Below are 144,179 nucleotides of genomic sequence, written 5' to 3'. Positions count from 1 at the left end.
GGGGGGGGGGGCGACGGCACTTCCACATTTTTGTGGTAGAGATGAGGAGCTGAGAGACTGAGAAACCCATCCTTTTCATACGCTTTGAATAAAACAAATAAATACCCTATCATAAATTAGTGTAAACATATTTTATTAAAGAATTCATTATTTATAGCTATAAAAAAAAAACATTGATACGACATTCAATAATTTAGATTTGGAATCAAGAGCAGTGCTCTTATATACATCCGTCTTCCACTTTCTGCACTTTATACACTTGCGGATTGTAAGGATGAACAGAAGCTGTTAAATATATCTATTGGTGACTTCAAAGGCATAATATCACTGATTTTCTTACTTTATGTTGAGGATTTCAATGTGTTTTTCATGACATCAATGCATTCAAATGTGAAACATAACTTTAATCATTTGAGAAATTGAATTTTTATTAATTTAGTGTATACCATAAACCTCTTTTTTCATAACAGATCCTTTGCATTTATTTACTTAATGCGGCTAGCACATGCTTTAGTTATTGCCCGCTTTATTTTCCATCAAACATAAACAAATTCGACCAAGGCGTTTATATATTGAAGCTGTACATGATAAAAGAATAAAAATAAAATGAAAACATTAATTTAATAAAATATATAAAGAAATTAATCTAATGATAAATAATTCTGGTTACACATTTTTTTGTTTTTTGTTTTTGTTTTTTTTGTACACAAGCAGATTAGTTATTAAATACGCTATCCCCAAATTATTACGTTTTTTATACATCCCAAACCATGCAATATGTAAATGTTTGCCTTATAGAATGTTTACTCAATTCAAAAATGAAATTATGATATTCAATGCAAATATGGACGCGAACACATAAAACAAAACATGCTATGTAAATAGAAAAATAAAGTAAATTTACATAATTTTGAGAAATATTTAACTTATTTTCATACAAAGGCAAATACTATTTTTTCAATGGTCTTAATCATTTTTAGTAAACTGAAACTTTTGTTTTAGCCAAAGGTTCTTTTAAAAAATGAGCATTTTAGAACATCAAAATATACTATTTTTGAATAACCAAACGTATGACAACCTATATCTCTCTTTTTTTATTGAGACTTACATTTGTACTTGCAATTAGTTTATCAGCAAATAAAGATTGTTCCTACAGTTTGTGTTTAATTAAATTGTTAACCGAAAGCAAATGAGTTATTTATCCTGTATTGTATTTTATAATGGACGACAAAGATTCATTAATCAGTGTTATGATAATTACAGCTGCCTATTTAAGATATAGGAAAGGGAATTAAGGAAGTCATTCTAGTAGAGGGGTCTTATTTATTATATGATTTACGTAAACTGTTTTCATTTTATTATTCGGAATACTCCGAATTGTATTCAAATAAAGCATATATATGCATTTGTTATCTTTGACTGATTTCAGTTACGTGGATAAACTATGTTTAAACTATCTCTATATTATTTCATTAACAATCTAATGGGATCATGTTTTGAATACCATGCATTACACTTTTGATTTTGACAGCTGCCTAGCGACAAAAAGTTAACTGACAATGCACCATGACCTTCAGTTTGACAATAGTTTGACATCCTCTTAATGATATAAATAAAATATAAAATGTGAACAAATTCAATGATATAAACAATGATCTGCATTGAAAATGAATCAAGCATCAATCTTATATATATAAATTAACAAATACAACTGTACAGTAATGCTGCAAACTATCTTCTCTGCATTTGCAAAGTAATCTTAACGCAAGTTACAACCCGAATAAACATTTTAAGTTGTGCTAATAGAATTGGATTACATTATTAAATGTGAAGTTGGGTAGAAAAATCCGATCATCAATTGATCAATTTACTTTTTTTGTTCACAAGTAGGCAGATCGCTCATATTATGACTTTATTTACAAAACCTTTTACGTTTGAGGTAAATATGAATGATAAAAGCATAAGAAATCTGAAAAAAGTACAATTTTTGTATAGACATACGATTTTTTTTAACCTTGCGTAGATGTGTGTAAAATATATTTCAATATTTCTTATCAAAATGATAACTTTTTAAAAGGATGAAAACACACGATCTGTAAAGTTTCTCAAATTTTTGAATAATGCAATATCTTAATGTAGTAAATAGTCAGCGTAATGAAAACAGTAAGAACTGGCAAATCAAAAATATCATACATTTTGTTTAATTGATACAAATAACCTCAACTCTTCAAGTATCAGATAATTGTTAGTGAAAATCCCTTTTATACGTTCTGACTCTGTTTAACAGGAACAAAACGGTGATGAAAAAATATTTTGTATAGATGAAAACATTTAATATATTTCCTGAGTTCGATTCAGGATCTAGAATATCACTGTATGTTTTCAAAAATTGTATGAAGTATATAACGTACATGCAAAATCTTCAATTTCTATTTATTCATTTATTTGAAATGAAAAGCATAAGAATGTAGTAACGGTAAATGAAAAAATTGGAATACACTATTTAAATAAAAGAAGTTAGTGCAATTCAAATGAATACATTTTTTCAATATTTTTTTGGGGTTTTTTTTTTTTTTTTTTTTTTTTTTGTGAAAAAGTTTTTATCGTCAAATTTAAAATGTTCCATACTGGTATCTTCTATATACATGCAATATTATGGTGAGTTTTTTTTCTTTAAAAATAACTTAATTGAAATAACAAATTCCTTATATCAAGGAAATATGTAGTCGTTAAACTTCATGTAATTTTCATGGATGTTTTTGAAAGTGTTTTTACATTTATAGCTATAGTATATAAAAAAAACTGACTAAATCTTAAGTCATAATAAACCATGTAGTACAACCAGTCACGCATCCACTTATATCACATCCTGGACGTTAAGAAACGATGCCTTTGATGCATTGATGCAAAGTGTTGCATCAAGTCATTCAACTTTAACCTTTAGTACTTTCGTCGTATACTGAGATTTTGTTATCTAGAACTTAATATAAAGCGATATCGCATGTTATTCGGCGTTTATAATTGAAAGTGTTCTCATTGTGTGTTATTTACGTTTTTTGATTGAGTTAAGCCTTCCAATTGATATTTTATAGTGTGTTTTTCTATGTTGTGATGTTATACTATTGTTTCAGAAAAGGGAGTACCATTAAAACGTTTAATCCCGCTGCAAATGGTTGCACCTGTCCTAAGTCAGTAATCTGATTACAGTAGTTGTCGTCTGTTTATGTAGTTCATACGTGTTTCTCGTTTCTCGTTTTTATATAGATTAGACCGTTGGTTTTTCCGTTTGAATGGTTTTACACTAGTAATTTTTGGGGCCCTTTATAGCTTGCTGTTCGGTGTGAGCCAATGCTCCGTGTTGAAGGCCGTACCTTGACCTATAATGGTTAACTTTTAAAAATCGTAACTTGGATGGAGAGTTGTCTCATTGGCACTCATACCACGTCTTCCTATATCTATCAGCTAAATGCATCATAATGAAACGTCTTGGGATCTCCATATAACCTCAAACATATATATTTGACAATACCATTCCCTAAGCTGTAAATCATCTGCTGTAAATCGTCTTTCAGCAAACTATAGAAAAAGTAAATGTTTCTCCATATTGCCAGTAAAATGTAAAAAATGTAATTTCAAAAATACCAAACTCCATGGTAAATTTTAAAAGGGGCAGTCCATAAAAACTGGCAAAATCAAAACGATCAATTATATCAAACAATGGTACGACTGAAATACAAACGTCATATTCCTGACTAACCGTATGACCCTGTATTACGTCAGGAGACTAAATCAGTGGTTTTCGTCCGTTGCTGTATATCATGTTTGTATTTCGTTCATTGTTTTCATTAGTTTTCTCGTTTAAATTGTTTTACATTTGTCATTTCAGGGCCTTTTGAAGCTGACTATGCTATATGGCTTTCGATCATTTTTGAAAGCCTTAAGGTCACCTATAGATGTTAACTTCTATGTCATTTGGTCTCTGGTAGATAGTTGTATCATTGGCAATTATACCACGTCTTCTTATTTTGATATTTGGTACAGACACTGTCCGAGTAAAATTGTGGGTAAAACCTGTTTCACGTCAAGCAAGCCATATCTTGCAGTTGTATGACAAGTTGTATATATAAAAATAAAAAGATGTGGTATGATTGCCAATGAGATAACTCTCCACAAGAGACCAAATGACATAGAAATTAACAACTATAGGCTCCTGATCTGGGACAGGCACATACAGAACGTGGCGGGGTTAAACAAATTTGAAAACATCAACCCTCCCACTAACCTGTTACAGAGGTGTAACAGCACACTCTTCAGATAGATAATAGCATAAATACTCTAACAAAAACACAGAGTGGACGTGGCAGGGTACTTGTACATCTCCACTACAAAAAGGCACTAAGTACAGATCTGAGAGTACTCACAGTTACTTACAGCGAGTTCAAAGCCAATAACAACTAATAAAAAATAATGCATCTTCAGTTCTATTATATTGATAGCAAAACAGACATAATTGGTTAAAGTGACAATAATTGGGATCCAACAGCAAAATTTGTGCAATCAGACATCATAACTATCAAACAGAACTAAATTAAATAATCCAGACAAAAATACAATTAAATCAAATAAAAACTTTTTGATAATTGATAGTAAATATAATCTTTCACAATAAAGTAAACATAGGGACATAAACAAACTCTCTCGATAAAGTACGAACTTCGTAAAATATAAACACCAAAGGAAAACAACAATATGAAAATTTCATGCATCCAAAGCGGCCCTCTTGACCTTCCTAATCAAACGTCCAAAGACAAAAATTTAGAAAGCCGGATGTTTATACATCAAGCTAGGTCAAGATTCAGACAAACAAACAGACAGCACAGTACCGCGATAAATAATGGTAAAACTGCAAAAGTAAATATAAATGATACACACCGTTAGTACATGTAATCTTTCCACCAAGACCAACCTGTATTAGTTGCAAATATGACACTGAATAATTATCTTTTAGGTCTTGGTTTAGTCAAGATAATTTTTTTAAAAGGACGATACTTTCTTTTACAAAGATTGACTCTTTATTTTTTTGTTCAGACTCCTTGGACGTTTTACAACGTCTGATTAGCAGCTGCCGGCATTTTGATATCGTATGATTTGCAAAATATAGTTGAAGTTGATATATTATTGCTAAGGTGAGGAAAAATGTTTATTTTAAAATTCAAATGGTCTCGTTTGTCAAAATTTATTTACTTCAACATTTGTATTTGATTTAGGATATTCAAATATTTTGGCCTTGAGCATCACAGTTTTTGGTGGGGTTCGTGTTGCTTAGTCTTTGGTTTTCTATGTTGTGTCATCTGTACTATTATTTGTCTGTTTGTCTTTTTGGCCATGGCGTTGTCAGTTTGTTTTCGATCTATGAGTTTGACTGTCCCTCTGGTATCTTTCGTCCCTTCACTAAAGAGACACTAATTGTCGAACTGTGCATCTGGTTCATTAACATCGGTTTTACAAATGAGGCGGCGGAAGATAAATTTGTGGTTTCTTTAATCACTAGTGTAAGAGTGTTAGTTAGTTTAGACACAGACACGTCGTATAGATCAACCAATTCGTGATGGTGTCCATAAAATTTACGGAGTGTCATTTTTAATCTTTCCTCCTCGTAACCCTGTTGGAGCAGTTTCTGCGTAAGGACCAAACTCATATATATGAAGTCCGTATAGTGTGACCATGCACGAGCATAACAAATCATTTGAGATATGTCAACACCATACGACGGGGCAGAAGGTATGTTTCTGCTGAGAAATGGGAAACTGATAATTGGGAAGTTGAAATCAGCCCGTTTGTCATAGATTTTAGTCTGAAGTCGTCCATCTGTGTTAATATTGAGGAAAAGATCAAGGTATGAAGCAGTCCTTCTAGTATCAATAGTATCCTTAGTTTCAAGTCACTGGGATATACTTACTGATTATAATATTATTATTCAGTGATAGGACATCACAAATATATCTGAAAGTAAAATTAAAGAATTTCGCAAGGTGCTTTTTCTTTTTGTCTTTTAGAAGGTTCTGAATGAATTCTGCTTCATACGAGTATAAAAACAAATAGACCAGTAGGGGTCCACAATTAGTACTCCTTGGAATACCGAATGTCTGTTGAAATGTCAATCATCCAAACTCAACAAATATATTTTCGATCAAAAAGTCCAGCATCTTGATAATATCATCTTCAGTGTATTTTCTGATCGTATCAGTGTGGTTTTTTACAAAATAAGAATTATTATAACCCAAAACAAGATATCTACGATTCATATTTTAATAGAAAAAGCTCTGTTTAATGAGATGGTGAAGATCTTTCAATTGAGCATGGGGAATAGTAGTGTTAAGCGTAGAAAAATCAAAGGTCTTAATGTTGCTGCAAAATTGCAGAAATTGTGATCTAAGATTTAGCAGTAGATCTTTAGAATTTTCAAGAATCCACATCTGATTATTGAATGGTGCTGTAACCTAAAACGAGATTTTAAAAAGTGTAAAAAAACTTAAAAAATGATACTGAAGCTGATGGCTGTGACAAAATAATTAATGAATATATAAAATGTACTGTATATGATCTTATGCCAATGTATGCTAAAATTTTTAATTTAGTATTAGATACGGGTATAGTTCCAGAGTTATTGTCTCTTGATATAATGATTCCTATTTTTAATAATAAAGGTTCCAAAGCAGACCCTGCAAATTAAAGAGGTGTAACATTAAACTCATGTTTAGGAAAGACTTTTTCGTCAATAATAAATGAGAGATTAAATAGTTTCTCGGATGAAGTTGAACTTATATCAGAATCTCAGGCTGGATTTAGAAAAGGATGATATTATATTTTTGTGCTGCATTCAATTTTATCTATATTTTTTTCGATAGGCAAAAACGCATTTTGCACTTTTGTGGATTTCAAGAGAGCATTTGACACTGTTTGGAAAACAGGGTTATGGAAAAAGTTACAAAAATCGCACATTACTGGGAAATTTTTTTCAAGCTTTCTACAATATGTATCAAAACATAAAGACATGTATTCGATATGGTAACCAAAGTTCAACTTTCTTAAATTGTGGAGTTGGTTTTAGGCAGGGTGAAAATTTATCACCGTTTTTGTTTTCTGTGTTTTTAAATGATTAAGAAAGCTTTATTGAGGAAAATGATTTAAAAGATTTAGAATATATGTATAAAAAAAACTGTGAAGAATTGTTACAAGTATTAGTTAGAATCTTTGTCATTTTGTACACAGATGACACGGTTATTATGTCTGATAGTAAAGATGAACTACAACATGCACTTGATGTTTTTGAACAATATTGTAACAGACCACAAGCTAATATAGATAAAACAAAAATTGTTGTGTTTAGCAAAAGAAAGGTACGACAAAAAATTAGATTTTCATGTGTACGGTAATGCTATAGAAGTTGTAGATTCTTACAATTATTTAGGAATAACTTTTAATTACAACGGTAATTTTTGTACTGCTAGAAAAAGGATTTTTGATCAAGCACAAAAAGCAATGTTTGCTCTCTACAGGAAGATAAAACATATATCATTTTTTATCCAACGCAATCATAGGTTTGAACGTTGTTTTCAATTTAGACTTGTTTTTTTTTTTTTTTTTTTTTTGTTTGGGCTTGTATTATATTTGCCTTCGGGTTTATATGATCCGTTCATCCTATTTTGACTCCTCAAAATTCAAGAGTCTATCCTAAATTGAAGTAAATTGTATGGCCTTCCAAATACCGTTTCGATTCCTAACATAACTGAAGAGACATTAATTGTCGAAATCCGGATATGGTGTACAACAACCTTTGCAACTTTTGTTTGCGGTATACCATCTTTTCCGCAAGTTTATTGTTTTCTGTTTAGTATTAAATTTATAGTGAAGATCCATTTATTAACTCGGTGATCAGTTTATTTGGCAATCGCCAATGGCAGTCAGCAGGGTTTAAGAACATTTGTTGTTCAACCTGCTAGTCAAATGCGTTTTGTTAAAATATACTTTTTCACTTTTTTGGTCTTTCAGAAAATGTTGTTTGTGCTGTATTTAGACCCCTCTAACAAGAAATTTGTTTTGCATGCACACGTATAAAAATTGCGGTTTTTATCCAACGCAATCATAGGTTTGAACGTTGTTTTCAATTTAGACTTGTTTATCATTACCTATTGATATTCAGTTACAACTTTTCGATGCTGTAATCGCAACTATTTTCTTATATTCATCAGAGGTTTGGGGGTTTGAAAATAAACAGAATATTGAAGAATGCATCTGCAGTTCTGTAAAAATATTCTCGGTGTTCGGAATAGTACACCAAATTTTATGGTTTACGGGGAATTAGGTCGGGTTCCTTTGGATATCTCTATAAAACTTAGGATGGCATCATTCTGGTGCAGAACTATTCAAGCAGAGAGCAAACTGTCAAATATTGGAATCAATATGTAAAATCTATTTTTGATGATACAGGTCTTAGTTTATATGGAACGATCAGTTAGTTGTAAATAATGATTGGTTAAAGAGTATGGTTAAACAGTGATTAACAGATCAGTACTATCAGCATTGATTCTCACAGATACATAATGAATCCAGGGGGGGATACTTTTCTTTATTTATACTTGAGTTTTGTTTTGAACCATATTTATTACGATTATTACCTAGGGACAGATATTATATTTCTAAATTTCAATGTTCGAACTTGAAGTTACCTATTGAGACGGGGAGGTGGGCAGGGATTCCGCGAGAAAATAGCCCGAATATGTACTCATTTACTTGTGTATAATATGACGCAGGTTTCTTCAAAAGTGGTGATTTTTTCTAAAAATTGTTTGACATTTCACAGTGATATCATAATTTAACTTTGTTTAAACCTGTTTATTTACTTTTGACTTTAATGATTTATCCCTTGTATTTTTTATTAACTGTGTATTTGCATTGAGGTGTCACAGGTCAAATTTATTCGTGTTCATTGTGTGTTAATTTACGTTTTTTAATTGAGTTAAGCCTTCCAATTGATATTTTATAGTGTGTTTTTCTATGTTGTGATGTTATACTATTGTTTCAGAAAAGGGAGAAGGTTTGGTACCATTAAAACGTTTAATCCCGTTGCAAATGTTTGCACCTGTCCTAAGTCAGGAATCTGATTACAGTAGTTGTCGTCTGTTTATGTAGTTCATACGTGTTTCCCGTTCCTCGTTTTTATATAGTTTAGACCGTTGGTTTTTCCGTTTGAATGGTTTTACACTAGTAATTTTTTGGGGCCCTTTATAGCTTGCTGTTCGGTGTGAGCCAATGCTCCGTGTTGAAGGCCGTACCTTGACCTATAATGGTTTACTTTTATAAATTGTAACTTGGATGGAGAGTTGTCTCCTTTGCACTCATACCACATCTTCCTATATCTATTTATGTAATGAGGGAATAGGTGATGAGTTTCATATTGTTTACTTGTAAAAATGGTGATATTTCTGCTCTTAGATCAAAGTTTATACCCTATTACTATGTAATGAATCCAAGCACGAACAAGTTTACTGGTCTGGTGTCTATTTGTAACGTGTAAGTACAAAAGAAATTATCAATTTTCGTAAAGCAAATTATGAAATACTTTAACTAATTATATCAAATGTCTTTTATAACATAGTATGTATTATCTTATGTTTGTAATTATATTGTCCTCTTGTACACCTTTATGTGTCTGAGGTTATGAATAAAATCTTGAATCTTGATTGACACCACTGGTTGAATATATCTCATCACAATATTTCTGAAGGCCATCTTTTACTGTAGAAAGAATAGTAGTAAGCACTTTAGAAATGTGTTTAGTCGAACATCTTGATGATCCAGCTATGTATCGTTCTTTATAAGGAGTTTTGTGAAATTTTTGTATCCAGTATAATGACGGTAGATGTTCTTCGTCTCCTTTGATGTTAATACCAAAAGAAAGAAGGACAGATTTGTGATTTTCTAAAATTTCATCCTTTGTAAATGAAGTTAAAGAATATGTAAGATTACCAGTTTTGCTGTTTATTCCAAGCTCTTTTGTGAGACATTCCAAATAATGGTTTTAACATAACTATTCCCAGGTTTATTGTCACAATGCACAACAGCACACTGTATTAAATACTACACACACAACGCGTTCAGAGACCGTCTCAAAGTAAGATTTATAAATAATAATAATAAATACTTTATTTAAAGAGAGTAAAATCAGTTAGTACAATACTAATCTCCCCTGATGCCCTCTGAATAACTCAAAATATTATAATATAATATATACATATATTGCTTGCTGTTCGGTGTGAGCCAAGGCTCCGTGTTGAAGACCGTACTTTGACCTATAATGGTTTACCTTTATAAATTTTGACTTGGACGGAGAGTTGTCTTATTGGCACTCATACCACATCTTCTTATATCTATATACACACATACAGCTTTTTATGCAAAACAAATGGCGAAAAACATACAGACTCGTTTCATGAACACATTTTCTTATTGATGTACAAGATAAATATATGGATTTTCAGAATATAGATAAATTTCTGTGATAATCATTATTTGGTTGGTTTTACATGTTGTATTTGAATCTGATAATTAGCTAGCTTTTTTGTTCTAGAAACAAGAAATTATGATACCTTTGTTTGATCTGTTCTATCTTTTCTATCTTTTTTATTTCTACAGGAATACTGTTCCAAAACAGTACCGGAATATTGAAATGTCTTTTTCATAAAATTTGTTCTTGGACGTGGTATGAAAAGACAGTTATTGTCCGATGAACGCAAAGAATATCCTGCATTGACATTTTAGTTATTGTTAAATAATTGACACAGATATTCAGGTGCAATACTATTTACACACTTATACATTAATACTCCTTTGTGATATATGATTCTTTTTTGAAAATTTAACCATCCTAATTGTTTGAATAAAGTTTTTAACGGTGTATCATATGCTTTGTTAAGAATGATTCTGGCTGCCCTTTTTGTAATTTCAACATTTTTTTCATATTTGAAATACTTGTTTCTGTCCATATTGTACAGCAATAATCAAAGAGAGGAAGTACATATCCATTATAAAATAAACATAAACCTTTTTGTGGAATATAAAGCTTCAAATCGATTTAGTAAACCTAGTCTAGTTGAAATAACAGTACATACTTCGTTTATTTGTTGATTCCATGAAAGACAATCTTCGATTAAAATGCCAAGTAATTTTTCACTGTTTACATTTTGTAAAAGAATTCCACTGAATTCTATCTTCAATTTTTCTTGTATGCTTTGAAGCTTCCTATGTGATCCAACCAACATAGATTTGGATTTTTTATTTTCACACCATATTTTAAAAGTTGCTATTTCGTCATTAAGTTTATCACATATATCATCAACGGAATTTGAAGCGTATTTAAGTGTTGTGTCATCCGCATACAAATCAGGCTTTGTATGATTTAGTTGAAGTGAAAGATCAATTTAATATATTAAAGAAATAATAAAGGGCCTAGAATACTGACTGCCCTGCGGTACACCAAATGTTCCTTTTTTACCTGTTGGTATTTATTTTTACTTTTTGAGACCTGTTTGATAAATATGATTTGACCCATTTAAAAGTAAGAGAATAAAACTTATACATTTCTAATTTTGATAATAAAATTAAGTGATTTACATTATCAAAAGCTTTTTTAAAATCTAAGAATACAATATCCGTGTAGTTTCCTTGATCCATGTTAATTAACAATTCTTCAACAATTTTCGTTAGAGCTGAGTGACAGGAATGGCCGTGTGTAAACCCAGACTTGTACTTATAAATTAAATCAAGTTCTACCAAATATTTGTAAATTTCGGGATACCTAATCATTTCAAAAATCTTTGATAAAATTGGAAGTACAGATATTGGTCTATAGTTGTTCATATCTTTTACGTCGCCACTTTTATGGATAGGTGATACTCTTGCACGCTTAAAGATCGATGGAAATATACCTGTACAAAGGCTTAAATTAAAAATACGCGCAACAGATTCAAAAATTATTGGAGCACTTATTTTTAGAATTTTAGGACCAACATCATCCAAACCCGTAGATTTATCAATTTTAACTTTTAATAGTTCATTAAAGACTTCTATTGGAGATAAACAATAAAATTTAAAATAGTTGTCACCAACTTTTTCTTCAATAAACTCTTTTAACTTTGGGGATTCGAAATTTGATTTGGGTCTAGGAATAATTGATTCAGCTACAGTACCAAAATGCTCATTGAAGTGTTCACAAACTTTTCCTGGTTCATTGACCTCAGATCCTCGAAAAGTAACACTTGTTATTGGGCATTTTGACTCTGCATTTAAATGTTTGAGATGTTTCCAGATTTCACTAGTTTTTGAATTAGACCGTACAGCCTTGGAGAAATAGTCAGTTTTACATTTGTTTATATGGGCGGATAGCTTGTTTCTAAACAACTTGTAGTTTTTAAAATCTTTCTACGACAATGGATTAGACCCCCGTACATCTGTAACACAGGTTCTCCATATAAAACTGTGCCATAAGCTCCCACAATCCCGTAAATAAATGTGAAAAATTCAAAGGAAACAACTGAATTAACAATATACAAAATAAGATACTTGTTCATTTGAAATATTTTCTAGATTATTATTTCGTTTGAAATAGTTTCCAGATTATTCTTTCATTTGAAATAGTTTCCAGGTTATTCTTACATTTTAAATACTCATGCATGTTATGAATTTATGTCAGACGTAATGAGTTATATTGCAATTACATTTTCAGAGACAATATTTCCAAAACGACGGTAAATGTGGGACATGTGGCGATGCATATGACGGAGAGCGTAAAAATGAGGCCGGTGGAATATATGCTACAGGTTTCATTGCCAGAAGACACCAGAAAGGTCAAGACATCTTGGATCCTTCGAGTTTAAAATTTGTCCCAATAAAGATATAACCACTCAAGTGCCACAGGAATGTTTAGACCAAAACGTCTTAGAGCTAGCAGGACAACCTGGTGAAACTCTGTACAAACCTGGCAGTGTATAGTATCACAGTATGTCAAACTGGCTCTACCGGCGAATATGACATGTGAACAGTGCGTACTGCAATGGCATCATACATAAGTATCAATTATAATTCCCAAGACTCAATTATGATTTAAAAGGAAAACACCCTTTTTATTTTTGTAAATGTCCTCTCTATGTGTTTTCAAGAGCATATATCCTTTTTATGTGTTTTCAAGAGCATATATCCTTTTTATGTGTTTCAAGAGCATGTATGTCCTTATAATGTGTTATAAAGAGCATATGCCCTTTTCGTGCGTTTTCAAGAGCATACACGCATGCCCTTTTTATGGGTTTTCAAGAGCATGATCCTGATTTCTTAATTTACCTGTTCATAGTAGTCCACGATGAACGATAACAAAGGAAGTGCAAACAATCCTTTATTCTGTTACATCTGAGGTCAAAAGATAAAATAAATCCGTCCTTATATTTTAAGTATTTTATCTTGTGTGCATGTTATCAAAAGTTCATTTATAAATTTCCAAGCTATGTCAATAATGCTTTAGGTTGTGGAGATCACACTTATATATTTTTACTTAAATTGGACAGTAGCTTTTTTATTATCCGCGGAACGCTTTACGGTATACTCTACCCTGATTGCAATTAAAACTTTATTATTGTCTTACTTATCATTGTATCCTCTTTCTCAAAAAAAAATCTTAAGTAATGTTTTCTTTCAGTTGCATCAAAATGGAGAGAACAATATTGTATTTGAAGATTTGCATGCTTCAATTTTGTTTTGATGTTCGTATGTCTTCAATTTCCTTTAAAGCAAAGTTCTAAATCTAATAATATACCTGCAATTACGCGAACGGTTTCTTGATTGATTTTTAGGATTTTACATGTGATATATTTCAGATGACTTTTTGCATTTTATCAAGGAAATATTGTCCATAAAGTCATAATTCCAACCAGGGGGATAACATTTGATTATGAGTATTAAATTACCCTCTCTAAAATAGAACATTACATACCGACAAACCAAAATACAAAAATGCAGTCGTTAACATTTTAATAGGTTCGGCCTGTGGTTAACGTTTTTTTTTATACATCAATAACTTTGATAAACCTTCATGAATTTAATAAAAATTGGACAGAACATTCAATATCATCAGAGACATAATATATCTCTGGTTGCATGTATAGACAATTTTATTGTCTCGCTTGCAACCAAACTAGCAGAAGTTTGCTCTTAGGGTTCTTCTAACCTTGATTTCATTTTCATGGTACATGTTAAGTTTAGTTTTGGGGTTTGTATATAAAAATAAGGAGATGTGGTATGATAGCCAATGAGATGACTATCAACCAACGTTCAAATGAAACCATACATCCTTCAACAATGAGAAAAACCCATACCATATAGTCGGCTATAATAGGCCCTGACATGAAGAATGCTATATAGGCAGTAGTTCAACTTTATTTGGTGTAAAAATTGTTTGTAAAAGAGCGAAATAAGATACCAAAGGGACATTCAAACTCATAAGTCGAAAATAAACTGACAACGCCATTGCTAAAAAAGAAAAAGACCAACAGACAAACATTATACACAAAACACAACATAGAAAACTAAAGGCTGAGCAACACGAACCCCAACAAAAAATGGGGGTGATCTCTGGTGCTCCGGAAGGGTAAGCATATCCTGCTTCACATGTGGCACCCGTCGTGTTGCTCATGATGTTAGTACAAACCCGGTTATAAGTCTAATTCGGTAGGTCACATTATGTGCATGTCCGTCAGTTAAAGGTTTACTGACCATGACCTCATTTCCATGGTTCATTGGTCAGGTGTTCTTGAGTGGGTCTGCTTCTCAGATTATATTAGCAGTATATATTTGGTGTATAATTACATTACATAGAAGTTTCATACGATTCCGAGGTATCCCAATAGTTATATATTCTATTTCCGCATGAAATGCAACATCAATGACTGCATGTGCTTTTCTTGAAAACATTAAAGCAATGCATAGAAAAACAAACGAAAGGGTTCATTTAACTCGTAACCTAAGAATATTATTATAAGAGTTGGATGGGTTTTTTTTGGTAAATTTACAGAGTTTAAAAGAGTTGAATATGTGTATATTTTATGGGATTTGTAAGGTCACTGGTGTATACGTTCATCTGGCTGATTTCATTTGACCTTGACCTCCTTTTCATGGTTAAATGGCAAACGTAATGTTTTCGTGATTGGGTTGGTTTCTAATGATACTATTGACGTTGTTAAAATTTGATTTTTGTTTTGATTGTGTGTTACATTTTTGGTAACTCTATTCCACCATAAAAAAATAGTAGTGTTGTAGATTCCAACCGGACCTTTTCTAATTGCAGATGTCAAAGGTTCCATACCGGGATTTGTCATATATCAATACAGGAGACTGCATTCATGAACGTTCACATATTTTATTTTCCATCAAACATATTTACGGGCATGTCACCGTACCCAAAAACAATACTTATACTTTGAGGCAACCAGGAGAGGTAGAATGCTTAATAATTGCCAATAAGGTTACTATTCCCCAGAGTTCAAATGACGTGGGTATAAGCAATTATATGCCGCTGTGGCGTATACGACCTTCAAAAATGAGAAAACCCCACATCATATAGTCGGCTATAAAAGGCATCAAAATGAAAAATATGAAACAATTCAAACGAGAAAACTAACGGCCTAATTTATAACACATAATTTACAGAAAACAAATATGACAGACATGAATCAACGACAACCCCTAAATTACAAGTTCCTAACTTGGTACAGTCACATAAAGAAGTGGCGAAGTTTAACATGTTTGTGAGCACTCAACCCTCCTCTAACCTGGGACAGAGATGCAACAATACAACTTAAAAACAAACTGTCAAAAAAAGTTGCAAATGGACTCCACAGATTGGTATGAAGCGCATGCAAAAAAACAACTACCATAAAAACAATAGACACAATTCAAATATATATGGCTATTTACCTACAGAATTTTCCGCCATGATTTCAAGTCAGAAAGGAAATGACTCGTAATAGTTACCAGAAATGTCAAAACAGCAGTTTATGTGTTTAATTTCATGAAATGTGTTAAAGCCAACAGTAAAATGTCTATTAGTGTCCAATATTCTCTTTTATTGCATATACATTTATACTGATTGATTGATTGATTGTTTGTTGCTTAATGTCCAATGTCAAATATTTCATGCATTTTCAAGTCGATATAAATTAAGGCAACATCTATTTATTTCTCAGCAGTAATCTTGAAATTTATACAGTTTTATAATTACCGAAATTCAAAATTTCTAAAGTTCCTACAAAGTAAATACTTCATCCATAAATAATGGAGATCTACGTGGTGAATTGTATTGAACAAATCGTCAAATAATTCGGTTTGATTGATAAATTTTCGGGATTTTTGTACGGGAAAATAGAGACTTTCGATAAGTCCTCGAGTTCAGCCATCCCTATAATAAGCAAAAATCTGAATAAAATGTTTCATAGAAAAAATGAACCCGATGTCTTATGGATAACAGGCACGGATCCAGCCATTTTTGAAAAGGGGGAGTTCCAACCCCCGGAACACCATGAAACGTTCATATACTAGTAATAATAAAAAATCGAAAAAAAGAAGGGTTTCGACCCCCGGAACAGCCCCTGGATCCGCCAATCGATAGGGCTAGTCGACTTGGAGTTAAAAACAAATGTTCATATACTAGTAGAATGACATGTCGTCACAAGGACTGTAACTAGTGAACTTTAGTGAACTATAACTAGCCTACAGCACATTCAAATTTCAATTCAGCGTTTGGTGCATATCAGGGTTAGTTTTATAACATTTAACATATGTGCTCCACCTAGCTGATATGCATTGATGGATGCCACTGGACTTAAAGCACCATCACAATTCACAAACAGAGGCTCGGTTCCATGGTTTGAGCATGGACAAATAACTAAAATACAGATACAAAATGTACATTGGAAACAGCTCGCCTAAACGAGTGCAGCAAAGTCTTAACTTAATCTAACAAAACAACTCTCCTCAAAACATATCTACAAAGAAAAAATAGAACTCGTTCAAAATGCATGTTTATATAAACAAAGTATTTAATAACGTGTTTTTATATCTGCATAAAAATGTAATGTTTTACAATTAATAAAAATTAATACAAAATATTTCACATGGGTGGGTGCGTGGGGAATTCGTGACTTAACTGCACTAAGACTGACCTTCGAATGGTCAAAATAAAGAAAATAAATTTGAAAGTATATTTTCAATGTATTTTTTACAGCGACGAAAAGCAATACATGAACCCGAGACCGCTGACTGGTCACCAAAAAAATGTTGCTGAATTTTTTTTTTTGCTTTTTATTGGAAATAATTTACTGTGAATAGAAAAAGGTATCGTAATGATGGTGTTGAAACACCTAAATTGAAAACATGTAATTGTGTGTAGATTATTGCACAAGTAGGTTGAAAGCAATGTTGGGTTTTAGTTGTGAATAGAAAAGTTTATATATACAGCTACTATTTGAATTTACCTTTTACGGCTTGATTATTACTTGGGAGTGTACATCATGTTTTTCTTAATCTTACTGCAAATCCCAGTTTCTTCAAAACGGATGTCTAATGCAAATTGCACAAACCAATCGCAATATAAATTTAAGCAATCAGTTTGCTTTAAAATCTGGATGCATTTATTTCATTTTTCATATCTTCATATTTAGTTTCCTTGATGCCTTCAATTATTCTTATACTCGTTATTGAAGCTGTCTGTACTCATGGTAGATGTTGTATAGATAAATTTTAAAGTCCAATTGTCATGTGAAGTGAAAACCTGTGGCATGCAACTTATAAGGTATGTGTATATTTTTCTTGAGAGTAACACATCTTACACCTTTTATGTACTGACAATTATTCTGGGCTCATAAAACATCTCAAATTTTAAGGATTTCCTGGAGTTACTTTTATCAATCCAAATATTCTACAGGAAAACATGGTTTTGAAGAATATCTTATTTTCAATGAGAAGTTTTATGAATAGTTGAACATACTCTCAAAAGAATCAATTTATAATACTATATCAAAATGTTGTACGCCAGACGCGAGTTTAGTCTACAAAAGACTTATCAGTGTCACTGTGACGATCGAATAAAAAAGTTAAAAGGCCAAATAAAGTACGAATTTGAATAAAAATTTTGCCGAATACATCTTAAGTAATCTATCTATGGGGTAGAAAATCCTTAGTATTTCGAAAATTTCAAAGTTTATAATGGAACAGTCACTCCAAAAAAAGAGTAAACAGCTAGAGATCATAATTCCTTGTGTAATGATGACCATGCTTTAAAGTCACACATCAAGCTCTTACTGTCGTGTCCTGAATTTGGAAAAGAAATGCGAAAATTCACATTTACGAATGAAATTAATATATATGCATGCACGTGTTTTTCTTGCACAAGAAATAGTAAATGGAAAGCATTCGCCAGTGGCGTAGCTATGCCATTTTTAAGTGTACGCCCGAACCCCGAGTGGTTTGGGGTCCACTAAGCTGATCTAGGGCAGAAGACCTCCTGATAGGGGGCAACCCCCCCCCCCCCCCCCCCCCCGGAAGTTAACGCGTTTTTGAAAGATCCCAATATCTGTCATTAAAAACTCATCAATTAAGAACAAAACTTTACGACAATTTAAGAGATGATTTCGGCTTCCAATTGTGAACTTTTTTTATGTAGCAACAGTCCATCAGCACCTGCATATGGAGTATATACCTCCCAGTTGATAAGATATTCCAGAGCTTGCATTTCCTATCATCATTTCCTTGATAAATGGTTGTTGCTTACAAAGAAGCTACTGAACCAAGAGTTCTAAGTTTTTCCAAGTTGAAATCGTCCCTTCGAAAATTTTACGGTCGACATCACGAGTAGGTTGAACGTTATGGAATATCTGTTTCACAGAATCTTAATGACGACGGATATGTTCCAACTGTTGATATTACCACAATCCCGTCCTCTTTTCCTCGAATGAGACCTACCGAATTAGACTTATCACTGGGTTTGTACTTTCATCAGCAACACGATGGGTGCCACAAGTGGAGCATCATTTGCTTACTCTTCCGAAGCACCTGAGATCACCCCCAGTTTTGGTGGGGTTCGTGTTGCTTAGTCTTTTGTTTCTATGTTATGTTTTGTATATACTGTTGTTTGCCTTTTCGTAGTTTTTCGTTTTCTGCCATGGTATTGTTTGTTTTCAACCGATGAGTTTGGATATCCCTTTGGTATAATGTATCTTTCTCCTCTCTTTTATAGTCTATTTTCTTTTATGTTAAATTTATACATTCATGTGTCATTGTGTCGATTTGGAATCTAATGTTCATTAAAATTTTCAATGTTGTCGTTCTATTCATTTATTTTTACCTTGTCTTATTTACTCACATTTTTACACTCAAATTTCGTTAATGGACACATGTCCTAATTAATTTTCATAGATGGTCAGGTGTAACGTAAAAATAAATATTGAACTGTAACATAAAAAAATGCAAGCCACGTGGTATCTGAGCAGATAATAAAAGGGTGCCCAGTCAACAAATTTGATCGATTTGGGTTAACGGAATATCACACGGCTATATTTTATATCATTGCAAAGAGGAGAACAAGCCTCGTCGAAATATTGATGTCGTCGTTGTATCTTAAATTTGGGTCAAAGGTCAAATCTAAAATTTCAAGGAAAACGTAGAGTCACGTTTAGACAGCTGGCCACCCCTACATATTTGCGTTAATAGCAAAATAAATTCGAACAATTCAAAGGATTATAAGTAAAGTTTCTATATTTAGGACTAATTTGATAATTTTATTGCCAAATATGGTTCGAGATTGACATTTGTACTTATATTATGAAAATAATGGTATTAATTATTTTTGGAGTGTTAAAAATTCTTTAGAGGTTTTAGATAAAATACATGCTTTTGATGGTCGTTTTAATTCTGTTGACAGCTATGATTTTTCTACTCTCTATACTACACTTCCACACATTCTTATCAAGAAAAAGTTTTCATATTTAATTAAATGGTCCTTTGAAAAATCTCATCACAAATCTATTGTCTGTAACTCGTTTAAAGCCTTTTTCTGTAACGAAAAAGGAAAGTATGCTAGGTACACTTACTGGAAATGTGAAGATATGATTGAAGCTTTAAATTTTCTCCTGGACAACATATATGTACGTTTCGGCGATAAAGTGTATCGACAAGTAGTAGGTATTCCTATAGGCACTAACTGTGCCCCTTTAATAGCAGATTTATTCCTGTATTGCTATGAATCTCAGTTTATGACCAAACTCAGTAAAGACACGTCATTGTTACATTTGGTTGATACATTCAACAATACTTTCCGTTATCTAGATGATCTTTTTTCGTTAAATAATCCAGATAAATCCAAATATAGATTTATTTCGTCTTCAAGTCATTGTTCCACTACTAAATTGTCTATTCTACTTACTAGTTCATTTGGTACAATCAAAAACCTGATAATAAATTGTTCAAATAAGGCCTTTGAAAATAGTGGAATTAATTACTTTTGGAGTGTCAAAAACTCGTTGGAAGTACTTGATAAATTGCATGCATATATTGGTGATTTTGAATCGGTTCAAAGTTTTGATTTTTCTACCCTATATACCACTTTGCCTCATATTCTTATTAAGAAAAAATTCATACACCTAATAAAATGGGCATTTAAAAAGTCGGAATGCGAATACATCTGTTCAAACTCTTTTAGGTCATTTTTTTTTAGTAGCAACAAACAAAAGAACTATGTCAATTGGACATGCTTTGATACTATATCTGCCCTTGAATTTTTACTTGATCCGAATTAAGAAACTAAATGGGTCTATCAATACCCACGCTACGTCAATTTTGAAAGACCCAAATGTTGCAAAACATTTGTCCTACCTCCATGACAAATATGTTGTTGTCCCCGCAGATAAAGCCCCAAACAACATCGTTTTTGTGTGTTAATATCGTTACATAAACTGCTTGATAAATGAATTAGGTATTGACAATTTATTTGGAAACTCAACATATACCCTGACGACACTTACCAAAGAGGAAATCCTGGATAATCATAGGTCTGTTCTATGTTCCTTTGGACTTTCAACCAAGGATGAAGAACTGGATCTTCCATCACTGTATTGGATACCTAAACTACATAAGTGTCCTTACAAACAACGGTATATTGCTGGGTCTTCCAAGTGCTCCACGAAACCTCTTTCTAAATTATTAACATCTATTTTATCAGCAATCAAAGCCGGGCTCCAAAGTTATTGTGAAACTGCCTATTCTAGAGGTGGCGTGAATCAGATGTGGATACTAAAAAATTCCAAAGATCTTTTAGAGTACATACAATCTAAGACTCTCTCATCTTGCAATAGTATTAAAACATATGACTTTTCTGCACTTTACACAAGTATTCCCCATTCCAAACTAAAAGACAAATTGAAAGAGTTGGTATTACTTTGTTTCATTAAAAAGAATGGCGAACGTAAATACAAGTATCTTGTCTTGGGGAGGGATAAATCCTACTTTGTAAAGAATCACTCTGATTCACACAAAAAATTCTCTGAAACTGACATTATCAAGATGCTTGATTTCTTTATTGACAACATATTTGTTACGTTTGGAGGACGTGTTTTTCAACAGACTGTCGGAATTCCAATGGGAACCGATTGTGCCCCTCTTCTTTCCGACTTGTTTCTTTATTATTATGAGGCTGACTTCATACAGGAACTTCTTAGGTAGAAAAATAAGAAGTTAGCAATATCCTTTAACTTTACGTTCCGCTATATAGATGATGTTCTCTCACTAAATAATACAAAATTTGGTGACTATGTTGAACGAACAAGAGATAAAGGATACTACAGATACAGTTAAGTCTGCCTCATATCTTGACTAACATCTAGAAATTGACAATGAGGGTCGGTTGAAAAAAAAACTTTACGACAAAAGAGATGATTTCAGCTTCACAATTGTGAACTTTCCATTTCTACGTAGCAACATTCCAGCAGCGCCTGCATATGGAGTATATATCTCCAAATTGATACGATATTCCCGGGCTTGTATTTCCTATCATGATTTCCTTGATAGAGGATTGCTGCTCACAAGGAAGCTATTAAACCAAGAGTTCCAAATGGTGAAGTTGAAATCATCCCTTCGTGAATTTTACGGACACCATCACGAGTTGGTTGACCGTTATGGAATAACCGTTTCACAGATGATAGCGGATATGTTCCTTATGTCGTAACTACAATACCCTTCCCTTTTCACGAATGTGACCTACCGAATTAGACTATTTACCGGATCTGTAATAACATAAGCAACACGACGGGTTCCACATGTGGAGCAGGATCTGCTTACCCTTCCGGAGCACCTGAGATCACCCCCAGGTTTTGGTGGGGTTCGTGTTGCTTAGTCTTTAGTTTTCGATGTTGTGTCATATGTACTATTATTTGTCTGTTTGTCTTTTTATTTTTGGCCATGGCATTGTCAGTTTGTTTTCGATCTATGAGTTTGACTGTCCCTCTGGTATCTCTCGTCCTTCTTTTAAATGTCCGTCTGATGATATTGAAGCCGGGTTCTGTGAAAGTTTTATTAAATTCAAGAAGGTTTAACAACGCTATTGATGTATAAAAAAACTTTAACCACAGGCCGAACCTATTAAAATGTTAACGACGCCAACGACAGAATGTATGATTGATCATGATTGTTATGTCTCGCTTTTGTGACTCGACAAAACCGGAAAATCAGGTGATCCAGTTTATTTTAAATTTATATTGTTTAGACTACTTCCTGTTTGAAAAACTTGCATTCCAAGTGAGAAGGTGACTCACGATTCTATTTCACAACAGACAGGAAAACTGTTATACCTAAGTAATTGAAATCATGGCAGATCCTAGAATCAGACAAATAAAGATAAAAACAGGTGTTGTCAAAAGGTAAAACATAATAAAAGGTCAACACATTGACGATACTCGATAGCGCGCGTAGCAACCGAAATCGGGTTTATTAAAGGTTCATCTTGCAGTGTTTTATATTTATAAGCATGCGTCACCTTCATGTTTTTGTCATATTTTGTAAAATCGTGATTAAGGTTGGTGTGGAACTTTTGGCTAGAATGACTTAAAATGTATTCTTAAGTACAGACAACGTGTGCATTTGGAATAGTTTAAGGCCTATACTATAGCATCATAGCATGACTGCGATAAATAAATTTCAAATGCATTATATTAAAAACTTAACTGGATTTTGCTGTGCTCTTTTTTCGTTTCTTAAGAAGGTGCCAAAACTAAAAGTCCATGGGAAAGAGGTTTGAGAACTTCCCAATACTGGCAATAGGTACGATAATTATTGAAGTGAACTGTATTAATTGACATGGACAATAGAGGAAAAAGAGATATTAAAGTAAAAATTGCATTCTTTTTATATGACCGCAAAAAAAAAAAATTTTTGCTGTCGTATATTGGTATGACGCTGGTGTCGTCGTCCGAAGACATATTGGTTTTCGCACAATAACTTTAGTTTAAGTGAATGGATCTCTATCAAATTTTACCATAAGGTTCAATACCACAAAAGGAAGGTTGGGATTGATTTTGGGGGTTATGGTACCAACAGTTAAGGAATTAGGGGCCAAAAATAAGCATTTTTCTAGTTTCCAGACAATAACTTGTGGAACGGTGTATGGATCTCTCTGAAATTATACAAGTTTCCATACCACAAAGGGATGGTTGGGATTTGCTTTGGGGGGTTATGGCTCAACCGTTTAGGAATTAGGGGCAAAAAAGGGGGAAAAACAAGGGTGTCCTGGTTAATGGACAAATACTTTAGTACAAAACATAATTTAAAGCAGTGTAAGGGAGGTAATTCAAATACATCATTTGAATTACCTCCCTTACACTGCTTTTAAATTATGTATAAAGTAATGGTTAATGAACAATTAAGGTAGATGGGGTGTCTAAATTATAATCCATAGAATCTTTTAATAATTTGCCAAAATGTAGTTTATATCATGCTTTTTTGAAAAAATAATAAAAAGAATGGGTCACTGGGCTTATTTTCACGCTACAGGTTGTGCAAAATTGACAGATTTTGTATAGATTATGCATGGAAAACGCAATTTTCTGCCATAAAACGAAAACTACACCATACATATTTGAGATAAAATATGAGAAGATAGCTCTAATATTATACTTTCAGATAAGAGAAAGAAAAAATGGGGTCACCGGGTCCGTTTTCTTGCTACATAATAAAATAGATAAATTCCTAACACATTCTATTGTAAAAGTAACTTTATCTGAATTATCTGCCCTTACATTTGAGTTGCCTCCCCTTATGTGGCAAAGTTGGAAAAAATTGAATCAAACAAAAGTATTCTGTTTTTTGTAAAATACAACCATAAATATAATAAAACATGTCATTTTCTATATTAGAATGAAAATTCTTACACATGAATTACCTACTTCTCTCAAAATTTGCACATTTTATTAAAGGTCTAGACCGATTATTTTCTGGTATTTCAAAATCCAAGATGGAGGAAGACACCCTATCTACCTTAAGACAATTTAAAAGCAGTGTAAGGGAGGTAATCCAAATACAACGTTTTGATTACCTCCCTTACACTGCTTTTAAATGATGTTTAAAGAAATGCATATTTATTAAGGAAGACCAGTAAAAATATCTGCAAATGTTGCATCTTTTACAAAATTAAAAAATCCATATGAAAGATTTGACACCATATTTTAAATTCTATTATAAAATAGATTAAGTTAGCACTATGGTAAATTTAAATGGGTAATTATGGTTGCAAACTCCATTGGAAATTTGAATTGAGATTAGGACCATATCTTGAGGGAAAAAAAAATTTTTTGGGAAAAAGGGGGGGGGGGGGGGGTAAAAAGAAATTGTGGGGGGTCAAATTTTTCTCATTTCAGATTTCAGAAAGTAAAAAGAAAAATTCTTCAAATATTATTTTTTTTGCGAATAAAAAGTGTGTGTGTTGGGAGGGGGGGGGGGGGGTCAATACGCAACAGCATAGTGTATTGCACAAAAGCAAAAAATTGAATATAAATTCAAATCATATACCCAATTCTAAGTTTTTTGACTACAGTTATTCTGTGTCAGAAATCATTTATGTGTCAAATATTTAATTACAATCCAAATTCAGACCTGTATCAAGGGCGAATATTGTGTCCATTTTTGCCCCAACTGTTCAGGGTTGGACCTCTGCTCTTTGAAGCAATTTATTCATTCTGATTTCATAAACACCATAATGATTCCGATGTGAAAATTGTATTTTGTATACCGGTATCTCTATCCAAAATTTAAATGAAATTTAACAACCTTCACCAGACAGTCAGGGGTTCTACTTGTACAAGTAGTTTTTATTTACTTGAAGAAGTAATATTAATATACTTATATAAGTAAATTTGTAGGATACTTCTACAAGTGTATTTTATTTACTTGTATTGGCTTAGTTATTTCCCTTAGACATTCAGATTTTTTTACTAATATAAGTGAAAAAGTCATCCTATCTTCTTTTCTTGAATTCTTAGGACTTCTTTGCTCTAATAGAATTTTAAATTGTCTGTCCTTTGCAGATGTCATAACTAATCATTTAAGTGTAATTTCATGGACAATGAAAATCTCATTTGTCTGTTATCTTCAGAACACTGCTTATTTACAAGCCTCCAAGGAGCAATTTTTGATGGCCTTGCGCAAATATTTAGGATCTTTGTGCAATCAGTTTTTTTTTTGAATTAATGAGATGAAACATTGAACTCTAATAAAAAATTATGAGCTTACCTGGGAAAAATCATTAAAGGCATGTTTTTACATCTCAAAACCTTTATGGGATTGTAAAAAAAATTTACTTTTACAATTGAATTTTTGAGAAAATTAAGGGGAGATTATTTAAACATTATAATTAACTCATGTAAGTATATTTTTTTTACTTCTTCAAGTAAATAAAGATTACTTGTACAAGTAGTACCCCTGATTGTCAGATGTTTCTTTCAAAATCATTTGATAACCAGTGTTGTTTGGTGTAATCAGTACATGTATTTTTCATAATTTCTGTATTGAGACACGCATGTGTCCAAAACATTCTTTACTTGTAGATTATACATTGAGAAGACTGAAAAAAATATAATAGACCAGAGTGTTGCATTTTTTAACATGATTAATGCTCATTTTGGAATAAGATTTATTAACAAAAATTAAAAGTCTGAAGAAGTTTTACCGTAATATTAATGTGTTATATGCAGTAAATTATGTCTTGTTAATAGTGTAAAGCTAAATGATTAAAAACGTATTTTCAGACTGACAAAAGAGAAACTTTCCTATGAAAAAGAGTCAGAGCAGCAGGAAGCAAAAATAGAGAAAATGAAGACAGAAGGAAAGGATGAATATGATATAAAGAAACAGGTACTCACATTATCAGTTTATTCAGAGTACGGATATTGTGTTATTAAAATTTACTGGTTATAAGTTTTGGAAATTATTTTAGATTAAAAAATATATCTCCCTTATGCAAACCCCTGATTTCTTGCCCAGCTTTATCTATACTTTTTGTCCCTTTTGGTTGTTAAGCTCTTCATCTTTTTAATAAGTTTTGGACTTTCACATGTATTTTGGCTTAGAGCATCACTGAAGAGACATTTATTGTTGAAATGGGCATCTGTTGCAGAAAAATTGGTACTGTTGATGTTAAAAATATTATTATGACTCAAAACATTTGAGTAATTTTACAGGTCATGTATGATTTGATGTTGTATTTGACCCAACAACAGCCACCCCAGAAAAAAACAAGCTTTTTCATAGTTTATTTTACAAAATACTTTATGAAGTGTTTTTCTGCATTATGAAATTTCATTCTATTCCAGTTAGTTGTCTAATTATATTATGTAAATTTTTGTATCGACAACTTTTTATTTAGCCATTGCAGGTAGCCATACATATGTCATATGATAAGTTATAACATAACTGATAAAAATGTAATCATAGATTACATATATATAACAAATAATCTCAATTCATGAAATAGTTATTGGTAAATAAATAAACATATCGAATGAAAGTCAAAATACTATCAATCAATGAGTTACAAAGGCAATAAGGATTTGCTTCTAGGGGTCATGTACGGCCCCTATTAAATAACATGTCAGAAAAATCACAGCAGAAGTACTTGTCAGAAACCAATTATAGTATAGAATTCCCATTTTTATGTTGGTAAAGTTTTTGTTGTAATTTTTGACAAACAAACCGTGTTAAAAAACAGAGAATATAACACTCAGATATTATTGTAGGTAGAAGTCCTAGGAGAGTGTAAACAAATGATTCCAGACTCCTTGAAAAGACTGAAAGTAGCCCATGAAGAATTAACTAAATTATTGGTAAGTATGCTGTGAATTGGGAAAAACTGATCTGGTTTCGGCAACTTTCTTGTGGTGTATTTATTTTACTTTTAGTTGATCTTAAATATGTTTTGCATTCATTTAAATTATTCGTTTTTATTTAATTTTTAACAAATTAAAGTAGCTATTTAATTGTGATAAATAATTTAAAGCTAAACATCATGATTGGTTTAGAAAAATAGGATTTCCTGAGATCCTGGTTAACTACTGACATACAGCAGAGATTTGGCCAGGAACCCAGGCTACTGCAAGAATATATAAATATGCTCAAACAGCTTTTAGGTGGTACTGTAAAGGTAGAAACTGCCTTCAAACTTACACAAAAACAAGATTGAGAACCACTTACCCCACTAAACACCTGAGTGGTGAACTTAGGTGTTCCAGAAGGGAAAGCTGTTCCTGCGGCACTTGTTGCATCTATTTTATTACTGATAATTGCCATAAGAGACAGGATTTGGGCTAGAAGTAGAACATATCCATGGTTGTTTATGTCAGATGCAAATATTTAATAAAACTGTCAACAAAATCGTGATTGCCTTCATAAAACTTTGGTATGGATTTAAATTTTGCCATTAGGAACCAAAACCTTTGGCTCAATGCCTCTCTTGTAATAAGCAAACCCTCATTAAAGGAAATCCTGATAGGAAATAAAATTTGTGGAATATAGTATCAACTATGAGATATACATTCCATATGCAGGCACTGCTTGTATGTTACCATACAGAAATGGAAAGTTCACAATAGGAAAATTGAAGTGAACTCTTATGTCATAAAGTTAAGTTCTCAACTAACCCTAATTGTCTATTTCTAGATGTAAGTCAGAATATTGTATCCTTAATTTGAAGTTCATTAGAAAAGAGTCTATCAAAATATTCACCAAATTTTAATTATTCAGTGAAAGGACTTTTCTTTATATATTTTCTTTAACTTTAAAACTTATAAAGGTTATACATGTATTGTGGCATAAACTTTTTCCTCAGATTTCATATTCATAATCCTTTATTCTGTATTGCAGGAAAAAGAAGAAGATTTAAAGGAAGCTGAGGAATACAAAGCTGCTGAGACAAGTTTGAAAGAAGCTAATGCTGTAATGGGATAGATGTTATTTATAATTTGTAGTTATGGTACACAATGCATATTTTTGTTATCACAGGATCTGATCCTAAGGTTATATTCCTTGCACCTTTCATCCATTAGTAAGAAGTAGAATTCATAAGTCACTAGAATCCATATTCATTTCTTCTTAGTGACTACTGCAATATAAACGACAATGGTTCTGCATTAATTTTTGAATAATGCCGAATTTTTTCTTGAATCGTTAATGAATCATAACAAGAATGTGACTTTGGATTTAATGTTATCCCATCATCATTTTTTTTTTAATTTTATTTGATATATTACATTTCAATTTGAATTATTTATTGATTTTATGTTTGTGTCTTATGGTATTTGGACCCCAGGTTAACTTTTCAGGGGGTTTAAAATAGCACATGACATCGGAAATTGTTTCTTTTTTCTTCTTTTTTTTTAGATAAATGTTATTCAATTCATCTTTATTTTTTCAGAAATTCTTTCCTAAATTTTGCTTTACTTCCTACAATAGCACTTATTGAGAAACACAAAATCCTACATTTAAAAAAGCTCTGAATTCCATATCAAAATATACATGCGAGCATGTTTGTATAGATTTTTTGAAAATTAGAAAGCTTGAATGAAAATGGTATGAGGGATGTTTATGTATGTTTGATACAGAATTGTGATCTATTATGGGTTTGGAACAAAAGAGATGTTGTGCTATTGATTTAAATGGTTGATAGAACTGTGCTTTTTTATATATATATTTCATGCAGTTGTATTGTGAACTTAGAAATAAAATAAATTTCCATTATGACTTGACTGTTTGAATCAGTTCAAAATATCATGATAGGTTATAAGCTTTAAATAATTGTGAGGGTAATAAATGAGTTTTCCAAGTATTGATGAGACTGTATTGGAATATTCCTCAAGGTGTTCCCCTCTGGGGGTACGGTACATCCACAAAATAAAGAAGTATGCCTTTCAGTCATATTGTTATACTGCAATGCTTTTACTATTTTATACGACACTCAGTTACTGTTATACATCACCATTCCTGAATCTCTAAGTTTGCCAGATAACTGATTGATTGATTGTTGGTTGCTTAACATTCAGTGGCAAATATTTCATGCATGTTCAGGATGAACCAGATAACATATTATATCAATTGAATACTTAAGTACTGTTTCAATTCTTTAATGGAGTTTGATTTAGATTGGAATTTTCTATGGTGAAGAAAAGTTCTGGTGATTGCATTAAAATTTATCTTTAACTCTGGTTAAAATAGACATAGACAGCTACATTCCTTAAATGGAGGCTCCAAGGAGCATGAATTGCTCATCTTCAATTTTGCATAAATTTGATACAATGCAATGAGACTATTTCAAATAGTTTCCAGCATTAAAAAGAATAAGGAGTTGACTGATGATTTCAGTCAGGTTGACTGATTTGTGAATCTGGTCTTGCTCATAATTATCATACCCCCGCTTTAAAAAAGTGGGGGTATACTATTTTACCTCTATCTGTCAGTCCATCCGTCAGTCCATCCGTCTGTCCGTCCCATGACTATTTTCGTCGCATCTTTCTCAGGAACTACATTTAATACAAAGATTTCTGAAATTTGGTTTCAGGGTTTATATAAGTCAGCTATACTGTGTGATGCTTTTTCAGATTCATCACTCAACAACTTCCTGTTTACCGAACACTTGTATCATTTTACACATGATAGTCAAGTTGAAAATTTTCGTCACATTTTTCTCAGGAACTACAATACAAGGATTTCTTAAATTTGGTTTCAGGATTTATATAAGTCAGCTCAATTGTGTGATGCTTTTTCAGATTCATCACTCAACAACTCCCTGTTAACCGAACACTTGTATCATTTTACACATGATAGTCAAGTTGAAAATTTTCGTCACATTTTTCTCAGGAACTACAATACAAAGATTTCTGAAATTTGATTTCAGGGTTTATATAAGTCAGCTATACTGTGTGATGTGTTTTCAGATTCATCACTCAACAACTTCCTGTTTACCGAACACTTGTTATCATTTTACACATGATAGCCAAGTTAAAATTTTTCGTCACATTTTTCTTAGGATCTACAATACAAGGATTTCTGAAATTTGGTTTCAGGGTTTATATAAGTCAGCTATACAATGTGATGCGTTTTCAATTTCATCACTCAACAACTTCCTGTTTACTGAACACTTCTATCATTTTACACATGATAGCCAAGTTGAAAATTTTCGTCACATTTTTCTCAGGAACTACAATACAAGGATTTCTGAAATTTGGCTTCAGGGTTTATATAAGTCATCTATACCGTGTGATGCGTGTTCAGATTCATCACTCAACAACTTCCTGTTTACCGAAATATTTGGGCGGCAGTATCATCAGTGAGCAGTAGCTCGCAGTTTCACTTGTTTTTGCTGTTTTAGTTTCTCACCATCTACTTTAGTTTTCACAATAAACACAAAGTTGTTAAAAATCATTATTCAAGTAAACTGACAATTTCTGACATGCTTGGTCTTATAGTTGAGATAGTCCTGCTGGTCATTTGTGCCTTATACAGTTTTTTATCTAAACACAAAAAAGGTAAAAGGGGTCTTCTAAGGGCGATAACTCCTATAAAGGGTTGAATTGGATTCAGCCATGTTGACTAAGTACCAGTAGGTCTTTTCCTGCTGATAATTTTTGCTGTTTACAGTTTATATTATCTACTTTAGTTTCTGAAAAAAACACAAACAATAGAAAACAATAGTCGTTCAAGGGCAAATACTCCTACATGACAATTTCAGTCATGTTGACACATAGCAGATCTTGAATTGCTAATCATTTTTGCTATTTACGTTTTTATATCCATCGGCCATAATTTCCCCCAAAAAAACACAAAAATAGGTAAAGTTTCTTTCAAGGGCAATAACTCCTATCTGTGGTAGACTCTGGATTTTGGACATGTTGACTAATTTGTAGATCTTGTCCTGCTGATCTTTTTTTGCGGTTTACAATTTGTATCTATCTATTAATGTATGTGCAAAAACACACAAAAAATGGGTAAAAATAAACTGTTGACAGAGATATGTCTTACCTCTTTGTAATTTTGAAAGTAAAATGCCAATGTTGAAATTAAAATAGCAATACTTTAACATGTAAAATATTCAGTCAATGAACCATGACTGAAGGTACAGGGCCAAATAATTTCCCTTTAAATAAGATATGACAATGCTAATTCAACTACCTACCAAATATCATTGATTTATTAAAGTGCTTCCCCTTAAAAATAACCTAATCACAAACTCTGACATGTTAACTATGCAAAAGTTTCAAGGTCAATAACTGAAGGGACAGGAACAAATAATCTCCATGGAAATGAGATGTTCCGATGCTAATACAACTATGTACCAAATATCATTGACTTACCATAAGTGGTTTCCCTTAAACTGACCTTATCACAAACTTTGACATGTTAACCATGCAAAGGTTGCAAGGTCAATAGATCATGACTGAGAGGAAGGGACCAAATAATCGCCATGGAGATGAGATGTGCCAATGCTTATATAACTGTATACCAAATATCAGACTTCATAAGTGGTTCCCTTAAATTCACCTAATCACAAACTTTTACACGAAAACTATGCAAAAGTTTCAATGACTGTGGGTGTGTGGCCAAATAATCTCCATGGAAATGAGATGTGCCAATGCTTATACAACTGCATACCAAGTATCACTGATTTACCTCTAGTGGTTCCCATAAACTGACCTAATCACAAACTTTAACAAATTAATGACAATGCCCCATTGTAAACAGTATACCTAAGCTTTCCGACTCCATCAAGGCAACAAAAATTGTATTTCAAGAGCAATAAATGCTGTAAGGTGTCAACTAACAATTTCAGTCAATTTGACTTCTTTGTAGATCCAGTCCTCCTGACCATTTTTGCAACTTACAATATTCCTCTACTTACAGTTTAAAAGATATAAGCAAACAAGAATGTGTCCATAGTACATGAATGCCCCACTCACACTATCATTTTCTATGATCAGTGGACCGTGAAATTGGGGACAAAACTCTAATTTGGCATTAAAATTAAAAAGATCATATCATAAGGAACATCTGTACTAAGTTTCAAGTTGATTGGACTTCAACTTCAGCAATAAAATGCTCCGCTGGGCGCAGCTTGATACGATCGCAGAGGTCGAACCCTGGACAGTTGGGGCAAGTATGGACACAACATTCAAGCTTAATACAGCACTGCATTTGGATTGTGATTAAATATTTGACACAGCATAGTTTTTTGACACAGAATGAATGTGGTCTAAGAACTTAAAATTTTTTAATTTACCTATTCAAACCATATCATTATTATTTGCTTTTATATACAAATCAGAAATAACCAATTTATAATGGAAAATTTTGAAGGAAAAAAAATCCCTCCCCCAAATTTTTGGAACCCCCTTATGATTCATCACCACCCACCCCCCCCCCCCCCCCCCCCCCCCCACCCCCAACTAAATCCCAGCCTTCCCTTCGTGGTATGGTACCTTGCAGTACAATTTCAGAGAGATCCATACACTTATAATGGAAAATTTTGAAGGAAAAAAAATCCCTCCCCCAAATTTTTGGAACCCCCTTATGATTCAATTTTTTTGCGGTCATATAAAAACTACCTTGACCAAAAACTTTAACCTGCCCACTCCACTATCATTTTCTATGTTTAGTGGACCGTGAAATTGGGCTAAAAAAACTAATTTGGCATTAAAATTAGAAAGATCATATCATAGGGAACATGTGCATGTGTACTAAGTTTCAAGTTGATTGGACTTCAACTTCATCAAAAACTTACTTGACCAAAAACTTTAACCTGAAGCGGGACAGATGAATGGACAAACGAACAGACGCATAGACTGAAAAACATAATGCCCATAGGTGGGGCATAAAAAAGGGATAAAAAATATCATAGGCAGCAACTATAAAATATCTACAATTTAAAATATTTTGATCAAATTTATTGTGTCAAGGATATATATATATATATGATCACATAATTTACAAAATCAACAAAATTTTCATAGTGTAAAAATACCTATCTCAAATATAGGCAATCATATTACCCTGCTCATCGTATCAAATGAACAATGTTTCAACACTTGAACAACATTTAAAACTCTGCCACATTTATCACATACATGCAAATTACACCAACAAAGCCTTTTATAAATTGAGTAACATTTAACATTCTCACAAAATATGAATTATGATCAATAACATTCCATAATTATGTCTATATATGCAATTTCTTTCCAAACTTGCACAAATAGTATGAAAACCGTTTACTGTATAAGCCTATAAAATGAATAATTGCTATGTAGTTAACTGTATAAACCTTTTAAATAATAAATGGAGAATGTGTCCCCATGGACACAGATGATGCCCCCGCTTGCATACAACATTATAAAGGGACATAACTCATGAACGATAAAAGTGATGCTACCCAAGTTTGTACTTGATCTAAGTTTTGTGGTAATGAGTATTGTGTATAAGTTTCATAACACTTGGTTGAGGCAAACTTGAAGTTAGAAAATGGAAACCAAAAATTCAGCAATTTTTTCGATTTAGAAAGGGGCATAACTTGATAATGGTTAAGGTTACAATACACCATTAGATTTTATGGGCGCAGCCATTTTATGAGCATAACATGGTATTCAGAATTAAGAGTATAGCTAATCCTGATTGGTTGATATGTGCGCCCGTTATTTTTTGTTATTAGAGACTTCGTGCATTCTGCATTATACCAAAGGCCAAATAAATTATTTTCCTTAGCCCTAACGGAACTGAGATATCTTGTAAACGCTAGGATGAGACACGTATTTTTAAGTGCAAAATTGATAGGCATGGGAGATAAGTACAAATTACGCTAAGAAAAGCAACATGAACCTATATTTTTTGGACCAAAAAATACTGTCCTAATAACTTTTCTTTAATTCTAGCAAGGTTTTGTTAAAAAAATCAACTTTCTGAAGTCTGTATCTCGAAAAAGGCTATCATTGTCGCCTATGGGGAAATTAATTGTTTATTTCAATCGTAAAGTGACGCCACCAAAATTCAACATGATCTGTGTTTTGTTGTAATAAGCATTGTGTATAAGTTTCATAACATTTGGTTGAAGCAACTTAAGTTAGAGAAAGGAAACTAAAAATTTTGCATTTTTTTCCATTTATAAAGGGGCATAACTCGAGAACGTTTAAAGTGACCCCACCAAAATTCAAATTTAATCTGTGTTTTGTGGTAATAAGCATTATGTATAAGTTTCATATCATTTGGTTGAGGCAAACTTAAGTTAGAGAACGGAAACTAAAAATTTTGTAATTTTTCCATTTATAAAGGGGCATAACTCTAGAATGGTTAGAGTGACGCTACCAAAATTCAAACTTGATCTGTATTTTGTGGTAATAAGCATTGTGTATAAGTAAAAGTTTTGAGACATACGGACAGACATACGTACATACGTACAGACTGACAAGGGTAAATCTTAAAAATAAATGCATGTTCATTGTATTATTGCACATATACAACTAACATGCACAGAAATTTACAGCAATATCTTTAAACTAAATTTAAATGACAGAGCTTTGCAAATATTTTCAACAAACAAAATCAATGTTCTATAAATGCTGGATTTACATGATTTCAAACAAATACTGACAGTTTCACAACAATAGACTGAACAGTCACAAAAATAAATCTTTGATCAATACTTCATGCTGATTTCTTTTTTCTTCCAACACCTATTACTTTTTTCCTCTGACTATACATGTAATTCAACAACTGGTAGCCTCCTGAAATTAAATTTAAATATATATAGAAAGATGTCTGTGTAATAGTTAACTCACAGGTATTCTATCCATGTTAATCATATTGAACCAAAGAACCCCCTGCTTTAAGTATTCCATAAACAAAATTTTGATAAGCAATGGATGTGAAAATACATCACAAGGTATAGCATGCTCATGTGAAACTTGATTCAAAATTTTAGAAAGCTCTGATTTGTAGTTTCTGAGAAAAATTTCATACATTGCCATTATGTGTAAGAAAACATAGGTACTGTATATTCAGAAATTATTGTGTGCATTTATTATTGCAATTTTTTACGAAAGGACAGAAATGCGAGATTAATTATTGTGATTTCAGGAAAATCTTCATACAGATATATGTATCATATATCAGAATGTGAGTTCTTATTATTGAATTACTCATCCATTCACATTATTCGCATTAATAAAAACCTTGCAATAATTTCTGAATTTACAGTAACAGAAAGTTGATAAGTGCTGAATGTAAAAAAGTCATTCCCAATTTCCATTATCAATTCTATCACACAGTATAGGATGCTCACATGAAGCTTACTACCAAATTGATATGCAGTTTCTGAGAAAAATAATAATTTCATGGGACTGAAAGACGGAAATAAACCAGTATATCCTTTTACAGCAGGTGTATAAAAAAAGAACTTTCTTTTTTGTCCCCTGCTCAATGTATTGTGGGTGACATAGAAATACTGAGCGTATTGTCCATCTTTGTCCCCCATAGGTCAACTATATTTGGTAAAATTGAGAATGGAAATTGGTGTATGGAATGATTGAAAGGTGTACATGTCCCTCTAGCAGGTATCATCTGACCTTGACCTAACTTTCATTGTTCATTGGTCAATGTTAAGTTTTCCTTGTTTTGTCTGTTTCTCAGATACTAGAAGCAACAGGTCAACTATATTTAGTGTATAGAATGATTTTAAGGTGAACATATCTGTCTGACATGGTTCATCAGACATTTACCTCATTTTGATGGTTTGTTAATCAACGCTAAGTTTTGGTGGATCAGCCTATTTCTAGGATACTATAAGCAGTAGGTCAACCACATATAATGTATGGAATGATTGTAAGGTAAACATGACTGTCTGGCAGGATTCATCTGACCTTGATCCCACTCATCTGGATTATTGATAATGTTTATGTGAATTCAAAAATTATTTCAATTTTTATGTTATTGCGAAAAATTCGACAGGGTTATAATCGCAATAATTTAAACTCGCATTTTGAAACTTTTTATATGGATTAAACTGGATTTTTCTCAATATTGCAAAAATTAAAATCGCATTTTAGTCTAAAATGACAAAATCGCAATAATAAATGCACGCAATAATTTCTGAATTTACAGTACTTGCAGTAAAACCTTTATCTTGAAGACTTTCAACATAAAATCAGTTGTGATCAGTAAAGCAGGTGACACATTTTAATGTGTGCACTCAGTGTTCATACATTACCCCAAAATGTTGTTTACGCTATTATTCATTGAAATATTAATAACTGTTTAATGTTATATGACCAATTGAAAAACTGATATCTTTTAAATAATGTACTTACCAAATAAAAGAAGGAAGAGGTATGCATGTAGTAAATATGGGAAATAGAATGCCATGTTAGCAGAGTTAGGCAATTGTAATGTAAACATCTCTGTATCTTCATATAAAGGTATCGCCATTATACCAACTGTACCTGTAAACAAAAACAAATAGCATGATATACAAGAATACTAAACTTGATACAATGTCTCCTGCGATTCATTACTGTCTTCAGTCTATTCTTCTATAAAGATTATTGCCATTATGCTAAAGGCCATATGGTGACCTATTGATAACTTTTACGTCATTTGGTCTATGGTGGTCAGTTGTCTCATTGGCAATCATACCACATCTTCTTATTTTTATATTAACCCCACTACATTCTTAACATGCCTGTCCCAAGCTTGTAAGTCAATTGTCTATCGCAACTATATTTCCTTTAGTGTTTATCAAGCTGGATTTTTTTTTAATTGTTTACATTTTGTTATCCCAGGGCCTTTTATAGATTACTATATATAGTATGATTCTGTAGTTTTTTAAATCTTCAAACTTTTGTCATTGGTAGCCATGCCACATCTTCTTATCTTTATACTTTCTGTTTTATGGAAGAAAAAAAAATTCTGTCAGTGTAAAAATGTATAAAAAGTAGAATATATAGTTTCTATAAAGCTGCTATACCAACTGTATATTTGAGTATTTGAGCCTGGAAAAATATAAAACTTAAAATGTAAATTTCAGAAATGTTTGCATGCTTTGATTATTGCATTGTTGAACAATTGACAAAAATGCTAGATTAATTATTGCAATTTTAAGGGAGCAACCATTTAACTTCAAGGGTGGGGTTATGGTTTTTTGTCTGAGTCAGAATTTTTTTTTTTTTAGTTTTTCGACGCTATCAATCAAATTATTTTTTTCAAAATTTAACACTAAAAGGTATGGTGAAAATCTGGATTCAGAATAATTTTTTTTTGTCATCTGCTTGACCACAATATTTTTTTTCATCAAATTGGGGATCAGAATATTTTTTCAGGAAAAAACCATAACCCTTCCCTTGAAGTTAAATGGTCGTTCCCTAATTATTGCAATTTCTGGAAATGCTGCATACAAATAAAGCTACCAAAATAAGAAAATGCAATAATAAAATCATCATAAAAATTTCTGAATTAACATATAAAAAATACCTTCCAGTAATATTCCTAAAGGGTAGAGAGGAATCCATGCTGTGTATCTCAGCCATGTTATAAAACCAATCTTTTTACCTAATGTTGACAACATATAAAATGGATATCTGAAAAATAACAAAATAAAGTCAATAATTTGCCAGTCTTCCAAGGAAGAGTCGTGTCACCTGCCATTTCAAAATGATATAAGAAGAGATGGTGAGGACCATGTTTTGGTTTGGGAAACCAAAAGGATCACTCAAGACTAAAACTTTGAATAGCAGGTGCACAACTTTGTGTCCTGTAAAAGAATCTATACTTATCTAGTAGAATTCTGTAAAGCTTTTATCGGAGTTGCAGATTAATGCAAAGTGTGACACATACTACAACGCTACCGGTATACAATAAACTTGTCTGCTGCATGTCTCTGCAGATTCACTGTCAGGCCTATACAAAAATTTCAGCCATATTGCTCAACCTATAATAATAATTTGAAGAGCTGTTTATAATAATAACTTTATCTAATTTACAACTTGTATTTGGAAACCGGTTACAATAATCACAACTGTTCTGGGTATAAATCGGTAATTCTGACAATAAAGCTATGGTTTATCATCAGACCTTGCGATAATAAAAGTTTCGAGCATGATTATTGTACTCAGACTCAGAAATCAACCAGTCAAAATACTGGATTTGGTGTTTCGAGCACAAATTTTGTACTTTGAGTTCGAGTTATGTTTTATGATCGAAAGGCCTGGCCTTGAGGTAATAAAAGTTTTCAGCATGATTATTGTATTCAGACTCAGAAATCAACCAGTCAAAATACTGGATTTGGTGTTTCGAGCACAAATTTTGTACTCCGAGTACTGAGTAAAATTTTATGACCGAGGGCCCTTAACCAATGCTTGCATGATGACACACTACTTTTCAGTAATTCTTAAATCAATATAAATACATTATTTCTGGAGTTTCATTAAATCCTGACCTTCTGACTCTGATAATTTTCAGGAAGGAAACCATGAGCAGACATTTTTGTTTTGCCTAAGTCCATCAAAATAGCACTATTTCTGTTTCATATCTTTAAAATTTGAAATAGTTTGGTTTGACAACAATTTCATATGAGATAAATTCTGACTAAATATTTGCTTTCTGACAGAAACACTTTTTTATTTGCTTCAATGTATTAGGTTATTTTTTTTTCCATTTCATCCTTACCTGAAACATTCAATGGCACTCCAGACAAAAAATAGACAGAACACAGCTGGTGCTGTATGTAACCTTGGCTCGTGATAAAGTATTACAAATAAACTAAAATTTCTCCCCAACACCTAAAAATATAAAGTATATATTTAACACATGCAATATTTGGAACAGTTATTGTATATTCTAGATCATTTGAATTAATGGTCCATTGAGTGGCCTATTGTGCCTAAAAATCGAGTTAGTACAAAATCATTTAATTTTTGTGTCAGAATAATTGAAGGTCTGTGCAAAGTTAAACAAAAAAATTTTCAAATATTTACAAAGATTTTAAGGCTGAAAAATGCTTCATTTAATTTTCCTTCATCATAAAATGACAACAAATGTATAAACACTAGTAGGAAAAATCAAGAAGTCAATACAGTATTTATAAGAGAAGTGGTCTTCATATAGACAAAGACATTCATAAACCATATATACCAGTACATATACATGTTTTTTTGTTTGGAAGATATACTTTTTCTTCTCATTCTCATTTTGATGAAGAACTACTTTTACGGTTCCCAGGAAAAGATCTTCTTTCTCAGTAAACCCCCAAAGGTATTTCAACAGACATGTTGCACTAGTTTTAACAATGCCCAGCAGAGGATGATCATACCTGTAAAAAGGGAGCTATAGCACTGGTTTTGACAATACCCAGCAGAGGATGAACAATTTCCATGACAGCTACAGCTTGTACTACCATTAACTGTGTTCCCACTGTCTCAAATCCAGTCTTCAGTGCAGCTATATATATATAACCATTTCATTTAGGAACATGTTTTGATAATAATGTTTCAGACTATCATATAATATATATCAACTTGAACCTAAAACTCAACCAAGGTCAATGAAACGTGAATGTATGTCACAGTTAACTCCTTCTGAATGCTGACTACTCTCCAAAATGCTTATCTACATCACTTTAGGTTCTTTAAGTTTAGATGTTGCTTAATATACTAATTAATTAGTCAATGGTGTATGAAATGTAGGTCTAAGTGACTTACTCTTGCTAGATGCTGACCCACTTCTCAAAATGCATACTTTATAAGTTTGGATCAACCTTTTATTTTAGCTACAGAGATATGAACTAAACCATCATCAACCTGGATGCAAACCTTCACAAAATCAATGAACCTTAAAATATTGGTCACATGCCCTTCTTCTTGCAATACAAAGTTGAACATCTCATATGTACCCACATACAAAAATACAAGATTTTTGGTTATTTGTTACTGAAATGTGGGTGTGCACACAATCATGGAAGCAGAAGGAACTCTTAAAGTTTTTCATAAACTTTATTGAAACAAACTAATTATTGATAGTGAATATTCCAACTCTGTCTTTTCAGCTACCAGCTTCAATACTAAATAAACAACTTTTCTGGATTTTCAGGAAAATGTGAGGCTCATACTAAATAATATATTGTCTTGATCGTGCAGGTTTTTATTACATTAGCATATAAGCTCTTACAAGCAAAACTGTTTCTGCATTTTACAAATGCATTTTGTATGCAAATTTGAAAATTCAATTCTCCAAACCTCAGAAAATTCTAGAATTTTGATGTCCCTTTATACAGTCAAATTTAAACTGGCAGAAAGAGAATAGTACATGGATTTGTAAAATAATAAATTCCTCTTTATGTAAAACACAGGACTTACTCCCTTTCAATTAAATGTCTTAAATAAGTAAAATAAAAAATGATAACTTAAACATTGATTTCAATTTTACAAAATAAAGAAACTGTTCTGTGCCAAAAATAATATAAGTTGAAATTGTCAGATTGTTCATATTGATTTTATGTTTGGTTAAACAGCTTTTGAAAAGGGGGCTGCACATCAACAATTTCGCATTTTCTACATCCTTGGCTTTGAGCATTCCTGATGAAGGTAAATCCAGAAAAGCGCTTCGGACGAATGAAATTTATAACGTGCTGTTTTCATTTCTACCAATCTATCTATTATTATATAAAAGCCCACACAATAGAAAAAGTATTTTTCTGAAAATTAATAAAAATACATGATGTAAAGTTGGCTATCGTATTTTCTTTTCTTTTCTTTAAATAATTGATTAATGTTTTAATAACAACCACATGGTCTACACAGTATTTTAATATAAGTTACTTACCCTCACCAAGCCTTGTGTACTTGATTATCAAGGCAACAGTTATATATGTGAACCCAACGAACTGGAACAAATTATACAAGAAAAGGTAGCCTATTTTAAAATCTGGAACATCTAAAAATTATAAATAAAACATATTAATTTGACTATTTCAAAATAATGAAAAAAATATTTGCATACAAATTATCATAAAAAATCTATATAAAGTCTAGAAAAGACTTAATAAAAACTTACCACACATTATTTTTTTTTCAATATGGTTTTATATGAAATGTACAGTAAAAACTACTTATGACAAGACTGCATGTAGAATTATAAGTTACCTGATTCTATTGACTTCAATTCCTTTTCTAACTGTTTCATCATTTCCTCTTCATTGCTTATCTGAAAGAAATATTAAAATAATACAGATATTGGATATTATTAAAAAGAGATGTGTTATATACATATATGAGGAAATAACCACATGACACAAAAATTTTTAAAAAAGACACTTGGAGAATTTATTCAGATATGGTTGAACTTTCAAAAGATTTATCATCCATATAAGCACACTACAAAATGAAAGGTTCAAAATCAGATTTTGACCTTTTAAAGTAAACTATTAACCTTCCTGAAAAGGGTTCCATTTTGTTTAAAATTTTCTGTTGTAGAAAGATATAATGTAATGAGGGGCTGAATTTCATCATTCTAAAATTGGCACTTTATTGTAATATGCTCAACAAATTGAAATAATTCAATGACATGGTGTATAAAGTAGTTAACTGAAATTGTTTTTAAAATTAAACAATAATTTATTAATGATTTCAAAGACATTTATTTTTTCAATGTTCAATTTAGCTGACTACCCCTTATGAAAATCTTTGTTCCTGGCACTTTTAAAGAAGGAATTCATTAACTGAAATTAAACCGTTTTTCAAGATAAATACCTTGAATCTACACTATTTCTGAAAGAATGAACTGAAAAATTATTTAGGTTCAAATACCCCTCCCCATCACCCACACAAATGGGATAAGCTTATAGTGGTCAGCTGGCATGACCTTTTACAAGCCCACTCCCCCCAAAAAAATGGTCCTCAGTTTCATATTTTTGTATAAGAACCTTATCAGAATTTGTGTTTCATACCGTTATGTTTTTGTTATTTGGAAAAATGGCAGATCTTTGATTGTTTCTTTTAAATTTATTCACAACTTTCATAGACTTGGTTACTTTTGTAGTTGGGTTTCTGTCTCAATAATGTTTACCCAACATCTCATGTTATTCATATATACCATATCATTTTGTTCCTCTTCTGATTCTTCATAATACACCTTATCAAAGTCAATCTTTAACCAGGCATATTTGACTTTATCTTCTGTCAACCTAGGCCATACTTCAGCTCCTTTCTTAGCTATGTGAAACTCAATTCCTCTTTCTGTTATCCTATATTTACTTTTCTGAAACATACCAGAAATTTACTACATGAATTTAAGGAATGACTGTAATATTTTTTCTGCCTATGAAGAAATAACATCAATATTACAGTCATTTCTTATAATTTAATTCTAAATTCCATTTTAAACCGGAGTAAACCATGAAAAAACGTTGATGACGTCACAGTCACATGACAAAATTATGTCTATGAGCTGATAAACAAAACAACGTCAGCCAATCAGAAGACGCTTTACATCCAAAATTAAATTATACAACAATATATGTTATATTTGTTCATAATCAATTTCTCAAAACAAATTTTCCAACATATTTGTATTTCATATAAAAATCCCTTGTTTTGTCATGATTAATATTGAACCATTAACGTAGTTTTTTCTACAATTCAGAGAAATGGTTTCCTATAAATGTCTGCAGATACAGTATCAAAATATTTGTATGACTTAGCTATAAATTGAAAATATCTATTAAAAACATTATTTTAATTTTTGGTTCTATTCATATAGAAAAGTACTGAAAATTCTTGAAACTGCTAGACCTATAACCTTTTTTTCAAGGATTTTTTTCTGAAATACAAACAAATCTGAAATTGTTGAATTTTTGTTTGTTTGTTTTTCTGTCAGTTGTGAGGAAAAATGTATTGATCGGCTTTCTGTATGTTTGGCAATTAGCTGTTTCAGAAACTAAAGCATTTTGGGTAATTTCATTGTTCGTACCCCAAAATGAAAATAACATCACGTCACAGGTTGAATTCCCATTGTTTAGGCCGTTGTAAGGCAATCACAACGTTTTGTTGTACACTTTTGAAAATATTACCATGGATACAATAGATTCTGAAACGGCAACTTAAGATATTCATCACTGTTTTTATCACAGCAATCTTAATGTTTTTAGTGTCTTTTAATTATAAATTCAATATTTCTAGGACAAATACAAATTAACAATACCTCTGGATCTATTGGAAGATAAAAGTTTAAATGGAACTGGTATCTATTTTGACCTTGAACTCCATGTCCTTCACTGCAAAAGGTCAAAGCGTCCTCTGTTATATCTACCTTTGGATCCTAAAATATGTAAACTATATTGCAAAAAAGTCAACAGTATAAAGTAGCAGAGCTAGGTTTTGCATGCAGTGCACACAGAATTGGTCAGCATGGGGCCTTTGGGGCTGCTACAAATCTGAGGAATTAGTGATTAAAAGAACAATTTTGATGTTAGAAATTTAAGTTTCTCAACAGTTCCTCTGTTCTCACATACCAGTGTTCGTCTTCAGTTTGACTGCATGAGATCAAAGCAAAGATTTGTTTTCATGCTAAATTTGAGTCAGTTACAAGACCACAGATGTTAAAGAGGAATTGTGGATAAGGTATGCAAGACGACTATGCAAGACAACAAAAACAGATACATTTATAAATATAATAATAAATATCTTTACATGAAATGAAAATATATAAAAGTGGTCTGAGTAGTCTTTCAAACTTGTCTGTGTTGCCTTCATAAGCGAGTTAATAAATTTTCTTTCCTAACTGATGTAAATTGATGGACCCAAATTTACAGAATATTCAATTTATATTATCTGGAAATTCAGGTCTTTCAAATTTCACGGAGTTTAGTTTTAAAAATTATTTTATAATCTCCCAAAGTGAAGGATCTTGGGAAATCTGAGCACCATTTAAAAAAGAAGTAGGTCAACGACATCTGGGATGAAATAGACAACTTTCATATTTATGCACTTTCCTGTAAATTTCCAATGTCACAATGCTTATTACGTCCCCGTAAAATCCGATTGTTTGATGGTGTCGTTTACAGCGATTGACCCCAGGTCAACAGGTTTATCCCATTTGAAAAAAATTTCTAGCTGTCATTTGGGTCCAGTTGAGAGCAATATTCTTTCTCAAAGTCCAGCTGAAAAAATGACTTTAACGTTATGACGTGGTAAGAAGGCATCACAGGAAAACGCTAAAGCCTTTCAAGACGTCATAATTATTTGGACTAATATCATAGCTGTCAACTGACCAGTATTCTGCGGGTTACACCCGAGAATTTCCCCCTTCACACAGGATTTCAGAAAATGACCAGTATTGTCCTGATTAAAAGATTTGCCGTTTGTAAGTCTTGTATGTTTTTTAATTTTAGTTCATTTATGTTTTGGAGTTTAGTATGATGTTTATTTTCACTGAACTAGTACACATTTTTGTTTAGGGGCCAGCTGAAGCCTGCCTCCGGTTGCAGTATTTTCTCGCTGTGTTGAAGACCCATTGGTGCCCTTCGGCTGTTTTTTGCTCTTCGGTTGGGTTTTTGTCTCTTTGACACATTCCCCATTTCCATTCTCAATTTTATCAAATATCCTGTAAAAATCATTTTAAAACAATTTGAACCTTTTAATACATTTCTGTTGGAGAGAATAATTTTGTTATCACTTAAAACAAGGAATTATTTGAATCTGGAATAATTTTGAATTCTGGAAAATTGATGAGAAATATATGATGAAAACTAACCCAACTAAATAGGGTTAGCCATGCACGCATGGCTAAGGTGGGTTAGTTAGTTCATACTGAAATGATAGTGAAAGTAAAATTAACCTTAGCCATGCACGCATGGCTAACCCTATTTAGTTGGGTTAGTTTTCATCATACATTTCTAATCAATTTTCCAGAATTCAAAATTATTCCAGATTCAAATAATTCCTTGTTTTAAATGTAAAAGCTTTAAATCAAATCCATATGCTCTAGATTTAACACTGAAAGGAAACACACTAACTTCTTTCTATTTATCTTCCTCCTCTGTATAGGAGCACATTAGCTATAATTGATTAGCTGGGGTTTATGACATTCATTAATAAAAAGAAGTAAACTAGTGTGAATAAAACAATAAAAGGGCATTGCTTTAGGAAGGTATTTAATTAATGATAAATATTTATATACAAAAGTGATTATTTTTAAGAAACTCAGTGGTACATGTATATGTTATAGTATATAAAGAAAACTTTCAATACTAAAATTGGACCAACAAAGTTCGTACACGTTATGACCTGCATTTTCAGTTTCAGAGGTTGACAGGTACATGTACAATGTATGCTAATATTGTGATTTTATATATTTTATTTGTTTGTCAAACAAATCAACTTTAATAGTTATGTTATTCAACTTGGTTGTACAGCTAATTATTGGTTGTTATGATTGAGAGCAAAAACTGTTTTCAGTGTATTTGAAATGTTGCAAAAGGTCCAAAGAGTTACTTCCCTTCTTGTTATAGTTTTAAGGTCTACAGCAGATGGAGGACATTATTCTATGTTTTCTTTCAATACAATATTGCAAGATTGAAAATAATGTCAAACATAAAAACAGGATATATTCTCATACATTAAGATAATCTCTATGGCTGTGTTTTGCACATAATACATGTGCCTTTGGAAGCATGCGATAAGCACTCTTTCCTAATGCAGTAATGGTACTGTGGGGAATTTATATTATATACCTATATATGCAATACCAGATTAGTTATATGGAGTGAAATTTAAATACTACATACAATGACTTCCCTCAAGTCCACTTTTAGTGAGACTATATCCGATTTTTGTCCCCAATAAACAAATGGGCTGAGCTTTTCACCCATTTTGGGTTTGATCTAATAACCCAAAAGTCTTTATGTAACGTAGGACAATAACTTTCTATCTAGTAAATGATTAAACATTTTTCATTTCTACCTGAGGCTATTACACAAAATATAAGTCCTAGTCTCTACATATAATTGTTCTAGTCTTAGAGTTTCAGTAATAAGTGTTACAATGGTTTTTTTTTTTACAGTATTCTATAAAACGTTTGTAATGACAACATTTAATCAGGGAAAGAAATGGAAATTTGAAATTTGTTGTATGTCAAAAAAGGCTGATAGACATATATACATTTTAGTATAAATAATATGTTTCTGGCCACAAGGTGTGGATTTTTCTGTTGAAACAGTGCTTCGATGTAATAATAATTTTCTACTGACTTATTTTTTTTCCCTTTTCAAAAAATGTTATTTAACATGTCAGAGTCAAACAATATAGAATAAGTCATTTGACTAAGTTAAGTTAACAAACCTACTGAACTTCAAGGTGTATTCTATTACATTCAACGTATATCATTTTAACTTCTATGATTAATCTATTAACTTCAAGTTACATTCTATTAAAACTAAACAAATTAACTATTTTTCACATCGTTATACTGTATATCCGGCAACAATCATGGCACGGTCATTTCGTGATAGTTGTTTACCATTCTAATATATCAATTTTACAAACACTTTGAGTGCACAACTCTGGTAAACTACGAATATATTGTATGTCAGCTGATCTACAACGTCATGATTTATTTAGGCAATTCCAATCATACTCTCACGGATTATGCTTTTTATGAGGGTAGGAATTCCCTTTACCGTCAGACGTCAAACAGTCATTTTCGGCTACCTTTAGCGTCAAATTGGTTCAAATTTTACTGTGATTCTTCAAAATGTCCTTATCGTGATTCGTCAGAGGGCTCAAATAATTATCGTTACCGTTATTTTTGGAAAAAAAATAACGTGATTCGTCAAAATCAGTCGATTTTTTTATCGTCTAAAAGAAAGTGTACATTTTAACGTCATGCACCAAAAATTACCGTTAACGTCATTTGGCAAGATTTTTTACCGTTATTCGTCATGAAGGTACCCCCATTACGACCCTGTTGTATGTTCTTTTGCATTTCAACAGGTAACCCGAATAATTCAGTCCCACCCCGTGATCGACTCTCCCACTCGTTAATGTAGCCATCGTAGAGCAGTGGAATATAACGACTGAATTATTCGGGTTATTCAACAGGAAGTAGTTTCAACCTGCAAAATTGTATCATATGGAGCGCATTAGTATTACTAATAAACCAGATGGGGGAAAAAAAGTAAAGAGAAAATCCGGGATTTTTTACTTATCTAAATATGTTCGTCATAACATAAAAAAACACATTTTCAAAGTTTTAAATTTATATTCCTTCTAATAACGGAGAAAATCAAGTATTTGTAACTTTTTTTGGTTGACATACGTCATCGGGTTTTGACGTTTTAACCCGATTTAGTGAATGCTGGGAAAAAATAATCGCTTGTCGAATTTTAGCCTGGGATCCTGTCGACGAAGTATTAGATTGGGTCGGGATGCCAGGCTAGTCGAATTTTTCCTAACCCGAATTATTCAGTCGTTATATTCCGCTGATCTACGATTACTCCATTAACACCTGAATGCATTGTAAGGAATTCCTCGCAAGTAGGGGAGAGATCGATTACGGGGAGGGACTGAATTAATCGGGTTAAATTTTCCATATCAATTTTTCCGTAATTAAAAACGCGCAGATGACCGTTTCTCGTTATAACCACAAAAGAAGAATGAAAGAAAATGAACACACGTGTAACGTTTTGCATTGATTAAATAAAACAATCTTATAGTATATATTTTCGATTTAATCTTATTTATTAATAGTTGCGATTTTTTCCGGAAATATTTATTGAATACAAACTATTTACTGTTATTGAACTGAAAATATTTTTCGTTTTTATTTACCTTCATCAGAGACATATATACACATGGTGTATGTGTATACTATATATGTCTCTGCCTTCATAATTTCATTCTGAGACTACTATAACAGTGTTATATATATATAGTAGTCTCAGTTTCATTTCAATGCAAAGTCTGTGCGAATAGAATATGTCTGTTATTTCGGAAAGGCATTGTTTATTTCTCGAATAGATGAGCATTTTGTAAAGCAATTCGTTTATTTAACATGAAGGCAATTAAGCCTCAAACGTACGCTTTTACAGGTGTGAATATGTTGTCATTTTGAATGGATTAACAGAAAGAGCCGTAATGGCGAGTTTAATACACCGAGACTAGTTGAATATCCGATGACAATGAGAAAAAAATAATAGTATGAATTCGTTGAAAATAAAATTCAAATGTTTAATTCGAGCAGTCAATAAAACTAAAAAAGGAAAAAAAATCGTTTACGTTCTCTGCAATAAACATAAAAAATTATTTACTAGATCAGGGACATATGTATGTGTATATATGACTGACTAGATATATATCTTAATTTCTGATATATTAAGCCGGTTTGTGTCAACAGTTCATTAGCACTAAACAGATGCTAAATGATTTTTTGATGAAGGTAGTTTATGGTGAAGTTTTAGTCGCATCAACTTGAAACTTAATGCATGTAGCTACAATTTATAATCAGTCCGTTCGTTTGTCCATCCCTTCGTCCGTTGGTCAGTACTTCCGTGCGTCCGTCCAGAATAAAGGTTTGATGAAGGAAGTTCAGGGTAAAGTTTAAGTCACATCAAATTGAAATTTAATAGAAAATGAAAAGATATGGAGTAAATGTACATGGGACAAAATCGCACACAATACATAGAAAACATAGAAAATTATTAATGAACAGGGCTTTTATTCCTGTTCTACATCTTGACAGTTGATGTAGGGTCTTCAACAATGAACGAATCATTTATACCCTACAACAAGGTCAAGACGGCCCCCTAGCGTCGACTTAACGGTACTATTGATAAAAGTAAACCACAGTTCACCTTCTTGCTCCCCACCCGCCTCGGAGTGCCAACTTGTGCGATGCTTGTGTACGACGGTTCTCCAGTCGAAAGCACCAGGGATGCAAGAAAAGTTCAGAAATTTTGAAAGACATCGATCGCCGCTAAAATATTAATACTTGGACATGTAGCTTATAATGTGGTCTTTTTAATGTGCATGCCAAATCAAGGTTTGATCCAGTCTTCATGGTACATTAAAAATAGAAAAAAAAGGATAGTATGAAAACAGTCCATTACAGGGTTAAAGCTTTTGGTGTAGTTTTAGGTGTGAAGTTGTATTCATATCAACTTGAAACTTAGTACACATGCCTGTTTTCTTATGGTTTCATACATGTATGTATACGGTAGATTAAAGTTTTGGTCCCATTTTTGTCGAGACTTCGACTTCTGTCGCAGAAAGCTCGACATAGTGATAGTGATCCGGCGTCGGCGGTGGCGTTAACTAACTACTTAAAAGCTTCATATTTTATAAGGTGGAAGACCTGGATGCTTCATACATTGTATATAGATGCCTTATGTTATGAAGTTTCCGTCTGTCATAATTATGTCCATTGTCCTTGACCTCATTTTCATGGTTCAGCGACTTCTTGAAAAAAAAAGAAGATTTTTTGTATAATGTTAATTTCTCTCTTAATATGAGTAAAAAGATAACTATATTTAGGATGTGCGTACCTTGCAAGGTCCTCGTGCCGGCCAGACAGTTTTCATCCGACCTCGACCTCATTTCATGGATCATGGAACAAGGTTAAGTTTTCGTGGTCAAGTGCATATCACAGATACTATACACAATGGGTCTTCTATATTTGGTGTATGGAATGATTGTTAGGTGTACATGTCCAACTGTCAGATTTCATCTGACCTTGACCTCATTTTAATGGTTCAGTGGTTAAAGTTAAGTTTTTGTGTTTTGGTCTTTTTTTTTCTAAAACTATGCAATAGGTCAACTATATTTGGTGTATGGAAATATTTTACGATGTACATGTCAGTCTGGTAGGTTTTATTTGACCTTGACCTCATTTTCATGGTTCATTGCTCAGTGTTAAGTTTTTATGTTTTGGTCTGTTTTTCTTAAACTATAAGCAATAGGTCAACTATATTTGATGTATGGAATGATTGTAAGGTGTATATGTCTGTCTGGCAGGTATCATCTGACCTTGACCTCATTTTCATGGTTCATTGTTAAGTTTTCATGGTTTAGTTTGTTTCTTAGATATTATCAGCAATATGTCAACTACATTTGATGCGTAGATTGATTGTAAGATGTACACGTCTGTCTGGCTTGGTTCATCTGACCGTGCATTTTCATGGTTGATTGGTCAATGTTACGTTTTCCTGGTTAAGTTTGTTTTTAACTATAAGCAATAGATCAACTATGTTTGGTGTATGGATTGATTGTAAGGTGTATTTCCGGTTTGGTTTATCTGACCTTGACCTCATTTTCTTGAATCATGTTACGTTTATATGATACTTGTAGTAAAGCATTTTATTTAGGACTATCAGCATAAAATCATTGGTCAGTAAACACCGTGTAGAACGCCACATGCGGGGTGTCGGCTATGTTTGACATGGGGTGGCAATTTCGAAGCGAAGAAAAACTAACAAGGTTAGTTCAAGTATCAAAATTTCTTTTTTTTTTGAAGTCTTAGTACCATATAATGTATTGCACGGAAGGAACCGAAACATAATCTATTTCCTGCAAGCATAAGCAGTCGTTTTCAGTGCTCTGTTTTCTCAAACACCTCTCCCTAGTTTTCCGTGTTGCAGATTTTGAGGCTTCATATGCAAATTTTCGGATAAAAAACTACTTTTGACAACTACCCTCCGTATCATTTATATAGAATTGAATTCCTCTCATGGAATTTTACCAAATACCAGCTTCTGAGTTAAAATTAATTGGTTTCAAAACTAATTTTTCATCAAAATATAAAGTGTCGCTCGGGGTGTCAGATTTTGCGTCTCAAGGGGAAGAGGCTTGTAATAAAAAAAGAATACATTTGCACCCAACATCACAGGTTTCGATCAAAGCACGAGATGTACCTGAACTTATTTCTAGTATGGTGGAAGTAATGACATGCAAAAGTAATCCGGACAGGTATAACTATGCATAAATAATTCATGTTTGGAGCTTACCAAACATCCGATCATAACACTTTTATTTTTTAATTGATTTTAAATTTGTTTTATATTGCAAAACAAAGTTTTATTGCATAAAGAAAAGGAAGTAAAAAACTGTATTTCTTCATCAATTAGGTTTGATACTTTAAATGTTTTGATCATATTAAATAACATCAGAGCTTCTGCATTCGCACAGCAAATTATTGCCCGGAAAGCGTGATAAATAAAAATTGAATAAGCAAAAACCCAACTTATGTTTATAAAAAAAAAGAAGATGTAATATGACCTTCAATAAGACAATTCTTCACAAGATACCAAAATGGCACATAATTAACAACTATAGATCGCCGTATGGCCTCAACAATGAGCAAAGACCATATTGCATAGACAGCTAGGAAAGACCCGAAAGGACAAGTGTAAAATAATTCAAATGAGAAAACTAACTTATGTTTATTTATATATTCATTGTAAAGATAACATTTACGTGGTACCATTTTATTCGTGTAATGATTCATGTATTTATGTTTGCAGAGGCTTTTGGATGAAAACGTCACGGTCAAGTGGCATATATCCCGACCATGAGGCGGACATGACGACACGAAAACTTTCTGACAAACAACAGACAACAACAAATGGCATTATAATTCCAAGGTAACGATTTAATTCAAGATTTTATATTTGCATAAATAATCTTTTTGAAAAAAGCGTGTTAATTTGTTGAGAAAATTGTCAATGAGAAAACGACGACTTGTACACAAATATACAATGGAACAGGTTTACAAGAAATTGTGATTCAAGACAGTTATTTCTTTCGTCTTCCGCCCAGCTAGAACTAAACGTTATCTGTTACACATTTCTCATATCATATCTACTTTGAAGGTCTACTCTGACTATCTCTAAACAAACCGGAATTGAGTCTCGGAATTGAGTACACTTTGAAGAATTTGGTGTAATCGGTGTTATTCTCGGTTGAATTTCTGTTGTTACATTTAAGTTCATATTTGTTTTCAGAGCCTTTTTGATGAAACCTTCGCAATCTAGTGGCATATATCCCGATCATGAAATAGATTAGACAGCACAGACAATTTCAGACATGCAGACAACATCAAACCAATGCATCATAACTCCGAGATAATAGATATAGTAACATCACTTAAATACTCAAATATTACATATAAAGTATATATCCATAAATTAAAACAAATATGGAATTCATCTGAATTAAGAACGTTTCTAGTAACATCAAGACTTCGTCTTTCATTTCTTTTTTAGCAATTACAAATACAATTATGCACTTGGTATGTACACCTTTTTCTGTTTCTTGTTTGGATAGTGTTCAAATATTCGGGTTGTTTTGTTTGAATTGTTTGTTTTTTTATGTTTTTATAGTTTTGTTTGAATTGTTTTTTTAGGTGGGGGGGGGGGGGGGGGGGGGGGGTGGGGGGGTCGTTTCTATTAGTTTCATTTATTTCTTATGCAATGCAGTGTTATTATTCATTTCATTACAGGGATCATGAATTTGACCTTCTAGCCAGAGGAACAAGAAAACGAAGGATTAAAATTGGAGAAATATCAGGTCCAATGGCTCCAGCTCGAGGTGCACTATCGGTTCCTCAGTACCACCGAAAGGACGAATCAAAAATTCTGCCAACAAAACGTTTGGGAATAGATCTCAAAGACATATAAGACACATACTTTGATTGAAATCATATATTTTTATTTGTAACAACTCATTCTGAGCATTATTTATAGTAACAAATAACAAAAAATATAACAAAAATGTGTTGTTTTCATTGAAAACTGATTAAGAAAAGTAAAATAATATGAATGAAATCAAAATAAAAAACATAGTTCACATCTGAATGCTACCTGCATACAGTATAATATAAATATCAATATAAATTATATTAGCAAGGGGTTATATTAGCAAGGGACAATACTCTTATTAAAGTGATTGATAGAATTGATTTTATAACTCATGAATGACATAAGGTGCTGCACAACATCCCTGGAAGATTGTTTGCAATTAGGACATTCTTTCTTTGTTTTGGTGTGTGAATCCTGGTGGCGTTTTAAAGCATAGTTGTCTTTAAAAGTCTTTTCACATATTGAACACACCAATGTATTTTGTCTATGCTTAAACCTCACATGGTTATTCAATGCCATTTTTGAATTAAAGCAAGCACCACACTCAGCACACAGGTGGGTAGTTTTTTCTGTGTGTGTCCTTCTTTTATGTTGTTTTAATAGGTCCATGGTACGGAATGTTTTTTTCACATTGCCTACAAGGATGCTCCTCTCCGTTATGTATCTTTAGGAGCTTATACGAAGGGACGACTCGTGCTTATATCTTTTTGTACACACATGACATACAAACTGTTCGCCAACCTCTTCCTCGTGGTCTATTTCAAATCCTTCTCTTTCCATTCCTTTAAAAAAAAAAGTATACGTTTAGGCATTTATGTTAAGTTTGTAATTTGTCATCATAACAGTGTAGGTGTGTTTGATTTAAAAAGTATCAGATAGAGACTGATTTATAAGCAAATGTACTCTTTTTTTATTACAAGCCTCTACTCCTTGAGACGCAAAATCTGACACCCCGAGCGACACTTTATATTTTGATGAAAAATTAGTTTTGAAACCAATTAATTTTAACTCAGAAGCTGGTATTTGGTAAAATTCCATGAGAGGAATTCAATTCTATATAAATGATACGGAGGGTAGTTGTCAAAAGTAGTTTTTTATCCGGAAATTTGCATATGAAGCCTCAAAATCTGCAACACGGAAAACTAGGGAGAGGTGTTTGAGAAAACAGAGCACTGAAAACGACTGCTTATGCTTGCAGGAAATAGATTATGTTTCGGTTCCTTCCGTGCAATACATTATATGGTACCAAGACTTCTAAAAAAAGAAATTTTGATACTTGAGCTTACTTTGTTAGTTTTTCTTCGCTTCGAAATTGCCACCCCATGTCAAACATATCCGACACCCCGCATGTGGCGTTCTACACGGTGGTAAAGCAGGCGAGACATTTCAGTGTGTGCAATCTTTTTAAATAAAGCTGGTGCTCAAGCCACGGATCTAGTAAGCTAGTATGAAATCTTAATTTTATTATGCCCGATCTGATAGTAGATGGGCATTATGTATTTCAGTTTCGGTCGATCCGTCTGTCGTGAATGGTCAAATTATAGACAATTCAATTTAAGACTTAGAACACATATTCCTTTTAATGTGGTCTTTCTAATTGGTCTTACCAAATTATACTGTTGACCCCATTTCATGGTTCACTGATAATGATGATTCTAGCAAGACATCAGTGTAATGTAGACATATTTTCTTGTTTGTTTTTTTGTGGTATTATGTATTCGATATATATGAATTGTGTCTGAGAAGCTAGCTTTATATGTTTTGGAGTGTGACGTCCATTTTCACTAAACCTGTACACAATTTTATTTAGGGTCCAGCTGAGGACCACCTCCGGGTGCGAGATTTTCTCGCTGCGTTGAAGACCCATTGGTGGCCTTCGGCTGTTATCTGCTCTTTGGTCGGGTTGTTGTCTCTTTGACATATTCCCCATTTCCATTCTCAATTTTATTCCTTTGTTTTTATTGAAAAAAAAAACGTCTTAAAAACGCATATGCTGGCTAAAATGAAATATATTTTCAAATGATATTGAAAAAACTGTGTTGCCTTTTAAATAATATGTATCTGAAACACTTATACAGTTTCTACAATAAACAAAGTACATGTCTATGGTCCAAATTGGTATCACAATTACTGTTGAATACATGTGTTGCCACGGACAGCTAATTTTGTCATTTTAATCCTAATAATATCAACATATGTTCAAAAATCACCAGCACCCTAGCAGGACCCACCAACACATTGACAGAACGCACCAGCATAGTGTCAGGGCGTGAAAAAAATGTAAAACGTGCAAATTCAAAAGATTGACACAGATTTTCACAAAACTGTTATGGCGAGTAAATTCCGATGTATAACAAACGGACTTTTAGACAATTTACTTTAATTTTCTCTGGGCCATATGATCCGATAATGAGCATTTTTGTGTTTAGTATACCTGCGCAGTTTAGACGACTTATGTTTTGGCTTGTTTTTAAACAAATAAGAGAACAAATCAAAAACATTCTACCAGTTCAATTCCATCTATACATGTACAGTAATTCAATAAAAAGTGAAAAACCATTACTTAGGCATAAATCGATTTAAGGCTTGCCATAATTAGATATAAGAAAATGTGGTATGAGTGCCAATGAGACAACTCTCCATCCAAGTCAAAATTTATAAAAATAAACCATTATAGGTCAAAGTACGGTCTTCAACACGGAGCCTTGGCTCACACCGAACAGCAAGCTATAAAGGGCCCCAAAAATTACTAATGTAAAACCATTCAAACGGGAAAACCAACGGTCTAATCTTTATAAAAAACGAGAAACAAACGTATTTATGAGGGTAGGAATGCCATTTACCGTCAGGCGTCAAACGGTCATTTTCGTCTACCGTTAGCGTCAAATTGGTTAAAATTTTACCTTGATTCGTCAAAATATCGTTATCGAGATTCGTCAGAGGTCTCAAATAATTATCGTACAACTATCGTTATTTTTGAAAAAAAAAATAACGTGATTCGTCAAAATCAGTAGAAATTACACTTAATTGCATTCACGATTCGATACCAGATCTTTCACGATCCAATCGTAATGCTTGACCACCGTTAGTTATTCTTTCACGATCATTTTTCTTGATATAACGAATGACACCCGTGATAATGTCGCGGGTTATTTGTGTACATGAATGGCATTATTGAAGTCATTTTGACATCATTACATGAGGGTAGGAATGGGGTACCCAACATGACGAATTTCGGTGAAATACCGGTATTTGTTAAGATAACGTTAACGATAAACATTTTACTCCATTTGACGGAAACGGTAGCTACAAAATAAGATTTGACTAATGACGAAAAAAATTAAAGCTCATTTGACACTAACGGTAGCGAAAAACGGGCGTCTGAAGCTTGACGATAAAGGGCATTCATACCCTCTTATACATCTCTTACAAACAACTATCCACCAAAGTTCAAATGAAGTGGATGTAAGCAATTATAGGCAACCGTACGGCCCAAACTCCCCGGCAGTTCCAGCTCCGATCCGCATACTACTCTACACTAAATTGATGGAGTAAAGGAAAATAGTTCCGGAACGGAAATAATCTCTGTACGGAGTTTGCATACGGCCTTCAACAATGAGAAAACCCATACTGTATAGTCGGCTATAAAAGGCCCCGACATGAAACTATGAAATAATTTAACTGAGAAAACAGCCATACTCATAAACAAAACAATTTACGAAAAAGAAATGTGACAGACATGAACAACAACCACTGAACTACAGGCTCCTGACCTGGGACACAAAGAATAGGGCGCGGTTAAACATGTATGTGAGCGCTCAACCCTCCTTTAATCTGAGACAGTCAGTGGTGTTACAGCATAACATAAGAAAAAAATTCGTAAGGGTTCCGCGGAACCCAGTGTGTCGCCTACTTTTGCTGTTAATCGCAGGCTCAACAAAAATGAGATGGAAAAAAAATTTAATAAAAATATTCCTCTCGATACAATTTTTTTATTGTAAGAAGCTTCTGTCCAAGTTTGGTAAAAATCCAGGATAGTTTATGAATCTAATAAATGTTTTAAAAAATTTAACTGCAGACTGTATCTAATGTTAACTGGAAGAAAAACTAAGTCCATTTATAAGTAAAATATGGATAAACAAGTACAAAATTTTAATAAAAATTTCCTTCTAGGTACTAGCTTTTGATCATAAACAAACTTCTGTCCATGTTTGGTACAAATCCTGGATAGTTTAAGAAAGTTATTAAAATTTTAAAAACTTTATCCACAGAGTGGATGTAATGTTTCCTGGCAGAAAAACTAAGTCCATTTATAAGTAAAATACGGAAAAACAGGAAATATTTTTTACAAAATTTACTTCTGGATACTATCTTATGATCATTAACAAGCTTCTGTCCAAGTTTGGTAGAAATCCAGGATAGTTTAAGAAAGTTATTAAAATTTCAAAAACTTTAACCACAGAGTGAATATTTGTGGACGCCGCCGCCGACGGAATGTAGGATCGCTATGTCTCACTTTTTTGACAAAAGTCGAAGGCTCGACAAAAACTATAAAAATCAGTTGAAAAGGGCTTCTAAACTCATCAAATCGATACAAAGCAGAAAAACATCTAACAAAACAGACCGGACGTGGAAGGGTATTTACACATCAGCCTAATGTCACCGCATAAAATATTTCTTTGTTTATTAGCGGTTCTAATATTTTAGTTTATACTGTGTTATTTCTTTGACTATATGCTATTGTTCCATGGCATATTTATACTATTTGTAACTTTCATTGTATATATGTATATATATATATATAAGTGCCTAAGAATGTAACTTTAACACACTAATGAGTGTTATAAAATTAGTTGTTATATTTTATATTATTCATGCAATATTTCGCTAAACAAATTAGCTTCATCAGGCGTGTGCATCTCTCAAGGTGAAATCGGATACATGACAAAAAAATATTTTTGTAGCTTGAACTACACAAAATTTGAGTAAAAGTTTAACAAAATTTATTGATGTTCTATAAAAAATATATGTTTGTAAATTGTCTAGAAAAATACTTTTTTTTATAGAACATCAATAAATTTTGTTAAACTTTTACTCAAATTGTGTGTAGTTCAAGCTACAAAATTATTTTTATGTCATGCATCCGATTTCACCTTGAGAGATGCACACGCCTGATGAACCTAATTTGTTTAGCGAAATATTGCGTGAATAATATAAAATATAACAACTAATTTTATAACACTCATTAGTGTGTTAAAGTTACATTCTTAGGCACTTATATAATTTAATGTAGTAACTGCATCAGTTTATTTACAAACTGATCCACGCCTAGATAGATTGAATGTTGATTGTTGCTATTTTTAGACATATATATACACACTGTGTATCATGAGGGGACTGATGGGTTATTTTCGTTCTTCGTGATCGGCGCATTTTCGCTATCGTGATCCGTTTTTCTACAGATTTATTACTCTTTTTATGTTTTCGTGATCCGTGATCATGGAAATTTATTTTCTGTGAATCGTGATTGACAAAAAAATCAACTCGTGAATCGTGATGAGACCCCCCCCCCCCCCCCATCAGGCCCCTCTATCATCACCACCGGAAATTGGGACTAACGAAGCGGAGAGAAAGGAAAAAATAAATAAACAAGTCTAGAATTTCTTTAGTTTATACCATTTCTAGCGGTTTGATGAGGGAACCGCTTCTGAAACGATTTACTGATATATAAAGTTTTAATTCTTTATACCAACAAGTAGCCAACAAATACAAGATTTTGTGTTATACTCCAAAACGGTGCACTTAATTTAGTACCAGAAAATTTCGAGGCCAATTGCCTTCCGTCCCACCGTTGGCAAAATACTCAACTGATTTTCATTATTTTTCCTGACAAATCTTTTGATTATGATTGTATGACTTCATATTTTCTGAAATTCGCTCTCAAAAAGACGTTTTCTTAAGAATATCAGTAATAATGAATCCAGCCTAGGGTACGGCAACTTGCTACTGTTTACATATTTGCAGTACGGCAACTTGTTTTCCAACTGTATGGCAACTTGCTAGTTATATTATATGTTTATGCCGTCCTTTTCAGGACTTATAACATTATTTCCTGAAAAATACGGCATTTGCATATAATAAAACTAGCAAGTTTCAATAATTTAATTATAAATCAAATATAAATATAATTCGCCTAACGGCATTGTTGATCATGGTACATGTATCATACACAATATTTTGCAACGCAGTCCTATTAAACCATTAGCATCATGAAAAATACATATTTTTCTAGATGTATACAAGTGTGGACACAGATCAGCGTGGATAGTATGATTAGATGTTTGACAGTGTTTTATATGACAAAAGGAGTTCTATGTTTTATGTTTTCTATGTATTAACTGTGATGCACAATGACAACCACCATGAGCATTTGGGGTGTTGTTTATGTAATATTTAGTTTTTTATGTTCAACACGGGCATGGAAGAGATACTAATTGCATTAATTACCAAATGATTATGATAGAATATATATGTTCCACATCTTTGATTTTGGATACATTTTGTAGCTAGGAGAGGAACACATAATAGGTTCTTTTTTTTCTTAATGTGATTTTTTTATATAGGAGATGGTATCTGAGAACATGTATTTGCTTACTATTTGTATGGTTCTTTTTATATTACTTTGTGGGGGATTGTCAGTATCATAAGTAAAAGATTTCGTTTAAATGTGGAAATTGTTTCTCAGTTTAGAAGACATTTAATGTTTTTTAGTAATGACAATGCCTGACATGATGATTGGGGCTAGATGAGCCAGAAAGTGAATTTCTGTGTTATTTTTTATTAATTCTTTGAAAATATCTCCTCCAAAGCTGGTCAAAGCAAAAAAAAGTTTTGACCAGTATGAAAATGATATCAACAAAAGAACCTTTGTGAGCATGCTTCAAAGACTCATAACTAACTACAGAAGTCATATGATAAAATGTCAAGTGGATATTATGAACATCTACTTAATATGTCTAAATATCTAAAAAGTTTTAGTATTCAATATGAAAAAGCTATTGCAAAAGTATTCTCTTTTCAGTTTTTTTTGTTATATGGATACAAATATAAGTGATACCAATTTTATACAGTAAGGCAGTTTTGTTATGGTATGAAAGTGTAGTAATTAACATTTACTGTTAATTCACACAAATTAAGAAATAAACAAATGAATGATAAATGTTGAATGAAATATATTTTAGAAATCAATTAGGCCAGATAGGCCTTATAAATTTTGGTCTTTTTCTTAACATACTGAATGACCATTTACACTCAGGACTGAGTCACCAGTAGGCAGTACAGATGTAAAAAAATAAAGTGTAACAAAAGAACCTAGCATCATATTGCTAGTAGCGCCAGTAGCATTGTTTGGTGAATTTGTGCTTCTTTTTTTTTAGTTTGGTTAATGGACAAAAAATGTTTGGTTCAAATCTAAATAAAATGCTTTTATCTCCCTATTACTTACATTGTTCATAGTATGGATACTACTTTGACAATTCCTTGTACATGAGAGTTGTCTGTCAAATCTTTATTTCACAAAGAATGAATTGCATAACAATGAACTGAGCTCAAAGCAAAGCACTTTACTAATACACTTAGACAATGAGCTCAATCCAGTGATATACTTTGTAATACAGGTCCTTCATGAACATCCTACTGGCCAAAACCATATCTCACAAACATGCCATACTACATGGTTGGACCAGAAGTCCTGAAAAAGACATGAACTTTATTAACATATTTTAAGTATATACACCGGTTAAAACTTTCACAAATTTGTGGTAAAATTATTCAGTATCTAGCAACTATCAATCGCTTCATGCACAAATTGATATAGGTTGAGTACCCCTCTGTCAGAAATAAGAACATACTTCCACCTAATTTTAGTTAACTGATGAAGAAACATTCAAAACTATAAAATGTTATCTAATAGACTAGCTGCAATGAAATCCCAGTTTTCTAAAATGGTAGGTGGAACCTAAAACTCAAAAGATTTTAAATATTGCAAATATACATGCAATAATAATTCTTAATTCTTCTAAAAAATTTGCTATATTTTTCCTTATTTTGTCTTTTGTTCGAGACTGTATATTGACCTCTAGATGTCTTTCAATTACATCCAGTTTGGGGTGGGTTGATGTTTGATTGTTGTACATGTTATATATCGACGTGGGATTTGTTTATATAAATTAGGCGTGAAATAATTTTGGTTAACTGAAATCCTTTAACTTACTTCCAAATTAATGTCAATACTGAGGGAAAAAATTACATTGCTAAATAACCACTTTAAAACACATGCAAACTTTTTGAGAGGAAGGCATAATGCATGTAACATCTATTAGATCTTTTTTTAAACCATTCTAAACTACTGATAAGTGATAAAGTTTGTTAACTGTTACATACCTTCAAAAAGGGGGTTGCATTCACTTTACTACATATACATATAAATATAATCAACAATACTGAGTGCAACACCTAGGATAAATAGAGGATTGTTTTGTAAGAATAGTTGCTGAAATAAGCAGGCAATATTCAAAGTAGAATAAAAAATATTACAGGACTGTGTTTTAAAGTAATAAGCATTGTGCAGGGCTCACGTTACCATGCTACTGGGGCGACAAAGTCGCTTTCCCCGGTCGCCACTTCGCTTTGACCGACCTTCAAAAGCGAAATCTAGTCGCCCTGTTGTTAACGATACTCGCATTCAGTCGCTTTCGTCATCGGCAATATTCAACATTTACCAAGTCGATGAAACAGCAATTTTTCTTTTGAAAGTAAAGAAATTCAAAGACGTAAACGATTTATTTTCTTTAGGAGGTTAAAGCATTGATTTTAAAGTTGGTTGCATGTTATTTTCATAAAGACAATTTTTTTATCACTTCTGGTACTTGTTACTCAATCGTAGATCAAATCATTCTAACTTTCGGCAAAATAAGCTTGTTACTTCATTAGAACGTGATGAAATTAAAGATTTCTTGCTGTTGTGCAATACACTGTGCTGTTGCGCAAAACTAAGTAAATCTGTCGTCAGACTATAAACAAACAAAGTTCAATTAATTCCCAGTCATATTAGAAATTTATGAAAATGTAAAGGGAGCTTGCATCAATAGATATAAACAATTCACTTAAGTTTCATGAGAATTGCTGACAGCATTTTTGAGCTATTGTCCGAACCTGGAAAATCACCCCTTTTTTAATGAATAAAACCCCATAACTCAGAAATGTAAAATTTATAAAATTCTAAACGGAGCTTACATCAATATAGATATAAACAATTCACCAAAGTTTCATATGAACTGCTGAAAGCATTTTTGATTTTTGTCCGAAACTGGAAAATCCGCCTTTTTTTCATGAATAAAACCCTGTAACTCAGAAATGTAAAATCTAAAATATATAAATATCGAAAGGGAACTCATGTCAATAGATATAAACAATTCACCACAATTTCTTGCAAGTTGGTGAAAGCTTTTATTGTCCGAAAACTGGAAAATCCCCCTTTTTTTAATGAATAAAACCCCATAACTCAGAAACGTAAAATCTAAAATTTATAAAAAAGGAAAGGGAGCTCATGTCAATAGATATAAACAATTCACCAAAGTTTTATGCAAATTTGTTAAAGCGGTTTTGAGTAAATCGACATGTTGACGACGGACAGACAGACGGACAACGGTATACCATAGTACGTCCCGTAAACGGGCGTATAAAAATGACAGGGTGTCATACCACACCAAAACCTTCTGAAGGAAACACTAAGTTGACAAACAAATTTTATTTTTTTCCATTGACAACCCTTGTATAACCTTGCAGCAGTATCGAGTCTACATGCATTACCTTGTATATTTCATGTACATTGAACTTAAAAATATGTGGTCATTGTCAAAGTTAGTTATGTCAGTTATAATTTACACATTTACTGAAACATGCCAGAGGAGTGCATGTACAAACTTTTGAATTTAATCTGCAAACTGGGAAAGCCATCCTTTTTTACGAATAAAATCCCACAATTTATTAAATTGAAAGGGAGCTTGCATCAATAGATATATATAAACAATTAACCAAAGTTTCATGACAAATAACAACTGCTTAAAGCATTTTCGAGTTAATGTCCGAAAACATGGAAATCCCCCTTTTTGAATGAATAAAACCCCTTACATTGTAATTGGATAATGTAAATTCTAAAATTCCAAAACAATCTAAAGGGAGCTCACATCAATACATAAATACAATCCCATATAACTCTGAAACGGGAAACCTAAAATTTATAATATAATCAATTCACAACAGTTTCATGCAAATTGGTGAAAGCGTTGAAGAGTTGGTGAACAAAGCATTTTTAGAGTTAATGGGCGTTAACATGAAAATCCCCCTTTTTTAATAAATAAAACCTCACATTTTGAAAATGTATATTATAAAATTCCTAAAAATCTAAAAGGGAGCTCACGTCAGTAGATATAATCAATTCACCAGAGTTTCATGCAAATTGGTGAAAATATTACCGAGTTAGTGAACAACATGCTAGAAACAGACAGATCAGGGCAGACAGACGGACAAAGGCATACCATAATATTTCTCATGAACAGGCTTATGAAAACTGCAGGGTACCATTCCAGGCCAACACCCTCTGAAGGAAACACTATAAGGGAGATTCCTTTCCATTTATATGGGGGAAAAAGGGGGGGGGGCTAGAATGAAAAATTTTGTCCTGCATTTTTTTTTTAGTTCGAGATGTAATCTGTCCTGCCTTTTTATTTTTCACTCTTTTTTGTCCTGCCTTTTTTTCTATTAGTTTATCCCGACTTGTGTTTTTACATAAATTGTCATCCTGCCTTTTTTTTCAAATTTCATCCTAGACCCCCCCCTAAAAATCAAATGGTAGCTCCCTAAGTTAGCAAACAAATTATTTTATTTTTACATTGACAAACCTGTATAACCTTGAAGCAGTATTAAGTTCATGTATTATTCCGCATATTATTACATGTACATTGAACTAAAACAAATTGTGGTCATTGTCAAAATTATAGTTTACAGTTTACTTTTCCAATGCTTTCAATTTAAGATTATAAAATTAGGGCATTTTTGTCATTGGAATTGAGTTTTGTAGTTGGAGATTACTCTAACCTCCAACGACTGTTTTGTGACACCAGCTAGGGCAGTGGGACTTCAGCTGGTCCCATATCAGATAGATGATATTTGCCCGTCCAAAGTGGAGGCGACTGGATTCATATAAATCAAGCCTCAATTTATTCATTTTTCTCTTCATTTAAGTAAGTTTGATCAACCTGCCACCCATTATCTTCTCATATTTGGACAGTTTTCACATTGACCCATCAATACTGACATTTTAGAGGGTATGAATGCCCTTTACCGTCGGGCGTCAAAAGGTCATTTTCGGCTACCATTAGCATCAAATTGGTTAACATTTTACCGTGATTCGTCAACATATCCTTATCGTGATTCGTCAGAGGTCTGAAATAATTATCGTTACCGCTATTTTTGGGAAAAAATTAACGTGATTCGTCAAAATCTGTCAATTTTTTTATCGTCTTGAAAAAAGTCTTCATTTTATCGTCATGCACCAAAAATTACCATTAATGTCATTTGGCAAGATTTTTTACCGTTATTCGTCATGAAGGTACCCCTATTACCACCCTCATTTTAACTTTCACTTTATAAGAATGTCACATGACCAACATTATGGGAACTGATTTATGCAAATGACCCATATTCCATAGGAAAACATAATCTATATAAATCGAGCCTCAATTAGTTCATTTTTCTCTTCATTTAAGTAAGTTTAATCGACCTGCCACCCGCTATTTTTCTCATATTTGGACAGTTTTCACATTGACACATCAATACTGGCATTTTTACTTTAACTTTAAAAGATTGTGACATGACCAACAGAAAAAGTAATTTACAATGCATTACATGTATGAGAGCTGATTTATGAAAATGACCCTTATTCAATAGGAAAACATAATCTAACACCTCGTTCATTTATGATGCAAATAAGCTGAATGGCGGAGTGTGTTCAGTTTGAAAATAGAGTTAAAATGCCGGAATCGCAAAAACAGATGTTGGACATCAGAGTAATCTCGGACTATGAGTATGAGTTTTGGGCAATTTGTAAGGGGGAGGGTTCAAGGGAAGCAAATGATCTTTAAATTATGCATGTTTCAAAAATTGGGGAAAAATTACAGAGAGAGTTGAGTCATTTTTTTCAGACTTAATTTAAATAATGACTAATGTAGACTTACCTTCTAATTCTATAAAAAAAATTCACATCTACTGAACAGGAACAATCATGGTACTTTTTTGTCTATGAAACTACACTATGACATCTGATCTGCAAAACCTACAAACAGACACAGAAATATCATCAAATAGTGAAATATAAGATTGATTGCACCTTGTATGGATAGTTCCGACACGTGTTACATGGGGAGCCCGTTTGTTTACAAATAATAATGTCACGTGATCACGCACTGACCGTCACAAATTTTTATCCTATGCCATTATTCTTATTACACAATATTACTGTACTTGCATGCACAAATGCATAACCCATTTATCTTGCGGACATGCAATGGGAATGTGCACGGTTATCAAAAACTACAAAACATTGCATGTACAGTTAATGAAGAAGTTATTTCATCAAATAGATAAGATTTTCACTCATGACACAAATCGACTGGGTGTCATCGCCCTCGGGGATAATTGATAAATGGGATTAAATTGACCGCCAAGAAGGTGTAGAGAACCACCTCTGGAGAACCTTAACATTAATTAGTAATACTCACCAAAATTTCTCTATAATTAACACTATTTTCTGTTGGAAAATTTCAGAAAGATGCTGATAAACTTATTTGGTGACACAGATTATTTTCTTGTGAAATATATTCTTACTCTTAATACTTGACGTAACAAAATTTGTATAGAATTATTTATTTAACTAAAGCTCAGCGTAAATATGCAGAAGCATGACAATACATTAATGAATAAATGTGTAAATATTTCTGTAAAAGAATATAATTTTACTTTACCAGTATACCTCTCTTAGAATTACATTTGAGCGCAAGAAAATCTCTATGTGAATCGGCTGAATCCCAGTGTCGAAGTTCAACATATCAACGGAAATTTTTGCATGTGCTTGCGTTGCTTTAGATAAATATTCCGTATCAACTTCACAAATAATACATGATGGTCTTGAAGTATAGATTCTGCATACTGACGTTGTTTATCATCTTAACAACATGTAATATTGTTCTTTCATTTGTCTTTGTTCTATTATTAATATTACTTTTACTGTTTGGTTTGTTTTCTGTGATATCCATTTGACGTGGCTGGGTACTTATACATCCTGTCAATGTGTTTGTATTATCTTTCATTTTTACTGGTGTGTTTTGTATATGCGACTTTTTGTATTTCTGTGGTTCTTATAACGTGACTCTGTACTTTAAAAGATCCCGTCATTATGTTATTGTTCTGTTATATGTCATTATGTTATTGTTCTATTATAAATTTGAAAATACTTTGAACGACAAATTTATTTTACTCGCGTAGTGGTATTAACCATATGTGGATTCTTAAAAATTCTTAAGAACTTCTGGACAATTTTAAATCTCGGTCTATTTCTGAAATTAATTTTAACATAACTTTTGATTTTTTAACCCTGTATACCAACATTCCCCATGTGAAATTATAAAATTGTTTTGAATAAACATTGAATGACAAACTTTTTTCTTATGTGACGTTTACATTTTCTGACGACAGACACGCGAAGCAATGAATGTGGTTTTTAATTTGGTAGATGCTTTTGTGCTTTTTTGTAAATAATTGTTTGTTTTGAAATTGTAACACAGTGATGACTGCTGTACCCATATTTTGACTATTTTATTTATGTCTGTTTTGTTCACGCATCGTTGTAAATATAACGGAATTTGATAAGACTGTCGTACAAGTGAGAGGTTTAGCGCTATAAAACCAGGTTCAATCCACCATTTTCTACATTTGAAAATGCCTGTACCACAGGAATATGACAGTTGTTGTCCATTCGTTTGATGTGTTTTGTCATTTGATTTTGCCATGTGATTAGGGACTTTCCGATTGAATTTTCCTCGGAGTTCAGTATTTTTGTGATTTTACTTTTTAGATCGAGGCAACAGCTTTTCAACCAATCGGGGAATGTTTACTTGGGGCATACATCTATTTTTACTGCAGGTTCCGACATGTTTAAATAGGGATTATAGAAAAATGGAATGTTGTTGGTAGATACAAAACAGAAAATGATGAACACTTTTAGCAAAAGATAAATTGGATCGGGGGTCTGTGAATTCACATTATTTGTACAACTCTCCTTACTCTTGGGAAGCGTGTGCTTTACATCGATGCCATAGTAGTTCAACCAATCGGGGAATGTTTATTTGGGGCAAACTTCTATTTTTACTGCAGGTTTTGGCATATTTTAATCGAAATTAGAGAAAAATGGAATGATGTTAGGAGATATAAAACAGAGAGAAAATGATAAATATTTTTAGCAAAAGATGAATTGGATCGGGGTTCTGTGTATTCACATTATTTGTACAACTCTCCTTACTGATGACAATAAATGGAATTTCCGTGACCTAAATGGTTCGCGAAAATTAATATTTTTATATATACATAATAACAAGTGTGGACACACATCAGTGTGGATAGTATGTGTAGATGTTTGACAGTGTTTTCTGACAAAAAGAGTTCTTTGTTTTTCCCCTTGGGTTCTATATTAAACTGTGTTGCACAATGACAGCCAACCTGAACCAAACACTAAACATTAGCAGTGTTGTTTATTGAATATTTAGTTTTACTGTTTAAGACTGTCATGGAGTACAGATGTTTAAAAAAAAGTGTAACAAAACCACCTAGCATCATATTGCTAGTAGGATGGGTAGCATTGTCTGGTAAATTTGTGCGTTTTTTTTTATTTGGCTTCTGAACAAAAAATGTTTGGTTCAAATGTAAATAAAATCCTTTTATCTCCTCATTACTACTTACATAGAATGGATACTACTTCAACAATTCATTGTGCAGATGTGAGTTGTCTGTCAAATCTTTATTTCTCAAAGAATGAATTGCATAACAATGAACTGAGCTCAAAGCAAAGCATTTTAATAATACACTTAGACAAAGAGCTCAATCCAGTGATATACTTTGTACTACAGGCCCTTCATGAACATCCATTCTCCATAAACACATCTCACAAACATGCCATACTACATGGATCAGAAGTCCTGAAAAAGACATGATTTCCTTTTATATTATGAGTATATACATCGGTTTAAAACTTTTAAAAAGTTGTTTAATATAAAAATGTGTACTGTGTACTTATCATGCTTTGGTTTATTACATAAACTAATACGATTGTAGAAATTGTTAGTCTAGTGGCAAATTATTCATGCCTGAGAATACTATAGAAGTTTCAGTTTATACATGCATGTCAGTTATGGACGACCGTGCTAAAACTGAATATGAACTAATATGCTTATGCATGTCTAAAATATCTAACTTTTTCATATCTGTTAAAGCTCTGAATCTAAAAGTTATTCCTCTTCCGCACATACAACTGCATGGCTCTCACTTCCTCCTATTGGTTGTGTATTTGATAAAGTATACCAGGCCCAAGTCAATATTCAAAATATGCCGTTAAATTCAGCATACATGTACCATTGAACCCCAAGAATTTTTGTTGAATTTTAGACTCTAAAATTGAAACCCAAAATTAAATATATGGACCAATGGATTAAACATATCAAAGAACTTTAATAAATCAATTTATATGTGATCTAACACTGTTTAATTTTATACACTTTACACCTAAATCACATTTAAAGCACTTTAATAATAAACTTAGACAATGAGCTCAATCCAGTGATATACTTTGTACTACAGGTCCTTCATGAATATCCACTTCTCACAAAAATGCCATACTACATGTACATGGATGGATCTGAAGTCCTGAACGATCCTAGGGCGTACAGACTATAAGGGCGAACAAACCTAAGGCGACCATGTAATCAGGGCGAACGGACCTAGGGCGAGCATGTTGTTTGTTAAGCATGTCACTAGCAGATGATGTGTTATGATATCTGTTAGTGACATATCTGGCTGCTCTCCTCTATACCATTTCCAGTCGGTTTTTGTTGTTTTGTTGACAAGGTTCCCATACTGTACATGCATACCCGACCCCCCCCCCCCCCTTCTGTACATCTTCTTCAGTAACCTTACCCAGGATAAAGGGTCAGTTCCAACTAAATATCCCCCATTTAAATGCATTGATCGTCACATGTCAATAAAAAAGGGGGGTTTCAACCTCCGGAATCCCCTGTCCCCTGGATCTGCCACTGACTAGAGTCTTAATGTGTACAAACCTGATGTCAAATTATGTACTATAGAAGAAACAAATAATATCACATTACATCCAAAAATCAATTGCTGTTACTTCACATTACATTAATCCCCAAATTCAATTGTATTACGATGTCAATGGATGAAGTTCCCGCGAAAATGTCATGTGTAACGGGATACACAAAAAAAGAATTTTAGGTGTATGTTAGCATTCGCATTCCGATCAATTTACACAGTTCAATAAAATATATATATTAACTTTATTTATTTTGGATTTGAATTTAGATACTTTATCAGAGAAATGATTTGTTTCTCGCAGACAACGCTAAATAATATACATTAACTCGACATTGAATCTGAACACCCCTAAAACAAAATGGTACATGCAATCGACCAAACAGATTTTCCTAATATTGATAAAGGTGAAATACGTAGAAAAGAATTGTGCACACTGAAATAAGATCAGAGATAAAGCCCTATGTAAAGTGAAAATCAAATAAAAAACATATATAAAATCATTGTTTATTAAATTTTCTGGCATAATAACCTTGAAGTTGAAACTAAAAACTGTTACGTGTCATGATCCTGTCAATCCCTGAAAAAAATAATACTGTCTCCTTGACTACTTCCGCGCGCCACGGACTGGTAAAATGATATATTGTGATACTGTATGTTAATTAATAATATGTTAATTAATAATAACTTCCAATCAACAAATTAAGAAAATATGGTTTTAATAAAATATGTTAAAAGTGATACAACGCTATTTAAGATTTCATTATTTTCATATATTTGAAGTTTAAATGTTTATTTTTAACAGAGACATATATACACATATATGTCTCTGTTTTTAAGGTAGTTCTATAAAACCAAATCTATAGGTATTACAAGTATTGAATTGTATCATGTCATTTGACACAATATAAAAGTTAAATTTAGAAATACATGTATTCAACATTTTATTCGTGAAAAGTACTACAAAAAGAGAACTCGGGCGAAATCAATGATCCCCCCACACTACTTCTCCATCAACTCATTTTAATTCAAGCCAAACAGCATTAACGACGATCTTTTATTTTTCTACCAATTTGAAAAAAAATCTGTAATAGAATAGAAAGTAATTGGGGTTTCCACCAATAACACAAAATCAGTACAAAATGTATACACACAGCAAAACACACAAAAAGCAATGGAAATGTGCTTTCATTGCTCATGTTGCTGTACTTCATCTCAAAGCCACAGCGAAACCTTCAACACGGAAAAATAATTCTCACCTAACAGCAATTTTAAGACGGCCCTTAGCAACTGCAAATTGACGATCACGACACAACTGTGAATTGTAGAACAAAGCCATGGTCTTATATCAAGAAAAGAAATCTTTAAAAGAAATCAAACATTTACTGTCATGATTTACCCAAACAATCACACTAAACAATACAAACATCAAGACCACCACGGGGCACATCGAGATATATGTTAGACAACTTGGGAGGAAATAATGTACGTGTATGGCAAATGATTCGTAAAGACTTTATAAGATGTAACACCAACTCGAACCTGGTCAAAAATATTTAAAATAAAATTTTTCCTACCGAAAATATAAAATTTCATTTCAAACTATGTAGAATATAAAGCTGCATTCGCACCAGCCGTGAAGTGGAACGGGATTAATGTAAGTTGTAATAACTTGTTTCCCAATCCACTATAAATAAATATGTTTAAACTAATATATATATTGGTAATTTGAAGTAGCAATTGAAAGGCGAAGTACGTACTGTCGATCCTTGTAGAACACCTTTTGACTGATAATTTAAACAAAAATTATGAATGAAATCAAAAAAGGAGGAGATTTGTTGCGTATTGCCTGTTTCTCAAGGAAGAAGTGAATATATTATAGCACAAATACGATAAGTTATCTCAAGAATAAATACTACATAACTTAAAAAAAAAACTTAAAAGCATACACCTCAAGCACCCAAGCTGTGATTATTTGTCTTTAGATACCATACATTTAGTCTGCCTTAATATAGTTATTTGGATGTTAAACGTCCTACAAAAGACCGTACCTTGACCTATAATGGTTTACTTTTATAAATTGTGACTTGGATGGAGAGTTGTCTCATTGGCACTCATACCACATCTTTCCTATATCTTATTAATCCTCTTAGTCAGTTCCTTTGCGGATTTATTTTCAGGAATATATTTTAGGCACCAACTGTTTTGAAGGGGCATGCTTTTTCTTTAATGAGAAACTTTTTCGTCGTAGGGAGCTACCATTTGATTTTGAAGGGGGGGGGGGGGGGGGGGGGGGGGGGGCGCTAGGATGAAATTTGAAAAAAAGCAGGACAGGAGGTTTTAGTAAAAATTAAAGACAGGATGAGACAAAAAACAAAAGACAGGATGACAATTTCGGGTAAATAAAAAAATCAAGATAAACTAATAAAAAATAGGCAGGGCCGAGTAGAGTGAAAAATAAATAAAATGCTCCGCAGGGCGCAGCTTGATACGACCGCAGAGGTCGAACCCTGAACAGTTGGGGCAAGTATGGACACAACATTAAAGCTTGATACAGCTCTGAATTTGGATTGTGATTAAATATTTGACACAGCATAGGTTTCTGACACAGAATGAATGTGGTCTAAGAACTTAAAAATTTTAAATTGGACATTCACCTATTATGGTCCAATATCCAAAATCTAAATACATGGTTAGATTCAGCATATCAAAGAACCCCAAGAATTCAATTTTTGATGAAATCAAACAAAGTTTAATTTTGGACCCTTTTGACCTCAATGTGGACAAAGTTGATAACGGGGCCCAAAAATCAAAAATCTAAATACATGGTTAGATTCAGCATATCAAAGAACCCCATATATTCAATTTTTGTTGAAATCAAACAAAGTTTAATTTTGGACCCCGATTTGGACCAACTTGAAAACTGGGCCCATAATCAAAAATCTAAATACATGGTTAGATTCAGCATATCAAAGAACCCCATATATTCAATTTTTGTTGAAATCAAACAAAGTTTAATTTTGGACCCCGATTTTGACCAACTTGAAAACTGGGCCCATAATCAAAAATCTAAATACATGTTCAGATTCAGCATATCAAAGAACCCTAAAAATTCAATTTTTGTTAAAATCAAACTAAGTTTAATTTTGGACCCTTTGGACGTTAATGTAGACCAATTTGAAAACGGAACCAAAAATTAAGAATCTAAATACACGGTTAGATTCGGCATATCAAAGAACCCCAATAATTCAATTTTTGATGAAATCAAACAAAGTTAAATTTTGGACCCTTTGGACCTCAATGTGGACCAATTTAAAAACTGGGCCCAAAATCCAAAAACTTAATACACGGTTAGATTCAGCATATTAAAGAACCCCAAGAATTCAAAAATAAAACCCCATTGAAATTGATCAAGAAATAAGCAATTTATACGAAGTATCTTCTTTTGCACAATACTGTGCAATTGAATATTTCTTGCTATTGCACAATACTGTACAATTGACAATTTCTTGCTATTGCGCAATATTGTGCTATTGGATATTTCTTGCTATTGCGCAATACTGTGCAATTGAAGATTTCTTGCTATTGCGCAATACTGTGCAATTGAAGATTTCTTGCTATTGTGCAATACTGTGCAATTGAAAATTTCTTGCTATTGCACAATACTTATTATATAATAATTTACAAATCCTGTTTGGTGTGTATCTCCTACCATATCATTATTATTTGCTTTTAAATATAAATCAGAAATAACCAACTTAAAATGGAAAATTAAAAAAAAAAAAAAAAATCCCCCCCCCAAATTTTTTGAACCCCCTTATGATTCATCACCCCCAAACTCAATCCCAGCCTTCCCTTTGTGGTATGGTACCTTGCAGTACAATTTCAGAGAGATCCATACACTTGAACACAAGTTATTGTCTGGAAACTAGAAAAAATGCTTATTTTTGGCCCCTTTTTGGCCCCCAATTCCTAAACGTTTCGGGCAATTACCCCCAAACTCAATTCCAGCTTTCCCTTTGTGATATGGAACCTTGTAGTACAATTTCAGAAATATCCAAACACTTACACACAAGTTATTGTCATGAAACTAGAAAAATGCTTGTTTTTTGCCCCTTTTTTGGCCCCTAATTCCTAAAATTTTGAGGCAATTACCCCCAAAATCAATTACAGCCTTCCCTTTGTGATATGGAACCTTGTGGTACAATTTCAGAGAGATCCATACACTTACACACAAGTTATTGTCTGGAAGTTACAAAAATGCTCATTTTTGGCCCCTTTTTGGCCCCTAATTCCTTAACTGTTGGTACCATAACCCCCAAAATCAATCCTAACCTTCCTTTCGTGGTATTGAACCTTATGGTAAAATTTCATTGAGATCCATTCACTTAAACTAAAGTTAGAGTGCGAAAACCAATGTGTCTTCGGACGACGCCGGACGACGACGACGCCGACGACGACGACGACGCCGACGACGACGACGACGACAACGACGACGACGCCAACGTCATACCAATATACGACCAAAATTTTTTTAATTTTTGCGGTCGTATAAAAAGCAGGACAGAGATAACAACTTTTAAATGCAGGACAAATTTTTTCATCCTATCCCCCATATAAATCAAATGGTAGCTCCCTTAAAAAAAAGGTTATTTTTCGATAACTTATAGAAACTAGAAAATTAGTTCGAAACGCAATGTATTAATTATTTCCCCCTAAAACGCAATGGAAACACAGTATTTTGTTCACTTTCCTTCTAAACAATGAATTGTTTATATTTTATCTATTCAATAAATTTTACAATCAAAATAATAAAATTGAGAATGGAAATGGGGAATATGTCAAAGAGACAACAACCCGACCAAAGAGCAGACAACAGCCGAAGGCCACCAATGGGTCTTCAATGCAGCTAGAAAATCCCGCACCCGGAGGTGGTCCTCAGCTGGCCCCTAAATAAAATTGTGTGCTAGTTCAGTGAAAATGGACGTTACACTAAACTCCAAAACATATAAATGAACTAAAATTAAAAAAAACATACTAGACTAACAAAGGCCAGAGGCTCCTAACTTGGGACAGGCGCAAAAATGCGGCGGGGTTAAACATGTTTTGTGAGATCTCAACCCTCCCCCTATACCTCTAGTCAATGTAAAATAAAGAAACACATAGCAATACGCACAGTAAAACTCAGTTTAAAAGAAGTCCGAGTCCGATGTCAGAATAGGTAACAAAAGAAACTAAGCAAAATGACAATGATACATAAATGAACAAAGGACTACTAGCAGTTACTGACATGCCAGCTCCAGACCTCAATTAAACTCCAATTTAATATCGATCGCTGTCATCAGTATTTTGATTGAACCAGGTTTCGGTAAATAACAAAATACCTCTGTCGCTAAACTCAGCTTGAATTATGTCTCGTTTCGCTAGGAAACTATGTGTATTTAAACATGTAAAGGTTAGAAACTGACTACCAGTGAGCAAGGAGTCGGTATGTGTTGAACAGCTACTACAACTACTTGTAGAATTTACAGTTGGACCGGGATTTTTTTCTATATCACCAGCTCTATATATAAGATTAAATAACCATAAGCACGTGGCAATAATTATTGCCTTTATGATGGTCAATAAAATCACCATCAACGACAATACGCTCAAATTCATGTTCTGAAAATCATCAAGCTTATGTTCTTCTTTTGAGTAATAGTTCAATCTTACATTCAGTAAAGCATAAAATAACTTTGTAATTTCAGTATTGCATATTATTCGACATAAGACATATAAATGTACACCAAGAGATTCGTAGTTTGTTATAATCAGTATTACTTCAAGTTGATCCAGAGTTAGGCGTAGATGCTTAGGCAATCGAGTAGACCGCGAGTAATTTGACCCAACGCGTGCCCTTTATGTATTTAGGTCAACGTTTGACATAACGGTATTATTAAAGTAGCTACTTTGTGTAATATAGGACACGTTTGGGAACTAAGAGGGCTCATAATATAATAATGGCTATAAACTGATTTTCGTGTGTGGGAGGCAACAGTGACTGTCAACAACTGATAAAAATAGTAGGATGTGGATGACTGAGAAAACAAAGTAAGTAGAATAAAGTAGTATATATACAAAATGAAAAGGGGATGGAACACGTAATAAGAAATACAGGATTTTACCACAACAGTGCCAAAGATGGTTGTACTGTTAAAAGAAAATAAATAGTATTAACTCTGTTTGAACATCAAGAGGCTTTTCGTATATCAAGTAAATATAATAATTTAAATTTTCTTGTTTGTTTTTTGCTTGAATTGACTGCGAAGTAGCTAGGAACAAAATAGGGACTGGCTTTCTCTTAAGCTTTTTAAAAGAGATCATACTTTCCATTTGATCTTTTTAACTAATTTAACATTGCTTGGAGGTGAATATGTATGCATCACCCTTATTTACTAATAATAGTTGACGTAGTGTTAATAATTTCCAATCATTTATATTAGTTAAACACTAAGTCTTTCGTCTTTGTTTTTTTTTTTTTATATAACATATAAAATGGTGAGTTTTCCTATCATCGTGACTAATATTTCATCAAAAAATAGTATTGTAGGAATTCAAGTATGTTTAGTATAGGATGAAAAAATGCGAAAACAAGGGGGAAAAACAAACCAACAAAAAAAAAAAACAAAAAACAAAAAAACAACCAGAAAAACCCAAAACAAAATAAACCCACTAAAAAAAAAACAAAACTCAAAGGGAAACGGGAATGACTTATTTCAACCTTAGAGGTAAAATACAATGACAATTTGAGTTGCATGTAGTAGTAACATAATTATTTTTGGCAAATTTTACATGTATCAAAATCACAATATGTTTGAATGTTCATAAGTACTGGTATGTCAAATGAGTACATGCGTACGCTTGATTAAATTAAAATTTTCGCCGAAGAACATTATAAATGTGTTTTATGTACATCGATATTCATTGGTTGATCGTTTGTAAGTAACAAGAGCACTGGTATAAAGTTAAACAGGAATATGACTAGCTGGTTGTTCACCGACTCTGTCATGACCATTTGACGCGTACTGCATTTCTGATTCTTGGTTATCTTCAAGCTCATTTATTTCAGTGAAGTTATCGGATTGGAAAACGTGGTCATTCAGATCATACATACTTGTAACGGCGTGTTTATTGTTGTCCTTCCCGATAATCATGATTTTTCAGGTTGCCTTGAGTCTGTGGTTGCGCACATACGCTCTAGCTTGGAATGCTATTTCGTCTCGCGTCTTCGTTAGGTCCTGGTTGATACATATATTTTGAAGTCCTGGTATTTCTCTAAGTTTCTTGGCCGATTTTAGAATATCGACTTTTAAATCGTGCTTTGGGAACCTCGCAATGATTTGGCGCGGTTTATCTTCTTTGTATTTTCCTGTGCGATGGCTTACGCTAATGTCATCAACTTTTATGTTCACTCCTATTTTTTTTACTATGTCTACCACTTTTTCTTTAGTATTTTCTCCTCTAGAGAAAGGTATACCACTAAAGCGGAGAAGACTTTTCGACTATGCTGTTCGAGATCGTCAACTTTTTGTTGTAGTTTAGTGTTTTTTACATGCAGCTCGTTTAGTTGGTTTGTTTTTATTGTAAGGGTTGATTCCAGACTACATTGTTTATCTTCTATGTCGTTTATCCTGTCTATTAAGTGTTTTTGTTTTTCATTTACAACCCTCTCGACTGTCTTCTCAATATCGTCTTTCAGTAGCTGCTTAACAGTTTCAGCTATCCTAACTATATCCCCATCAGTAAGGGATACTTTAGGTAGCAAGTCTGATGGCTTACTCATTTCGTCTTTTTCTCTAGAGTTGTAATCTGATTGTTCTGACTCGCTGTCTGTGTCCGACTCGGAACTTTTTTCACTGTTTGTACGTTGTCGCTTGTCCTCAACTTGCGACGACGGTGATGGCCTTGAAGATTTTCGACGTCGACGTTTTTTTATGTTTAATGGGGTTGTTGAGTAAGTTTCATCGGAGTCACCTTCCTTCATCTACTCAGTTATGAAACAATCACTATATATATATATATATAAATGTACAATATTAATATTTTGGTTTTCAGTTTGTAGTCGGTAAGTTAGAAACCAGCTGTGTGATATATATGCATCACCAAAGTCTTCAAAGTCAAATTCAAAAATATTAGATTAAATATTCATCCACGTATTAATGGCTGTCGTTGTTTTTGTGTGGCCTCGTAGAAAATTTATCCATAGGTTTGTTCATTTATACACAAAATGCATGGTTCGTGCACTTTCTATGTGTTTTCTAGAGTTAAAAATATACATTGCTGTGGTAAAAGGTGTTTGGAGTTGTGTTATTTACATTTTATCGGGATTTTTTACCAAGAGTCATTTACCATATCTGTTGGCACTAGGGTGCACTCGAGCTATTTTCACCGTTTTGGAGTATTACCCAAAATCTTGTATTTTTTTGCTACTTGTTGGTATAAAAAATTAAAACTTTATATATCAGTAAATCGTTTCAGAAGCAATACCCTCATCAAACTGCTAGAAATGGTCTAAATTAAAGGAATTCTAGACTTGTTTATTTATTTTTGCCTTCCTCTCCGCTTCGTTAGTACCCAATTTCCGGTGGCGATGATACACAGTGATATTATATATATATATATATACACAAGTCTAAATTGAAAACAACGTTCAAACCTATGATTGCGTTGGATAAAAACCGCAATTTTCATACGTGTGCATGCAAAACAAATTTCTTTGTAGAGGGGTCTAAATACAGCACAAACAACATTTTCAAAAAGACCAAAAAAGTGAAATAGTATATTTTAACAAAACGCATTTGACTAGCAGGTCGAACAACGGATGTTCTTTAACCCTGCTGACTGCCATGGCGATTGCCAAATAAACGGATCACAGATGTAACACAATGGATCTTAATTATATTAATTTAATACCAAACAGATAACAATAAACTTGCGGAAAAGATGGTTTACCGCAAACATGAGGTGCAAAAATTTGTACACCATATCCGGATTTCGACAATTAATGTCTCTTCAGTGATGTTAGGAATCGAAACGGTATTTGGAAGGCCATATAATTTACCTCAATTTGGGATTGACTCTTTAATTTTGAAGAGTCGAAATAGGATGAACGGATCATATAAACCCGAAGGCAAATATAATACAAGCCCAAACGAAAAAATATAAACAAGTCTAAATTGAAAACAACGTTCAAACCTATGATTGCGTTGGATAAAAACCGCAATTTTTATACGTGTGCATGCAAAACAAATTTCTTTGTAGAGGGGTCTAAATACAGCACAAACAACATTTTCAAAAAGACCAAAAAAGTGAAATAGTATATTTTAACAAAACGCATTTGACTAGCAGGTCGAACAACGGATGTTCTTTAACCCTGCTGACTGCCATGGCGATTGCCAAATAAACGGATCACAGATGTAACACAATGGATCTTAATTATATTAATTTAATACCAAACAGATAACAATAAACTTGCGGAAAAGATGGTTTACCGCAAACATGAGGTGCAAAAATTTGTACACCATATCCGGATTTCGACAATTAATGTCTCTTCAGTGATGTTAGGAATCGAAACGGTATTTGGAAGGCCATATAATTTACCTCAATTTGGGATTGACTCTTGAATTTTGAAGAGTCGAAATAGGATGAACGGATCATATAAACCCGAAGGCAAATATAATACAAGCCCAAACGAAAAAATATAAACAAGTCTAAATTGAAAACAACGTTCAAACCTATGATTGCGTTGGATAAAAACCGCAATTTTTATACGTGTGCATGCAAAACAAATTTCTTTGTAGAGGGGTCTAAATACAGAACAAACAACATTTTCAAAAAGACCAAAAAAGTGAAATAGTATATTTTAACAAAACGCATTTGACTAGCAGGTATATATGTATATATATATATATATATATCTTAATATATATATATATATCCATATATATATATATATATATATATATAAGAAAATTAATATAAGATAATGACGGTTTCAAATCATCACTTTTACTAGCGCTTTCACTGCTTTCACAGATCTTCGGGTAATGTGACTTGTATACATAAATGTGAAAGCGCTAGTAAAAGTGATGAATTGAAACCGTCATTATCTTATATTAATTTTCTTATATGTTACCAGCATACGGATTCTATTTGACTTTTTTCTATATATATATATATATATATATATATATATATATATATATATATATATATATATTATATGTATATATATATATATATATAAAGTCTCTGAATGGTTGTATAATAAAAACTATAACACAAATTCCCATATATATATACAAGTCTAAATTGAAAACAACGTTCAAACCTATAATGATTGCGTTGGATAAAACCCGCAATTTTTATATACGTCTGCATGCAAAACAAATTTCTTGTTGATTTTCCTATATTTATTTTTTTTTTCATTACTGCAGAAGGTGCCAAACACTGGTGCCAAAATAAACTAAGTTGGGAACGAGGTTTGAGAAGCCTCCCCCCCCTCATATTTAAATGTTGTGAGTTGTATTGATTTAAATGGACAATCGATGGGCAATAAACATGTACAAACAATAGGTTATTCAAACTGTGTAACTGAGTTTACCGTATCAAATGAAACTCATTTGTTTGTTTATTTTGCTATCTTCTGCAGACTGGAAAAAAAAACGCACATCAAAATCTAGGTAAGTTTTTAATATTCTGGAACATATACTACATATCTATAATATATCTAGGTCTAGCCATGACTTAAAACTTTCCTTGGTGCATCGGTTTGTCTGTACTCGGAGAAGATTTTGTCCCAAAGTGGTGTAAACCGTGACGGCCTTATTTTTAAATTCCGTTTGATGAACCATAAGCCATGTTAACTTTAACAATTGTTTGGTCAACTCAGCTATACATTATATATTAAGTGAATACATGTACTGCACATGCAGTTCAACAAACAATTGCAAAACTCTGCATTACGTTAATATTAAGGCAGTGGCTATTTTGCCGGCACCGGCAAAATAGTGAATGTGTTGCAGGCGTTGGAAAAATAAAAAATATGCCATTTTGCCGGCTCTAGGTATAAGCGAAAGCCAGGTTAAAACTATTTCGTTTACATATATGCAATTCAAAGAACTGGCTATATTATTTCAAAAGCAAATTTAATTTAACATTTTTGATTTTTGAATCTATCTGATTGATTTTCTTATGTTGTATAATGTTTTATCAAATTTATGATGTAAGGAGATTATTAACTTTTATTTTTCAGTTAAAACATACAGTTATAAAAAATCTGAGATTTTTTTATTATGCATACATGTAGCAATAGACTGTGACCGATTCCAGAAATAATTTCAACTACACGATTTGATATGATTTCATTGCAACAAATGGATGCTCAATATTTTAATTTTTATTTCTTGTTATAAATTCTTATTTTCACGTTGACTGATAATTAAATGATTTTAAACGATTATTTGTATCTCAAATATTCAACGGTTATCTGTTTTCTTATTTAATTACCGGTATATAAACTTTTTTATGTTCTAGACAGTGCACATGCTCGTAATTTTCAGAAGTAAATATTAAATTTCACTATTCACTATATTGTCGGTGCCGGTAAAATAGCCACTGCCAAATATTAAAGCATGCAGAGTTTCACAATTGTTTGGCGAAACATGGCCATAACTAGGCCTCGGAAACAGACGAGGCAGGGGGTTGTTGGCCGCCCATTGAGGCTCCCAGGTAATGGAGGGACCAGGGGGTAAAGCCCCAGGCCGAAAATTGTAATATAAGTGTTCGAAATATATCTTGTTACATCCGTTTTTGTATCATATTTACCTGTTTTTTATATTTACCGTATGAAGAACTGCATTAGGCTATCAGAGCCGACTGATAGATACTTGCCTCGAATTTTGTACCATCAAACATGTATCAATTTACAGTAGGGTACATGTTTGATAGTAGAATAAAATGCTTCGCTGGGCGCAGCTTGATACGACCGCAGAGGTCGAACCCTGAACAGTTGGGGCAAGTATGGACACAACATTCAAGCTTGATACAGTTCTGAATTTGGATTATGATTAAATATTTGACACAGCATAGGTTTCTGACACAGAAAGAATGTGGTCTAAGAACTTGAATTTTTTTAATTTACCTATTATGGTCCAATGTCCAAAATCAAAATACATGTTTAGATTCAGCATATCAAAGAACCCCAAGAATTCAATTTTTGTTAAAATCAAACTAAGTTTCATTTTGGACCCTTTGGACCTTAATGTAGACCAATTTAAAAAACGGGACCCAAAATTAAAAATCTAAATACACGGTTAGATTTGGAATATCAAAGAACCCCAATAATTCAATTTTTGATGAAATCAAACAAAGTTTAATTTTTGACCCTCTTGACCTCAATATGAACCAATTTGATAGCGGGGCCCACAAATAAAAAATCTAAATACATGGTTAGATTCAGCATATGAAAGAACCCTGTATATTCAATTTTTGTTGAAATCAAACAAAGTTTAATTTTGGACCCCAATTTGGACCAACTTGAAAACTGGGCCAAAAATCTAAAATCTAAATACATGTTTAGATTCAGCATATTAAAGAACCCCAAGAATTCAATTTTTGTTAAAATCAAACTAAGTTTAATTTTGGACCCTTTGGACCTTAATGTAGACCAATTTAAAAAACGGGACCCAAAATTAAAAATCTAAATACACGGTTAGATTTGAAATATCAAAGAACCCCAATAATTCAATTTTTGATGAAATCAAACAAAGTTTAATTTTGGACCCTTTTGACCTCAATATGAACCAATTTGATAGGGGGGCATCAAATAAAAAATCTAAATACATGGTTAGATTCAGCATATCAAAGAACCCCATATATTCAATTTTTGTTGAAATCAAACAAAGTTTAATTTGGACCCCAATTTGGACCAACTTGAAAACTGGGCCAAAAATCTAAAATCTAAATACATGTTTAGATTCAGCATATCAAAGAACCCCAAGAATTCAATTTTTGTTAAAATCAAACTAAGTTTAATTTTGGACCCTTTGGACCTTAATGTAGACCAATTTAAAAAACAGGACCCAAAATTAAAAATCTTAATACACGGTTAGATTTGGAATATCAAAGAACCCCAATAATTCAATTTTTGATGAAATCAAACGAAGTTTAATTTTGGACCCTTTTGACCTCAATATGAACCAATTTGATAGCGGGGTCCACAAATAAAAAATCTAAATACATGGTTAGATTCAGCATACCAAAAAAAACCCATATATTCAATTTTTGTGGAAATCAAACAAAGTTTAATTTTGGACCCCAATTTGGACCAACTTGAAAACTGGGCCAAAAATCAAAAATCTAAATACATGTTTAGATTCAGCATATCAAAGAACCCCATATATTCAATTTTTGTTAAAATCAAACTAAGATTAATTTTGGACCCTTTGGACCTTAATGTAGACCAATTTGAAAACTGGACCCAAAATCAAAAATCTAAATACACGGTTAGATTCGGCATAACAAATAAATAAATGTGGTCAAAGATTTTACAAATCTTATGCGCCATACTGTGCAATTAACGATTACTTCTTGAAATTTTTCAATATATATTTGAAATTTGAAAAAAAAATAATATTTGAAGAATAATTCTTTTTAATTTCTGAAATCTGAAATGAGAAAAAATTGACCCCCACTATTTCTTTTTACCCCCCCCCCCCCCCCTTTTTTCCCCCAAAAAAATTCTTTCCCTCAAGATATGGTCATAATCTCAATTCAAATTTCCAATGGAGTTTGCAACCATAATTACCCATTTAAATTTACCATAGTGCTAACTTAATCTATTTTATAATAGAATTTAAAATATAGTGTCAAATCTTTCATATGGATTTTTTTGGAAAAAAAACAATGCAACATTTGCAAATATTTTTACTGGTCTTCCTTTATAAATATGCATTTCTTTAAACATAATTTAAAAGCAGTGTAAGGGAAGTAACCAAAACGTTGTATTTGGATTACCTCCCTTACACTGTTTTAAATTTTCTTAATTGTTCATTAACCATTACTTTATACATAATTTAAAAGCAGTGTAAGGGAGATAATTTCAATGATGTATTTGATTTATCTCCCTTACACTGCTTTAAATTATGTTTTGTACTAAAGTTTTTGTCCATTAACCAGGACAACCTTGTTTTTCCCCCTTTTTTGCCCCTAATTCCTAAACGGTTTGAGCCATAACCCCCCAAAGCAAATCCTAACCATCCCTTTGTGGTATGTAAACTTGTAGTATAATTTCAGAGAGATCCATACACGGTTCCACAGTTATTGTCTGGAAACTAGAAAATGCTTATTTTTGGCCCCTTTTTGGCCCCTAATTCCTTAACTGTTGGTACCATAACCCCCAAAAAATCCCCACCTTCCTTTTGTGGTATTGAACCTTATGGTAAAATTTCAAAGAGATCCATTCACTTAAACTAAAGTTAGAGTGCGAAAACCAATGTGTCTTCGGACGACGACGCCGACGACGACGACGCCGACGACGACGACGCCAACGTCATACTAATATACGACCGCAAAAATTTTTTGCGGTCGTATAAAAAGCGGGCAAGTGTATGTGGTCTAAGCTTCATTAAGATTACAAAATAACACACATTTTCAATATCACTTCAATAAAGCCCAAAGAGTAGAACCTAGTCACTATCTGTGAATGCTAGTTCGACCATTCTTGTGCCACTTAGATCCCATGGTTTGACTACTTTCTTGAAATTGAATAATTATCTTATTTTGCTAATTTTATAAATGCATAACACCCGAATCAATAACGATACAAATTTAATATTCTCGAGCCACCTTTGCTATGTTTGATTGTGCGGCCGTCTTTTTTTTCGCAAGCCAGGAGTACTCCCACAATACCCCATGAAAATTCATAGTATCAAGGAATCAAATTGTCAGTCTTCAAGTGTCCTGTCCATTTAGCATTCGAATGAAATGATCACATAACCTGCTCTCCATTACATAGCTGAAATAAAGCCCACTTCGCGTTAAACCAAACAAATCCTGAATCCATCTGAAATACATTTTTGTTTTCGAACAGCAGCCAAGTTTGTAGCAAAACATTTGAAAATACCTCAAATCTTCATTTTATTGTAAGAGAAATGCACACAAATTGTGGGTGTTTAGATACTCCTGCGTGAGCTGTGAATGCTTCTTTGATAATATTGACCTGGCAAGTTGAAGAAATGAATTCAAATTATTTAAATTTTGATTTACTTTGATAATGTGGAAAATCAAAGTGATCTAAAATCACTAATGGAAAGATTGGAAGAATTGTGTGTATAATTTCAATCATATTTTATAATTCCATAGCAGTAAAGGTGGACAACAAAAACTTGCTATGATTTTATTAAAGAAATCCCTATTTAGTATTTGTTAGTTTCAATTAAACATACTGTTAATGTATCAATACACTTAAGTAAAAAGACAAAACTAAGCCAGTAATTAAAAGTAATGACTATTGTTTTTGATTGATTGATTGATTGATTGTTGGTTGCTTAACGTCCAGTGGCAAATATTTCATGCATATTCAGGACGAGAACAAATTAACAATAAATACAATAGGTAGGTTCTGTAATAGACGCGTCCGGGATTAAGGTCTAAATTTCTTTCCAGTTCACTTGTGCTAATGTACACAGACATGAACACAATTGAGAACTATATGTCAGAGTGTATAGATTTAGTAGTTAATCTGTCCACTTTCTGTTTGGAGGCCGGTGCCTGAAGAAAAATCCATTACCATTTTCGCGGGAAATAAATAATTGCAGAACCAAATGTCGGTTTACTGGCGATGTTAATTACATGCAGACAGAGAGTTCAATACCTAACATAGTTGAAATAAAAGTACAGAAGCTACACAACAACATTAATTACTATTCGAAGTCTGCATTACTTAATTCTTGATATGAAAATGCAAGGATGTGTTCTACCCCTGCATGCCTAGCTTTCTCCATTTTCTTTTCTTTTCGTCTTCTTCTTGTTTGTTTTTTTGCCATAATCTGCCTCGTCAGTAGGTACGGCCCTGCGAATTCGGCAGCATTTAATATTTTGCGACAAACAAATGGAAGTTTTTAACGACCTTGACTGGCTATACAGCTGGCGACAAAACACCTCTGATCATAGATTTAACGGTTCATCGGTTCATTAGACCCCACTGCCATTACAATCTCTGTTTTAATTGGTTACTATGTTTTGGCGGTTTTTTCTATTGTTCTAATTTTTCAACTCATACCATGATGGAATTCATTTGGAAGGTCAGTTTTATTCTTTCTTTATTAATAAAATGGTCTAGTAATAATTCATAAGTGTTACTTATACACAGAATCAACGTTTATTTTAGCAGAGACATGTAGACATATATATATATGTCTCATATTTTAGTAACTATCGAAAAGGAGAGTTAATCCATTATAAAATGACAATCAGAAGAAAAGAAGATTTTACGGTTATATTTCATAACTCAGTAATCTTATTTAGATTTGTTATACTATGATATTTAGTCTGGTTTATATATGACTTGTGTTTACCAATTGATTGACTAAACGTTTCGGATCGAGTAGACCGATTAGACCTATAACATGAGACTTCGTAGGTTCTAACTTCATATCGTTTGCATTCAGCGTTTTTTTTATCGGTTATTTTTGTTTACTATCAATGTTCGTGGTTCAGCATGGATAGTAAAAAAAATATCCGATAAAAAACGTTGAATGCGAACGATATGAACCTACGAAGTCTTATATTATAATATAGGACTAGTAGACCGGTATGAATGCTATTTTGTGTAAATCGATTGGAAATAACACGGCATAGAAATAAATAGAAATAAGAATAGTTCTATAAATGATCAAATGGGTTAAATTTGAATTTTTATCATAAACAGATATTTTTTTTTGTAAACTGATGAATTGAGCCCTTTTCAACTGATCTTTATAGCTTGTTCCTATGTTGTACTGTACAACACTATCCCAGGTTAGAGGGAGGGTTGGCACCTTCAAACTAGCTTAACCCTGCCATATTCTGTTTGTGTCTGTCCTACGTCAGGAGCCTATAATTCAGTAGCAGTTGGTTTTTGCTGTATATCATTTTGTTTTTTCTTTCATGGTTTTGTACTTAAAATCGGGCTGTTTTCTCATTTGAATTGGTTTTGCATTGCATTTGTCATTTTGGGGCCTTTCATATCTGACTATCTGGGAACAAACCCTCTATATGGTGTTTATACCTGTACAGAGGAATAACCCTTCTAAAGAAGGATAATTATCCCTCTATAGAGGAATATAATTGTTTGTATAAAAAAGAAGATGTGGTATGATTGCCAATGAGACAACTCGCCACAAGAGTCCAAATGACACAGAAATTAACAACTATAGGTCACTGTTAGGCCTTCAACAATGAGCATAGCCCATACTGCATAGTCAGCTATAAAAGGCCCCGAAATTCACAAATGTAAAACAATTCAAACAAGAAACTAATGACCTTATTTATATATACAAAATAATGAACGAAAAAAACAAATATGTAACACAGCAACAAACGATAACCACTGAATTACAGGCTCCAGTCTTGAGACAGGCACATACAGAATGTGGCGGGGGTAAACTAGTTTGAAGGAGCCAACCCTCTCCTAACCTGGGACAGTGGTGTAACAGTACAACATAAGAACAAACAATAAAAATCAGTTGAAAAAGGCTCAACTCATCAGATGGATACAAATGGAAAAACATCTAACAAAAACACAGAGTTGACGTGGACGGGTACTTATACATCCCAACAACAAAAAGACATTAAGTACAGATCTGAGAGTACTTGCAGTTACTGACAGCTAGTTCAAAGCCAATAACAACTAATAAAAAAAACAATGCATCTAAGACTAAATTATCAATCAGTTCACATCCAACATCTAATGGATTTAGTGTAAAGACGCCATAAACAGTCAGAGGAAAACATGACCTTGTGCAATGCCAAGATACAGGATTATTATTATTATTATTAGATGGATTAAAAGCAAAACATGGCAAATGTGCATTTTCTACTAATTGTGGCAGTAACCTGCAACATTTGATGATCAGGTCAATTCCACTCAGTTATGCCTCAATGAACAGATTTTTACATATATGTAAGAGAATGATAATCCCTTTCTTCATGATTAAGTACAAGTGTTATTGAGTACTTATCATGAAGTAAGGGATAATCATTCTCTTGTCAGTGTAAATTAAATGTTTATAATTGATGCATAACTTCATTTTCAGCATTTCATTTATGGGTTAGTTTTAGTGATGTAAGGACTGTCTTATAATTTGGGAGATATTTTTAAAATGCATTATAGACATTAGGTGACACAACAGTAAAAAGAAAAGGTATGAATTGTATATGTTTCGAATGTAAATCATGAAATATTTTAGTGAGGAATTATCCTTTTTTTATTTACAGTTTAAATCAATAAATACATTTGAGTTACAACTAATTTTATTTCACAGCCAATATTTTGGTCCAGCTTTATAAATCAAAAAACTATTTCATTATGTCAGGGAAATGATCTAATAAAATGCATTTAAAAGTTTAAATATATTCAAAACCTAAATCAATTTCCTGGTTTTTTTTATTTCTTTTATCAGAATATTGGAAATAACTATTCTTCCCAACCTCCGGTTCAGAAAGATAAAAATTTAGGTTATTTTTTATTTTAAAACGTTTTTCTTCTTTTTTTTGCATTGCTTTGATATTGTTTTTAGTAATTTGAAGTTTATTAATATTTTCATAATGACATTAAACATACAAATTTTACAAGATGATGATGTAGGTATTTTTTCGTTACAATTGTACTTAAACTGTTAATAGTTGTAAGGTAATAAAATCAGTTTTCCCTGGAGAAACAGCTTGAAAATTTATTACAAATTAGTCCAAAATTTCTTTTCAAATTTAGACTCTAATGAAAAAAGTATACTTGTACTCCAATTTAGGATTTGAATTAAAACATGCATCACATTAATTTCTGAATTAATTAAAACAGCAAATAGTCTCTTCACATTGACAATTTGGAAACCCTTTCTCTAATAGTCTCACCTGTACGAAAGTAAAGTTTCCGATTGTCAATTTGGATATCTACATATTTAGTCGATTTTTTTTTAAGTAATTTGGAAAATATGACTTCATTTAGAGTGTTTGAAATTCAGTTGAATTTTAATCATTTCTGTTCAAAATGTATACATTAGATTGTTTTGGTTAGCCACCAACTTCTGATAATTTGACACGCACATTAATTTCGGAAATAATGATTATATCATTAAACCGTCTTCATTACTGATTGAAATATAGATTTAAAATGAAAATAAGTTAATGATATACAGTCAAAAAGAGCAATTGACCAATGATGATGGCTGCCATTAATGCCAATTTTTCTTTATAGATATTTTGAAAGAAAAACAAATTAAAGTAGCAAATTTTTTAAGTTTTATATTTGGTTCAATATTTTTGAACTTATTTTGTTTTTGTTTCAGATACCAGCCCCAGGATATTTACATCAGGACAGGTAACATATGCATCGGAAAGTAAGTATATTTTTTTTTATTTATTAATAGTTGTCTAATAGATATTAAAATAATTTGAATATGTATTACAGATAGACGGGAGCCAACAGAGAAGAAGAAGACAGTACAGTCCTAGACATGGAGATGATTAAATTGTAGATGCCAAGATGATGATGTAGGTATTTTGTTGTTACAATTGTACTTAAACTGTTAATAGTTGTAAGGTAATAAAATCAGTTTTCCCTGGAGAAACAGCTTGAAAATTTATTACAAATTAGTCCAAAATTTCTTTTCAAATTTATACTCTAATGAAAAAAGTATACTTGTACTCCAATTTAGGATTTGAATTAAAACATGCATCACATTAATTTCTGAATTAATTATAACAGCAAATAGTCTCTTAACATTGACAATTTGGAAACCCTTTCTCTAATAGTCTCACCTGTACGAAAGTAAAGTTTCCGATTGTCAATTTGGATATCTACATATTGAGTCGATTTTTTTTTTAAAGTAATTAGGAAAATATGACTTGATTTAGATTGTTTGAAATTCAGTTGAATTTTAATCATTTCTGTTCAAAATGTATACATCAGATTGTTTTGGTTAGCCACCAACTTCTGATAATTTGACACACACATTAATTTCGGAAATAATGATTATATCATTAAACCGTCTTCATTACTGATTGAAATATAGATTTAAAATGAAAATAAGTTAATGATATACAGTCAAAAAGAGCAATTGACCAATGATGATGGCTGCCATTAATGCCAGTTTTTCTTTATAGATATTTTGAAAGAAAAACAAATTAAAGTAGCAAATTTTTTAAGTTTTATATTTGGTTCAATATTTTTGAACTTATTTTGCTTTTGTTTCAGATACCAGCCCCAGGATATTTACGTCAGGACAGGTAACATATGCATCGGAAAGTAAGTATATTTTTTTTTATTTATTAATAGTTGTCTAATAGATATTAAAATAATTTGAATATGTATTACAGATAGACGGGAGCCAACAGAGAAGAAGAAGACAGTACAGTCCTAGACATGGAGATGATTAAATTGTAGATGCCAAGATGATGATGTAGGTATTTTGTTGTTACAATTGCACTTAAACTGTTAATAGTTGTAAGGTAATAAAATCAGTTTTCCCTGGAGAAACAGCTTGAAAATTTATTACAAATTAGTCCAAAATTTCTTTTCAAATTTATACTCTAATGAAAAAAGTATACTTGTACTCCAATTTAGGATTTGAATTAAAACATGCATCACATTAATATCTGAATTAATTATAACAGCAAATAGTCTCTTAACATTGACAATTTGGAAACCCTTTCTCTAATAGTCTCACCTGTACGAAAGTAAAGTTTCCGATTGTCAATTTGGATATCTACATATTTAGTCGATTTTTTTTTAAAGTAATTTGGAAAATATGACTTGATTTAGATTGTTTGAAATTCAGTTGAATTTTAATCATTTCTGTTCAAAATGTATACATCAGATTGTTTTGGTTAGCCACCAACTTCTGATAATTTGACACGCACATTAATTTCGGAAATAATGATTATATCATTAAACCGTCTTCATTACTGATTGAAATATAGATTTAAAATGAAAATAAGTTAATGATATACAGTCAAAAAGAGCAATTGACCAATGATGATGGCTGCCATTAATGCCAGTTTTTCTTTATAGATATTTTGAAAGAAAAACAAATTAAAGTAGCAAATTTTTAAAGTTTTATATTTGGTTCAATATTTTTGAACTTATTTTGTTTTTGTTTCAGATACCAGCCCCAGGATATTTACGTCAGGACAGGTAACATATGCATCGGAAAGTAAGTATATTTTTTTTTATTTATTAATAGTTGTCTAATAGATATTAAAATAATTTGAATATGTATTACAGATAGACGGGAGCCAACAGAGAAGAAGAAGACAGTACAGTCCTAGACATGGAGATGATTAAATTGTAGATGCCAAGATGATGATGTAGGTATTTTGTTGTTACAATTGTACTTAAACTGTTAATAGTTGTAAGGTAATAAAATCAGTTTTCCCTGGAGAAACAGCTTGAAAATTTATTACAAATTAGTCCAAAATTTCTTTTCAAATTTATACTCTAATGAAAAAAGTATACTTGTACTCCAATTTAGGATTTGAATTAAAACATGCATCACATTAATATCTGAATTAATTATAACAGCAAATAGTCTCTTAACATTGACAATTTGGAAACCCTTTCTCTAATAGTCTCACCTGTACGAAAGTAAAGTTTCCGATTGTCAATTTGGATATCTACATATTTAGTCCATTTTTTTTTAAAGTAATTTGGAAAATATGACTTGATTTAGATTGTTTGAAATTCAGTTGAATTTTAATCATTTCTGTTCAAAATGTATACATCAGATTGTTTTGGTTAGCCACCAACTTCTGATAATTTGACACGCACATTAATTTCGGAAATAATGATTATATCATTAAACTGTCTTCATTACTGATTGAAATATAGATTTAAAATGAAAATAAGTTAATGATATACAGTCAAAAAGAGCAATTGACCAATGATGATGGCTGCCATTAATGCCAGTTTTTCTTTATAGATATTTTGAAAGAAAAACAAATTAAAGTAGCAAATTTTTTAAGTTTTATATTTGGTTCAATATTTTTGAACTTATTTTGTTTTTGTTTCAGATACCAGCCCCAGGATATTTACGTCAGGACAGGTAACATATGCATCGGAAAGTAAGTATATTTTTTTTTATTTATTAATAGTTGTCTAATAGATATTAAAATAATTTGAATATGTATTACAGATAGACGGGAGCCAACAGAGAAGAAGAAGACAGTACAGTCCTAGACATGGAGATGATTAAATTGTAGATGCCAAGATGATGATGTAGGTATTTTGTTGTTACAATTGTACTTAAACTGTTAATAGTTGTAAGGTAATAAAATCAGTTTTCCCTGGAGAAACAGCTTGAAAATTTATTACAAATTAGTCCAAAATTTCTTTTCAAATTTATACTCTAATGAAAAAAGTATACTTGTACTCCAATTTAGGATTTGAATTAAAACATGCATCACATTAATTTCTGAATTAATTATAACAGCAAATAGTCTCTTAACATTGACAATTTGGAAACCCTTTCTCTAATAGTCTCACCTGTACGAAAGTAAAGTTTCCGATTGTCAATTTGGATATCTACATATTTAGTCGATTTTTTTTTAAAGTAATTAGGAAAATATGACTTGATTTAGATTGTTTGAAATTCAGTTGAATTTTAATCATTTCTGTTCAAAATGTATACATCAGATTGTTTTGGTTAGCCACCAACTTCTGATAATTTGACACGCACATTAATTTCGGAAATAATGATTATATCATTAAACCGTCTTCATTACTGATTGAAATATAGATTTAAAATGAAAATAAGTTAATTATATACAGTCAAAAAGAGCAATTGACCAATGATGATGGCTGCCATTAATGCCAGTTTTTCTTTATAGATATTTTGAAAGAAAAACAAATTAAAGTAGCAAATTTTTTAAGTTTTATATTTGGTTCAATATTTTTGAACTTATTTTGTTTTTGTTTCAGATACCAGCCCTAGGATATTTACGTCAGGACAGGTAACATATGCATCGGAAAGTAAGTATATTTTTTTTTATTTATTAATAGTTGTCTAATAGATATTAAAATAATTTGAATATGTATTACAGATAGACGGGAGCCAACAGAGAAGAAGAAGACAGTACAGTCCTAGACATGGAGATGATTAAATTGTAGATGCCAAGATGATGATGTAGGTATTTTGTTGTTACAATTGTACTTAAACTGTTAATAGTTGTAAGGTAATAAAATCAGTTTTCCCTGGAGAAACAGCTTGAAAATTTATTACAAATTAGTCCAAAATTTCTTTTCAAATTTATACTCTAATGAAAAAAGTATACTTGTACTCCAATTTAGGATTTGAATTAAAACATGCATCACATTAATTTCTGAATTAATTATAACAGCAAATAGTCTCTTAACATTGACAATTTGGAAACCCTTTCTCTAATAGTCTCACCTGTACGAAAGTAAAGTTTCCGATTGTCAATTTGGATATCTACATATTTAGTCGATTTTTTTTTAAAGTAATTAGGAAAATATGACTTGATTTAGATTGTTTGAAATTCAGTTGAATTTTAATCATTTCTGTTCAAAATGTATACATCAGATTGTTTTGGTTAGCCACCAACTTCTGATAATTTGACACGCACATTAATTTCGGAAATAATGATTATATCATTAAACCGTCTTCATTACTGATTGAAATATAGATTTAAAATGAAAATAAGTTAATGATATACAGTCAAAAAGAGCAATTGACCAATGATGATGGCTGCCATTAATGCCAGTTTTTCTTTATAGATATTTTGAAAGAAAAACAAATTAAAGTAGCAAATTTTTTAAGTTTTATATTTGGTTCAATATTTTTGAACTTATTTTGTTTTTGTTTCAGATACCAGCCCCAGGATATTTACGTCAGGACAGGTAACATATGCATCGGAAAGTAAGTATATTTTTTTTTATTTATTAATAGTTGTCTAATAGATATTAAAATAATTTGAATATGTATTACAGATAGACGGGAGCCAACAGAGAAGAAGAAGACAGTACAGTCCTAGACATGGAGATGATTAAATTGTAGATGCCAAGATGATGATGTAGGTATTTTGTTGTTACAATTGTACTTAAACTGTTAATAGTTGTAAGGTAATAAAATCAGTTTTCCCTGGAGAAACAGCTTGAAAATTTATTACAAATTAGTCCAAAATTTCTTTTCAAATTTATACTCTAATGAAAAAAGTATACTTGTACTCCAATTTAGGATTTGAATTAAAACATGCATCACATTAATTTCTGAATTAATTATAACAGCAAATAGTCTCTTAACATTGACAATTTGGAAACCCTTTCTCTAATAGTCTCACCTGTACGAAAGTAAAGTTTCCGATTGTCAATTTGGATATCTACATATTTAGTCCATTTTTTTTTTAAAGTAATTTGGAAAATATGACTTGATTTAGATTGTTTGAAATTCAGTTGAATTTTAATCATTTCTGTTCAAAATGTATACATCAGATTGTTTTGGTTAGCCACCAACTTCTGATAATTTGACACGCACATTAATTTCGGAAATAATGATTATATCATTAAACCGTCTTCATTACTGATTGAAATATAGATTTAAAATGAAAATAAGTTAATTATATACAGTCAAAAAGAGCAATTGACCAATGATGATGGCTGCCATTAATGCCAGTTTTTCTTTATAGATATTTTGAAAGAAAAACAAATTAAAGTAGCAAATTTTTTAAGTTTTATATTTGGTTCAATATTTTTGAACTTATTTTGTTTTTGTTTCAGATACCAGCCCCAGGATATTTACGTCAGGACAGGTAACATATGCATCGGAAAGTAAGTATATTTTTTTTTATTTATTAATAGTTGTCTAATAGATATTAAAATAATTTGAATATGTATTACAGATAGACGGGAGCCAACAGAGAAGAAGAAGACAGTACAGTCCTAGACATGGAGATGATTAAATTGTAGATGCCAAGATGATGATGTAGGTATTTTGTTGTTACAATTGTACTTAAACTGTTAATAGTTGTAAGGTAATAAAATCAGTTTTCCCTGGAGAAACAGCTTGAAAATTTATTACAAATTAGTCCAAAATTTCTTTTCAAATTTATACTCTAATGAAAAAAGTATACTTGTACTCAAATTTAGGATTTGAATTAAAACATGCATCACATTAATTTCTGAATTAATTATAACAGCAAATAGTCTCTTAACATTGACAATTTGGAAACCCTTTCTCTAATAGTCTCACCTGTACGAAAGTAAAGTTTCCGATTGTCAATTTGGATATCTACATATTTAGTCCATTTTTTTTTAAAGTAATTTGGAAAATATGACTTGATTTAGATTGTTTGAAATTCAGTTGAATTTTAATCATTTCTGTTCAAAATGTTTACATCAGATTGTTTTGGTTAGCCACCAACTTCTGATAATTTGACACGCACATTAATTTCGGAAATAATGATTATATCATTAAACCGTCTTCATTACTGATTGAAATATAGATTTAAAATGAAAATAAGTTAATGATATACAGTCAAAAAGAGCAATTGACCAATGATGATGGCTGCCATTAATGCCAGTTTTTCTTTATAGATATTTTGAAAGAAAAACAAATTAAAGTAGCAAATTTTTAAAGTTTTATATTTGGTTCAATATTTTTGAACTTATTTTGTTTTTGTTTCAGATACCAGCCCCAGGATATTTACGTCAGGACAGGTAACATATGCATCGGAAAGTAAGTATATTTTTTTTTATTTATTAATAGTTGTCTAATAGATATTAAAATAATTTGAATATGTATTACAGATAGACGGGAGCCAACAGAGAAGAAGAAGACAGTACAGTCCTAGACATGGAGATGATTAAATTGTAGATGCCAAGATGATGATGTAGGTATTTTGTTGTTACAATTGTACTTAAACTGTTAATAGTTGTAAGGTAATAAAATCAGTTTTCCCTGGAGAAACAGCTTGAAAATTTATTACAAATTAGTCCAAAATTTCTTTTCAAATTTATACTCTAATGAAAAAAGTATACTTGTACTCAAATTTAGGATTTGAATTAAAACATGCATCACATTAATTTCTGAATTAATTATAACAGCAAATAGTCTCTTAACATTGACAATTTGGAAACCCTTTCTCTAATAGTCTCACCTGTACGAAAGTAAAGTTTCCGATTGTCCATTTGGATATCTACACATTTAGTCGATTTTTTTTTAAAGTAATTTGGAAAATATGACTTGATTTAGATTGTTTGAAATTCAGTTGAATTTTAATCATTTCTGTTCAAAATGTATACATCAGATTGTTTTGGTTAGCCACCAACTTCTGATAATTTGACACGCACATTAATTTCGGAAATAATGATTATATCATTAAACCGTCTTCATTACTGATTGAAATATAGATTTAAAATGAAAATAAGTTAATGATATACAGTCAAAAAGAGCAATTGACCAATGATGATGGCTGCCATTAATGCCAGTTTTTCTTTATAGATATTTTGAAAGAAAAACAAATTAAAGTAGCAAATTTTTAAAGTTTTATATTTGGTTCAATATTTTTGAACTTATTTTGTTTTTGTTTCAGATACCAGCCCCAGGATATTTACGTCAGGACAGGTAACATATGCATCGGAAAGTAAGTATATTTTTTTTTATTTATTAATAGTTGTCTAATAGATATTAAAATAATTTGAATATGTATTACAGATAGACGGGAGCCAACAGAGAAGAAGAAGACAGTACAGTCCTAGACATGGAGATGATTAAATTGTAGATGCCAAGATGATGATGTAGGTATTTTGTTGTTACAATTGTACTTAAACTGTTAATAGTTGTAAGGTAATAAAATCAGTTTTCCCTGGAGAAACAGCTTGAAAATTTATTACAAATTAGTCCAAAATTTCTTTTCAAATTTATACTCTAATGAAAAAAGTATACTTGTACTCCAATTTAGGATTTGAATTAAAACATGCATCACATTAATTTCTGAATTAATTATAACAGCAAATAGTCTCTTAACATTGACAATTTGGAAACCCTTTCTCTAATAGTCTCACCTGTATGAAAGTAAAGTTTCCGATTGTCAATTTGGATATCTACATATTGAGTCGATTTTTTTTTTAAAGTAATTAGGAAAATATGACTTGATTTAGATTGTTTGAAATTCAGTTGAATTTTAATCATTTCTGTTCAAAATGTATACATCAAATTGTTTTGGTTAGCCACCAACTTCTGATAATTTGACACACACATTAATTTCGGAAATAATGATTATATCATTAAACCGTCTTCATTACTGATAGAAATATAGATTTAAAATGAAAATAAGTTAATTATATACAGTCAAAAAGAGCAATTGACCAATGATGATGGCTGCCATTAATGCCAGTTTTTCTTTATAGATATTTTGAAAGAAAAACAAATTAAAGTAGCAAATTTTTTAAGTTTTATATTTGGTTCAATATTTTTGAACTTATTTTGCTTTTGTTTCAGATACCAGCCCCAGGATATTTACGTCAGGACAGGTAACATATGCATCGGAAAGTAAGTATATTTTTTTTTATTTATTAATAGTTGTCTAATAGATATTAAAATAATTTGAATATGTATTACAGATAGACGGGAGCCAACAGAGAAGAAGAAGACAGTACAGTCCTAGACATGGAGATGATTAAATTGTAGATGCCAAGATGATGATGTAGGTATTTTGTTGTTACAATTGCACTTAAACTGTTAATAGTTGTAAGGTAATAAAATCAGTTTTCCCTGGAGAAACAGCTTGAAAATTTATTACAAATTAGTCCAAAATTTCTTTTCAAATTTATACTCTAATGAAAAAAGTATACTTGTACTCCAATTTAGGATTTGAATTAAAACATGCATCACATTAATTTCTGAATTAATTATAACAGCAAATAGTCTCTTAACATTGACAATTTGGAAACCCTTTCTCTAATAGTCTCACCTGTATGAAAGTAAAGTTTCCGATTGTCAATTTGGATATATACATATTGAGTCGATTTTTTTTTTAAAGTAATTAGGAAAATATGACTTGATTTAGATTGTTTGAAATTCAGTTGAATTTTAATCATTTCTGTTCAAAATGTATACATCAAATTGTTTTGGTTAGCCACCAACTTCTGATAATTTGACACACACATTAATTTCGGAAATAATGATTATATCATTAAACCGTCTTCATTACTGATAGAAATATAGATTTAAAATGAAAATAAGTTAATTATATACAGTCAAAAAGAGCAATTGACCAATGATGATGGCTGCCATTAATGCCAGTTTTTCTTTATAGATATTTTGAAAGAAAAACAAATTAAAGTAGCAAATTTTTTAAGTTTTATATTTGGTTCAATATTTTTGAACTTATTTTGCTTTTGTTTCAGATACCAGCCCCAGGATATTTACGTCAGGACAGGTAACATATGCATCGGAAAGTAAGTATATTTTTTTTTATTTATTAATAGTTGTCTAATAGATATTAAAATAATTTGAATATGTATTACAGATAGACGGGAGCCAACAGAGAAGAAGAAGACAGTACAGTCCTAGACATGGAGATGATTAAATTGTAGATGCCAAGATGATGATGTAGGTATTTTGTTGTTACAATTGCACTTAAACTGTTAATAGTTGTAAGGTAATAAAATCAGTTTTCCCTGGAGAAACAGCTTGAAAATTTATTACAAATTAGTCCAAAATTTCTTTTCAAATTTATACTCTAATGAAAAAAGTATACTTGTACTCCAATTTAGGATTTGAATTAAAACATGCATCACATTAATTTCTGAATTAATTATAACAGCAAATAGTCTCTTAACATTGACAATTTGGAAACCCTTTCTCTAATAGTCTCACCTGTACGAAAGTAAAGTTTCCGATTGTCAATTTGGATATCTACATATTGAGTCGATTTTTTTTTTAAAGTAATTAGGAAAATATGACTTGATTTAGATTGTTTGAAATTCAGTTGAATTTTAATCATTTCTGTTCAAAATGTATACATCAGATTGTTTTGGTTAGCCACCAACTTCTGATAATTTGACACGCACATTAATTTCGGAAATAATGATTATATCATTAAACCGTCTTCATTACTGATTGAAATATAGATTTAAAATGAAAATAAGTTAATGATATACAGTCAAAAAGAGCAATTGACCAATGATGATGGCTGCCATTAATGCCAATTTTTCTTTATAGATATTTTGAAAGAAAAACAAATTAAAGTAGCAAATTTTTTAAGTTTTATATTTGGTTCAATATTTTTGAACTTATTTTGTTTTTGTTTCAGATACCAGCCCCAGGATATTTACATCAGGACAGGTAACATATGCATCGGAAAGTAAGTATATTTTTTTTTATTTATTAATAGTTGTCTAATAGATATTAAAATAATTTGAATATGTATTACAGATAGACGGGAGCCAACAGAGAAGAAGAAGACAGTACAGTCCTAGACATGGAGATGATTAAATTGTAGATGCCAAGATGATGATGTAGGTATTTTGTTGTTACAATTGTACTTAAACTGTTAATAGTTGTAAGGTAATAAAATCAGTTTTCCCTGGAGAAACAGCTTGAAAATTTATTACAAATTAGTCCAAAATTTCTTTTCAAATTTATACTCTAATGAAAAAAGTATACTTGTACTCCAATTTAGGATTTGAATTAAAACATGCATCACATTAATATCTGAATTAATTATAACAGCAAATAGTCTCTTAACATTGACAATTTGGAAACCCTTTCTCTAATAGTCTCACCTGTACGAAAGTAAAGTTTCCGATTGTCAATTTGGATATCTACATATTTAGTCCATTTTTTTTTAAAGTAATTTGGAAAATATGACTTGATTTAGATTGTTTGAAATTCAGTTGAATTTTAATCATTTCTGTTCAAAATGTATACATCAGATTGTTTTGGTTAGCCACCAACTTCTGATAATTTGACACGCACATTAATTTCGGAAATAATGATTATATCATTAAACCGTCTTCATTACTGATTGAAATATAGATTTAAAATGAAAATAAGTTAATGATATACAGTCAAAAAGAGCAATTGACCAATGATGATGGCTGCCATTAATGCCAGTTTTTCTTTATAGATATTTTGAAAGAAAAACAAATTAAAGTAGCAAATTTTTTAAGTTTTATATTTGGTTCAATATTTTTGAACTTATTTTGTTTTTGTTTCAGATACCAGCCCCAGGATATTTACGTCAGGACAGGTAACATATGCATCGGAAAGTAAGTATATTTTTTTTATTTATTAATAGTTGTCTAATAGATATTAAAATAATTTGAATATGTATTACAGATAGACGGGAGCCAACAGAGAAGAAGAAGACAGTACAGTCCTAGACATAGAGATGATTAAATTGTAGATGCCAAGATGATGATGTAGGTATTTTGTTGTTACAATTGTACTTAAACTGTTAATAGTTGTAAGGTAATAAAATCAGTTTTCCCTGGAGAAACAGCTTGAAAATTTATTACAAATTAGTCCAAAATTTCTTTTCAAATTTATACTCTAATGAAAAAAGTATACTTGTACTCCAATTTAGGATTTGAATTAAAACATGCATCACATTAATTTCTGAATTAATTATAACAGCAAATAGTCTCTTAACATTGACAATTTGGAAACCCTTTCTCTAATAGTCTCACCTGTACGAAAGTAAAGTTTCCGATTGTCAATTTGGATATCTACATATTGAGTCGATTTTTTTTTTAAAGTAATTAGGAAAATATGACTTGATTTAGATTGTTTGAAATTCAGTTGAATTTTAATCATTTCTGTTCAAAATGTATACATCAGATTGTTTTGGTTAGCCACCAACTTCTGATAATTTGACACGCACATTAATTTCGGAAATAATGATTATATCATTAAACCGTCTTCATTACTGATTGAAATATAGATTTAAAATGAAAATAAGTTAATGATATACAGTCAAAAAGAGCAATTGACCAATGATGATGGCTGCCATTAATGCCAATTTTTCTTTATAGATATTTTGAAAGAAAAACAAATTAAAGTAGCAAATTTTTTAAGTTTTATATTTGGTTCAATATTTTTGAACTTATTTTGTTTTTGTTTCAGATACCAGCCCCAGGATATTTACATCAGGACAGGTAACATATGCATCGGAAAGTAAGTATATTTTTTTTTATTTATTAATAGTTGTCTAATAGATATTAAAATAATTTGAATATGTATTACAGATAGACGGGAGCCAACAGAGAAGAAGAAGACAGTACAGTCCTAGACATGGAGATGATTAAATTGTAGATGCCAAGATGATGATGTAGGTATTTTGTTGTTACAATTGTACTTAAACTGTTAATAGTTGTAAGGTAATAAAATCAGTTTTCCCTGGAGAAACAGCTTGAAAATTTATTACAAATTAGTCCAAAATTTCTTTTCAAATTTATACTCTAATGAAAAAAGTATACTTGTACTCCAATTTAGGATTTGAATTAAAACATGCATCACATTAATATCTGAATTAATTATAACAGCAAATAGTCTCTTAACATTGACAATTTGGAAACCCTTTCTCTAATAGTCTCACCTGTACGAAAGTAAAGTTTCCGATTGTCAATTTGGATATCTACATATTTAGTCCATTTTTTTTTAAAGTAATTTGGAAAATATGACTTGATTTAGATTGTTTGAAATTCAGTTGAATTTTAATCATTTCTGTTCAAAATGTATACATCAGATTGTTTTGGTTAGCCACCAACTTCTGATAATTTGACACGCACATTAATTTCGGAAATAATGATTATATCATTAAACCGTCTTCATTACTGATTGAAATATAGATTTAAAATGAAAATAAGTTAATGATATACAGTCAAAAAGAGCAATTGACCAATGATGATGGCTGCCATTAATGCCAGTTTTTCTTTATAGATATTTTGAAAGAAAAACAAATTAAAGTAGCAAATTTTTTAAGTTTTATATTTGGTTCAATATTTTTGAACTTATTTTGTTTTTGTTTCAGATACCAGCCCCAGGATATTTACGTCAGGACAGGTAACATATGCATCGGAAAGTAAGTATATTTTTTTTTATTTATTAATAGTTGTCTAATAGATATTAAAATAATTTGAATATGTATTACAGATAGACGGGAGCCAACAGAGAAGAAGAAGACAGTACAGTCCTAGACATGGAGATGATTAAATTGTAGATGCCAAGATGATGATGTAGGTATTTTGTTGTTACAATTGTACTTAAACTGTTAATAGTTGTAAGGTAATAAAATCAGTTTTCCCTGGAGAAACAGCTTGAAAATTTATTACAAATTAGTCCAAAATTTCTTTTCAAATTTATACTCTAATGAAAAAAGTATACTTGTACTCCAATTTAGGATTTGAATTAAAACATGCATCACATTAATTTCTGAATTAATTATAACAGCAAATAGTCTCTTAACATTGACAATTTGGAAACCCTTTCTCTAATAGTCTCACCTGTACGAAAGTAAAGTTTCCGATTGTCAATTTGGATATCTACATATTTAGTCGATTTTTTTTTAAAGTAATTTGGAAAATATGACTTGATTTAGATTGTTTGAAATTCAGTTGAATTTTAATCATTTCTGTTCAAAATGTATACATCAGATTGTTTTGGTTAGCCACCAACTTCTGATAATTTGACACGCACATTAATTTCGGAAATAATGATTATATCATTAAACCGTCTTCATTACTGATTGAAATATAGATTTAAAATGAAAATAAGTTAATGATATACAGTCAAAAAGAGCAATTGACCAATGATGATGGCTGCCATTAATGCCAGTTTTTCTTTATAGATATTTTGAAAGAAAAACAAATTAAAGTAGCAAATTTTTTAAGTTTTATATTTGGTTCAATATTTTTGAACTTATTTTGTTTTTGTTTCAGATACCAGCCCCAGGATATTTACGTCAGGACAGGTAACATATGCATCGGAAAGTAAGTATATTTTTTTTTATTTATTAATAGTTGTCTAATAGATATTAAAATAATTTGAATATGTATTACAGATAGACGGGAGCCAACAGAGAAGAAGAAGACAGTACAGTCCTAGACATGGAGATGATTAAATTGTAGATGCCAAGATGATGATGTAGGTATTTTGTTGTTACAATTGTACTTAAACTGTTAATAGTTGTAAGGTAATAAAATCAGTTTTCCCTGGAGAAACAGCTTGAAAATTTATTACAAATTAGTCCAAAATTTCTTTTCAAATTTATACTCTAATGAAAAAAGTATACTTGTACTCCAATTTAGGATTTGAATTAAAACATGCATCACATTAATTTCTGAATTAATTATAACAGCAAATAGTCTCTTAACATTGACAATTTGGAAACCCTTTCTCTAATAGTCTCACCTGTACGAAAGTAAAGTTTCCGATTGTCAATTTGGATATCTACATATTTAGTCGATTTTTTTTTAAAGTAATTTGGAAAATATGACTTGATTTAGATTGTTTGAAATTCAGTTGAATTTTAATCATTTCTGTTCAAAATGTATACATCAGATTGTTTTGGTTAGCCACCAACTTCTGATAATTTGACACGCACATTAATTTCGGAAATAATGATTATATCATTAAACCGTCTTCATTACTGATTGAAATATAGATTTAAAATGAAAATAAGTTAATGATATACAGTCAAAAAGAGCAATTGACCAATGATGATGGCTGCCATTAATGCCAGTTTTTCTTTATAGATATTTTGAAAGAAAAACAAATTAAAGTAGCAAATTTTTTAAGTTTTATATTTGGTTCAATATTTTTGAACTTATTTTGTTTTTGTTTCAGATACCAGCCCCAGGATATTTACGTCAGGACAGGTAACATATGCATCGGAAAGTAAGTATATTTTTTTTTATTTATTAATAGTTGTCTAATAGATATTAAAATAATTTGAATATGTATTACAGATAGACGGGAGCCAACAGAGAAGAAGAAGACAGTACAGTCCTAGACATGGAGATGATTAAATTGTAGATGCCAAGATGATGATGTAGGTATTTTGTTGTTACAATTGTACTTAAACTGTTAATAGTTGTAAGGTAATAAAATCAGTTTTCCCTGGAGAAACAGCTTGAAAATTTATTACAAATTAGTCCAAAATTTCTTTTCAAATTTATACTCTAATGAAAAAAGTATACTTGTACTCAAATTTAGGATTTGAATTAAAACATGCATCACATTAATTTCTGAATTAATTATAACAGCAAATAGTCTTTTAACATTGACAATTTGGAAACCCTTTCTCTAATAGTCTCACCTGTACGAAAGTAAAGTTTCCGATTGTCAATTTGGATATCTACACATTTAGTCGATTTTTTTTTAAAGTAATTTGGAAAATATGACTTGATTTAGATTGTTTGAAATTCAGTTGAATTTTAATCATTTCTGTTCAAAATGTATACATCAGATTGTTTTGGTTAGCCACCAACTTCTGATAATTTGACACGCACATTAATTTCGGAAATAATGATTATATCATTAAACCGTCTTCATTACTGATTGAAATATAGATTTAAAATGAAAATAAGTTAATGATATACAGTCAAAAAGAGCAATTGACCAATGATGATGGCTGCCATTAATGCCAGTTTTTCTTTATAGATATTTTGAAAGAAAAACAAATTAAAGTAGCAAATTTTTTAAGTTTTATATTTGGTTCAATATTTTTGAACTTATTTTGTTTTTGTTTCAGATACCAGCCCCAGGATATTTACGTCAGGACAGGTAACATATGCATCGGAAAGTAAGTATATTTTTTTTTATTTATTAATAGTTGTCTAATAGATATTAAAATAATTTGAATATGTATTACAGATAGACGGGAGCCAACAGAGAAGAAGAAGACAGTACAGTCCTAGACATGGAGATGATTAAATTGTAGATGCCAAGATGATGATGTAGGTATTTTGTTGTTACAATTGCACTTAAACTGTTAATAGTTGTAAGGTAATAAAATCAGTTTTCCCTGGAGAAACAGCTTGAAAATTTATTACAAATTAGTCCAAAATTTCTTTTCAAATTTATACTCTAATGAAAAAAGTATACTTGTACTCCAATTTAGGATTTGAATTAAAACATGCATCACATTAATTTCTGAATTAATTATAACAGCAAATAGTCTCTTAACATTGACAATTTGGAAACCCTTTCTCTAATAGTCTCACCTGTACGAAAGTAAAGTTTCCGATTGTCAATTTGGATATCTACATATTTAGTCCATTTTTTTTTAAAGTAATTTGGAAAATATGACTTGATTTAGATTGTTTGAAATTCAGTTGAATTTTAATCATTTCTGTTCAAAATGTATACATCAGATTGTTTTGGTTAGCCACCAACTTCTGATAATTTGACACGCACATTAATTTCGGAAATAATGATTATATCATTAAACCGTCTTCATTACTGATTGAAATATAGATTTAAAATGAAAATAAGTTAATTATATACAGTCAAAAAGAGCAATTGACCAATGATGATGGCTGCCATTAATGCCAGTTTTTCTTTATAGATATTTTGAAAGAAAAACAAATTAAAGTAGCAAATTTTTTAAGTTTTATATTTGGTTCAATATTTTTGAACTTATTTTGTTTTTGTTTCAGATACCAGCCCTAGGATATTTACGTCAGGACAGGTAACATATGCATCGGAAAGTAAGTATATTTTTTTTTATTTATTAATAGTTGTCTAATAGATATTAAAATAATTTGAATATGTATTACAGATAGACGGGAGCCAACAGAGAAGAAGAAGACAGTACAGTCCTAGACATGGAGATGATTAAATTGTAGATGCCAAGATGATGATGTAGGTATTTTGTTGTTACAATTGTACTTAAACTGTTAATAGTTGTAAGGTAATAAAATCAGTTTTCCCTGGAGAAACAGCTTGAAAATTTATTACAAATTAGTCCAAAATTTCTTTTCAAATTTATACTCTAATGAAAAAAGTATACTTGTACTCCAATTTAGGATTTGAATTAAAACATGCATCACATTAATTTCTGAATTAATTATAACAGCAAATAGTCTCTTAACATTGACAATTTGGAAACCCTTTCTCTAATAGTCTCACCTGTACGAAAGTAAAGTTTCCGATTGTCAATTTGGATATCTACACATTTAGTCGATTTTTTTTTAAAGTAATTTGGAAAATATGACTTGATTTAGATTGTTTGAAATTCAGTTGTATTTTAATCATTTCTGTTCAAAATGTATACATCAGATTGTTTTGGTTAGCCACCAACTTCTGATAATTTGACACGCACATTAATTTCGGAAATAATGATTATATCATTAAACCGTCTTCATTACTGATTGAAATATAGATTTAAAATGAAAATAAGTTAATGATATACAGTCAAAAAGAGCAATTGACCAATGATGATGGCTGCCATTAATGCCAGTTTTTCTTTATAGATATTTTGAAAGAAAAACAAATTAAAGTAGCAAATTTTTTAAGTTTTATATTTGGTTCAATATTTTTGAACTTATTTTGTTTTTGTTTCAGATACCAGCCCCAGGATATTTACGTCAGGACAGGTAACATATGCATCGGAAAGTAAGTATATTTTTTTTTATTTATTAATAGTTGTCTAATAGATATTAAAATAATTTGAATATGTATTACAGATAGACGGGAGCCAACAGAGAAGAAGAAGACAGTACAGTCCTAGACATGGAGATGATTAAATTGTAGATGCCAAGATGATGATGTAGGTATTTTGTTGTTACAATTGTACTTAAACTGTTAATAGTTGTAAGGTAATAAAATCAGTTTTCCCTGGAGAAACAGCTTGAAAATTTATTACAAATTAGTCCAAAATTTCTTTTCAAATTTATACTCTAATGAAAAAAGTATACTTGTACTCCAATTTAGGATTTGAATTAAAACATGCATCACATTAATTTCTGAATTAATTATAACAGCAAATAGTCTCTTAACATTGACAATTTGGAAACCCTTTCTCTAATAGTCTCACCTGTACGAAAGTAAAGTTTCCGATTGTCAATTTGGATATCTACATATTTAGTCGATTTTTTTTTAAAGTAATTTGGAAAATATGACTTGATTTAGATTGTTTGAAATTCAGTTGAATTTTAATCATTTCTGTTCAAAATGTATACATCAGATTGTTTTGGTTAGCCACCAACTTCTGATAATTTGACACGCACATTAATTTCGGAAATAATGATTATATCATTAAACCGTCCATTACTGATTGAAATATAGATTTAAAATGAAACAAGTTAATGAAATATAGTCAAAAAGTACAATTGATCAATGATGATAGCTGCCAAAAATAAAAGTAAAAACTAAAGAAGCAAATTTTTCAAAAGTTTTATATTTGGTTTAATATTTTTGAACTTATTTTGTTTTTGTTACAGATTCCAGGAGCAGGTAATTTACATCATACCAGGCTGTCCCGTGGACATGTTTATATTACAGACGGATGAAGCCCAGAGGAACATTACAGACGGATGGAGCCCAGAGGAACATACAGTCCTAGACCTGAAGTTGCCAGATAATGATGATGAAGGTATTTAGTTTTTACAATTGTAAAATCGATGCTGAATTCTCATCTAGGGGAATAAAACGTTTATTTTTATGAACTTGTGCTTTTTTTTATACAGAATGAACATAATATCATTTTTTATTTTTCTAAGAATAAAATACAAGAAATATTTTTTTCTATATATTTCAATTTTGTTTTGATGCAGGCATCATCCACAATGTCTTTGGCCACACTCATTGCTGTATATAAAATCAGAGTAGGGAAATTATCAATTTTTATTTAACTTGGAAATCACAGTCCTTCATTGCAACCGATGTAATATATGGACTTTTTTTCGCAGTTTTCAACTAAGATAATTTTAAGGTTAAAATATTTCAGTTATCAATTACTTTGTCAAATCTTCATAGAATTTTATGAAAATACGACAACAAACATTTATTTTCCACATTCAAAGTACCAAGAAAGTTATTTTATCAGTTTGATATTTGGTTTCCAGTAACATGAATAAAATAATATATCATTTGAAAAGTAAATTCTGAGACAGATTTCACCTTCAGGGGGAGGCTAGTACAACAAACAGCAAGAATGTGTCATTCAATGGGAGATAACTCATAGATTATTGAGAAAAAAATTTATGTTGAAACAAAATCAAAACATGTTTTGTTTTTCCAGCTTTTTTAGATATTAAACTGGTATTGATGCTATGCTAAATATTAAGTCAGAAAACTATTTTTTTTTAGCTGACAATTTAACACTTTCGTAAAATATATAATTTGTGTCAATTTTAATTCCTTTTTAGGTTATTACAGCAACTGTTTTCATGGATGGGGAGTAAAACTGGGTGGTCTAATACTTTTCATAAATTAGTAGGTATATAATTCCTCTGTTGAAAACAAATTTTATTTTCATCTTAAAATAAAAATTGATAGGAATATAATGTGCATTAGGCTTGAAAGTTTTAAGAGATTGGTCAGAATTTCTTTTTGTCTACTTTGCACCACAGGGGATATATGGTTATGGTCTTTGTCCAAGTGTCGTAAACACACTAATACTAATGGATGGTTGCTCTATTTTTTTTTTTTTTTAACTTTTTGTCAGATATTCAGAATCCTCTGGTTTTATCCATGAAGTGCCATTACAATTTTGCCCACTAACCCCTACTTATCTTTTCATAATTTTATAACATATAGTTTAAAAAGCCATGTTTGAAAATCTTATAAAATCCTTGTTATTTTTTGATAGTTCTAATTTGCTATAGAATAAATAAATGGAGAATGTGTCCATGAGACAATAATTCCTTATCCAGATAATCAACATGAAACATAAAAATATATAAAACAAAAACTCTATTTGATCTACAAATCATTGAGTCTTATCATTAGTGTTCTTTAATGTTATAAATAAATAAATCGTTTTTTCCAGACAAAATAACAACATGACTGGTGGATTCAATTCTAGGTACCAGTGAAGAAATTAAAAGTGAAGACTTGCGACGGAAAATCCAGGAAACAGGTCTTTTACTGAACAGTATGAGAGAGCCAAGATGATTGTTGGATTTAAACTGCTTGGAAAATACCACCAAATGAAGACAAAAAATGCACTGCATCAACAAACAAATCATCTACTGGAATGTCAGGGCATCAGTACCTAGTTCTGATTCTAAAAACAATTGTTCAAAATAAATGGAGAATGTGACACAGATGATGACCCTGCTTGCATATAACATTATAAAGGGACAAACAGTAAAATTGATGCCATTTAAATTCAAAGCTGAACAGTGTTTTGTGGTAACTAGCATTGTGTATCAGTTTTAAAACATTTGGTTGAGGCAAAGTTAAAAATGGTAACCACTTTTGGGATGTACAAACAGGTGGACAACACTTAATGCCCCCTCAGCTTCGGTGCTGGCATAAAAAATGAACAATATTTGGAAACCCTTTCTCTAATAGTCTCACCTGTATGAAAGTAAAGTTTCCGATTGTCAATTTGGATATCTACATATTTAGTCGATTTTTTTTAAAGTAATTTGGAAAATATGACTTGATTTAGATTGTTTGAAATTCAGTTGAATTTTAATCATTTCTGTTCAAAATGTATGCATCAGATTGTTTTGGTTAGCCACCAACTTCTGATAATTTGACACGCACATTAATTTCGGAAATAATGATTATATCATTAAACCGTCTTCATTACTGATTGAAATATAGATTTAAAATGAAACAAGTTAATGAAATATAGTCAAAAAGTACAATTGATCAATGATGATAGCTGCCAAAAATAAAAGTAAAAACTAAAGAAGCAAATTTTTCAAAAGTTTTATATTTGGTTTAATATTTTTGAACTTATTTTGTTTTTGTAACAGATTCCAGGAGCAGGTAATTTACATCATACCAGGCTGTCCCGTGGACATGTTTATATTACAGACGGATGAAGCCCAGAGGAACATTACAGGCGGTTGGAGCCCAGAGGAACATACAGTCCTAGACCTGAAGTTGCTAGATAATGATGATGAAGGTATTTAGTTTTTACAATTGTAAAATCGATGCTGAATTCCCATCTAGGGGAATAAAACGTTTATATTTATGAACTTGTGCTTTTTTTTTATACAGAATGAACATAATATCATTTTTTATTTTTCTAAGAATAAAATACAAGAAATATTTTTTTCTATATATTTCAATTTTGTTTTGATGCAGGCATCATCCACAATGTCTTTGGCCACACTCATTGCTGTATATAAAATCAGAGTAGGGAAATTATCAATTTTTATTTAACTTGGAAATCACAGTCCTTCATTGCAACCGATGTAATATATGGACTTTTTTTCGTAGTTTTCAACTAAGATAATTTTAAGGTTAAAATATTTCAGTTATCAATTACTTTGTCAAATCTTCATAGAATTTTATGAAAATACGACAACAAACATTTATTTTCCACATTCAAAGTACCAAGAAAGTTATTTTATCAGTTTGATATTTGGTTTCCAGTAACATGAATAAAATAATATATCATTTGAAAAGTAAATTCTGAGACAGATTTCACCTTCAGGGGGAGGCTAGTACAACAAACAGCAAGAATGTGTCATTCAATGGGAGATAACTCATAGATTATTGAGAAAAAAATTTATGTTGAAACAAAATCAAAACATGTTTTGTTTTTCCAGCTTTTTTAGATATTAAACTGGTATTGATGCTATGCTAAATATTAAGTCAGAAAACTATTTTTTTTTAGCTGACAATTTAACACTTTCGTAAAATATATAATTTGTGTCAATTTTAATTCCTTTTTAGGTTATTACAGCAACTGTTTTCATGGATGGGGAGTAAAACTGGGTGGTCTAATACTTTTCATAAATTAGTAGGTATATAATTCCTCTGTTGAAAACAAATTTTATTTTCATCTTAAAATAAAAATTGATAGGAATATAATGTGCATTAGGCTTGAAAGTTTTAAGAGATTGGTCAGAATTTCTTTTTGTCTACTTTGCACCACAGGGGATATATGGTTATGGTCTTTGTCCAAGTGTCGTAAACACACTAATACTAATGGATGGTTGCTCTTTTTTTTTTTTTTTTTTAACTTTTTGTCAGATATTCAGAATCCTCTGGTTTTATCCATGAAGTGCCATTACAATTTTGCCCACTAACCCCTACTTATCTTTTCATAATTTTATAACATATAGTTTAAAAAGCCATGTTTGAAAATCTTATAAAATCCTTGTTATTTTTTGATAGTTCTAATTTGCTATAGAATAAATAAATGGAGAATGTGTCCATGAGACAATAATTCCTTATCCAGATAATCAACATGAAACATAAAAATATATAAAACAAAAACTCTATTTGATCTACAAATCATTGAGTCTTATCATTAGTGTTCTTTAATGTTATAAATAAATAAATCGTTTTTTCCAGACAAAATAACAACACGACTGGTGGATTCAATTCTAGGAACCAGTGAAGAAATTAAAAGTGAAGACTTGCGACGGAAAATCCAGGAAACAGGTCTTTTACTGAACAGTATGAGAGAGCCAAGATGATTGTTGGATTTAAACTGCTTGGAAAATACCACCAAATGAAGACAAAAAATGCACTGCATCAACAAACAAATCAACTACTGGAATGTCAGGGCATCAGTACCTAGTTCTGATTCTAAAAACAATTGTTCAAAATAAATGGAGAATGTGACACAGATGATGACCCTGCTTGCATATAACATTATAAAGGGACAAACAGTAAAATTGATGCCATTTAAATTCAAAGCTGAACAGTGTTTTGTGGTAACTAGCATTGTGTATCAGTTTTAAAACATTTGGTTGAGGCAAAGTTAAAAATGGTAACCACTTTTGGAATGTACAAACAGGTGGACAACACTTAATGCCCCCTCAGCTTCGGTGCTGGCATAAAAAATGAACTATATGTTAACAACAATCAGAAACAAAAATTCTTTTTAAATCACATACTATTGCCTTCATTTTGATTCTAATATTCAAAACCTACCTCGATTAAAATATGACCAATTGCCATGTCGGTTGCTGTTAGAATAACAAGGCAAAATAAAAAAATATATATGTGTGGTTCCAGTTACCAGACCCACCCTAGAACTTTTTTTAATTCTATAAAATAAATTTTGAACAATCCTATTTTATGGAATGTGAATTTCAATAATTAAATTCACAGACTTCTGTCATATGAATTTCCAATAAAATTATCCACTAAGGCTTAAAATGCAACAAATTCTTAACAGAATGCAACAAAATTAACTAAAAAACATAACATGTCTGTGTATTTTAAAACCGAAAAATATAGAAAATGGAAAACTTGCTGTAGGGGCGTGTACAATACCAGAATCGGACTCTGTGAACACATTTTTTTTTTCTGGATTTTGATAATCCCAAAAAACAATGCCAACCTACGGACCGTATCTTTTTTTGAGAATGTAACTGGAATTACGCATATATTTTTATTTGGCCTAAGTTTTTTTTTATTATGCAGATGAAGATTTGGATCCTTTTGGCTTGAAAGATTGTCAGGAACATGAAGAAACTGAATCCATTATGAACATATGTACACAAACAGGTAGATATATATCTGTATGTAGTATTTAAGCAAAACATGCTTCAACAGTGTGCAAAATTACTGTTCCATTAATGTATTATGTATTTTAAGGAAAGATGGGGTACTTTTAACCACAATCTGAAAGCACTAAATTTTACTAATTCTAAATGTTAACTAGTATGTATGATTTAAATTGGTCTTGAGTTTCGAGGCTACTTTCTGAGAATGCACTAGCTAAACTAGCCTTTTGGTCATAAAATACCCTAATATAATTGATTCCCTATGCAGATAATCAACATTAAACAATAAAATATAAAAAAAACCTCTCTGTTTGATCTACAAATCATTGAGTCTGATCATTAGTCTTCTTTAATGTTATAAATCAATAAATTGTTTTTTCCAGACAAAATAACAACAACACTGGTTGATACAATTCTAGGAACTGGTGAAGAAGTTAAGTTTTACAAAATACAGAAGACTTGCAACGGAAAATCCCGGAATGAGGTCTTTTACTGAACAGTATGAGAGAGTCAAGATGAATGTTGGATTTAAACTGCTTGAAAAATACAACCAAATGAAGACAAAAAATGCATCAACAAACAAATCAACTAATGGAACGTTGGGGCATCAGTACCTAGTTCTGACTCTAAAAGCAATTGTTCAAAATAAATGGAGAATGTGACACAGATGATGACCCTGCTTGCATATATTAACATTATAAAGGGACAAACAGTTAATTGATGCAGTTTAAATTCAAAGCTGAACAGTGTTTTGTGGTAATTAGCATTTTATATAAGTTTCAAAACATTTTGTCGAGGCAACTTAAAATTAAAAACGATAACCACTTTTGGGACGTACATACATACAGATGGACAACACTTCATGCCCCCTCAGCTTCGGTGCTGGCATAAAAAATGAACTATATGATTGCCTGCATTTTGACACTAATTTTCAAAACCTACCTCAATAAAAATATGACCAATTGCCATGATTACCGTTAGAGTTAAGGCAAAATAAAAATATATGTGTGGTTCAAGTTACCAGACCTACCCTAGAACTTTTTTTTGAATTCTGTAAAATAGATTTTGAACGATCCCATTTTATTGAATGTGAATTTCAACAATTGAATTCACAAACTTCTGTCATATGAATTTCCCATAAAAGTATCTACTACCCGTATGAAAATTTCAACAGGAGTTCAACTGGACTCCAGCTGGACTTGAGACGTATTCCAGTCTGACTTTGAAAAGTCCAGTCTGACATGAGCCGTACACGTACTTTTTCTTATACTTGGGTTATTTGCCAGCCGGTATTTTCTTAAAAGTCCAACCGCACTTTTTGTAATGCTGACAAGAAAATAAACACGGCTGGACTTTTGAGGAAATTTATTCCTTTCTGTAAAATGATCAGCAGGATTTTTGTCTTAGAAAATTTAACATTCATTTATGAGCAGGAATTTAGACTTAGAAAATTCTTTAACATCAATTAGAAACTTGAGCCATATAACAGTGATTTAATAGCAATTAGTCTTGTAGAAATGTGCCATCTGTTTTCAATTAACCTCAGTCTGGACAGGTCACAGGAAGTACTATCTCCACAGAGATTGAGGCCATATGTAGGAGAACACATTTCGAAATACATATTTCTGCAATTACTATCACTTTTATTAAAAATTTCATAATTAAACAAATTAATAATTGATTTTCTTTTTTTAATCTATCACATATTCAAAATTAAGGCACATGCAATTAGTCATAAGAGGAACATTTAAAACAACTCCTTAAACAACCTCATGTATTGCAATACAACACAATTTGATTTTGGAATAAACAGGAAGATGTGTCTTCTTTCTTGAACAAAATAAGAATTTTACATAATTGTGTGTAAAGCAAATGTTTGGAAGTAGTTCTTTTCACATTAAATAGAGAAGATGGATCCTTCTGACTGGCATCAATGACAAAATTATTTAGGAAGATTGCTGTTTGCATGTGTTTTGGATTGCATATTCTGGTAAGTTACTTACAATAAATTGAATTCCACCATTTTGGTGGTATTATCTGATATGCTCTTTTTATTCAAAATATAAATAGAATAATTACAATATTATAAATAGCTTAATTCTAATTTTTGAAGAGCAAAAAGAATAAAAAACCTACATCAAATATTTATATTCATGCAATAATTTTCATCTTGTCTGTTATGTCACTGTCACTTCCTGTTTTGAATTGTTATCAGGTTATGTAAAAAAATGTATTGTTATATTTTTTATTCCCTCTGTATTAAGGAATGGTTATTATTTGAGTTGTTATGAAAGTTTTTTAATTTCTACACTTTAAGTGATTTTCAAAGCCAACTTTATTTTATTTTTAGCCACTTTAAAATTATTTAGGCTATTATATATATAACCACAAATTATTAGAAGTTAGCATTTAGCTTCTCAGTTCCCCATTTCTTGGTTTTGCCAGTAAGACAGTACAAAAAAGAAAAAGAAACAACCAGTATATATGCATAATGTCATCTGTTGCTTTTGTATTTTCAGATTATAGCAAGGGATGCATGATGCAAATTAAATCAGAAGAACCAACCATCTGAAGAAAAACTGAGCAGTGGCGGATCCAGGGGGAGGGTTCCGGGGGTTGGACCACCCCCCCCCCTTTATCCTGAGTTAGGAACCCCCCTTTTGAAAATGGCAGGATTTGCCCCTGCTGAGATCATCTTTAAAAGTCAAACCGCACTTTTTGAAGTCCAGCTGGACTTTTTAAAGTTCAGCCGTACTTTGTAAAGTCCGGCTGAACTTTATAGAGTCCATATTTTTGCCATAAATGCCGGCTGGATTTTTATTCAGACGTACTTTTTTTAAAGTCCAGCTGGACTTCATGAACCGGACTCCTGCTAATTTAAATATTTCGAGCCGGTTTACGGCTAATTTCGCTGAAAGTCCAGCCGGGGTATCTATTATAAGCAATTCAAAGAAAAGTCCAAATGAATATTATAAGTACGGTTCTCAGTACGGCTACAGTACGGCTACTGTCCGGCTGGAGTACGTGTCATGTTTTTCATACGGGTAATGCTAAAAATGCAACAAATTCATAACAGAATGCAACAAAATTAACTAAAAATGTAACATGTCTGTTTATTTTACAACTAAACATATAAAAAATGGCAAACTTGTGGTAGGGGCGTGTATAATACCAGAATCAGACTCAGTGAAAGAACGATAATTTTTCAGGATTTTGACAATCCAAAAAAAAAAAAAATGCAGATCTACTGACCCTGTCTTTTTTGGAGAATGTAACTGGAACCACACATACATTTTTATTTGGCTGATGTTTTTTTTTAATATGCAGATGAAAATATGAATCCTTTTGGCTTGAAAGATTGTCAGGAACATGAAGAAACTGAATCCATTATAAACATATCTACATAAACAGGTAAATATATATTTGTATATAGTATTCCAACAAAACATGCTTCAACAGTGTGCAAAATTACTGTTCCAATAATGTGTTATGTATTTAAAGGAAAGATGGGGGGTACTTTTAACCACAGTCTGAAAGCACTAATTTCTACTATTTCTAAATGTTTATGTATGATTTTTCAAGAGATTGCAAGAAAGTACATGCAAACAGTAAAATTGATGCCATTTAAATTCAAAGCTGAACAGTGTTTTGTGGTAATTAGCATTGTGTATCAGTTTTAAAACATTTGGTTGAGGCAAAGTTAAAAATGGTAACCACTTTTGGGATGTACATACAGATGGACAACACTTAATGCCCCCTCAGCTTTGGTGCTGGCATAAAAAATGAACTATATGTTAACAACAATCAGAAACAAAAATTCTTTTTAAATCCCATACTATTGCCTTCATTTTGATTCTAATTTTCACAACCTACCTCGATTAAAATATGACCAATTGCCATGATTGCTGTTAGAATAACAAGGCAAAATAAAAAAATATATATGTGTGGTTCCAGTTACCAGACCCACCCTAGAACCTTTTTTTTAATTCTGTAAAATAAATTTTGAACGATCCCATTTTATGGAATGTGAATTTCAATAATTAAATTCACAGACTTCTGTCATATGAATAATAGCAGAATTTCCAATAAAATTATCAACTAAGGCTTAAAATGCAACAAATTCTTAACAGAATGCAACAAAGTTAACTAAAAAACGTAACATGTCTGATTATTTTTAAACTGAAAAATATAGAAAATGGCAAACTTGCTGTAGGGGCGTGTACAATACCAGAATCGGACTCCGTGAACACATGATTTTTTTCTGGATTTTGATAATCCCAAAAAACAATGCCAACCTACGGACCATATCTTTTTTTGAGAATGTAACTGGAACCACGCATATATTTTTATTTGGCCTAAGTTTTTTTTTTATGCAGATGAAGATTTGGATCCTTTTGGCTTGAAAGATTGTCAGGAACATGAAGAAACTGAATCCATTATAAACATATGTGCACAAACAGGTAGATATATAACTGTATATAATATTTAAACAAAACATGCTTCAACAGTGTGCAAAATTACTGTTCCATTAATGTATTATGTATTTTAAGGAAAGATGGGGGTACTTTTAACCACAATCTGAAAGCACTAAATTTTACTAATTCTATATGTTAACTAGTATGTATGATTTTTGCAAGAAAATGCATGCAAGCCCAATTACATCCTAGTTGAGTGCCTATGCCTGCCCTGTATTAAAGTACATGTACACAAATATATGCACAGCTGAATGTAAATTGGGTTAAAATGAAGCATTGCTCCAAAAAATTTGTTTGTTAAATTGGTCTGGAGTTTCCAGGCTACTTTCTGAGAATGCACTAGCTAAACTAGCCTTTTGGTCATAAAATACCCTAATATAATTGATTCCCTATGCAGATAATCAACATTAAACAATAAAATATAAAAAAAACCTCTCTGTTTGATCTACAAATCATTGAGTCTGATCATTAGTCTTCTTTAATGTTTTAAATCAATAAATCGTTTTTTCCAGACAAAATAACAACAACACTGGTTGATACAATTCTAGGAACTGGTGAAGAAGTTAAGTTTTACAAAATACAGAAGACTTGCAACGGAAAATCCCGGAATGAGGTCTTTTACTGAACAGTATGAGAGAGTCAAGATGATTGTTGGATTTAAACTGCTTGAAAAATACAACCAAATGAAGACAAAAAATGCATCAACAAACAAATCAACTAATGGAACGTTGGGGCTTCAGTACCTAGTTCTGATTCTAAAAGCAATTGTTCAAAATAAATGGAGAATGTGACACAGATGATGACCCTGCTTGCATATAACATTATAAAGGGACAAACAGTAAATTGATGCAGTTTAAATTCAAAGCTGAACAGTGTTTTGTGGTAATTAGCATTTTATATAAGTTTCAAAACATTTTGTCGAGGCAACTTAAAGTTAAAAACGATAACCACTTTTGGGATGTACATACAGATGGACAACACTTAATGCCCCCTCAGCTTCGGTGCTGGCATAAAAAATGAAGTATATGTTAACAACAATCAGAAACAAAAATTCTTTTTAAATCACATACTATTGCCTTCATTTTGATTCTAATTTTCAAAACCTACCTCGATTAAAATATGACCAATTGCCATCATTCCCATTAGAATAACAAGGCAAAATAAAAAAATATATGTGTGGTTCCAGTAACCAGACCCACCCTAGAAATTTTCTTTTTAGTTCTGTAAAATAAATTTTGAACAATCCCCTTTAATGGAATGTGAATTTCAATAATTAATTTCACAGACTTCTGTCATAAGAATTTCCAATAAAATTATCCACTAAGGCTAAAAATGCAACAAATTCTTAACAGAATGCAACAAAATTAACTAAAAAACGTAACATGTCTGTTTATTTTAAAACCGAAAAATATAGAAAATGGCAAACTTGCGGTAGGGGCGTGTACAATACCAGAGTCGGACTCAGTGACACACAATTATTTTTCTGGATTTTGACAATCCCAAAAAACAATGCCAACCTAGCGACCGTATCTTTTGAGAATGCAACTGGAACCATGCATATATTTTTATTTGGCCTAAGATTTTTTTTATTATGCAGATAAGGCCACACCAATTTGATTAATAGTTCTTTGGATTTTCCCGCTCCTGTTTTGGAGAAATTGACTTTTCAATAAAAAAAATAATTACCGCTTCCGCCAATTTTTGGGCCGCATGCCGCTCCAAAATTAGTTTATCCTTGATATTTTTTTTTCTTTAAAAGACGTTTTTCTTGTGCATATATTGCTCCGATCGATTCAAACGCACGTGTGGTAAATCGATTTGTAAATAAAAGGTAAAAAATCAGGATGCCAAAATGAAGTTGTCAGATCATTGCCAAGTACAAGTAGTTATTAAACACAGTTATTTTAAACGCATTTCGTTTTACCTATGAAGACCTGTTATAGGAGACAAAAATAAAAAAAATCTTTCGTTAGGTGACCACGATCACATCAGTACTTGTTAGAAGTTAGAACCATTGTCATCCCCGATCATTGTTTCAACAGACATAGTCCGAGATTCCTCTGACGTCCAACGGCTGTTTTGCCAGACAAGCTGGAGCCGTGGGACCAGCCTTTGGACGTCAGAGTAATCTAGGATTACAACAGACATAGAAAGATATATCTGTCTAACGGGATGGTGAAAGTTGACACCAGTTCTGTCTAACGGGATGGTGAAAGTTGACACCAGTAATACTCTCATTCCACCAGATAAGCTATCCAGAAACATCAACACAAATGGATACCAAGTACCATCTTGTAGGACCGAAGTGCGGAAGGAATCTTTTTACCCAAGGACGATACGAGACTGGAATGCCCTACCACATACTGCCACCAATACAGGTAGTCTTGAATGCTTCAAGACTTACCTGCATGAGATGAACTAGATCAACGCCAAGATGTTTTTAAATTCACTGTATATATGATGTATAGCACAAATTCAAATCAAATCAATATTTATTTTTTGTCTAAATTTTAAATGTGCATCCAAAAAGTGGCAAAATAATCAACTTATTGATGTGGCCGCGTATTGGTAGAAGTAGAAGTCTTGGATGAAATTAATATTAAATTCACATGAGTTTTTAAAAAGTGACAGATTTATCTTATTTTGATGAAAACCTCATATCCCCTTGTTAGTCTATTGACATGCAATCAGAACTCTTTTGTAAGGGAAAATTTAAAAGTTCCAACATTTGAGACCAAAGTGGTGGTATTGGGATTGGCACGCTAATAATAATTAGGGATGTGTTATTGGTGCAACCACTTACAGTTTAAAATACATTGCAGGTTTCAGGGGCAAAAGGAAAAAAATATTTTGCTAAGTCAGAATAATGCATGTGTATTTTAAGGGAATTTTTTAATAAATTGAGATCTACATGCATAGCAATATAACTATCTTACTGAGGATGTTGTTGAACTATTCACCTTACACATTAAGTTGATCCTATTATGGATAAATAGTTCCAACTGGATGTCAAGCAGCCAATTAAACAATCATTACCATATAATAAAAACAACTATATCAAATTAAAAGATAATTAATATTTTTCTAGGGCATTCAGTTTTGTAATACATACACATATTTTAATTGTATTCAACACATTTCATTTAAATTCACCTCACTAACATAATTCCTCTTGCTAAACTGCATCTGCTATGCTTCCTTAATATATACACATGTATGAATTTAATTTTTAATGAAAATTTACACAGAGCGGCAGTCAAAGCTTATTTGACGAAAATAATCAAAATTATACTAAACCAAAGCGAACCAGAGAGTTGTGTATGGTACAGACTGTACTACAGGCACAAATACATCAAATTATATGAATAAGAGCATGTTTATCTTCCTTTTTCTTTGAGGTAACCAGTTTTACATGAACATAAAATTCTAAATCGCACAATTTAAAAAAAATTTTATACCGCTCGCTCCACTTGTAGAGCACCCGCCTCATTAAAACTCATTTTCAAGAAATAAATACAATCAAAAAAATTTCGCTCGCTCGCCCCATATTTTTTGGAGCTTTTGTCCGAAGAACTAAAAATCAAATTGGTGTGGCCTAAAGATTTGGATCTTTTTGGCTTGAAAGATTGTCAGGAACCTGAAGAAACTGAATTCATTATAAACATATGTACACAAACAGGTAGATATATATCTGTATGCATACCTGCCAACTGTCACTATTTGTGGGGGATTTCCCCCATGACAGTTCCCAAATGGAAATTTTGAAAGAGCAATTTTGTCGACAATTTAAAACAAAACAATCAATTTTACCATGGTTATAGGATAGTAAAAGTATGAAGAAGCAAAAAAAAACAACATTAAAATACATTTGAAGGACCCATTGAAGGTTTTGTTGGACTATTAAGACCCATCTCACACAGAAAACCCCCATGGGCATTTTGAAATGTTGGCAGGTATGCTGTATGTAGTATTTAAACAAAACATGCTTCAACAGTGTGCAAAATTACTGTTCCATTAATGTATTATGTATTTTAAGGAAAGATGGGGGTACTTTTAACCACAATCTGAAAGCACCAAATTCTACTAATTCTAAATGTTTACTGTGGATTCATTTATTTTCGTGGGTACCAATTTTCATGGATTAAGGAAAACTTGCATGTTCGTGGATATTTAATTTTGTTGTTTTTGTCGAGCCTGCGACTTTTGTCGCAAAGGGAGACATAGCGATCCTACATTCAGTCGGCAGCGGCGTCCACAAATATTCACTCTTTGGTTAAAGTTTTTCAAATTTTAATAACTTTCTTAAACTATCCTGCATTTCAACCAAACTTGGACAGAAGCTTGTTTATGATCATAAGATAGTATCCAGAAGTAAATTTTGTAAAAAAAAAATCCTGTTTATCCGTATTTTACTTATAAATGGACTTAGTTTTTCTGCCAGTTACCATTACATTCACTCTGTGGTTAAAGCTTTTCAAATTTTAATAACTTTCTTAAACTATCCTTGATTTGAACCAAACTTGGACAGAAGCTTGTTTATAATCATAAGATAGTATAAGAATTAAATTTTGTAAAAAAAAAATCCTGTTTATCCGTATTTTACTTATATATGGACTTAGTTTTTCTGCCAGTTAACATAACATTCACTCTGCTGTTAAAGTTTTTCAAATTTTAATAACTTTCTTAAACTATCCTGGATTTGTACCACACTTGGACAGAAGCTTGTTTATGATCAAAAGCTAGTATCTAGAAGGAAATTTTGTAAAAATTTTATTTCCTGTTTTTCCGTATATTACTTATAAATGGACTTAGTTTTATTCCAGTTAACATTACGTAGTCTGCAGTTAAAAGTTTTTAAAACATTTATTAGATTCATAAATCTTCTTGGATTTTTACCAAACTTGAACAGAACTTCTTACAATCAAAAGATAGTATCTAGAGGAAAATTTTTAATAATTTTTTCCCCATTTTTGTTGAGCCTGCGACTAACAGCAAAAGGTGGCGAGACACTGGGTTCCGCGGAGCCCTTACGAATTTGCCATTCTTTGAACATTTCATTTCAAGGTAAACCTATAACCACGAAAAGGTTAACCACGAAATCCACAAAAATTGTTATCCAACTATTAATAATGAATCCACAGTATGTATGATTTTTGTCGAGCCTTCGACTTTAATCAAAAAAGCGAGACATAGTGATCCTACATTCCGTCGGCGTCGTTGGCGGCGTCCACAAATATTCACTCTGTGGTTAAAGTTTTTGAAATTTTAATAACTTTCTTAAACTATCCTGGATTTCTACCAAACTTGGACAGAAGCTTTTTTATGATCATAAGATAGTATCCAGAGTTAAATTTGTTAAAAAATTTTTTTTATTTTTTCCGTATTTTACTTATAAATGGACTTAGTTTTTCTGCCAGGAAACAATATTTTCACTCTGGTTTTTAAAATTTTAATAACTTTCTAAAACTATCCTGGATTTGTACCAAATGTGGACAGAAGCTTGTTTATGATTAAAAGCTAGTATCTAGAAGGAAATTTTGTTCAAATTTGTACCTGTTTATCCGTATTTTACTTATAAATGGACTTAGTTTTTGTCGAGCCTTCGACTTTAGTCGAAAAAGCGAGACATAGCGATCCTACATTCCGTCGGCGTCGTCGGCGTCCACAAATATTCACTCTGTGGTTAAAGTTTTTGAAATTTTAATAACTTTCTTAAACTATCCTGGATTTCTACCAAACTTGGACAGAAGCTTGTTTATGATCATAAGATAGTATCCAGAAGTAAATTTTGTAAAAATAAAATTCCATTTTTTCTGTATTTTACTTATAAATGGACTTAGTTTTTCTGCTGGTAAATATTACATTTACTCTGTGGTTAAAGTTTTTAAAATTTGAATAACTTTCTTAAACTATCCTGGGTTTGTACCAAGCTTGGACAGAAGCTTGTTTATGATCATAAGATAGTATCAAGAAGTAAATTTTGTAAAAAAATAAATCCATTTTTTCCTTATTTTACTTTTAAATGGACTTAGATTTTCTGCCAGGAAACAACACATTCACTCTGTGGTTAAAGTTTTTAAAATTTTAATAACTTTCTTATACTATTTTGATTTTATTCCAAACTTGGACAGAAGCTTGTTTATGATCAAAAGCTAGTATCTAGAAGGAAATTTTGTAAAAAAATAAATCCATTTTTTCCGTATTTTACTTTTAAATGGACTTAGATTTTCTGCCAGGAAACAACATATTCACTCGGTGGTTAAAGTTTTTAAAATTTTAATAACTTTCTTATACTATTTTGGATTTGTACCAAACTTGGACAGAAGCTTGTTTATGATCAAATGCCATTATTTAGATGGAAATTTTGTTTTCTTCCAGTTAACATTACATTCAGTCTGCAGTTAAAGTTTTTAAACATTTATTAGATTCATAAACTATCCTGGAATTTTACCAAACTTGGACAGAAGCTTCTTACAATCAAAAGATAGTATCAAGAGGAATATTTTTATTGATTTACTTCCTCATTTTTGTTGAGTCTGCGATTAACAGAAAAAGTAGGCGAGACACTGGGTTCCGTGGAACCCTTACGAATTTTTCTTCCAGTTAACATTAAATACAGTCTGCAGTTAAAGTTTTTAAAACATTTATTAGATTCATAAACTATCCTGGATTTATACCAAACTTTGACAGAAGCTTCTTACAATCAAAAGATAGTATCTAAAGGAATATTTTTATTGATTTTTTTCTCTCATTTTTGTTGAGGATGCGATTAACAGCAAAAGTAGGCGAGACACTGGGTTCCGCGGAACCCTTACGAATTTTTCAAGAGATTGCAAGAAAGTGCATGCAAGCCCAATTACATTCTAGTTGACTGCCCATGTGTGCCCTGTATTAAAGTACATGTACACAAATATATGCACAGCTGAATGTGAATTGGGTTTAAATGAAGCATTGCTCCAAAAACTTTTTTGTTAAATTGGTCTGGAGTTTCCAGGCTACTATCTGAGAATGCACTAGCTAAACTAGCCTTTTGGTCATAATATCCCAATATAATTTAAATGATTCCCTATGTAGATAATCAACTTAAAACAATAAAATATATAAAAAAAAAATTCTGTTTGATCTACAACTCATTGATGAGTACTATCATTAGTCTTCTTTAATGTTATAAATCAATAAATCTTTTTTTCCAGACAAAATAACATCAACACTGGTTGATACAATTCTAGGAACCGGCGAAGAAGTTAAAAGTTTTACAAAATACAGAAGACTTGCAACGGAAAATCCAGGAAACAGGTCTTTTACTGAACAGTATGAGAGAGCCAAGATGATTGTTGGATTTAAACCGCTTGGAAAATACAACCAAATGAAGACAAAAAATGCATCAACAAACAAAACAACTAATGGAACGTTGGGGCATCAGTACCTAGTTCTGATTCTAAAAACATTGTTCAAAATCTTCTACAAGGTTTAGAAGACTGTACATACATGTATATATTTATATTTATATTTATATAAGAAAGGGAAAAAAAAAAAAAAAAAATAATGCATGTGCTTGAAACTTGTGTACATACATGTAATGAATAGAAAAAAGGAAAGAAAAGAAAATGAAAACAAAATGAAAGAAAAAAAAAAGAAAAGAAAGATAAAAATAGAAAAGAAAGAAAAAAAAAAGACAGAAAAAAAGAAAAGAAAATAGAAATAAACAAAATGAAAAAAAAGATAAAAAAAGAAAGGAAAAGAAAAAAAAAAGAAAGAAAAAAATATATGAGGAGGGAGGTGGGTAATGCAGCCAAGTAATACTGTATTCGCCAATTTTCATGCACCATAACACCCACAATCGTGATAGTACTCTTAGATTTGCCTAATAATGCTTGATTCAATAATATAACCTCATCATTCAGAAAATCTATTTTAAAAATTATCTTTACAATCATCATCTAGAGCAGACCAATATTTACATCTTTTATCATTTTTATTGATACATGTATAAGATACCCCATTTTTGATTTCTAAATAAAACCAAGGTGCTTATTATTATGAATACAGTACAACTTGCCAGTCACAAGCCTGGAATAAAGAGCCACATTAAAATATCAAGAATTAAGTTAGTCTAAACAGGACTGTTCACAACTTGTTTTGCTATTATATGCTTGTCACTCATAGTTTTTTCATTTCCTTTCAATTAGGTCTATATATTCTATAGCATGTTTAGTTACATGTACCTACCCTTTTTCATAGTCTCGATATACAAACCCTTAATTGCCTTCACAGTGTTTCCCATATACAAATGTACTCCAGGTAAACAAAATATTCTGGAACAAATTGTACATTCTAGTTGTACAGTATGTGTCATACTAGTAAAAAAGGGGGGATACAAATTTTAAACTTTTAACATATATTTAAATCATGGATTTATTGTGGCTTTTAATGCAGAGTGAACCATCATATAGTTTTAATCTTAGATTTATTGTGGCTTTTAATGCAGAGTGAACCATCATATAGTTTTAATGATATTGTAGAACCAACTTGTAAAATTCAGAATTACACCGATTAATACATACGTAAAATTATGTATTGTACTAGGAATACACAAATCATATGATAACTCAATATAATTTATATGTAGTTTTTATTCTAGTCAAGACCATGCTCATTACAATAAAAATTGTTTACAAATATCTTTAGTTCAGAGATAGTTTCTTTTCAGAGTCACAGTGTCTAATATTTTTTGTTCAACATACATGATCACATACAAAAGTCATGGGAATAACGTCAGAAATCTAAGAAATGTTTGAATAAATCAATGTTGTCTGCATGAAAATATAAATATCAACATATTACGTTTGGTTTTCATCAGAGAGTCCTTGAAGATAATCTGCTGATCCTCACTATAGAAAAAGAACAAAATAGTCAGTCCTTTGAATATGGTGGAGGGCAAAACCTTCTTACCACCACTTATTGAGAACTCTGCTGGACTACATTTCCTTAATACGCCTGTGTAAAATAAACTAAAGGGGTCCATTGAAAAATGTCACGCATTTGATAAAAGAAAAAAGGTGCCAATGTTAAATGTATGAAAAATCTACAGAATCATTTCTTGCCAAGTTTAAATGGCTTACATCTTGAAAATCAGGACATTTTTTTCGCCATCGAGCATGTTCGCCATTGAATGACCTCCCGATTGAATTCTTCTAAATTACATGCCAGGTCAGTCTCGTATGTCTCAAACAATGTTGCGATTTGTTTGTTGGTTATATTTCCTACAACACGAGAAGCAGATACTGTGCAAAGAAGCGATTTTCTGAAGATATCATTTTTTTCTGCTTGAATTACAAACTATCGGATAAGGACCGAATTAACGACAAATCTATCCTTGTTTTAATAAGTGCCTCCCCTTCAGAGATGCAAAATATGACACCCTGAGCGACACATTACATTTCAACGTAAAATTTACTTTAAAACCAATAAATTTTGACTAAGAAGCTGGCATTTGGTTAAATTCTATGATAGGAATTAGTTTCTTTATAAATCATACGGGAAAAAATTGCCAAAAGTAGTTTTATATCCTGAATCATGCATATGAAGTCTCAAAATCTGCAACACAGAAAACTAGCGGTACCGGCATTGTCATCATAATACTCAAAATAGTATCTATATACAGAAGAATACAGCACTGGGCTTACCGCATCGCGCGTAGCGCAGCGAAGGTTGGCATCTGATCACGAGGTGTTATACATTTTGATTTTGAATTATGTATGCATTGCAATAATAGTATTTGTGAATATTTATATAATACAATCTGGCATACATCGAGCATAACAGGCTGTCAGCAAAGTAAGATTATGTTTGTGTTGTGTTATATTTGTAGTTAATGCACAAAATCAATTTTTGTCTTTCTCATTCCCTAGTAAGGTCCTACCCTAGAGTTTAGCTGGCATTGACAAAAGGACTCAGGTTCCTAAAAGTGGGTTTTTACCTGGTCAGCCACGAATCATTGGAATGTAGTTATTTAGTTTTTCAAAATGAAATACATAAGGTTAAGATGAGATTATTTTTATAGTATGAGTTATTGAATTGATATTGTATAGTGTATTATATATACTGTATAGTGTATATAAATAATATAAAGGTGTAATACCACCATTGATTTTCCCATATTAGTCTTCGTTAAATTTGCACTTTTCAAAAAATTGTGCAGAATTTATCTGTTTCAAATAAAGAAATACTTGGCATGAGTAAAGTTTTATCCTTTCCAGTACTATAAAAAATATTTCACATAACATTTCATGGCATATAAAAAAATAACCAACACTGGAAGTTAATTAATTAAATTTTCACTTTTTTAACCTGTGTACAAGCTTTAGTAACCATGTAACCTCAAGTTTCCAAAATATTCTATAGAAACCCCAAATAAAAAAATAATGGTGCTTTGAAATACCAAAGATATATGTTTATGACCCAGAAATGTTTTACTGCAATGAAATGTAGGATCAATTACCTACAACTGTCAAATTCAAGGGAATATTTTTTTCGACCTATTTTCATATGCAACCGGATGTGACGTACTATGATTTGGTGGTACTACACCTAAAGAAGACTTTTTTGTTAAATAAACTGAATGTGACTTTTTTCTTTTGTAATACTGGTTATTTCAAGCATTCCTGTCAAGTTCTGTCATAATCAGTTCAATAGTTTGAGAAAAATCTAGTATAATGTAAGACGACATCTACAGCTTTCTTTGAAAAATCCAAACCAAGCTGCATCATGATGGAATATAGTGTGGACCAATAAATGATCAAATATTTATCTCATCTGCCTACAAACAGTTGAACATGATACAAAAGATGACTTTAGGATGATAAATATTACTAATGGACCTCTTTGTCTTCCTTATAAGGTCTCTTTTGGTCGATTCATACCTCTCATTTCCTCAAAATTTCTACTTTTTAGGCCAATAAATAAAAATTTTGGTAACTTTCACTCATTTATGATAGAAATGTTATAATAAATGATTAATTGAAGTATTCAAGCTGAATGAACTATCCGTATAAAAGTTTACTGTCTCCAAGGAGGTTTCAATAAGTCCTTACATAAAACTTAAATTTACACCGCGTTCCAGAGAGGGACATAAAAAGCTTCTCTTTTGGTGAATAATTTGTTGTTACTGCTTTAAAAATAATTTCATTTACTTAAAACTATATATTTATAAAAGTATTTCTCAGGAAAAATTTTCTAGTATAGCAGAATACAAGAAATAAGGAGAAAAAGCTCCCCAAAACTCTAAGTATGGCTTGTTCTGTCAATTAATATTCATGGTAAAGTCCTATTTCAAGGAAATTTTCTTATAAAATGTGTTTTGGAGAATCAATCCACTCAAGTTTCCAAAATATTCTATAGAAACCCCAAATAAAAAAATAATGGTGCTTTGAAATACCCAAGGTATATGTTTATGACCCAGAAATGTTTAAGGGAATATTTTTTTTCAACCTATTTTTGTATGCAACCGGATGTGACTTGCTATGATTTGGTGGTATTACACCTAAAGATATACACTATACACTATACAATATCAATTCAATATCTTTATATTATTTTTTTGTCTTATTAACCTGGCAGCTCACAAAATGCAGTACTCAAACTAGTCAACAAACAAGAATGTGTCCATAATACATGGATGCTCCACTCATTTTCTATGTTCAGTGGACCGTCATGTGAAATTGGGGTCAAAACTCTTATTTGGCATTTACAATTAGAAAGATCATACCATAGGGAATATGTGTACTAAATTTCAAGTTGATTGGACTTCAACGTCATCAAAAACTACATTGACCAAAAACTTCAACCTGAAGCGGGACGGACGAATGAACGAACAAACGAAGGGACGCATAGACTGAAAAACGTAATGCCCCTCTACTATCGTAGGTGGGGCATAAAAATAAGTTTGTGCTGTGTTTTTCATCAAGTAGTTAGGTTTTTTGTAAGACACTTTATATTTACATAGGACATATATATCCTAAATTTTATCCTGTGACAAAATTCCCGAAACTTGAAACCCGATTAAATATATTGCTTAGTTTGTATCCGAATTTATTTTTGTTTATGTGCGAGAGGTTTCCTACGTCAGTTTTCTAATTTTTTACCTCGCATGTCCCAAAGGTTCAAGTGAGCTTTTCTCCTCACTTGGCATTTGTCACCGTCCATTATCTTTTACACAAATATTCACCTCTGAAACTTCTAGGCCAAATTTGATTAATCACTATGGTGTCTAAATATTAAAAGGAAGTAAACATGCTATGGACTGACCGGCATAGTGTACATTATTTGTCAAAACTCGTCATGTCAAACTTTAAACAGAATTAAACTAGGCAAGGTCCACTTTGGGAGAGAAAAGAAAGGTGTTGGAATTTTTGATGTCAACACGAAAGCTGCAACAGGTTTCTTTCATGTAGAGTTTCTAACCTTCCCAACCCCACATATGTCACCTGACATTTTTATTAGTCCTCTGGAAAAATAGTAGTGTCTGTTGACTTTCTTTTAGCATTCCGGCGTATGAGCAGAAGGCGCGAAAATTTAAACCCCCGAGGGGCAAAAAACAGGCATTTTTTCTAGTTTCCAGACAATAACTTGTGTTCAAGTGTATGGATCTCTCTGAAATTGTACTGCAAGGTAACATACCACAAAGGGAAGGCTGGGATTGATTTTGGGGGTAATTGCCTCAAAATTTTAGGAATTAGGGGCAAAAAAGGGGGCAAAAAACAAGCATTTTTCTAGTTTCATGACAATAACTTGTGTGTAAGTGTATGGATCTATCTGAAATTGTACTAAAAGGTTCCATATCACAAAGGGAAAGCTCGAATTGAGTTTGGGGGTAATTGCCCAAAACGTTTAGGAATAAGGGGCCAAAAGGGGCAAAAAATAAGCATTTTTCTAGTTTCCAGACAATAACTTGTGTTCAAGTGTATGGATCTCTCTGAAATTGTACTGCAAGGTACCATACCACAAAGGGAAGGCTGGGATTGAGTTTGGGGGTGATGAATCATAAGGGGGTTCAAAAAATTGGGGGGGGGATTTTTTTTTCCTTTTTTTCCTTTTTTTTTTTCTTTAAAATTTTCCATTTTAAGTTGGTTATTTCTGATTTATATATAGATTTCATCAAAAATTAAATTCTTTGGATTCTTTGATATGCTGAATCTAACCATGTATTTAGATTTTGGATATTGGACCATAAAGGTAAATTAAAATTTTTTAAGTTCTTAGACCACATTCATTCTGTGTCAGAAACCTATGCTGTGTCAAATATTTTATCACAATCCAAATTCAGAGCTGTATCAAGCTTGAATGTTGTGTCCATACTTGCCCCAACTGTTTAGGGTTCAACCTCTGCGGTCGTATCAAGCTGCGCCCAGTGGAGCATTTTATTGAATTTGGTACCAATTTTCAAATAAATAATTTCACATTAAGGTGTAAAGGAGTCAAATTTTTTTTTTGATTCTTCAAAAGTTGAGATCTTGGGGTTCTTTGATATGGTGAATCTTATCGTGTATTTAGATTTTTGATTTGTTTGGCCTTGTTTTCAAGTTGGTCGAAATTGGGGTCCAAAATTAAATTTTGTTTTATTTCAACAACATTTTAGTATATGGGGTTCTTTGATATGCTCAATATAAACCTGTTCTTTTCAAATCTTGGCTTGAACATAGTGATTTAGATATAAAACTTCAATATGTTGCATTTTGAAGGAGTTTCAACACTGATTGGAAAAACCACAGGCAAAGTTGTAAACCATAAGGTTCGCATATCAAGCTGTAGAATTTGTGAAAGGGCAAAGAGCAGAGGTGTCTTACCACGACAACATAAGTGTAGAAAGAATTGGAGTGGTTCGGCAAAGGTATTTACCATATGAAAGCAATAACAATGGTAATAAACAGCTGCGCCATGAGCACATGATACGCCCGTCACATTTTCAAAGAAAAAGTTCAATTACTTCTCAATGTCATATTTCAAATGTATAAAAATCAAAAGGGAGCTTACATCAATAGATATAAACAATTCACTAAAGTTTCATGAGAATTGCTGAAAGCATTTTTGAGTCATGTCCAAAACTGGAAAATCACCCCTTTTTTAATGAATAAAACCCCATAACTCGGAAATGTAAAATCTAAAATTTATAAAAAACCAAAGGGATCTCACATCAATATACATAACAATTCATCAAAGTTTTATGCAAATTAGTTAAAGTGTTTTTGAGTTAATTTAATGTCTTACATGTTGACAACAGAAGAACAGACGGACAACGATATCCCATAATACGTCCCGTAATCTTTGCATTGTGAAAACAAACAACACTTCAATATTTACTTTGACAATAAGTTGTAATTTTGAATTGGCATATTCAATGTTTAGTTGATAAAAGTGAATGTGAGGACCATTCATTCTTTCGTGTTTCCAAAACATTTCAATTTCAAATAATTGACAGATTATTAGAATTGTTAGATACAACTGTTGAATTAATCAAACCGTGTAAGCTTTCATTTTTGAGGAATTTTTACAAAAAATTTTGTCAATGCAAAGTTTAAGGCTTTTGATAATCAAATATGGGGTTGTGGTATCATCTAAATGTTTACTGAATACACATTATTTTAAAAACTATTTCAGGGTATGGAACCAGATATGGTAGTCGAAATGTTAAAGGAATTAGATGAAAAAGGAGTGGATATATTAGAAGTAGTAGGAGATGATGATTCCACAGGGTTTGACCGAGCCAAGCGATTAATGCCCAATTCAAAAATGGAAAAAATAAGTGATAGAAATCATATCAAACATAACATTATTTCAAAGATAAATGAACTAAAGCCAAAACACAAAGAGTTATCTGGAATGGTTTGTGACGCAATTGTTAAAAACTTTACATACGTTGTCAACCAGAATGTAGGTAATCCGAGTGGTATTGAGGACGGCCTACATGCATCAATAAAACACATATTTGGCGAACATGATAACTGCAATGAAACTTGGTGCGGATACCTTAAAGACAAGGATTCTTATATCCATTCAAATCTTCCCCGTGGAAAAGACCTATGTTCGTCTGAACTCAGATCAGATCTTGAGAAACTGTTTATTCAAAAAATGGTTCCACAGTCTAAAAAGCTATCTAACTTGGGCTCATCACAGGCAAATGAAAGCTTTAATAACTTAATTGCTCTCAAAGCTCCAAAAACCAAACATTTCTCCACATCAGCATCTTTAAATTACAGAGTCAGCTCAGCTGTACTCCAAAAGAATGAGGGTTATAATTACATTGCTGAGGTATTATTTGATAAACATCCTATACTTAATTGCAATTAAGACAATTGAACAGAAATTAGCAACTAACATTAAGGCTTTAATAATCACAATGAATGTGTAATAAATGCAATCTTACTTCATATATATATATACTTCTCTATTAAAAAAAATAAACTAAAAAAATATAAAAATAAGAAAATACGGTATGATTGCAAATGAGACATCTATTTACCAAAGACAAAAAGACATATCTAAGCAACTATGTTAGGGCTTTTCCAAATGTATCATGGGGGGGGGGGGGTAGGAAGGCACTTTTTATTTGACCCCACCATGCATACATTTTAAATTGGATATTTCATATAATGTTCAGGCAATCTTTCTTAAATAACCACCACCCATCAAATTTTAATAAAAGTGCCTTCCTCCCTCCCATACCATTAATTCTGGAAAAGCCCTTACTTTTACAGCCTTTAAAAATGAGCAAAAAAAACAATACATTATGATATCAACTGTTAAAGATTCCTGGGTAAATATTCTGATTATTCTACATCAGGTCAAGATTAATCTCAATTTTGCCGAATTCTATTCAATGATTGATTATTCCTGCTCAAAATGTAATATTCATACTACAAAATGCCTTCAACTTTCATTGCAAAAACATACAAAATATGATTTTTTTTAAGGAATTATTATAAAGATGATAAAGACTTGCATGATTTTAAATGAATTGATTTTTCAGTTAAACACATCTATAGGCCTGTCACCTGGAAATGAGACCCTAAGCAGGGGTAATAAATTAAACAAGAAGAGAGAGGGCAACAAAAACAGATTCAAAAGCAAACAGGGAAAAAGACAACGTAAAGTTCTCAAAAAGAAACGCCTCCAAAAAACAACAGTGGCTGAAGTCAAAGAAGGGAGAACATACCACAGTTCAATCGGTAATAATTCTTATATATATATATATTGACAGAAAGTATGATGTGCTTTTTACTTTTGAAGAGGTCAATATACATAATTATTATTATAATAGAAACATAGCATCAATATACTTTAAAATAGAAACAAGGCTTTGGATATATAAAATAACCTTTGATACATGTGATCATTATATCCAAATAGGAGAATGCTACACCATCAGGTCCATGCATATGTAATATTCATGTATATATTTTTATGTCCCCAAGTCAAAAAAGTTTTCAAATTATAAAGTGACTGTGCAATTAATCACCAACTGTGAAAATTCGTGAGATTTCAGCCAGACATTAAAGTTAAATAATTAACATGAAGATGTAATCATGAAATTTACCAGACTTCTGAAGTATTGTAATTCTTGGGACAATTTAGTCACAAAATATTAATGAATTTTAGTAGATTTTGATATTTTATAAAGTTGAAATTATTTTCTTTCAAAGACTTGGTATATTTTATTTTAATTAGGGTTAGAAGATTTTGCAACAATAGACATAGAAGAAATACCTGCAATTCCTGAAGCTGAAACCTTTACAAACATAGATGATGCACCAATAGTTTGTTTTGATTTAGAGACAACTGGTTTAAGTAAGTTATACATAATTAAACTTCAGAAATGAGTTACCTCAATTATAAAAAAATATTTCAGTGGATAACGTTAAAATTGAAAGAACTGCATTCTTTCATGACATCAAAGATATAACAATATCTACAGAAACACATTATCAATGTCTGTATATACTGTGTTAAGCCAAATTTTAAAGTCAATGCATATTAGGCTGCGTTATGAATAAAGTATATTAAGAGGATCATGAATGACTCATCTTGATAATTTAGCTTGATTTTGATGATTATTCTAATGTTCTTTTTTTCTTTTAGTTGAAATAAAACAAAAAACTGAAAATTGCTGAAACAATACATTTAAGGGGCAATAACTCTTTCATTTTTTTTTAGCAATTTACACTTTGCATCTACCTTATTTTGGAGGTGAGATAAAATACAAAGATGATAATTTTAGAAAAATATTTACAGACCAGTGGAGCAAAACTAATTTTTTAAAGTTATTTCACTGAAGAGAGATATGAAATAAGGAGATGTGGTATAATTGCCAATAAGACCATCAACTAAAGTTCAAATAAGGGGGATAGAAGACTTAGTCCTGTTGATAATTTTTTGACAATTAATTGCTTTTTTGAAATACCTTTTACAGTTTAGATGCACAATAATAAACAAAATGTTTAACTTCAGGTAGATATTCTGATATAACCCAGATAGCTGCATGCACCAAAGACAGTTCCTTCAGTCGATATATATTTCCAGACCAACAAATTTCAAGAGAAGCATCAGAAATAACAAAAATCACTATTGTAGGACAAAAAATGTATTACAATGGTAATGCTGTTGTTTATAAGCATAAACATGAAGGAATGACTGATTTTTTAACTTATTTGTCAAGTTTCACAGATAAACCTTTATTGGTAGGACATAATATAAAACGATTTGACTGCCATGTTTTATTTCATACCTTAAAATGTATGAATATGTACAGTGAACTATGTGCAAGTATTGTTGCATTTTTAGACTCTTTGAATTTGTTTAAACTTGTTTCACCTGGCTTGTCATCTTATAGCCAGTCTTTTCTTGTTGACAAACTATTAGGTCAACAGTATGAATCTCATAATGCTGTGTATGACACAAAATTACTTTTTAATTTAGTCACTGAGAAAGGTAATGTTTCTCAATTTATTAGTGAACTTGCTTTTTCACCTAGCTACCCTCAGTTATACCAGATGCAATTGGCCAACTTGAAAACTTTTGAAAAGCTAGTTCAATCAAAATGTCTGTCAAAAGCTATGGCACTAAAGACAGCGAGGTCTAACCTAAGGTTTCAACATTTCCAATTAGCAGTACAACGAAATGACATGGCAGGACTCAAAGCCTTAATGACAGAAAAGTCTTCAACTGGGGTAGTTAGAGTGACATCAAACAAAAAAATTATACAAAGAGTATATGAGTATCTAATTAGTCAAAAGTAAAGGAAAAATATGTTTTGTTATATAAGGTAGTCAGTCAGTGGTAATACTTTAAGAGCATATGATACAGTTACAGGGGAGGTCATGAAGTTTTAACATAAAATATTATTCCTCCTGTATGATAAGAATTAGAAAATTGATCGTTGTTATGCAGAACTTTACCTTAACTAACTTTTTGTTGAAATTCATGATCAGAGATAAACATTAATGTGTACTGTAAATTACTGTAAATGGTAGCGTGAGCCCTGCTGTAATATTTGTAAATGTATTGTAGACATATCTTCATGATATAAACCAAATTGTTTTGATAGTTATACAACTTTATATGAACCTTGAATTTTTTTAGATATCAATTTTTTTAAGTTTGTGTAATAATTTATCGTTGATTGGAAGACCATTACTTACATGTACTGGATGAGATGCATTTGAGTTTTTAATGCATACATAATCCAGTGAAGTAATTTATCCGGCTATAACCCAAATTTTGTTCATAAAGATAGACTGTATGAACATAGTATGATAAATTTTGACTGTACACTTTCTTGAAAAAAAGTTCAACTTGAGATAAGAGTTTTAAAATATGTTGAATTAACAGTTCTATAAATCTTAGTCTTTTCTGTGTTTTTTTATATATATTTTGGTGGATTTTTTTTATTGCTTGTACAGGCAATTAGAACAAGTATATAGAAATTTTTGGAAAATAGCTTAACAATTATAAAAAAGCTGCAGGAACAATTGTAGTCTTTTCTCTCAGGTGTTTATATTAGTAAAAAGACATCCAAGGTTATTTAGAAATGTTATTGCTGTTGAAACTTTAAAAAGCTATCTATAGATAACATACTTTCATCTATTTGTACAGAAGTATCAAAATACTGTATATTCAAAAAGTAAAATTTTGAATGAGATGTCTGACATAATTATACTCCTACCTCTGTGGATGGGAAAGAAGGAGATCTCCATCTTTAAAAGATTGAATATGGGATAAAATGATATCAGAAAGACTTATACAAGTTACGGCAAATATATTCAAACAAACAGTATTTTGATGTCTTCAATCATGACTATTTGATGTTTACATGATGATACATGTGTTCAGGTATTGGTCAGGTCAATGTTTGTGCTGAACATAGTTAATGAAATTTTACACATATTCATTATGATCTACATTTTGCAAATAATTGTATAATAAACCAAATTAGGGTTAAATCTAGAATTTGTCATGTTGAAGTCCAAAGCAAAATGTCTTAATATGTTTTTAAAAATTTATATTATTAGCAAGGCTTTGCAAATTCTATTCAGTGAAATTATTTAACCTAGTTACTACAAACAGTATTTCTAACTGAGAAAAACATGTAATTTATTTGGCATCTTTATTTAATTATATATGTACAAACAAACGTAAGAACAGATATCCATTGAAAATAAAATAAATGTATTAGATCACATGAACATTGTTGTTTCACTTCTATCAAGAAATATGTTTAGTCATGTTAATTCCCTAAATCAACTCGGTAACACACAAAAAAAAACAATTATAACTTGCACATCACCACATAATACTGGATAATCAAATGGAGTGGAAAAAGAGGGGCACTTACTGTGCTGATTATGTGTGGTAGTGATGGTAAGTCTATTTTTTGTCAAATTTATTCGGAATGTATTTTTTTAATATTAAAAAGAAATGAAAAGAAAACGAGAACAAATGCTCACATTTATCTGAATCTTTAATGTGTGATAAAAGAAAGATTAACCATACTTAAATGGGACATTCTAACTCATATCATAATAAGAAAATAAACAGAAAATGCCATGATTCCTTTACATTATATTTTATGTTGGTGCTCCTTTAGAAATGAGTCTTATATATAAAGCAAACACAGCCTATTTACACCGAAATCTGCACATGATACTTAATAATACTTCAAAGTTTGATAAGAAAATGCAAAGGAAACTGCAAGATATCAATCATAACATTTGGTAAAAGCAAACTAAGGGAGCTACCATTTGATTTTTATGGGGGGGCTAGGATGAAATTTGAAAAAAATAGGCAGGACAGGAGTTTTGAGTAAAAAAAAAGGCAGGATGAGATTATTTGCCAAAAAAAAAGGCAGGATGACAATTTATGTAAGAAAAAAAGTCAGGATAAACTAAATAAAACGGCAGGACTGAATAGAGGTAAAAATAAAAAGGCAGAACAAAATTTTTCATCCTAGCCCCCCCATAAAAATCAAATGGTAGCTCCCTAAAGTTAGAGAAAGGAAAGGAAAAATTCAGCAATTTTTCAATTTGTAAAGGGGCATAACTCTAGAACGGTTAAAGTGACACCAACACAATTAAAACTTGGTGTGTGTTGTGTGGTAAAAACATTGTGATAAAGTTTCATAACATTTGGTTGAGGCAAATAAAAGCTGGAGAACGGAAATCAAATCTTGGACGTACATACGGACGAACAGACTTACATACGGACAAGGGTAAAATTCAATGCCTCCTCAGCTACGATGGGGCATAAAAATTAGCAAGTTCTGTCATTTTTTTTCCTGTGAATATTCAAAAAGAAAGGTTTTTTTCCAATTTCCCCTATATCCATTCAGAAATTAGCCTATTTGCACCCATTTTCAGAGGTTAAAAATTCTCTTGAATGGCCGGTGACCCCCAAATTTTATTCCAATTTTATAAAATAGAGACTTCAAGCTTTTCAGTATGAAAAAATGAGCAACTTCTGTCATTTTGTTTGCTGTGAAATTTTAATGAAAGAGGTTTTATGTCCATTTTCCCTATATTTAGCCTTTTTGCACTCATTTACCGAGGCCAAAAAATCTCTTGGATGGCGAGTGACCACCAAATATTTTTCCAATTTCGTAAAATAGAGACATCACGCTTTTAAGTATGAAAAAATGAGCAACTTCTGTCATTTTTGTTTGCTGTGAAAATTCAATCAAAGAGGTTTTATGTCCATTTTCCCTATGTCTAGCCTTTTTGCACTCATTTCACAGGTCAAAAAATCTCTTGGATGGCCGGTGACCCCCAAATTTTATTCCAATTTCATAAAATAGAGACATCAAGCTTTCCGTATGAAAAAATGAGCAACTTCTGTCATTTTGTTTGCTGTGAAAATTCAATCAAAGAGGTTTTTATGTCCATTTTCCCTATATTTAGCCTTTTTGCACTCATTTTTAGAGGTCAAAAAATCTCTTGGATGGCCGGTGACCCCCAAATTTTATTCCAATTTCATAAAATAGAGACATCAAGCGTTTCAGTATGAAAAAATGAGCAACTTCTGTCATTTTGATTGCTGTGAAAATTCAATCAAAGAGGTTTTTATGTCCATTTTCCCTATATTTAGCCTTTTTGCACTCATTTTTAGAGGTAAAAAAATCTCTTGGATGGCTGATGACCCCCAAATTTTATTCCAATTTCATAAAATACAGACATCAAGCTTTTCGGTATGAAAAAATGAGCAACTTCTGTCATTTTGATTGCTGTGAAAATTCAATCAAAGAGGTTTTTATGTCCATTTTCCCTAAATTTAGCCTTTTTGCACTCATTTTTAGAGGTCAAAAAATCTCTTGGATGGCAGGTGACCCCCAAATTTTATTCCAATATCATAAAATAGGGACATCAAGCTTTTCAGTATGAAAAAATGAGCAACTTTTGTCATTTTGTTTGCTGTGAAAATTCAATCAAAGAGGTTTTATGTCCATTTTCCCTATATTTAGCCTTTTTGCACTCATTTTAAGAGGTCAAAAAATCTCTTGGATGGCCGATGACCCCCAAATTTTATTCCAATTTCATAAAATAGAGACATCAAACTTTTCAGTATGAAAAAATGAGCAACTTCTGTCATTTTGTTTGCTGTGAAAATTCAATCAAAGAGGTTTTATGTCCATTTTCCCTATATTTAACCTTTTTGCACTCATTTTTAGAGGTCAAAAAATCTCTTGGATGGCCGGTGACCCCCAAAGTTTATTCCAATTTCATAAAATAGAGACATCAAGCTTTTCAGTATGAAAAAATGAGCAACTTCTGTCATTTTGTTTGCTGTGAAAATTCAATCAAAGAGGTTTTTATGTCCATTTTCCCTGTATTTAGCCTTTTTGCACTCATTTTTAGAGGTCAAAAAATCTCTTGGATGGCCGGTGACCCCCAAATTTTATTCCAATTTCATAAAATAGAGACATCAAGCTTTTCAGTATGAAAAAATTAGCAACTTTTGTCATTTTGATTGCTGTGAAAATTCAATCAAAGAGGTTTTATGTCCATTTTCCCTATATTAAACCTTTTGGCACTCATTTTTAGAGGTCAAAAAATCTCTTGGATGGCCGGTGAACCCCAAAGTTTATTCCAATTTCATAAAATAGGGACATCAAGCTTTTCAGTATGAAAAAATGAGCAACTTCTGTCATTTTGTTTGCTGTAAAAATTCAATCAAAGAGGTTTTTATGTCCATTTTCCCTATATTTAGCCTTTTTGCACTCATTTTTAGAGGTCAAAAAATCTCTTGGATGGCCGGTGACCCCCAAATTTTATTCCAATTTCATAAAATACAGACAATAAGCTTTTCAGTATGAAAAAATAAGCAACTTTTGTCATTTTGTTTGCTGTGAAAATTCAATCGAAGAGGTTTTATGTCCATTTTCCCAATATTTAGCCTTTTTGCACTCATTTTTAGAGGTCAAAAAATCTCTTGGATGGCCGGTGACCCCCAAATTTTATTCCAATTTCATAAAATAGGGACATCAAGCTTTTCAGTATAAAAAAATGAGCAACTTCTGTCATTTTGTTTGCTGTGAAAATTCAATCAAAGAGGTTTTATGTCCATTTTCCCTATATTTAGCCTTTTTGCACTCATTTTTAGAGGTCAAAAAATCTCTTGGATGGCCGGTGACCCCCAAATTTTATTCCAATTTCATAAAATAGAGACATCAAACTTTTCAGTATGAAAAAATGAGCAACTTCTGTCATTTTGTTTGCTGTGAAAATTCAATCAAAGAGGTTTTATGTCCATTTTCCCTATATTTAGCCTTTTTGCACTCATTTTCAGAGGTCAAAAAATCTCTTAGATGGCCGGTGACCCCCAATTTTTTTTGGATTTTTTCAATTACCATGCTACAAAATTTAAGTTCACAAAGTATAACAAAATTCTGTCATTTTTTTTCTATACCCCTGAACTACCTTAAATAAGTTTACATGGTTTTATCTGTTTCTCAGGAACTATAAGCATGAGGGTCACTATATTTGGTGTAAAGTGTACATGTCTGTCTGGCAGATTTCATCTGACCTTGACCTCATCATGAATCTATGAAAAGACCACATCAAAAGATCAATGTAATAATAATAAAATGCTCCGCTGGGGTACAGCTTGATACGACCGCAGAGGTCGAACCCTGAACAGTTGGGGCAAGTATGGACACAACATTCAAGCTTGATACAGCACTGAATTTGGAGGTCGACCCCTGAACAGTTGGAGCAAGTATGGACACAACATTCAAGCTTGATACAGCACTGAATTTGGATTGTAATTAAATATTTGACACAGCATAGGTTTCTGACACAGAATGAATGTGGTCTAAGAACTTAAAATTTTTAATTTACCTATTCAAACCATATCATTATTATTTGCTTTTATATATAAATCAGAAATAACCAATTTAAAATGGAAAATTTTAAAGAAAAAAAAGGAAAAAAAAATCCCCCCCCCAAATTTTTTGAACCCCCTTATGATTCATCACCCCCAAACTCAATCCAAGCCTTCCCTTTTTGGTATGGTACCTTGCAGTACAATTTCAGAGAGATCCATACACTTGAACACAAGTTATTGTCTGGAAACTACAAAAATGCTTGTTTTTTGGCCCCTTTTTGACCCCAAATTCCTAAACGTTTAGGTAGCAATACACAGTTAGGAAAAAAACTTAAAATTGACACTCATAATTTTTAAACACCCGCTTTCCCTTCCTTTCTAACAAATAAGGCTTAATATTTGTGTTATGCATGTGTATATTTATAGGAAGAAAATCTTCAATAGATTTGATTTCTAATGGTTATAATGGTGAAATATAATCTCTTTTGGGTGTAACCATGGCAACAATCTGCATTTCTTTGATACAAAATATTGCAAAAAAAGGGGGTGAACATGTCACAAAAGTCTCCAAAATTTGGTCCAAAGGAAAATTTCAATCAATTACAGTGATACCTTTCCTGAATCCATAGACATATATCTATCAAGAGGTCCAAAAAAAATCATATGCATTTCTGCTCGTTTTTCCATAAAATTGAATTGAAAAGATCGAGAGCAAAATCTTTGTTGACAAACACTACAATAATTTATGAACCTATGGGCGGTACGGATAGGAAAATACGGACTGTCAAACAGAAAAATGGCCTATAAAACATGTTAAAAACAATCTAAATGTTCATATAAACCCACTAAGAAGTCTATATTATTCTTCAATTATCTAAAAATCAATTTTATTGTACAAAAACTTTCATATTTAAAAAATTCACCATGGCCATAATGCGAAACTAAACTTCTAACTGTGTATTGCTACCTTAAGGATAAACATTTTTTTTTCCAATTCCATTTTAAATGGATTTCTGTGTTCTGCTAGCTAAAACGAGCAAATTGGCCTGCTAAGTTTTGAAAATTGGTTCAGAAATAAATATTTTATGAAGGTTAACAGTTGACACTGAAATGCAACAAAAAAGTGATTTGGTGAAACATACCATGTCAAAGTGTAAATTCTCCTTTTTTAGTCAAATTTCTAAAACTATACCTTCTGTGCTTGTCTTTTCTTGTTTAAAAACTTAAATTAACCTTAACAGTAGACAAATTTTACAAGTTAAAGCTATTTTAAAGCTTTAGAATGTCAATTTTGTTGTGTATTAGCATACCAAAGCCTTGGTTAAAATTTAGCAAATACTGAATTAATTTATAACAGCGGGAACAAATTTAGACTTAATTCATGCTAAATTGTGACTTTATACTTGCTAAAATAATAAATTTGATTTAGTCGCATGAAAAAATATAAAGCGTTCCCTTCTGAGGTTTCTACATAACGCGCATTGTTTCTTTTCCAAGGGGTAGCCAATAAAGTATCAATTTATGACCGAACCAAGTCTTTGTGTCAAAATGTCTATATTGGTTGCTAAGGACAATAAACAACAAAACTAACATATATTGTCATACTAAAAGATGTTTCTCCCTCAGAATTGTATCTATAATCTAAATATCAATAGATTTGTGGTATGATTTGTCTAAAAATAAGCAATTCTGTGCTTTGTCAAATGCCATAAGGTAGCAATACACAGTTAGGAAAAAAACTTAAAATTGACACTCATAATTTTTAAACACCCGCTTTCCCTTCCTTTCTAACAAATAAGGCTTAATATTTGTGTTATGCATGTGTATATTTATAGGAAGAAAATCTTCAATAGATTTGATTTCTAATGGTTATAATGGTGAAATATAATCTCTTTTGGGTGTAACCATGGCAACAATCTGCATTTCTTTGATACAAAATATTGCAAAAAAAGGGGGTGAACATGTCACAAAAGTCTCCAAAATTTGGTCCAAAGGAAAATTTCAATCAATTACAGTGATACCTTTCCTGAATCCATAGACATATATCTATCAAGAGGTCCAAAAAAAATCATATGCATTTCTGCTCGTTTTTCCATAAAATTGAATTGAAAAGATCGAGAGCAAAATCTTTGTTGACAAACACTACAATAATTTATGAACCTATGGGCGGTACGGATAGGAAAATACGGACTGTCAAACAGAAAAATGGCCTATAAAACATGTTAAAAACAATCTAAATGTTCATATAAACCCACTAAGAAGTCTATATTATTCTTCAATTATCTAAAAATCAATTTTATTGTACAAAAACTTTCATATTTAAAAAATTCACCATGGCCATAATGCGAAACTAAACTTCTAACTGTGTATTGCTACCTTAGGGCAATTACCCCCAAACTCAAACCCAGCTTTCCCTTTGTGATATGGAACCTTGCAGTACAATTTCAGAGAGATCCATACACTACACACAAGTAATTGTCCTGAAACTAGAAAAATGCTTATTTTTTTGCCCTTTTATGGCCCCTAATTCCTAAAATTTTGTAGGAATTACCATCAAAATCAATCCCAGCCTTCCCTTTGTGGTATGGTACCCTGCAGTACAATTTCAGAGAGATCCATACACTTGAACACAAGTTATTGTCTGGAAACTAGAAAAATGCTTATTTTTGGCCCCTTATTCCTAAACATTTTGGGCAATTACCCCCAAACTCAATTCCAGCTTTCCCTTTGTGATATGGAACCTTGTAGTACAATTTCAGAAAGATCCATACACTTACACACAAGTTATTGTCTTGAAACTAGAAAAAATGCTTGTTTTTTGCCCCTTTTTGGCCCCTAATTCCTAAAATTTGGAGGCAATTACCCCCAAAATCAATCCCAGCATTCCCTTTGTGATATGGAACCTTGTGGTACAATGTCAGAGAGATCCATACACTAACACACAAGTTATGTCTAGAAGTTACAAAAATGCTTATTTTTGGCCCCTAATTCCTTTACTGTTGGTACCATAACCCCCAAAATCAATCTCCACCTTCCTTTTGTAGTATTGAACCTTATGGTAAAATTTCATAGAGATCCATTCACTTAAACTAAAGTTAGAGTGCGAAAACCAATGTGTCTTCGGATGACGACGACAACGCTGACGTCGACGACGCCAACGTCATACCAATATAAGACCTCAAAATTTTTTTGCGGTCGTATTAAAACTTAA

General features: G+C 31.7%; 3 protein-coding genes and 4 long non-coding RNA genes across 8 annotated transcripts; 5 read left to right on the top strand and 2 right to left on the bottom strand.

Annotated features, from left to right (window-relative positions):
• Positions 1-22,855: 22,855 nt before the first annotated feature.
• Positions 22,856-29,373, top strand: LOC127735102 (tubulin-specific chaperone A-like). The gene is made up of 4 exons (XM_052245191.1): positions 22,856-23,009; positions 26,388-26,493; positions 27,375-27,461; positions 28,498-29,373. Exons 1-4 carry the CDS (start codon positions 22,957-22,959, stop codon positions 28,579-28,581), a joined length of 330 nt encoding a protein of 109 aa, XP_052101151.1. The 5' UTR covers positions 22,856-22,956; the 3' UTR covers positions 28,582-29,373.
• Positions 29,374-33,550: 4,177 nt separating this feature from the next.
• Positions 33,551-46,533, bottom strand: LOC127735101 (very-long-chain (3R)-3-hydroxyacyl-CoA dehydratase 3-like). Its single transcript, XM_052245190.1, has 10 exons — positions 46,442-46,533; positions 43,858-43,974; positions 42,751-42,915; positions 41,802-41,862; positions 41,482-41,592; positions 39,974-40,101; positions 39,331-39,443; positions 38,137-38,243; positions 36,978-37,109; positions 33,551-35,396 (listed from the first exon to the last, which is right to left on the bottom strand). The coding sequence occupies exons 1-10, from the start codon at positions 46,523-46,525 to the stop codon at positions 35,317-35,319; spliced, it is 1,098 nt and encodes a 365-aa protein (XP_052101150.1). The 5' UTR covers positions 46,526-46,533; the 3' UTR covers positions 33,551-35,316.
• A 4,415-nt stretch (positions 46,534-50,948) lies between these two features.
• Positions 50,949-53,600, top strand: LOC127733582 (uncharacterized). Its single transcript, XR_007997126.1, has 3 exons — positions 50,949-51,125; positions 52,169-52,288; positions 53,146-53,600. It is a non-coding gene; the product is annotated as an uncharacterized LOC127733582 (long non-coding RNA).
• A 35,713-nt stretch (positions 53,601-89,313) lies between these two features.
• Positions 89,314-124,649, top strand: LOC127735093 (uncharacterized). 2 transcript variants are annotated; one of them, XR_007998035.1, is made up of 13 exons: positions 89,314-89,512; positions 100,197-100,400; positions 107,424-107,575; positions 108,351-108,417; positions 108,974-109,338; positions 109,914-110,065; positions 110,842-110,908; positions 111,466-111,830; positions 112,546-112,629; positions 113,012-113,384; positions 115,956-116,039; positions 117,005-117,088; positions 124,297-124,649. It is a non-coding gene; the product is annotated as an uncharacterized LOC127735093 (long non-coding RNA). The 2 variants fall into 2 exon arrangements; XR_007998034.1 differs by lacking the exon at positions 124,297-124,649 and adding an exon at positions 117,616-117,839.
• Positions 113,011-117,985, bottom strand: LOC127735095 (uncharacterized). The gene is made up of 2 exons (XR_007998037.1): positions 117,847-117,985; positions 113,011-113,242 (listed from the first exon to the last, which is right to left on the bottom strand). It is a non-coding gene; the product is annotated as an uncharacterized LOC127735095 (long non-coding RNA).
• On the top strand, positions 114,072-115,624 carry LOC127735099 (uncharacterized). Its single transcript, XR_007998041.1, has 2 exons — positions 114,072-114,618; positions 115,148-115,624. It is a non-coding gene; the product is annotated as an uncharacterized LOC127735099 (long non-coding RNA).
• A 6,170-nt stretch (positions 124,650-130,819) lies between the features above and the next one.
• LOC127733648 (uncharacterized) lies at positions 130,820-135,393 on the top strand. Its single transcript, XM_052242965.1, has 5 exons — positions 130,820-130,991; positions 131,759-132,409; positions 133,128-133,326; positions 133,826-133,945; positions 134,606-135,393. The coding sequence occupies exons 1-5, from the start codon at positions 130,827-130,829 to the stop codon at positions 135,391-135,393; spliced, it is 1,923 nt and encodes a 640-aa protein (XP_052098925.1). The 5' UTR covers positions 130,820-130,826.
• The last annotated feature ends 8,786 nt before the right edge of the window (positions 135,394-144,179 follow it).

This window comes from Mytilus californianus, unplaced genomic scaffold, assembly GCF_021869535.1.
Source record: "Mytilus californianus isolate M0D057914Y unplaced genomic scaffold, xbMytCali1.0.p SCAF_3, whole genome shotgun sequence".
Classification (NCBI taxonomy): Eukaryota; Metazoa; Mollusca; class Bivalvia; order Mytilida; family Mytilidae; genus Mytilus; species Mytilus californianus.
The sequence above is the reverse complement of the archived record's forward strand: the minus strand, read 5'-3'. Positions and strand labels throughout refer to the sequence as shown.

What these genes read in the sequence shown, in the direction of transcription:
- LOC127735101 (XM_052245190.1), bottom strand. Translation starts at nt 46,525, where the DNA reads ATGGGTGAAAAGCTCAGCCCATTTGTTTATTGGGGACAAAAATCGGAT. An exon ending in TGGACTTGAGGGAAGTCATT is followed by an intron (nt 43,975 to 46,441) that starts GTATGTAGTATT and finishes TACATATTTTAG; the next exon opens with GATCCAAAGGTAGATATAAC. An exon ending in CTATAGCTCCCTTTTTACAG is followed by an intron (nt 39,444 to 39,973) that starts GTATGATCATCC and finishes TTATATTTTTAG; the next exon opens with GTGTTGGGGAGAAATTTTAG.
- LOC127733648 (XM_052242965.1), top strand. Translation starts at nt 130,827, where the DNA reads ATGTTGCATTTTGAAGGAGTTTCAACACTGATTGGAAAAACCACAGGC. An exon ending in ATTGGAGTGGTTCGGCAAAG is followed by an intron (nt 130,992 to 131,758) that starts GTATTTACCATA and finishes AAACTATTTCAG; the next exon opens with GGTATGGAACCAGATATGGT. An exon ending in GTTATAATTACATTGCTGAG is followed by an intron (nt 132,410 to 133,127) that starts GTATTATTTGAT and finishes TTGATTTTTCAG; the next exon opens with TTAAACACATCTATAGGCCT.
- LOC127735102 (XM_052245191.1), top strand. Translation starts at nt 22,957, where the DNA reads ATGGCAGATCCTAGAATCAGACAAATAAAGATAAAAACAGGTGTTGTC. An exon ending in AAAACAGGTGTTGTCAAAAG is followed by an intron (nt 23,010 to 26,387) that starts GTAAAACATAAT and finishes ACGTATTTTCAG; the next exon opens with ACTGACAAAAGAGAAACTTT. An exon ending in AAGAATTAACTAAATTATTG is followed by an intron (nt 27,462 to 28,497) that starts GTAAGTATGCTG and finishes TCTGTATTGCAG; the next exon opens with GAAAAAGAAGAAGATTTAAA.